The following is a 140,646-nucleotide window of genomic DNA, read 5'->3' as shown; positions in this document are numbered from 1 at the left end:
GCTCTGTGGTCAAGGGGAAAAATGGGCTGAAAAGAGCTGCTGTACGACCGAGGGTCTGTAAAGCATCACTCCCCCAATGCCACCCGCAGGCAGCTCTGGTTTCTGGCTGGAGCTCCCCAGTGACAGTGGGTTGTGAGCTTTGAGGAACAAATCCCATTTCAATCCTTTACGTGAAGGACGGGCTTGAAGCCTGCAGTCAGACCCTCCCCAGAGACCCGAGGGGTGATGTCCTCTAGCCTTGACGCTGCTCTTCTCACTTGGAGGAAGGGTAAGGAAGAATTAGGGCAGGGAAGGACCCGGGAGCTGAGCAGGGCACATATCCAGCCTCTCATGTGAAGTACCACAGGGGAAGAGAAAAGCACATCGCATGGCAACATCAGGGTCTTCCCATGGAAACCCTAAAACACTAGGACCGATGCAGTGCTCAAAGCATGATCACGGCAGAACAACTGCTGGTGGCAAAAGGACTATCACACACAGCTGACCTAAAATTTAGCTATTTTCTGTATTTTCTGCCTTATCCGGTCTCATAGGTCTCTTCAGAAAAACCCCAGAGTCCCAACCTTGCATCTCAAAACTGGGAAGTGTCTACCAACCCCTTACCCAAGGGACCTCATCACAGCCTGCCAGAGGCACATTTTAGAACACTGGGGGTGACACTTACCCACACCAAGACGTGTCCTGCTGCCCAGGAGGAGCTGGGAGGACTGGGAGACGGAGCAGTAATAGGTGCCATTGTCCGAGGCATGGAGGTTGCTGATGTGCAGGCTGTAGGAGTTGTGGGAACTCCCCCCATGGACACTAAACTTGTCCTGGCTGATGTTTGTGCCATACGTGGCTTTGCCCAACAAGCTGGAAAATACCAAGAACTCGAAATTTTGCCTCTCCTGGCTCCAGCGGTACCAGTACACCCCAGTATGCTCCTTCTTCAGCTCACAGAGGATTTCTGTTTTACTGTTAGTTTGGGCTAAAATATTCTCTGGAGTCTGCACTAAAAGTAGATTTGTACAGAAACCTAAGAAAAAAGAGACAGGAATACACAGCTATTATTTTCTTTGCATTATTTTTCTTCCATGCTAAGTACAGATTTTCTTTGAGGGCTTAATAAGATCAAGTAGTCACAGAAGAGGGGATCACATAAGTGAGAAACAGGAGCGTCTTTATCAGGAACCTCAGCCCATGTTCCCTCAGAGGCCTTTTTGGGTTCCCCAGCTATTTTCTGGTCAAGCCTAGTTATAAAGGTAAAGTTTGCTCTTAAACACTCATTTAAGGAGGAGGCTCAGTGGCAGGGAGAGGGATGGAGGGATGATTTTGAAGGGCTATGTGCAGGGAAGGGGGCATCTCCACCTGCTCCTGTGGAAGCCCCTCTCCTTCCCTCCTTTTCTCTCTCATTTTTTTTGGTGGGTCTTCACCCGTCTTTCAACAGATTTTTTTTGAGCATCTTAACTCCTTTGCCAGATTTTTGTTCTAACAGATGTAACACCAATAAACTTCATCTCGGGTGCAGAAAAAGACCAAAAAAGCATAAAAGCATCTTAAAATGAGTCAATTTCATATTAGTTTTCAGACGACATTATTTTTGTATGAATTTCAAGACCTGGGAAAGGAGAGGGAGTGAGGCACAGCGGTGGGGCTGAAAGCTTTGGTTTGCTATCGCATTGCCCTGTTTGGGCTTTGCCGCTTTTGTGGAAATTATCTGAGTGGTGTTTGTCCCAGGCAGATGTGAGCGGTGTCTCCGTGCGAGCGAGGATGTGTCCTTGTGAAAAGGATAACAGGTGACTTGTGATCCCTTCTGTTCAGCAAACAATCCTTCAAAGCGTCAGATACTCTGAGACCGAGTGAAAAACAGCCCTCTGAAGATAAGGATGCTCTCGCTTCCCCTGTCTCTTTCCCAGGCGTGTTTTAAAGCTGTGCAAAAAGCTTAAAAAAACATGGGGTTTTTTGGCTTTTTTACGTTAAATTGGCCCTATTCCTTCAAAATCCCAAAGCTGCTTACAGTAGTTGCTGCAAACAGCCCTGTGGTGTGGGAATGGGTTTGCATGACCACAAGACCACCTGAAGCCATCCCTGTGGCCCATGGTCCCGATGTCCCCCATGTCCTCGACGGGGACAAGCAGAGGAGAGGGTTCTGCTGACTGACACAGGTCCAGAGCCCTCCTTCATCCCACAGCGATGACCCCATTGCTGCTGGCACGCTGCAGACATGAACATGCTTCAGCCCTAATATTGCAATGCCGAAATTCGGGCATTGCACAGCAGCTGCAGCATTTCACCGCATCCTCTGGTGCTGTGACAATATAAATGTCTCCTTAATACTAAAATACAGCATTTTCAGGTTTTGGAGTGCAATCCTCCCAAACTTTGCCCTGGCAAACACCCGCCAGGTGTTTGGGGGGGGGATGAAATAAGTGCGTCCGTGAGGCATGGTGGCTTCAGGGTCCCCTTGGCTGCCCTGAGATCCGGCTCTGCTGGGCATGGGAAACTTAACCCCCCATGAAAACCTTTTGCTGAGCTGTTGGAGAGATATTAGATGGATCAGAAGAGATGAGAAGGGATCCTGGAAAACGCTCAGCTCTGCTCTGAGCCAGAGGTAAAGCTCCGGTGGGGTGAGCTGCCATGGAGCCAGAGCAGAAAAGCTGTGTCACACCTTCATCCCCCCAGAACCTCCCTGTTCCCTTTCCTGGTGTATATTCTTGCAGGGAACCACAGGGAATAGGGTGGGACAGGTTTGTTTCCATGTGCTTGGCCAGACCCTCTTGCAGCACCTCAAAAATGGTCTGTGTTTCTTTTGCACATTCAGCGCAAACTCTAATTTCTTGGGGTTTTCTCAGCGGGGACCCCACTGTATAGAGCTGTAGGGTATCACTACCTGTATATAGGCGTTGATAAAGTGCCTCGGGCTGTTTGTTGCCAGATCGGCCGTGTTATGCCGCAGCTGGATGAACATTACATGATGCGAACAAAACACCCAGCAGCCCTGACAGCCTCTAGCGAGGGTGCTGGGCAGCTGTGGACCCAGGCTGGGCAATGTCTCGGGGGACCAACCTGAGCCACCACCCTAATATATACATTTAATGGGTGTTTCAAGCTCTCAACACTTTCCACCTAAGAACTGATGGCACAATCTGTCCTGTAAAGGGTAATTCTACCACTTTGCCATGACATCGACTGTATCTATTCGGTCGAGACCCCCTGCAACCTGTCTGCAATAAGATTCCAGCTGTGTCCCTTGGGAAACATTCAGTCCTGTGATAGATTTAGAAGAAAATTTGATGGGATGTTATCGTCTTCGCGTTACACAGGCAACGGAGATAGCTCCTACTTTAACTTCTCCACCAGCAGCTTCCCGCAGTCCGTCTGCACTAAGAGAGTGCAGTAAAAACAAACTCTGTGGTGTATATACCATTATATATTGCACAATAAATAGAATAGAATAGAATAGAATAGAATAGAATAGAATAGAATAGAATAGAATAGAACAGAAATGGAAGGAACCTACAACGATCACCTAGTCTAACGGTCCAACCAATTTAGAGCTGACCAAAAGCTAAAGTATTGTCAAAAATTATGTGGTGATAGGTAATAATATCCCATAGATCTATACTACGCCTGTATATTTAAACTTCCATCATCCACATGTTGTGCAATGCGTCCCACATGCTGGAGCAGGGTGGGGGAGAGGCTCCAGCATGATTTTAGGCACCCTCAACCCTTAAGAGACATGTGCCTCTTACCTGGGATCTGGAGGCAGATGCAGAGATGGAGCCATGGCCGGGCCATGGTGGTGGAGTCAACGACGGAGGGGTTTTGTGCCAGCTCCCCCTTTCCACGCACAGTCACCTCTTGGTGGTAGGGCTGGTTTCACCCCAGGAGGTTCTTCCCTGTCTCGGCGCAGACGTCTTGCCGATGGCTGTCAAAGAGCATCTGCTGTGGCAGCGCCTGGAGACTCAGCCCGGCAGCTTCTTCTGCACGGAGCCCCCAAACCAGGTGTGCGTGGCAGCCCCACACGCTTCTCCAGCACTGCACCCGTGGGACCCCCTGAAATCCCCTTTAGGAAGAAAAAACCCCAAAACTCATTGATTTTTAATTATGATTTCTTCATATTTCATCACCTAGCTTTTCCTCCTGCTTTTAATCTAGGTCCGTGGAATTGAAAAATGATAAATGTAGGAGCTTGGCATTAAAAATAAAAGCAGAAAAGGATGAATTTTGGCTCGTTTTTCCTCTGTTGAGATCAAAATGCATTCAAAATAAGGAGAAGGTGCAATTTGAGCTGTGGGGTTGTTTTCTTCGGTAGAATCTTTACCAGGAGGTGTTTTTCTCCAGGCCTGGAAAATGCTGAACGTCAAACTAGATTGCCATAAAGCAGAGGTGTGAGGCATCACAGAAAACTTTGAAGCCAAGAGCAAGAAACCTCAAACAAATTTAGTGTCTGAAAAACCACAAAAGTAAGGAAATTCTGCTGGGGCTCCCCACTTTGCTGCTTTGGTAGCTGCGACACTGTGCGGCTCATACGTAGAAATATTTAAATGATAGATAAAATATCGGAGTGGCTTTGAAATGTCTTTGGGAGGGTGAGATTTGAAGCACTTGGGGTTTAGGATTCGGAAAGTGAAACAAGTGATGTGAAATTACAGGGGTGAACTGGCGTCAGCCTTCAGTATTTCCATGTTTGGGAAAAAAAACCCCATAAATTATTTATTAATTTTACTTATTCACTGCCCCCTTGGCTGCCAAGCGGGGTTCGTTTTTCTTTTATGCCCTACTTGTGCAGATACTCATGGTCCTTACAAAGTCCCAGCATCTGCCCGGGGTGAGGGGAGATTTCCTGCAGGGGGGAGGTTCTCACATGGGGACACCGAGAAACCTCCTCTGGGTTTGAGTTGGCGGATGAATAGGAAAAATCATTTTGCATCTCGTGCAGTGCAGTTTTTGGGTCCACACTGCACCAGATTTTTCCGTGGTGCTGTAACACATCCCCCCCCCCCCGATTTGGTTTAAAATCATTTCCTGCTGGAGGCAGGTTGCTAACCACCAAAAGCCTTGCCACCAAGGGCTAGGCTGCTAAAGCATAGGGTGGGCTGAATCGCTCCTTAACTCTTTCCTGGCAGGAGAAAGCAATTTCAGTGCTTTCAAACGCATTTCTGTGCTTTTAAGGACCAGTTTCTGGAGCTGAGCCCCCAGCACGGGGGGCAGCAACCCTTGCTTCTCCCCTCCTTGCCTCCTGCTTGCCTTTCCCCTCGCTCCCAAATAGGGACCTCTCCAGAACTGGGTGTAGGCACCTCTTTTTTTTGGGGGAGGGGGATGAGCTCAATATGAGAAATGCTGCTGCAAGTGAATTTTCCCTTTATCCCCATGGTGAAGTTGGTGAGCTGAGCCTGATGTCCCTCGCTGCTGCAATGGCTTCATCTCCCTTTTCTCACTGCTGCTGTCACCTGGAGCATCTTCTGGTCTTCTGACCGAGACCAAAGTGCTCCCAGAGGTGGCTTTTGTCACCATTACAACCTTGGACATAGGGCATGTTACAGTGGGCTGCTGCAAGGCCGGTGACACTGGGTTGTCTAAGCAGATACATTGGGTTGTCTAAGTAGATATTTTGGCTAGGGAGGATTCCCCGGGCCATTATTGCAAGCTTTAGAGATGCTTCCCTGCAGTGCTTTTACCTATAGGATGTCTCCTATGGAAAGAAAAAGGAATATTTGCAATGTAAAAGCATAGTGTGTGTGCCAGAGCAGAGGTTAATTTTTGATTTTTTTGGAAGCTGTTGTTTATGCGCAGTCCATCTATTTACTGGCTGCCAAGCTGTTCTCAGGACGGGGTGTTGCTCCTACAAGAAAACATGTTGGAGGTGGGATGCCTCTGTCTGGCAGCCTATCGCCAACAAAAATAAAACCATCGTGGAAACACGCAGGAGCGCAGCTGCTGTTTATACCATCCCCACATTGTTTGGAGCTGCTGTCCTGGGAAGAAAAAGAGGGAGGAAAGAAAAATGTAAGTTGAAATTATCTGTTAACACAAACAAGAGCTGTTTATGACCTTGCTAGGGTACAACGGCTCCTTGTCACGAGTGTTTGTCTCACGGCTGCGGCAAGATGGGGGGAGAATTACTGAATTTTGGTGCATTTGTGTTATTTGGCTGCACAATTTCTAGGGGGAATTTATTCTTTTTCTGAAATGAAAGACAACCACCCTGGTCCCCAGACCAGCAACCTCCCTGCCTCAACTTGGTGCTTGCCCTGCAGGTCTCCCCCTTGCCCATCCCAGGGGGAAATATCCCCTCTTTTTCTCAGCCCACATCCCATGTACCTTACCACGCCGACACTAATTCCCCGTGTTTTCACCAGCTTTGTTACATTTTCAACTTTTAATTTTCTCCCTAGGATGGGTTTCTTACGTGTTTGCTTTTGGGGGGTTGGAGCAAAGCATTGGGTTAGAAGAAAGGGGTCTGCAGACAAGAAGCAGGACCCGGCTGGGTTTCATCTCTCCTAAACTCCAACGTGGCAGGTAATTGCAGCTGGGCTGTAAATGCCAGGCTGGAGGAATGGTTGCCATAAAAATAAGAAAAAATCCATTCCCTCTGTGCTTTCTGGGATACAAAGGCTGACTTTTAGGATCAGGGAGGGCTGCTCAGCCTCAAGCCTGGTCCAACAGGGCCAGTACCACAGTACCTGGAAATAAGGGTCTGCTGGATGGAAACTCAAGCAGCTGTCGGTAAACTTTTTTGCTCCTCTAATTTTTTTAAACGATTTCATTCCAGGGAAGGTGCCGCTTCTGGAGTATTTCGTTAGGGGCAAAAGCAGCAATGAAAATAATAGCATTTTCACTAAGATGAGTGCTATCTTTTTCTTAAGTGTAATAGCAGAAGCAAAAAAGCAAGTGGGTCACATTTTCCTTTCTAAACTGCTCCAAGCTAAGATGTGGTTTGTAGGACAAGGCTGGGGGGTTGTGTGTGTGTGTGGGGCGTCCATCCGCCTTTGCAGGTGCAGATTTACAGCTGTACTTCAACTGGTGCAATGGCATGGTCGAGGCTCCGGAGATGTCACGCGGTACCCCCAAGGAACACGCCAGCATGTGGCAGGCTGGTTTGTGGCATGGAGAAAAACGCTGCTTTTGAAGTGCAGAAGGCAAAATGGACCTAAACTACAAATTGTGTGAATTTTCCTGCCATCTCGCCTCCCCCAGCAAGCAGATCTCTGCTCAGAGGCAGGGGTTTTGGGAGGCCGTGTGTGTGTGTTACAGGTGCCAGATGTGAGCCCCATGTGTGATCTCCCCCAAAAAACCCAGGTGCTACCGGGGTGTGCAGCAAGTGAGGAGGCCATTGAGGGAATTTGAGGGTATGGATCCTGCAGGGACAGGCTCCAGCTCTCCCTCTTCAGGGCACTTTGTGCAAGCAGAAGTTAGCATGAGCGAGCGGTGACTAATCCTGGCCCCCCCAAAATAGATAAGGGGCAGAGCAGCTGCTCCCTTGTTATTTCAGCTTCCCTAATCAGTGCCGAAGAGGATAAGGGAAGGCGAGGAAAGTGTCCTTGGGAAAGCGGGGAGCGATGCCGCACCTGCGGGAGCAAAAGACACCAAGGAAGTAAACAGAGGTGTTATCAACCCCAAACAACGACCCGCCATGACTATAAAAAGCCACCGGGGTGAGACCCTGCAGCCAGCTTGACCTTAAAGCTGCTGAATCCACCTGGGCTCTGCAGCGACTGCCTCCAGATCTCCGGGACTGCCAGGACATCCAGCCAAGGATTGGTGAGATCTTATTATTGGGGTCCTACTACACCTCTGCTTCGCTTTGCCCGTTCCCGCATCCCTTCCCCATCCCTTCCCCGGGAGCCGTTGGGTCGCGGCAGCTGCCCGCTCGGCCGCGGCCACCCGTCCCCACCTTCCCCTTCCCTTGCCACCAGGTTCGGCATCCCCCCGCCGGGACTTTTCGGAGGGGCAGGTCGCAGGGTTGCAGCCTTCCTCTGCGGGTGGGTCAGTGGTGCTGTTGTTATGGTAGCTTTGCCCTGAGACAGAGCCGTCTCCTATCTCGTTCCCTTCACTATGATGACCGACATCGTTAGCAACTGGAAGCTGGAGCAGTTTGTGCTCCAGAAATGTCTCCCCCCAATTTGGTCCCCAGGGGCCTTCCAGGGCCCAGAGGCATACCAGCAGCTGTGCCAGCAGTGGGAGAGCTGGTCAGAGGAGACCAAAAAGCCCAAACCCACAAACAAGTGCAAGAAGCGAGCGGCTTTGCAGGGTTTGTTGATGGTGAGCAGGGAGTTGTCCAAATTGCTGAAGGAGGCTCTTGAGAATGTGCAGACGCTGGAGCAGGCCAAGGGTGAGCTCAAAATGCAGGTGGACAACTTGCAGGCAGAGGTGCAGGGTTTGTGCGGGGACTCTCTGAGGAGCGCAGTGGAGATCACCCGGCTGGAGAACAAGCTGGGCTATGAGAAGCTGAAATCGGAGGAGCTGCAGAAGGAGGTCGGGAAGTTGATTGGGGAGACCCACGATGCCCAGAGCGCGGTGCGGGCGGTCCTGCAGGATGTCCAGCGGGACCGGAGCACTGGCCCCGATCATAAGGTATGCCACGCCAAGATCCAGGAGCTGCAGGCGGAGCTGGGGGTGTCGAGGGGCATAGTGGCTGCCATCCAAGGCAAGAGGAGCCGGTTTGGGAACGGTGAAGGGGAGGAGTCCCTGGACCCGCACCCGCCCCACTATGACTATGAGGATGACGTGTGGGGTGCCAACGGCCCCACCAGGCCATCCCCCTACGCTCCTCTGCGGGAGGAGATGTGCCAGCTGCAAGGAGGGGAGGTGGAGGCTTCCAAAATTAAAAAAAGCCCCCCTGATGAGCCGACTGGCCACAGTCCACTCCAGGCCATAGACACCAATAGGCCTGTGCTCTGGTTTAGCCCCGAGCAGCTCAAAACATTGGGGAAGACGCTAGGGCCATTGACGAAGGAGACAGCCGTCAACTGGCTGTCCAGGGCCCAGTGGCTGCCCAGGTGCCAGAGCGGCAACTCGGTGAGTGACCTGATAGATGTGGTGAGAAAGTGCATGAAATCAGATGATTTCGCGGCACTGCCGGGGGACGTGCAGATGGGCAATGTCCAGGACATCAGGGACATCCAGTCAGCTGTGCTAAAGGTGTTCTTCCCAGAGGTCAACCCCTTAGTGCTCTTCCACCAGGAGAAGCAAAACCCCGAGGAGCGTCCGGATGCCTACGTTAACCGTAAGAAGATGCTCTATCAGATGACTGGGCTGCCCGGCTCGAAGGACTCTCCCCTTGATTTTGACAGGCCTGAATTCAAGGAGCCACTGGTAGTGGGGCTGACCCCGCCACTGCGGGTGATTGCTGGGGGGGATGCGGCCAGAAAGCCGCTGTCGGAGCTGGAGCAGATCCTGACTCAGAATTTTGAGCTGCAAAAGCAGGCATTCCCGGGATACATGCTGGGGGGGAAGAAAGGGAAAACCTCGGCCATGTCCTTCCAAAATGCAGGGGTTAGAAAAATGCAAGGAGACAACCGTAAAGATCCCGATGGCAAGGGTGGTCCAGGGAAGGAGAACAAGCAGGGGCTGAGGTTTCAGAAGTCCAACTTTTGGCCAGCTGAGATGAGGAAGCGCTTGATAAAATATGAGAAGCAGGAGGATATTGACAGCTTGCCAGACGGGGAGCTCTTAGACAAACTGCTGCTGCACGAGGCCAAAAAGCACAGCAGCTCCAACCCGATTGACCCGGGGTCTAAGGCTCAGCAATAGGGCTGCCAGGCACCCGCATCGCCCCTTTTTGTGGCACCAATTAAGACCGATTTGTGGGGGCGCCTGATAGTTGATATAACTATTGGAGGAGGGGTGCTTGGACAAGTGATGTTAATTGATACCGGTGCCTCTTATTCAATTCTGAACATGGCCCCTGGCGAAGCCGGGGTCTTCCAAACCTGTGAAATTATTGAATTGACAGGGCCGAATGGCCAAAAATCCCCAGTGCCGTTCACAAGGCCCATACCCTTTGAAATTGGGACTGCCAAAGGGTCTGAAAAATTTGGGAAAATGGAAACAAAGGGAAAGCCGGGAATTTTAGCCATCTCTGCACTGACAAAGATGGGGGTGGTGGTGGACCTTGCAAACCAAGCATTGCTACACTGTCCCCAAAGCGATGCGCCTGTCATCCCGGCAAGTCACAGGGTGATGTCCGTGAAAGCCCCTGAGCTCTTGGTCCACCCTGAGTGGGAGCCCCGAGTGAAACGGGTCACAGAGCAGTTCCCCCGGGTCTGGGCAAGGACCAAGCTGGACTGCGGGCAGATTGACGCCGTTGTGGCAGTCAAAGGGCCAGACCCCCCTCCTCAGCCGCAGCCCCAGTACCCAGATGAGGCTGAGGATGGCTTGTGGGACACAGTCAAAACCTTGCTAGAGCAGGGGGTGCTGGTGGAGCAGCAGAGCACCAGCAATGCCCCGGTGTGGCCCCTGCGGAAAGCTGATGGGAAAACATGGAGGCTGACGGTCGACTTTGGTGCCTTGAACCGTGTCATCCCACTGCGGACCTCTGCAGTGGCCAAGTACCCAGACATCCTGGCAGCCTTCTGCCGGGGATCCCAGTGGTTCTCGGTGCTCAGTCTGACCAGCCCATCCTTCGCCATCCCCCTACACCCTGAGTCCTGGCAGAAGTTTGGTTTCACCCTTCGAGGGCGGCAATTTGCATTTGCCAGAGTCCCTCCGGGCTTCCACAATGCCCCCACCATCTGCCACATGCATGTGATGAGGATGTGGGAGAAGCTCAGCCACCGGGAGAGCGTGCTGTCCTGTGCTGGTGATGTCCTCATCCACACCCGGACAAAAGAGGAGAACCTTGAGGTGCTGGCGGAGGTATTGGAGGTTGTCCAGAAGACAGGCTTCAGGGTCAGCCCCACGAAGGCCCAGCTGTGCTGGAAGGAGGTCTCTTACATGGGGGTGACCCTTGGGGAGGAAGGGTGCTCTCTGGAGAAGCAGAGGGTTGAGCTAATACAGAAGGTGTCGGCGCCAGCTGATACTACTACCCTGAGGTCCTTCCTGGCTCTCCTGAGGTTCTCCCAGGAGTTCATTGAGGGCTATGCAGAGAAAGCTGCTCCTCTCTGCCACCTCCTGAAGAAGGACACCCCCTGGGAATGGGGGCCAGAGCAGGACGAGGCAGTAAAAACTTTAAAGGAGGGTGTGGCGCAAGCCCCTGTGCTGGCACGTCCCCGGGGGGACAGACCCTACGTCCTGCAGCTTGCCAGCACGGGGAGGGGGCTGCGGGCCACCCTGGGCCAGCAGCATGGTGGCCACCTCCTCCCCATCGCCCATGCCTCACGCCTCCTGACGCCGGCTGAGCAGCAGTTCACTGACTACGAGAGGGAGGTTTTAGCCTTGACATGGGCCCTGCAGCACTGGGAGTACTTGGTGGGGTCGGCCCCGGTGCTGCTGAAGACCTCCCGTGCCCCGGCGAGGTACCTCTTGTCGGGGAAGGGGGAGGAGGGTCCCCCGCGCTGCCCCAGGATGGCCAACTGGGCATTGGCGTTGAACGACAACAAGGTCCCCAGGGAGGTGGGGGGGCCCTCCCCCTGTGCTTACGAGGTGGTAATCAGTGGAGAGAGGGACAGGGAGGAGCCGGGGGGTCCCCCAGCTGAGCCCATGCTGCGGCAGGTGCCCCTGTTTGAGAGTGGCCTCAGCCTGGCGGAGGCCAAGGAGAGTGGCTATGTCGTGTGGTTTGTAGGCGGTTCCAGCTACCACGAGAAAGCAATGACCTACACGGGCTATGCCGCCATCAACCAGGGCACTGGGGAGGTGGTGAAGGGGAAGTGCCTGCCGCACTCCATCCAGGCTGCTGAGCTGGTGGCCGTGATGGTCGCCCTAGAAAACACGCCAGCAGACCAGCCGCTGGCCATATTTTCAGACTCGGGTTGGGTGGTGCGAGCGGCGCTGGAGTGGCTGCCGCTCTGGAGGGAGAGGGACATGCAGTCTGCCGATGGCAACCTCATCACCTACGCCAAAAAGCTGCTGCACCTCGTGAGGCTGGCGGAGCAGAGGGCGCACCCGGCCCAGATCATTAAGATCAAGGCCCACAAGAAGGGAACGGAGGAGGCCAAGTGGAACAAGGAGGTGGACACCAAAGCCAAGCAAGGTGCGAAGGAAGGGCTGATGTGGAAGGCCAGCAAATCCTCAGAGAACGGGCCTGTGCTGGTGGCTCGCCCCAGAAACAGTGAGAGCGTGGACCTGCTGGGCTTGCAGGCACAAGACCCCAGCATCTGGGAGCTAGTGAAAGGTAGGGAGTATAAAGGGTGCAAGGTGTGGAAGGATGTCTCGGGGCTGGTCCTGGCGCGAAGGGAGGGGGTGGACTTCCCGGTCTGGGTGGTGCCTGAACTCCTCCGGATGGAGCTGGTGGCCCTGGCTCATGAGCAAGGGCATTTAGGGGCAGACAAGACCATGGTGAAGCTGCAGGGTGCTGGGTGGTGGCCCGAAATGAGAGAGGACGTGGAGAGGTATGTCAGCAACTGCCTGATGTGCGCAGCCAACAATCCTGATGTCAAAACAGCCAAAGCCCTCCTGGGCTATCAGCGGATTTCTGGGCCATGGAGCAAGTTGCATTTGGAGTTTATCGGCCCCTTGCCCCAAACAGCCCAGGGGAACAGGTATTGCCTGGTGATCAGTGATAACTTCACGAAGTGGGTGGAAGCGTTTCCGGCTCGAAACAACACGGCCAGCGCAACTGCAAAGATCCTGGTAGAGTATGTCTTCTCACAGTGGGGCATCCCAAAGGAGATCAACTCAGCCCATGGCCAACGCTTCATCGGAGAAGTCACGAAAGGGGTGTGCCAAGCCCTGGACATTAAGCAAAAGCTTCACATCACAGGGCATTTCCAGAAGCCCGACTCAGCAGAGGGGCCCAACGAACAACTGAAGACAGCATTGAGGAAGCTTGTGAAACAGCAAAAGAAAGACTGGGATCAGAAACTCCCACTGGTCCTGCTGGCGTTACGGGCAGCCATGGCGTCTCAAGCGCCTTCTCCCAAAAAGCTGCCTCCTGGAAAAGACCTGAAGCTGCTGGGACACTGGTGGCAAAGAGGGGAGCCACCAGACGAACTGCAGCCCCGTGTCCTGGTGGACAGGTGGGTCCAGGACGTGCTGAAGGCAGTGTTAGCTATGTACCACCAGCTTGCCTCAGTGCAGGAGACCAACATCCCCAAGATGGATAAGCAGCTGGGAATGCTGCTGCGCTCTGGGGAGTGGAACATGGGGGACCTGGTAATGTATCGGGGGGTTAGAGAGAAGAAACAGGCGCTGGAATCACAATGGATGGGGCCTGTTAGGGTTGTGAACAAGGCCAGCCCCTTTGTGTACCAGGTAGAAATCAGAAAGGGGGCGAAAAGGCAGGAAAAATGGCTCCATTCTTCACAATTAAAAGCATGGAAGGGAAATTAACGGGGCTGGAGAGCCCATCTTGCTTATGTTTTGCAGATAAAGGAAAATGGAAGGCGATTGTGACCGACGGGAAGGGCGAACTTCGTGGCATCACCAGCCCTGTTTGTGCTGCGGGGAAAATGCTTTCAAATTTCTGGTTGCAGGATTTGCTTTGCTTTCTGGTATGTGCATAGCGCTGAGCACCCAACATGCCCAACCAACCCATCAGCATCTCAGACAAAAAGTCAGTCGTTCCCACTTAGAAAGGCACCCTGAAACATGGGCCACAGCCCAGCACAGGGTTAGGAGGTACACAAAAATTGAGACTGATTGGCCCTGGTCTCAAGCTCACATTAAATACACGGGAAGCATGGGTTTAAATTCTAACAAAGGCTTAAATTTGTCAACGGTAGTTATGCACGGGACGGAGGTGTACTTGGAAAATGAGTGGAGCTGGGATAGCACAAACAGACTCCCGCAGCTGCTGGGGAAGGTGGGACAAGAAATAAAGGTAGGATGCAGGGTAATTAATGGATCCACTCACCAGCGGGCAACTCAAATCTCTGTAACTGAAGTCAAAACTAAGAAGAATCTTAAAAAAAACTGCGCCGTGGAGAAATTGGACTGTTGGTGCAATTTTACTTTGGTCCAGCCAGTCTTTGTGGTTTGCCTCTGGGCCCACAACAGCGTGGGGCTGTCCTTTAAATTCAAGATTAGCACCATGACACACTCCTTTGCTGCTGTTAAGATCTCGAAGTGCCACTTTTTGGCCTGGCATACAGCCCAATACGCTGAAGTCGGCAACCAAGTAAAATTGGAAATTAAATACTCTCAAGAAAGTGTAACTGACCCCATGCAAATTGATGGCACCACTGTGACTATCACTGCCCCTAAAGGCAAGTGGGTTGTGCCAGTAAACTGCCTCCGCGAGAGCAAAACAATTAATAGATCTGAATTAGGCACGGAGGCTTCATGGTATAATCAGGATTATGGACGCTGCCCGCACCTGGTCATAAACCTCCAGGTATGGTGTCGAGGAAACCTGAGTGTAGAAATGTCCCTTGAGCTTGGAGGAAAGTGGTGGATAGGAGGCCCTGAAGGCTTTAAAAAAGAGTTTACCATCGTTGCTGTCTTGCGCCCCTTTGTTTCCAAAATAGGCCCTTATGTAGTTAAGAAAAATCACATCCAAGAGCTGTTGACCGGGCCTGTCCGGTCACTAAAGAAGGTGGTGTTGTCCCTGTCCACTGTTAATATTTCATCCATCAGACCGCACTGTACCCCCTTCCTATCCACCCTCCACACCGGCTGGCTGGCATGGCTCCACAGCCGTACCATCCAGGGGACTCGGGCCAGGAGAGACCTACTGGCCACAGCACTGGGAGGAGGAGGCGCTGGGATGGGAGTCCTCAACAGCATGAACGTTGAGGTCTTGGCTAACAAGTTGGAGGCTGTCACCTCGGGCATGCAGGGCCTCCTCAACCCCCTGAATTCATCCCTGGCCAGCCTTGGGATGGGGCAGTGGCTTGTGTCAGAGGTGTTACCCACCTGGGAACAAATAAATGAGAAAGACCACCAGATGCTGTTGCGAGCACTGGGCATTGAACAAAATAACATCTCCCTTGCTCTTAGTTGCATCCAGGCCCAGATGTGGGTGCAGAGTGTTGTTGCAGGTATCCTGAGAGACGGTGACAACGGCGTCCTCCCCACCGAGATCCGAAAGATCGTGTGGGACGCGGCCACAGAGAAGGAGCGGCAGCTCCAAGCCTGGTGGAGGCTCGTCAACTTCACTCACGACCAGGTTCTCAACGCAGTCATCGCCCACGTCCTGACCGTGGCGGAGGCCCACATCGAAAAGGTCTACCCCATCATGGCCCTGGGGGTTAACACAAACGGGTCCGTGGTCTACCCCCTGGACCACCGCATGTGGGCGAGGGTGTCTCGTGGGAAATGGCAATCGGTAGATTTGGAAGCCTGCATTTTGGAAAGAGGGCTGGGATTCATATGCGAAGATGATGCCCTTAAGGCGAGTGATGTTTGCTTTGACACCAGAGAAGGGGTGTGTCATTTTGAGATCAATCCCCAGAGCAGCAATAAAACTGTGTTAGTGTACGTAGGGAAAGGGTGCGTGTGCTTTAGAACGATGTGTGAATACGTGCAAATTAATGAAGTTTATAATCAGACTGTGTTTAATGACTCAAATATGTGTGCTTGCAACGTAGCTATTATTAGAGGCTGTGATTTTGTGTATAAACCTCCTGTGTTTACTAGCCAGTTGCTAATCAGAAACTATACCTTGTATCGTAGTATAACCCCGACTCCCATTGGTATGGATTTGTCGCTTGTGAAAGAAATGTTAGAGCATGCAAATTTGCAGCAGCTGTTAGAAAATGCTAAGGCAGAAGCCAGAAAGATCCTAATAACTGTACATCACGATGGCAATGTTATAAAACAAGTAATGGAACGAATTAAGAGGGTGGGAGAACACCGCTGGTGGGAACTTTTCTTTGGATGGTCCCCCACAGCCACCGGCATCTTCAACGCGCTCCTGCACCCTGTTGTAGTTATACTGCTAATGCAAATCTGCTTGTGCTTTGCCATGGTAGCAACTTGTTACTGGATGAGGCAGGTGAAACTCTGCATTGACAACCAGGTGAAAGGATTGGGGCTGGCCAAGAGCCTCCTACCATAGTCAAGGGCAAGACTGGGTTGGCCTCTGTGTTTGCCACCAAGAAGAACTTTTAGCTCCGCTGTTGGCTGCAACCCAGTAGGCGTTGAGCGGTGGGGACACATGCCATACCAGACCTTGATGTGAGGGATGGCCTCCTCTGCCATAGGAGGGCCATCCAGGAGGGGAGTGCAGGCCAAGTAGCCTGCAGTTGGCATGAATCACAGAATGGTTGAGGTTGGAAGGGACCTCCTGAGATGGTCCAGTCCATCCCCCCCTGTTCAAGCAGGGTCACCTAGAGCAGATTGCCCAGGACTGTGTCCAGTGGGTTTTGACTATCTCCACAGATGGAGACTCCACAACCTCTCTGGGCAAACCTGTTCCAGTATCTGATCACCCTCACAGTAAAAAATCAAGACTTAGCATAAGTAACCTGTCTTTTAACCTCCTGTCCCCAAATGCTAATGAGCAGAAGCTGCTCTTGTGTGATTTACGACTCCTTAAGCAGAGGAGAAGGTGATAAGGAACGCCAAGGACAGTATCTTTGGAAGGAAAGAGAAGGAAATGTAATGCCTGAGCATGGAAAAGCACCCACTGAAGATGGCAGAGGTGTTACCAGCCTCAAAGACTTGGAAAGATGATAAAAGATGAGCAGGATGAAAGACCCAGTAATCACCTTGGACTTAAAGGAGCTGAATCCACATAGAACTTTGCAGCAACTATCTCCAGGTTCCCAAGGCTCCCAGGACGTCTGGCCAACGGATTGGTGAGATCTTGTTTTCGGAGCCTGGACGTCACCGCTTTGCTTTGCATAGTTGTGCGTGTACTCAATAAAATTTGCCTGTTAGAGTACGGACTGTCTAGTCAATCGCCGCCTGCTCAGCTGCTCACTACCCAGGCTTGTAACTCTGGCTACACTGGTAAAAAGCAAAGACATGTGTTGCCCCCCCATGCCCCCTGCCTTTTATGGGCCAAAATCCCTCACTTGCTTTTTACCTGCAGCATATTCACTGAAACGCAAAGATTTCTGCCTTGGGCTGGAGAGCGGGGCTCTGCTCTGGTGCACAAACCTGCTCCCCGTCTTCCATTCTGCCTCTCCCAACCCGCGCCACCCCCCTGCCTCTCAATCCAGAAGGAGCCTTAAAATATACATAGGGGGTCTCAAACAACTTAAAAACGTTGGCAATTTCAAAAACTAGATTAACCACCTTGTTTCCGGTCCACGTGTCTGATCTCATCTGGGAGGTGCTGGTCTCTCTGAGAAGGGGGGTGAAGGGGGCGGTGGGGAGAAGCAGAGAAAAAGCCTTTTGCAATCCTAGCTGAAATCAAAAGGTTAAAGGACTGGCCTTTCACCTAACAAGCAGCTGCTGGGCTAGCTTGAGAAAGGAGTTAAAAACCCCGCTTTTCACAAACACGGGGCTGGGAAGCACGAAAAACCACCGTATGTCCACAGCATACTTTTTTAAAAGAAAAGTGAAACTTCAATATATGGGGTTTGATAAAGACGCTTCTCTTTGAGGAGCACACGTTATAACTGAGCTCGTGAAAATGTCAATAAATAAACCGCTGTCTAAAAACACAGAAACCCTGTTTTCCCCCTCCAAGCACCACAAAAACACCCCCTTCACCCTTGGCAGGGGAGGCTGGACTGTCCCCCCAGCCCTCCCACCTGCCCGGGAAAGGGCTGGTGCCTCGTCCCCTCTACGCTCTGCTGCTCCCTTCATTTTACCCATAACAGAGACTCACAGAAAACACCCGGTTATTTTGGTTAAAGCACATTTCTTACTTCCTAACACCTTACATGTTTCATGAGAATTAATCTCCCTGTGAATAATTACGCTTTTATACAAAGCCTTTACCCCTCTAACTTGTTTTGGGAGCCTGTAGGGGAACCACAGAAAATTCACGTTATCCCCTTTTCAGTCCCAAACTTGCACCGGGACAGCGTGGCACAGCAGGGGTTAGCCCCAGGATGACGGAATAGTCACAGGGAAAGGGGTTCCTACATCTCCAGGCAGGTTTTAGCTGAATGCAGACCCCTGCGTGGCTGCTGGATGAGGCGGCGGCAGCATCCTCCGGAGCTGGAATGAGCTGCTGCCCTTTGCGGAGCCAGCACACGCCTGCACGTAGGTCTGGAAGGTTTGCAAAACTATGAAGTTCCACACACACACCCCCCCCCCCCCCCCCCCCCCCGCTTTTAGTGTCATTTGTTTATCACCACAAACCAGGGAGGGCTGTTTTCATGGTGGCAGCAGTATTGCTGCGGCTGCGACAGACTTCGGGTGCAGCTTCAGGGCAGGACCTTGAGCCAGAGGCTTTTTCTCCTTTTCCAGTGATTTCGGTAGATCCCATAAAAGATATTACACAAACTTGCCCGCTTTTTTTGAGCCAAAAGGGTAACACAATCGTATGTATTCCCTGGTGGTTTTACCCCTGTCCTCTGCGCTCTGGAGCGGAGGGAAGTCTGCCTGTGCAGAGCACGCAAGCTGTGGCCCGTGGAGACCCCCAACCCATCCGCAATGCTCCAGCTTTCCTCCGTTCCCAGAGGGAAGGTGGAAGAGGCGGTTCTCAGAGCTAGCCCAGCCTGGCTGCCTCCGCTTTGGGCTGCAAAGATCCACGCAGGCAGGTCACTGGCCCCGCTGGTCTAGTCCTGGTGGCAGTAATTCACATTAATTTTTGAAAAACTAGGGGCTAAGATGTGGAATTTTGATTCAAGTGGAACAACTGATGTAAAAATAAGCCTTGGTGGCGACAGCAGAAATGCTGGGGTCCTCCGGAGAGTCTAAAAAGAGCCTCCAAGGGACAGGAAGGTATCAAACACAAAATTTAAGCCAAGGAGCCTGCTCTCCATGCAGACCACCTGCTTATCTCTGGATATGTCTCATGGGACTGCAGGGATACGCTATTATTTCTCTTGGGTACCTGGCTTGCTTCTGAGATGGGCCTTTCCTGATGCTGCAGGGGATCCTGCCAGTTTTGGGACATGTCTTGCAGCCATGTGCAGGGGACGCAACAGGTCCTCGCTCCAGGAGGGCACGGAGAGTCTCCATGTCCTCTGAAATAAAGGTGCTACATGGAGAGATTTGGATGGCAGCTGCATGGGGTCACCTGCAGAGCCAGTCCTGGGCTAGTGACCTAACACCTACCCTGAACATCCCTGAACATCCCACACTGGCTCCAATCAAATTGAGAAGGAATTTGAGCCTCAGCTTTCCCCTGGCTGGGCTTGTACTTGAGTGAGTTGCTCACAAAAAGCTCAGACTTTGATTTCCCAGCCCCAAACAAGTTGACACCATTGTATTTTCACGACAACATTCAAAAGAGCTCGGAATATTTTTTGTTTGTGTGTTTGTTTTGTTTTATTCTCCCTCTGAAGCCCTGAAGACTGCCAGGGTTGATGAAGTTAATGTCACGCCTCCTCGGGCAGGGCCGGGCAGATGCTGGCAGATTTCTGTCCGTCTGTCAGAGCTCTCTGTCGGAGCTGCCTCCCCAAACCCATCATCAGCATTTTGACCAATGTCACTCTTCCTGCATGACCTTTGTCTTTCCGGCTCAAGGCTTGGCCATGGCTCCCCTTTTCCTACTCTTTCTCTCCCTCTGTCTTCCCTCTTTCCCACCTCTAACTTTTATCCCCTTCCTCCACCAGCTGCTTCCCACCTTCCTTAACACCAGTTTTCTTGCTTCTTAAGCACGAATGTCACTCAGGATCGTCCTTCAGGGCTCCCTGCTTTGAGCAGGACCTTGCAAGGCTCTTCCTTCACCCAGCACCTGCAAGGTGCCTGCGCATTCACAGGGAGGGGATTCATCCGGCTTAGATCCTCTCGGTGCCCATGTCCTTCAAACCCCGTGCATTTTGTAAGCCACTGCGCATCAAAGGAATCCCATGAAAGCAGAAGTAGTAGCAGGTGGATTGATACCCTGGAGGGTTCAATCTCGGTGCAGCACCAGATGGACTGTCTGCTGCAGTGCTCCGGTTGTGACCCCTCCATAAGACACCTTTACGGTTGAGAACAAACCTTTTATTCCTATCACCAGTCCTGCTCAGTGGCTGGGCAAGCTACCCCCACCCCCCAGTTCCTTTCCCTCCCAAGCGTTTTACTCCACCCCAGAGCACACCGGGCGATTCACAGAGAAGCTGGATACTAGCCCCAACTATTTACAATCTGTAAATAGACTGTAGACCCAACCCGGTATAGCAGAGCAGTAAGAAGGAAAGAGCGAAAAAGCCCCAGGGACAGAGTAATACAATCAGAGGACGATGTAGCGCAGCGCGCTATATCCTGGCTCATCACGATTTATTACCTACGGGCAGGATGGAAGAAATGAGTTTTAGGAGGCAGAATAAAGAAGAGCATCAGGGCTCAGAGGCACAGTGAGGAGGGCTAGTAGGAGAGCTAAAAAGCTGGGTAGCTCATCTGGGACGCGGGACAGATTCTGGCTTGTGTTGATTTTTTTCTGCTTTGTAGAGTCCCAGAGAAATTCTGCATTGTGCCAGCACTCAGCGTGAAGGGAGATGCTTGATTTATTCCTCACAGCAGCCTCAGGAAGCGATCAGATGTACATCAGCCTGGCTGAGAAGGGGTCATGAATAACTCAGTAGGGAGTTAGTTTACTCTGAGGGGTGGTGAAATGACTGAAATTATATCCCGCAGAGGGAAATGCAGGGAATTCTTATGGGTTCACTCTTTTTCTTCAAAAATAAAACACAATAGAAACAATTTCCAATTTTGAGAGAGATCTATCATTAGCATGACTGTTGAGTTTGGCAAAGCTAACCCAAGTCAATGTAATCAAGAATTAGGCCTTCTACAGCACAGGGCAATCAAATGCCCTTGTTCCCCAGCTGCTTGCAGCAGTTTCACCAGTGGACGAGAGTCACAAGCACCTGGAAGGAGAACAGAAAGACACCAGGTTACTTGGAATAGTGCAGGCTAGAAGGTATGGGGGAAAAACATCCCCCTTAAACTTTGAACTACATTTCCCTTTCTTCCCAGCATCCCCAGAAGTAATGCAAGGCTTTACTCCACGGAGAGGAATGGGAAGTCGGTGATACCTGCACGTGTGATGGTGGATATGCCATTCGACCTGAGCTGAGAGCAGGACGCAGCTGTAGAGCACAGCTCCACGAGGTGAGCGATGGTGTGAATTCACAGCACGTCGGCTGCTCATGGAAACTGCTCTCCCAAGGCTTGTACCGCAGGGGGTGCACAGAGTGACTTCTCCCTCCATCAGACTGAGGTACGGCTACTCATACTGGTCCTGGGACAAGAGTACACCTTTGGGCAGCACACCCCTGCCCTAGTTTGTCTCCTGATAACTTGTTTGTGCAGCTGGACACAGATTTACGGGCCCTGGCCCTCCCAACTCATCTGCCTAGATGGGCTCTGTCCCCTGCACGCCTGTGGATGCTGCAGTGGTCCATGCACGGTCACCAACAGCGCAGGGATACCAGTCACGGCTGGAGCCACCTGCACCGTACCTATGTCCCCCTTTCCACCCCCCAAACAGATAAAGGCTTGTCTAGCGACAAAGGACCTGGTTGATACCAGCACAGTAAGAAAGGAAAATAAGCAGTAAAAGCTTCCTGTTGTGGGCAATATGCAATTAGTATTTTAATATAGCCCTTTGTTTAGTTTTTTCATGCAGTTCCAGCAAACTATTCCAGTATTATCCCCCCAGACGCATTCAAAGGACACCGACAGGCTTGCATGGCAGTATTCTCTGCACTTAGTGTATTTTCTGCAAGACAAGCGTGTTTTGTCCGTGTGTGCAGGACCGACGCAAATATTTTCAGAAACCCAGGCAGGATGAGGCATTCCTGGGGACAGAGGGAAGCAGCAGAGAGAGACTCCCCTCCCTGGGAGAGCCAAGTGTCGTTCAGTGCGGGGAGAGACGAGGCCCCACAGCTTACACAGCAAGCGCTGCCGAGGGAGAGAGGGTAGACACCGACCTTTGCAGATTCCCTGAGGAAGTAAACAGTTAAGTGCCATCAGGTAGTTTAATGACTGCAGCATTTCCACAGCCACCCTTAAATTGATTAAACATCAGAAGTCTCAACCCTGGAGGGTTAACGCAAGGCACCCAAATCTCTTTTTGGACAGTTTGTTGGGCCGTCTTTGATTTTTAGCCCTACTAAGCGGCAGGTAGTCAGCTGTTCTGAAAAATAAACCACTTTTTGGTGCTCAAACCACTTTTTGAGGAGCCTACAAGGGGATATAGGTGCTTATTTGTTAACATATTTCAAGACTGCTTGGACAACATTGGCTTAGGCTTCCATTTGCTGATCTCCTCTGAAGTCTCTCGTATTTGTCAAATGCCACATGAGCACATTCTAAAGCATAAACACAACAAATCCACCTTTCGGGGGGGGGGGTCCCATTCCACTATCTTTGCTCTGTTAGTGAATGTTGCAGTAATGCTACAAATCAAATGCTACAAAAAACTGCTTATGTTCACCTAAGCAAACGGCATCAGAGCACCCTATAAAACATTGCTAAAAAAAAGAAAAAAAAACCCCAGCCTTATTTGCCTCAACAGCACACCCACCAACGAAGACAAAAGTACCGTCACGTCAGCAGTGGTATGTCTGTCCGCACTTCCTTCACGCTTGCTCATAAACCTGACCAATAATCTTAACCCAGTTAGTTGCCAGGGCAGTAAAATCATAACGGAAGACGACGTAGCTATGAGATGAGCGCTGGAGAACGGATAAGGCTGCGCAGTGGAGATCGAGACGGACACCATCTTGTGGGTGTTGTCTCAACCTCCTTTTCTTCACCAACTGGTGCTTCTTACAGCAGCCTTCCAGTACCTACAGGAAAGATGGGGAGGGGCTCTTTACCAGGGAGTGGAGCAATAGGACAAGGAGCAATGGTTTTAAACTGAAAAAGGTGAGATTTAGATTGGATATTAGGAAGAAATTCTTTACTGTGAGGGTGGTGAGGCACTGGAACAGGTTGCCCAGGGAAGTTGTTGATGTCCCATCCCTGGAAGTGTTCAAGGGCAGGCTGGATGGGGCTTTGAGCAGCCTGGTCTAGTGGGAGGTGTCCCTGCCCAGGGCAGGGGGGTTGGAACCAGATGATCTTTAAGGTCCCTTCCAACCCAAACCATTCTATACTTCTATGATTCTTGCTCTTCTGAGCGTGGAAGATGAAAGGCAAGCTGTGCGGCGGCACACGTACCCCTGTACGCCCCTGGCGAGCCCCCCCCTGCCCCCAGGTTTGCAGCTGCTCGGCAGCAGCCTGCAGGCTCTGCTGGGGCTGGGCGGCACAACACCTTCACCGCAGGCGCAGCACCGGGGTCGGCACCCCAGCACCCCCCAACCAGCACGGCTGGTGCCTGCGGTCTGACCTCTCCATTTGCTGAGCTAGAAAAAAGAAGAATAAAAAGAGACGTCAACAAACCAGAAGGCAGGCCGCAAAGCAGCCAGCATCACCTTCTCCTTTGGGTTTGAGAGGGGTTTTTCTTAAAACAAAGCCCTTTCCATGCAATCCTCTCGTTTTGAGGGCAATTCTAAGGAAACGAGTACGCAGCACCTGCTTGCTTTAGGCTGTGAGAGCAAGACATCCCCCGCACAGTGACATGAAATAACTTAGCAGGGAAGAGATGCTCATCCTGAGAGTTTTGAAAAAATATCACAGATCTGTAAGCGCTTAAACAGACACAAATGGCAGGAACGCTAAGTGCTGACCATCGACAGAGGGTCCCAAACCCCACGCTTTATCTCAACGTAAAGGCGTAGGCTTTATGTCTGATGTTGCTTTGTAGGACGCAACTCTGCTATCATGGTCTTGACATCACGATGGCTTCCCGGGTATCCCCCTCCACCTTGAGTACCAAAGCGTGGGGCAGGGAAGGAGCTCACAGGTGGAAGAACTGCTGATGCACATTCAAATTCGCAGGCTGCCAGCCATACAGGTGCAGAAGGTGCCTCACCAAGGTGCCCTGAGGCCTCTGCATTACGGGCACCGCTGACATGAGCTATTCGGCCCCGGAACCTCGCGGCAGGCGCAGGTGTTGCTGGCGAAGGCAAGCCCGGGGGCTGTCTGAGAGAAACTAGTGTGAGCTGAGTGCACCCTGCACAGTGTCTTGATCTGGACTCGCATGAACCTACAGCGCCAAAATTTCTATTGACTCCTAAGTAGCGGGCAAAAGAGCCAGATCTTGCAAGCTGCTGAGAAGTCTCGCGTTTCAGTGGTCACACACTACCTTGCCCGGGTGACTCATTTGACCACACAGCGCTGCAACCGGTGTCCTGGTGTTGCGGCACTATGGGGAGTGCAGAGCAAGAGAGGGAGCATTACTAGGGCGAAGCTGAGCAAGGCAGAGTGACTTTTTTATTATTTTTTTTTTAAGCACAAGAGATGGACTCGAGAAAGGCTGAAGGCAGGGTAGGAAAGAACTGAGCTGATGCAGAAAGCCCCTCCAGCTTCTCCCATCGTGCTCTCAAGGCACAGACTTCATTTGCACATGACGTCAAATTCATGTAAGGATACAGACCAGAGTTTTGATTAATGCTCCGAGGAGAACCTGTATATACACCAAGGTACTTGACACAGAGGAGTAAAAAGAACTAGAAATCATAATTTCTGCTGACTACAAAAGGGAAGGTTTCACCACTCTGGCTAAGAAATAGCATCAATAGAGACTGATACAATGCAGTTCCAAAAGAAACATTTTGAGGGAAAAAAGCTTAGCTCTGAGCAAGATATTTCTCATACAGCACGATATTATTGATAGCTGTGGTTCAGCCCATGGAGCTTGAATTCAAAATTTATATTTTATTATATTGCAGATGGATTGGAAATGCCTAACACTTAGCTTTGGGAAAAAAAAACTTTATTTCAACTGTTTGTTAGGTTGGTGCTCAGAACATTGGCGTGAACAGTTTCATTGTTAATTCTAAGAAATCCTACTTCATTTTAAAGGTTTCTTTCAAATCTCCCCTCCCTCCCACACACAGAGATTTTCAGTTTTCCCCACAGCTCTCAGAGAAAAAAAAACAACAATGTACCACTTCTTTCACATTCCCCCCACTAAGATTCTGGTTTTATTGCAAACTTTCATGTCTTAAGTAGAGAAGACTTAACTGCTGGAGAGGGTGCAGCGAAGGGCTACCAAGATGATTAGGGGACCGGAACACCTCTCTCATGAAGAAAGGCTGAGGAATTTGCGTCTCTTCAGTCTGGAAAAAAGACTGCTGAGGGGGGACCTTATCAACACTTATAAATACTTAAAGGGTGGGTGTCAGGAGGATGGGGCCAGGCTCTTTTCAGTGGTGCCCAGCAACAGGACAGGAGGTAATGGGCACATCCTTGAGCATAGGAAGTTCCACCTAAACAGGAGGAGGAACTTCTTTACTTTGAGGGTGGCAGAGCACTGGCACAGGCTGCCCAGAGAGGTTGGGAGTCTCCGTCTTCGGAGACATTCAAAACCCACCTGGATGCGTTCCTGTGCAGCCTGCTCTAGGTGACTCTGCTCTGGCAGGGGGGTTGGACTAGATGATCTCCAGAGGTCCCTTCCAACCCGTGTCATTCTGTGATTCTGTGGAATAGCGAGGACCTGAGTCTGTCAATGCAAGAAGAAAAGGTCTGTGACCTGCGGGTCTGTGTTTTTGCCTGGTGTTGTTGAATACCAGTCCTACAACAAAGTCCAACTGTCAAACAAGTGGTACTCGGCCCATTGTGCAAGGTGGGCTCCTGAGGGTGTTCAGGACTTGTGGAAATGTCAGGCGTTTATAGAAATGGAGATTTATATCCATGCCCCAGTCTTACACCCTGGAGCAGGAGTGATTGCCTTGCATCCAGGAGCAAAGCTGGGCAGGCAGTTTGCTGTAGCTCTCTGAAATCAAACCAGAATTTTCTTGAAGTTCTGCTAGAAATAACTGGCTGAAATAGCACTTCGTTGCTTTTAACTGTAAATCAAGCTCTTTGAAACAAATGACAGTAGCTTATTTGGAGATGAGGAACACTGCTGCTCTTTTCCCAAAGCTTTCCCACAGAAAGATTTATGGCACTGTACCTATTTATGGTTTCCTAGTTATTCATTTTTTTTGTGATCCATTTCTGTGATACGTACATTTGTCACCAGTTTAAGGGCATAGTCAAGAACAGCTTCAGCTGGTCTGGGTTACAAAGATACTGTGCCTACCTGCTGACCACCTCACTCTGAAAATACAAGCAGGATAGGAAATGGGTATAGCTGGAATGACACGAGCAGATCTGACAGGGCTGTAACCTCCTCCCTTGGGCCATTTCCACCAGTGGATGTGAAGAAGAGCCGGAAACTGTAACATGTTAATGTTAAAAACGCCGCAACTGGAAAAACTCATCTGGTACCACGTTCCTGGCAGGTTGTAAATCACAGAAGAAGCTTGTGGAAAGGCTGCAAAGAGAATCCAAATCTCCCAGTCCTCACCCTGGCGCTTTCATCTTGGTGTTCTGGCTGATAAACACAGCCATTAAGACTCAGCTTCCGTGTTGCTGGATGGCAGCGCTGGCCAAGAGCTCTATGCTGAAAAAAACCCCTTAATTTAATTAAACTGTAATAGTCCTCTAACTAGCTCACACAACAGCTTTACGCTGTAATATGATCCCAGAGATACACAGTAAATTTGAGATGCAGCTCAAGGCATTGCATTCAGGTGACTTACACTGATTTCAGCTGAATGCCTCTCAATCTTTACAGAAATATGCTCGGGCAAGTTAGCAGGTTAGATATGATGAGGGTATGTGTCACAGGCCAACTGCAGGGTTAACTTGCCAGGTGTTAGCGTTCCCAGTGCGCCTTGCTAAAACCACAGCCCGAGTTCAGGGCATGCAAGGCGACTTCAGCGGTTCTCCCTTTTGTGGCAAGATTTCAAATGAGAACCTTCCACCGTGAAAACAACTTTTTGCTCACTGCACAGGAGGCAGAAAGATATGTCCTGTTTCAGTTGTGGCCTTTTTCAGACAGACCTCGCACTAGGATCTCACTACAGATTTTTCACGTACTGCGGACAGTCGTGAAACCAAAGTATAAAAAGTCATACAAAGGAAAAAAACTATAAAAAACTGTCAGTATTTTGCAGAACAGCACATTCGTGCCACTCTTCACAGCACACTGAACATCACAGCTGCATTCAGAGGCGAGCATCTAGGCTCTATTACGTGTTCATTGAACACGCAACTCCGACGCTTTCAGGCATTTCTTGTTATTCCTGCAACAGCAGGAGGGTGGCCTTGCCTCCCTCTAAAGTCAGCGACCCTTACAGAGAGTTGTTTAAGCTGATCCATTTGCCTGTGAATGAGAACAGCAGATGCAGGGACACAAGGATGCCCCAGGTATGGTAACCTTCAGGAGAAAGGAGGGGAAACTGGCAGCAGCAGCCTGCTTCAGGGATACATCATGGGCAGGATAAATCTGGCGGAGTCCCCGCTTCTGCACCACCTGTAGATGAAAAAAGAGGCCTCGGAAGAATTCAGTACTTGATCCAGATACAGGAGTCTTCACTTAAGTCCAGCTTTAAACAACAGTTTTAACCTTGTTTTTGTGCTCAGCTATGTGTACACAGTTTTAACTTGCCTTTTTCATTTAGGGCAGCTCTTTCACAAAGCCAAGCAGCACATAGGTTTACTGAAAGAGGAGACAGATCAAATTTAGTGCTGTTGGGCTTTCACAGAGAAACCCTTGTACCTGCATAAAACACCATTGACTCCAAGGGGTCTCCAGTCAGATCTGCAAGTCTATCTCCTCAGATGTGACAGAAAGATCTGTGATTTAATTTGTTCTCAAATCAGAATTGTAATGCTTTGGGAGTTTTAATGGGAGGAACAGATGAGCAGAATTAGCTTTCATTACAGACAGTGTGGATTCCTTTGTTACTAAGAAGTGAAAAAAGACGTATATACAGAAGGGTGAAGTCATCAATCTCTGTGCCTAGGATTTTAAAATGTCTAGCATGTAGGTAACTATTGGTACAAAAGTGAAAGGGTAGGAACAAGGCAATCAAAACACACGAACAATAATAATTATTTATGACCTCAGAAAATTGGATATCACATCTAAATTAGAGCTATAAGTCACTTCTTCTAGATGAGAATCTGCTATGTCTCATTTGCAGCATTTACATCATAGATTTATCATTGTTTAATCAAAATGTGGCAAGAACACTGCTTTTGGAATCTTATCTTTCATGTTTCATACCAAGAAACTTGGTTTAGAGCTTTTCTACATAGTTTGTGCAACCACTTTCCAGTGCTGGGCGAGGAGAGTATGGAGTTCAAGTACAGATTTGGGAATTATCACTGAAAAAACCAAAAACATCTCCCTGTTCTGCCAAGTCATACTTTTACCATATTTTCGGAGCTGTTACTCTCCTTCTCCTGACCTCCAAAAGAGCAACTCTTATTTCAAAAGCAAGTAACCTCGTGCTTATTTCCCTTCAATTAGTCTGTTCCCTGCGTACAAGCAGAGTACTGCACCATGGCCTTTCTGTCTGGTGGAGGTCTATTAGACCTGTTTTCTTAGACTGACTTCTGAAGGAGAGGAGGCGTATGTGACCATATTGGAGAAAGGGTTCCTTACTAATAATTGTGAGACACTGGCCATATTTGTAGAGCCCTATTTGCCAGAGTGGCAGAAATATCAATGCCCCAAGATTCGCTAAACTAATGTCCTGGGAGAAGAGAAAGTCATTATTTGTCTTACATGGGAGACAAGCTGCAACATTGCCGTTATTCTCACAGCAAAGAGTATACACATATATATATATATATGTATATAGGAAAGGGCACTTGAAAACCTCCCCAGTTACATTGCAGGACAGTACAAGCAGGCTGCAGTTAGCAGCTTATAACAGCTCACCACTGTCATCAACAGTTAGCTTAAGTAAGTTATGATTGAATCCTCTCTCTTCCCAAGTAAATAATGAGAAAAGCAACAATAACGAGAAAATGTGACTTGAGATTCCCTCATAAGATGAGCAGGGGCTAAGGAAAGCAAGTGAAAGAGTCCTTGGAAAGACACAGAAAGGCATGTAACTCCTGAGCAAGGAAAAAGAGCCACTGAAGAAAGCGGAGGCATTATCAACCTGAGACAAAGACCAGGGGAGATTAGAAAAGGGGACCAGAAAAAGAACCCTATGTACACTTTGAACTTCAAGCTGAATCCCCATGGACCTCTGACTTCTCATTCCTGAGACTCCCCGAAAGCTTGCCTTTTAGAGGACGGACTAAGTTACTTGACGGCTCAGATGCTAACTACTCAGATTTATAACTTTATCATCAGCAGGAAACATCTAAATCCAAGACTGCAATCAACCACAAAACACAAATCCTTAAAAAATAAAGCAGGCTACATAATTTTCATGACTTTTCAACCTACTTCTTATACCCACAAAACTAAAACTAAGACAAATCAGACAGAATTCAAGGCTTGGGGGCCCTGGTCTTTACTCTATCCCACACCAAAATAACCCACAACAGAAAATTTCAGTTGGGCAGATTTATGGAGAGAGCAGCAGCTCAGCACAGGTGCCTCTACAAACAGACTAACCGAGTGGAAAGCGCAGTCTAAGTGGTGCAAACCAACAGCGTGATGGCTTTCAAATCCCACATCAAGGCTCAGAAAAAGCGTTCTTGCAACCCAAAGGCATTAAGAGAGATGCTAAGTGTTGTCTTATGACTTTGCTTTTAAACGATCACTTTTTAGAGCTTAACTGTATTTATTCAATCCAGCGGCTTTCAGTAAGACATCATCCAGGCTTCAAATCCTCTACACAACCCCAGCGCTGCACAGTGCAGGCGGACAATGTGCTCTTCCTCTTCCTCTCTGGCAGCCTCCCTTGGCCCAGGCCCTGTAGAGGCTGGAGCATTTCCAGTGTTCATGGCTCACCGAAGGTCTCAACTGAGAGTCCTGGGAGAAAGACAAGAGCTTGAACACCATCGTCCGAGCTCATCGGTTAATTCCACATATGTAGGACGTCCGTACTCAGGCCGCAATCATGTAAATTCATATTGCAAATGAAGGTCTGGTGACATGGCATTTAAAAATGGAAATAAAAAGCTGATACTGATTTTTCAGGGCATTGTTTGGATCACAAATCTAGCTTCACTCTTCTGTACATTACTTTGAGTAACGAAACAGAAAATACCCTCATGGTAGCAATTCATTTTGCATATTGCACCTTGTAGTGTTTCTTAAATTGAACTAAAAATAAGGATTACAATGAGAAAAATCTACTAGACAATGCATATCTGACAACCAGTTGCATCTTTAATAGACTCATTTTCCACTCAGAACTGTGCGACCAAAAAACCAAACCAAATCCTCAAAACCTCCGATATCAAATAAGATTTGGAATCAAAAGCCTTTCACATTCTTGTTTTAAATCTGTGAGAGAAATGGTTACATACATGTCCAGGAACACTGTAGCGCCCTTATTTGACGAGTTTATGTACTTTCCTAGAAGAATTATAGAAACCTCAGTAGTAGGCACCATTAACATTAGAAAGAAGCTATACATTTTGGTGAAATTCCAACAGTATTCTGTGAGCTACTGACCCTTATTTGCGATATATTCCATAAGAGATTACAGACTTTCAAACTTGCATCACTGCAACGGCTGCTGTAAGTGTAAGATGATTAAAAATTGATGCCTACCTAATGCCCAAACATTTCAGAAGACAGGCTCTTTCTTGCTTCCAGATGGGAACAAAAACTTTGCTTAAAAAAAACCAACACAACAGTCACAGTACAGTACAAAATGGTTAAGTGAGTCTAGAAACAGAATCAACTTCTTAAAGCTAAGCAAAACCTTTATCAATATCCCAAGATAGATTCAGCCCAAAGTAGCTCCTCTTCTCTTTTGACATCTATCTGCAGCTTCTTTTTATCCTTTTTGTGCTTTTTGCGCTCTTTCTCAGTAGAGTTTTCTTTCAGTCCGTTGCCTTTGTAAGGTCTTGATTTCTTTTCATTTACCAAGTCTATCTCATTTTTAATTCTCTTTTGCTTCTCATTTTCTTTTCCAAAATCTGCACCTTCACTATTTGTCTTCCTTTTCTGCTTTGTGGCTTCTTTCTCATACTTCATCTCTTCACTGATGTATTTTTCCACCTCAAAATGTTTTATCTGAAATTTCTGTTCTTTTCCGTAGGAGCTGGCAGAAGTTTCAGCAAGCATAGGTTTGTAGCCATCTTTAGATTCTGCAACCGATAGGCTGAAGCTTTTATCTCTGATGGTGGCTACCTCTACCTCAGATGCCTGCTCTTCTTTACAGTAGCCCTTGTTATAGCGATAATTGTGTGTCTTTTCTAGTGCTTGCTCATAAGATGATAGCCAGCTTGGCGATTTGTTTTCCCCAGTGTTTGTAGGTGACTGGGTTTCTGAGAAAAGGCTGGAATGCTGGCCTTGTTCACACTTAAAGTTTGAAGATACAACCTCACCGAGGTCACTTTCTCCTTCGATGTTTTTATCTTGAAACTCTTTGTCTTCCTCTTTACCTAAACACCTTCTTGGCTCTAGACCTCTAGCTTTCTGAACTTTAACGTAATCTGTTAATTCATCTTGAAAGGAGCTATGTGTTTTCTTTGATTTCTTCTTGTGATTGACAAGCACTGTTTCTCTGCATAAATTGGATAGAAAGTCTTAGTTACTAATACTGACCAATTTGCTTAGCGTCAGTTGAGTTAAAAAAAAAAAGTCTTATTTTCAGAGTTACAAAAGAACATATTCCAAGTGTGTTGTTCCGTATAACTGCATGGACCCTGTTACACACAGTCATTATCTGTAAAGCTGAAGTTACATGGAACAGATTCTACTTTTTGTGAAAACTGAAAATCCAGAATAACTTTATGAAGACCAAATGAGTTCCTTGTGACACAGACGCTGCAAGAATAAGATGCGTTTAAAATGACTGCATACATTTATAAAATGAAAATTTAAGATTCTCTCGTAACAACTAATCTCCCACTAGCTGCGGATAAGAAGCAACTACGTCATATACTGACTGTCAAGTAATAAAGTTACTAATTTCTTTATGAGATTCATTCTATTGAACAGTTGCAGTACAGTAATTTCAGGCAAACTGAAAATTGCTTTCAAACTGTGACTCCACAGCAGAAACAAATCGGAACAGAAAAAACCAACCTGGATTGGTAAAAACCCCAAAGAAGATAAATGTGCTCCCAAGGCTAAACTATCTATTAGTTTATATTCTACTCTCCCTTTCCTCAGGATGGAAGATAAAGTGGTTAGATGACAAAGATATCCCCCATGGGAAGGGCAGCTCTGAAGACCTACCCCTTACACCAGCTTTATACATTCATTTCGTTAAACTATAGATAGGCCTGTAGCAGTTCCCTACACTCCTGTTTTGGGGGACTCTAATTCTGTCAACTAAACAAACATCTAAAATCAAATCAGTTCTACATCAGTCTCTTGTGGTTCTATTATTATTGCGCCTTCACTTAAAACTTGTCTTATTAAAATGCTTAACATGTAAGCAATTTTGGTATATAGCCTACTTGCACAGCAAGCCCTAAAAAGTACATCATAAATCACCACGATATCCACTCTGCAATTTACACAGTCTACAAGCCCTCTTCTGGGTAAAAGGGAAAGTACAAGAGCTATCATCTATTCCATAAATGATCTTATGCCAAACTTAAGATACATGTTGGTGAAACCTGAAAGCAACACAATTGATGGAGACTTGGCACTTTTCCGGATTAAGGTCTTTTTTGCCCTGTCAGTGGAAGTCTTTAAGTTCAGACCATTTACTTCTAGACTGAGCACTGAAGATGCTGTACCAAAAGAGGTGCTGCTACCCCCAGATAGCAAAACAAGTGGGAAAACCATATAGGTTTCAGGACATTTCCCTGTGGGTTATCATCGAAGATGCAACTGTGGGAACTCTGAGGCTGGATTTCAGTCACAAAATACGACGTTTAAATGGACAGTACCCCTTTAAACCAGTAAACTAAACAACAAAAAAAATAAAATCAAACAAAACCAAAATCCCCATGAACTAGTCAGTCACTTAACAGGAGACAACAGGGCAAATGAAAAAGTGTGAAAGTACAAACTAGAGAGGAATAGTAACAAAAGACTTATTGACTTACTTAAGCCGGTGCTTATTTCCTTGCACGTGGGACTGGTACGTTTCTACAGATGTAAGTATGACGTTACATACGGGGCACAGGTAATAACCAACTCCAATAGCTGAAAAGGAGGAAGCTGTAGGTTAGAGAGACTACAAATGAAAGACAAAACTGAAAGCGATCCCATCACGATCAAACACGATCCCATCCCATGCAAGAGTCCTAACATAATGTTCCCATGAACAATTTTTATAGACAGATATAAAGTCTCTGCTGCAATTTTACACTAGAATAATACTTATGAAGGGAGCTGGGCAGTGTAACCATAGTTTAAATATTAACAAAGAGTATTTCTGATGACTGAAGTGATCCACGGTAATTCCAGTAAACTGTTGCCAAGTGCTGATGAGAATGAACTGTACTGAAAAATTAAATACTATTGTAAATACCTGACCCAAAGTAAGCACCAACAGATACCAATCCAGTCAGCCCAGACATAATTAAAGTAAGATCAGTTTAAGCATTACCTACAAATGCTCAATGCAGTGTTGGTTCAACCCTGTGAAGATGCTGAGGGAATTGTCAATACAGTACATTATGAATTCACAGGCTGCCCAGGGAGGTGGTGGAGTCTCCGTCTCTGGAGACATTCAAAACCCACCTGGACGTGTTCCTATGCAACCTGCTGTAGGTGACCCTGCTCTGGCAGGGGGGTTGGCCTAGATGATCTCCAGAGGTCCCTTCCAGCCCTATGATTCTATGGTACATGAAGTCTCAGGCAAATATAAGGTAAGGTCAGGTGAGGAAAGCCCTTATGTTTTTTAGGTTGCCATTTTCTCCTCTCCTACAAGCTATATCATCCATAGACCCAAGTATTCTTAAACCAGCGAGTAACCTTTTTCCCCATGCAAACCCAAGTGCTTCGTCCATCAGCAAAATGCAGCATAAATTCCAATGAGCTATTGCTTTGCAACAAAATGTATTATTTTGTTTAAATTATAGCATGACTCAATGAGACACGTTTTACACTAACAATGACTTTTGACTATCAGGTAGGGTTTTGAATTTCTTACTAAAGAAAGGACTGACAGTTCTCTTGAACGGGACTAGATGATGCCCCCTCAAAATGAATAAAATTGCACAGCAACTGGGCCTTGGTTTTGGACATAGTGCTTGAGCTGGATACAGTCCTGATGGGAGGCTAGAGAACAATGATTGTTTAGGAAAAAAATTTCCTTATGTGGGAAGATGGAAATAATTACAACAATCAGTTTCATGAATAAAAGATTAAGGGAAGACATGACACTAGTTTTCAATTATTTAAAGAATGAAACAAAAAAGAAACAAATGATTCAATTCTTGTGTCTGCTTCTCATTCTGTGCACAGTGAAGAAATACACTGTGGTCAGAGAGAGCTGAGTTCAATGTCAGTAGAAGGTTTTAACATCATGAAGGTAAGTCCTGGGAGATGTTCCTTATGAAGGTTGTGGAGTTTCCAGCACAGAAGGTTTTTAAGAACAAGGTGGATGAACATCTTAAGAACGACGCAGATACAACTGAACCTGGCCTTGGATTTAGGGGACTGAGCTATTTCTATGGTCCTTCGAATTTGAGTGCAGAACTTGGTGAGGACTGGACTTGGGCCACTAAGTCAGTAAGAAATATTTTCCAATCTACAGCTGCGAGAGACAGAACTTTAGCAGTTCATAGACCAAACAGAAAGGAAGAAATGAACTTGTTCTGTAACACAGGAGAAGACTATCATTTCAGGCAGTTGGTTGAACAAATCAGAACCGAGCATGTGAGCTACACTCAGAGCTTGTAACACTTGCTCATGTTCTGCTTACCATTTGTGCAGGATTCTGCAGGGATGGCTCTGTCTCCCAGCTCCTCCAGTATCTTTTTCCGTGCTTCATTTCTTCTGTGTTTCTTACCAACATAATGCTGCTGGGCCATAAGTGGATTATTGAAGGGAGCACAGCAGAGCTTACAGTACTTATCTGCATCATTTAACTTCAACCTTATGTTGGAGGTTGATGAAGACTCTTCAGCTTTTGAAGGCAGCAAGGGTTTCTTACCCAATGGCTTCTGTAAAGCTAGAGACATGGAAGTAGAGGATCAATCTTCTGACAGCACAGCAAATGAAAGGCCAAATCATGGAGCAAAACAGGTGACTGCAGAACTACAGAGCTGCTGGGTGCTATACTGCTTGCAAGAGACTATAAAATATCTTAGTCCTTGCAAGGATATGAAAGTACAGATAAGGACGACAGTCCCAGAATATTCAGAAACCCCACCATCAGATACCTACAAAACAGCTGTGTTTGATAGCTGGTCACTCTAAGGTCCTTATGCAGTCTAAGAAGAGAGATTTACTCTGCAGAGGGTGATTCAGAGCACACACACTATGCTCCATCTTTAAATACAGTTCAACAGCTTGTACAGGACTAACACCAGCTAAGTGTTGCTTGTGGACTAATTGTTTTTTAATTTCTTATCATATTAATTTAGCAGAGGAACATCTTATTGGGACTGCAGTGAATTCTCAGAAGAACAATAAACACGTTTCTTTAATAAAAAATCAGAAATATTTGCCTTTAGTTTTGGTTAATGAAGGATAGGGAATTTGAAAGCAAGGTTCCGTGGCTTCAGAGTTGCACAGGGTAATATTTTCGTTTATTCACCTAAGGAGTCACCACATGACAGCTCCACGACTTTGGTAGAATAGAAAGGCATAGAGACATGGCAAGTGTAGAAAGGTACTTCTATATGTTTGTTTCAGGGAGTGACAAGGAAACACATGCAAAGCAAACTATTTAGTTCTTACCAGAAACAGGCCGCATGCTCTGTGCTGGCACGTGGGCTTGGTCTCCTGATAATTGCTTCAGCTTTTTCGCATGGATCTTTCCCAAGTAGTGAGACAAAGCAACAACTGGGGAAGTAAAAATCATGTTGCAGAGACTGCAGTAGTTGTTTTTGTCCACTGCTCCACTCCCATCCACCTGAAACCAGGCAAGGGCAAGCTCAGTTACTAGCATTCACTGTAGTATACAAAGGAACGTTTTATTTAGCAATGAAGAGGAACAGTCACCTGAAAATTCCCACAATGCGTTTTCTTTTGTTTGCCATGCTCCTGCCTCTCATCTTCCTCCCTGTGCGTTTGGATGTAATGATGAACTTTCTGAGCATGTTTTTTGCCCTGGGAAGAGACTAGAATTATTCCTGTTTCAGTAATAAGGATCCAAGTAGTGACATATCCAGTGACTGGGACTTCATTCATCAAAAACTGCTTTCAACACTTGCCAAATTGTATTTGTATAAAGCGGAGCCACAAGCGGACAAATGCCAACTCATGTAACAATGCTATACTTTAATCAATAATATAGTACTTAGCATTACTCATAAGTTTTGCCTCAAACACCCCTCAGACTCATCTACTCTCAACTCTTTGGGGAATCAAAAATCCTGATATGTTCCCTTATAAACAGGAATGCTAAAATAGGCAAGGAAAGGAATGCAGCCATGCCACAGAGCAAGTCTGCTGTGCCCGGGGGACTTGAAAGCCACGCCATACCGTGACACACAAGAATGACAGGAAGCACAACTTAACTTACCTTCTTAAAAAAGAAGTCTAGTCTCCCCATACAGTCAGTGGACAGAAACAGGTTTCCCTGTAAGCTGAGTTAAAGTATTTCCCGCTTAGAGTCTACAGAGATTTCTACACCTTTCTACTGATGATACGATAGTCCAGGTAACCAAAACTGGGTGTTAACGTACACTTCCCTCAGACGCAATTATTTTTTAATTCTTAGATTCCCTCTGAACTCATAACCTTCAAACTCACGCACTTGTCGTGTACTTTACCCACGTGCCACACTATACACGTGGGCACCACGTGATACAGTGGTAACCTACAAAGCAAAACAAGTAACTTGTCTTCTCTTACCTGATGCTTTTCAGATGTCTTTTAGGGATTCTGAGGAGCAGTGCAGGGTATTATAACAATATTATCAAAGAGAAAGAAGACCTATCATACCTGGCTAGACAATACAAGGACAACTGAGAAGAAAGAGTCAGTTCATTTTGTAATGACGAAGTCAGGTAACTTAACAATTGCATCCATTATCCTCAACTGGATTTTGATCCATGAAATAGAAAATCAAATTCAGGGTCTCAACTCTGTGAAGTTCTGACAGTACAACTGTACAACTAAGTTAAATCAAAGCTAGGAAACACAACACCTTCCAAGGCCTGAGTCTTAATAATGTGAATAGCAAGAAAGACTCCCGACAGCAACTGACATTTTAAACTTTAACTTTTTCAAGGAAAACGAAAAAGACAGAAATGTCTGTGCCTGCAAACTTGCACACCCTCAAGATCAAGTTTCAAAATAAAGCATGCTTTCCCATGTCTACAGCCATATCCCAAGGAACACAGTTGTTCCAATAAATGCCTTCAGCATGATTCATACAACCTGCCTCAAGCAGACACTGGTGCACAGAGCAGCACATGTGTATCACTGGGTGATGCATCAGAAGGCATGACCTTGATCCTCTATAGCTAGCACTGCCCTGTGACATACATATATTCTGGCTCACGTGGCGCAGATCTGATTCAATCCCACGTACAGCATGGCCTGAACCTGCCCAGTTCCTTCCAAAATCATGCTGCAATATGCAGGTGATTGCCCTTCACTGTACCAAATCCACAATTTTCATTTTCACGTCTGGTTAATGTCTAAGCCTAGCATAGGCCTTGGGAAAAGACACTATAAAAAGTTGTAAGTGGCCTTATATAACACTACGTAGAAACTCAAAACAAACCAATCAAAGCCCCAGTGCTTGCTAGGAGAAATCCTCCCTTCCAGCCTACCTTATAGTGTGACGCCCTTTGAGACTCAAACTGCAGCACTGCCCTGCAAACCTTACAGAAAGTGTCGGTGAAAAGGTCTTTCCTTGTTGCCTCATCTAAAGTGTCATCTAAACAGAAAGAGAAAAAGACAAAAATCAGCCAGTAGTTAGGACAAGATATATTTGCGTGTCTTTGCTTAAACAAAATATCAAAACACATGAATATTCACACATAGCACAAGACAAAGGAACCAATGTTCATCTGCTGAATCACACCATGCCTTGTAGCTTCCAAACAATGCTGTAAAGCCACCTAAGTCTTCCTATTTACAGCAGTATTGCTCTCAGGAACTCATGAAGTATTACTGTAAGAGTACCTAGACTTAAAAACAAAGAAGACAAAGACTCTTCATTGGTTTTCAGTCCATTTCAAATAAGGCACAGTGTCCAAAATACTTGATTAATGGCCTAAAAAGGAGGATTTTTACTGGACTAGGTCATAAAGTTAGTTAAATAAGGGAATACTCCTTAAAGAAGAGGTTTAAAGAAGTCTGGAAACAGCTCAATAGATGAGAAAAGCTTCTGAAACCTTATTCTGTAGTTATTCTGTGGTATAAGTCATCTAGAAGTCTTCAATATTCTACAGTTACTGATTCACATAGCTTAGCCCCACAATGAACAACTTGAGTCCACACAAGAAAATCCAATAACTTGGTTCTGGGCATTAGCTGAAAGCCCATCTTGCACCTGAAACGCATGAACTGCCAAAGTTTGTAGCAGAAAAAGCCACTTACAGAGGAAAATTGCACCAGTTTGCTCAAGTGTATTGAACAGTAAAAACATAGCTACCTAGAGAAAGATAAATGGAACAATATTCTCTATTAAAAAACAACAAAAACCAAACTGCAATGTAACTAGACACAAATCTATGAAATACTACTACCATGGTCCGTATTCACTATATTTCAATTTGCATAACCTTTCACTGGAAAACAGATCTTTGTTTCAAAGACAGACTTCTTTATATTAGTTAAGGACAGTATTCTATGCTTATTTTCCTTGACTTAGCAGTGAACAGCAAAGCATTTTTGTCAGACAAAACCCAATCAAGCACATGCTACAAAAAACCCTAAAAAGCATCGTAACGTGAAATTAAAATTGGGTTTTTAATTCACCTTCTTCTTGGCTGACCACTGCAATGAAAAGATTGGATTATAGAGACCAGAAGTATGGTTGTCCAAGTAACTCCCATTGTGACTCTTGGAGCCATGCTGAACCCTGCTGTGTCCTTGTCCTCAATGGCATTTTGCAGTAACTGATGAATTGCACTAATATACATGCTAGGGACAGTTTTAAATACTGCTTTTCATTGTTATAAGAGTTGTTTTCATTCTTCAACATCGTAAAAAGGTTGACAGGACTTGACTTACTCAGATTCTTTCTTCTTTGTAAATTTATCACATCTTCTTAGTTCTCTTTTCTCTTTATAGTATTGTTTTCTATTTCTCATTAACTCTTTCAGTTTTTCACCTAACACTGTTGTCCCTCTATTTTGGCTCTATCTTTTCTTGAGATAAGGTTATGCTTTTACAGCTGAGTCAGCAGTGATGAATGCAGAGCTACAATAATCTCAGTGAAGCTTCCTACCTCAGTCTAACAGTGGTAGCACTGTAAGCCCAAGAACTTGTTTCCCCCGAGAGAGAGAGAGATCTAAAAAAAGACAGAGAGTTCACAACATTTGCCTTGATTTTGGAACCTGAAGAGCTGCTCTGCTCAGGTTCTCTGCGTGGCCACAAGATGACTATTAACACGTATCGCATCAAATAGGGAGCGTTCCCAAACAATAACTTGGCTGGGGAATACAAAGCATGAGCATGGTAACATAACCTGTTTTAATGCAGCTCTTGGCATTCACCTGCTATTATATTAGCAATAGCCTGGGAGTTCAGTTCCGGCTTTGTCAGTAAGATGCAGTGAAGCACAGAATAACCCTGTCTGCTTTCCTTTGACTGAACTAGGACAGAACATCCTGATCCACAAAAAGGATACAGCAGCAGTACAGCATACTCAAGTCAGTCGGAACCACAGCTACCTAGCACTTCCGAAAATGCTGGGTAGCCGCTTTTAAAAACCCTCATCTGATAATTTCAGCCTCAAACCACATGAAAACTGATACATATAAACATAAGTCTTTATTTTCTGTAAAGTTAGTGGATTTTTAGGCAAATATATATGCCTTGGATAACTTATTTCTACATGGTACTCCGGTGAACTGAGTAAAATCAAATTCAGGAATAAAGTGATGTGTCTCTCACTCAAATCCCAACCGGGCAGTAAGTCGTAAATGGTCTTCAGTCTAGCCTGGGCAACTGCAGACTCCTTCCCAATGGCAACCACGCACATCAACAGGCCTCTCTGCTAAATGACACATCTCTGCTCACTTCCAGAGAAGGGTCACGAACAAGTCTGCCCTTTCTCCTTTTAGCTATGCCTCAAGACCATTTGCAACACACAAAAATGACAGAGCACAGGGAAATCTATGCTACCACTGCCTGTGTACAACCAGTTCTATAAATATTAAACTGAACTTAAGATCTTCAGCTTTCAGATTCACAAAACATCTTCCCTGGCAACGAAGAAAAGCGTTTTAAAGAAATAGCTTGCCTTACAGTTTGCAACCATGCCATCGGAAACTGAAATTTTCAGAGAACGAATCAAAAGCAGTAGCCTTGCTGAACTGCCATACTGACCCTGTAATTTTTATGCCTCCAAAATATTTAAATAAAGGTACCGGTATAATCAATTTTGGAACAACTGTTCAAATCAACTTTCCGTTATTAAGAAACGGTTCACTGCAGAACAGATCACCTACTGTTTGTCACAAAGGGATTGGCTCCTTAATAAATGGATATGGATAAAAATGTTATAGAAATACAAGGCATGAGACTAATTTTTTTTTTTAACAAAAGATAAAAACATTCATGCCACAGGATGAAGTCAACCAGTAATTTTCAGTGTAGCTTTTCCTTTACTTTTAAGCTATTCCCCAAAAAACTGTTTATGTTTGTCAACAGCCCATACTTCAGAGGAAAAAACAGGTCTTTGGACTATCTGGACTGGAGATATCACTCCAGCTCACACCTTCTATTTACTAATGACCCAATGGCAATATTTTCTCATGTGATTCTTAGTAGGTCTTCTGGTCTGCCCTTCCCACAGTTTTCTCAGCTAGGTTACGAAACCTATGGTACCTGGTACTGCCACAGACCTGCTCTGAGACCTCATGTTTTGTGAAGTCCACTGATATCCTAAGAAAAGATATACTATAGCAATAGCAAATACTAACAGCAGTTTATATATCTAAAAGGATGCACAAAGTGAAGCAGCACACATGAGGAGTTTCTGGCAATCAAAGGATGAATCTGATCCTACTGAAATGCTAAGAAGAGCTATCCAAGTGACTTTAGCGCAGCCAATTAACTCCAGATACTCAAAAGGTCTCATTAAAGGAAGTGCAAAGATCCCTCAAAGATTTAACTCAATGTTCATGGGAGGAGTGGAGCACTGTTAACAAGTCCCTCTGGCCTTTTGGCTTAGAAATCTCATCAACCAAATTGGTACCTCTCTTCAGTAACGGCCCTGTTTTCACTGTCACCTCACAGTAACGATATTGCAAGGACTGCTCCTGGGCAGCATGGCTTCTGAAAGCACAGGTGATCCAGCTTTGTTGGTGTTTACAGGTGTTAACATCAGGTAAGGCTGTCACTAAAAGACACAGGGTCTCATATGGTAGATTAAAATGATTAGCTTTGGGGCTTCAGTAGTCTTGAGGGTGCCCCATTTACATGAAGACACAGGGCTGAAAATAAGAGTGCAGTTCTTGATTTTTACGTGTCTAGAAGAACCAGGAAGGATTAGAGCCCATTTCTAGTGGGTATAGGATAAGCATAAAAAAAAAAAAAAAAAAAAAAGAGCTTCTGCACCCATTTAAGGTGGCACTGACCACAGCAAAAGGATGCACAGAAATGGGAAGGAGCCAGGATGACAATGGACAACTACAGAAACACGAGGCTGCATGCATTAACCACATGCATTTACACACTCATTTCAAGCAAACATAATTATCAGCTCACCAATACACCATCTGCCCCACCAGTAGATTGTAGCCCCACCCATTTGGTTTTGCACTACTCTTCCTAAGTTCTTAAGAAATATTTTTTTTCAGAGGAAACTGGGCTGAGAAATGTACCTGTCAAAGCTGATTGATTAGATAGAATGGGAAATGAGCATTCAAGTACCACCCCGGCATAAAGGGAGAAATCCATCCGGTAAGTCAGGTAACGTCTTCCTGCTTCAGTATGCTTCAGTTGTATGCCCAGAAAGAAAATGTGACAGTCTAGACTTCCACGAATGTACTACTTATAAGCTGTCCTTAAAAAAAAAAGCAGATATTCGCACGTACAGATAATATTGCTGTTGTTGGACTGTCAAGGCCAAAGAAAGCATACCTGGGAGACAACTGCTACCCTTCGTGACAACCTGTTAGAATTAGCATAGTCCTAAAGGGAAAACCAGAAAAACAGGTGAAGTTTTCACTTCTTTTTTCAAAGAAAGGAATAAAATATTTTTTATTTTTTTGACTACTAATTCTCAGCAGTCACTATAGTATTCCTTATGATTACTTCAGCTCTTAATACGATTCAAGAGCTTAAAGTCTGGGACTCAGAATAGGTGCCAAAAATATTTTTTTTTAGTTAGAATCATAGAACGGTTTGGATTGTAAGGGACCTTAAAGATCATCTAGTTCAACCCCACTCTAGTGGCAGGGACACCTCCCACTAGACCAGGTTGCTCAAAGCCTCATCCAGCCTGGCCTTGAACACTTCCAGGGATGGGGCATCCACAGCTTCCCTGGGAAACCTGTTCCAGTGTCTCATTACCCTCACAGTGCCAATCAAAATGCCTACAAAATGCAAAAAAACCAAAACACACAAGCACTAACGTCAATCTGTATTCCTTCTCAGTTTTGTAACACTATTAATCTATAGTAGTCATCTGAGATACTTGGGCATTTTAATAAAGGGCTGCTTTACAATCAGATTCACATTTCAGATACGCTGCAGAGGCTACAGAGTCCTAACAGAGAAGGAAGACAAAGGTGGGAGGAGGTAACAGAGGATGAGGCTGGAAAGATAGCTTATCCCTCTGCACAGAGAAATGGGACAAGGTAGGTTGATTTGAGATGGTAAAGGCTGGTTATATTTCCACACTATGACAAAGTTTGAGAAACCTACCTGAAACCAGACAGCACTATCGCTGTCTGTCTTCAGGCACTGTTTTCTAATGAAATACACATGCAACTTCTCATGCAGCAAAAACGCTGGCTGCCTTCTTGTGCTTTATTACTCAAGCTTACCAGGAATCCCAGTCTGATTCAGTACTAGATTGTTTCCCAGACACCCTCATAGTTACTTTACTTAGATAGTACCTCCACAAAATATCAGAACAGCCATGCCCTTCCTGGGCTTCCAAGTATCTGCCGTGCCAAGTGCTCCCAATACCAGATACAGATTGGAAAGCTGCCTTCCTATACAGTCTGCAGAATTAATAAATGAACACTGACTGCAATATCATGCAACCTTGCCCTAAACAATGCTTTGGTTCTCCCTGCCCATTTAGTCCTTGCCCTCCTTACCGAGCCAGAGAGAGCTCCTTACTGATGCTAAATTCAAAATGATCTGGGTGTTAAATAACTCATCTCATGCATATCTCAAGAGAAAGGGACGCACCAGCTCTGCTCATGTTTCAAATGAATGCTAAGACGGGTTGCTATCCCACTACTCATTCCCCAGCCACACAAATAACTGTTTTAGTAGTATGGATTTATAAACATATATAATTATTGGTAATTCTGGATGCCTGTGTTAAAATCGCATTGCAGGACTACAGTAAAAACAGTTCACTCGAGACCTAAGGACGAGATCAAGAAAGTGAACATCAAATATACAGATATCTATGGAAAGGAGGATTTAACTGTTGATGTTACTCAGTTGCATCCAAAAGTGACTTAAAGCAAAACAAACCCCAAACTGTTCAGTGATAGGGTATGATTGGGAGGCCCTGGGTCTACTCTCAGGTGTGCTGCCTACTTGTTAAATTCTATCAATGCCCTTAAATGTAGGTACGTTTGTATCTAGGCATTTAAGCTTGAAAACTCTGGTTTTCGTTTCTGTGCATCTCTGATTCCTGCAACAGTATCACGGGAGAAATTAGTTACCTACTGCAAAGGGATGAGTGAAAACTAATTCTTATGAACTTAACTGTTCCTCACTTTGATGGGTCCTTTCAGTATTATCCTAAACAACAGAATTGGCATAAACAGCATCCCTTTAAATTTCTGTGTTCAGTTAGGGTATGAACATCCTTGATCTAAGTTCCTTGGTTTTCTTAGAAAACAAATGTTTCAAACCAAGTGCTTTTGTAAGTGACTCCAGGTGCCAACATCTTGCTATTTAAGTATGAAATAAGTAGAAAGTATCAGAGAAAGTACCCTTCCCATCTAAGCTGCATTTTACAAGTTACCTTTTGAAAAGGACTTAGTAGAGTTACTGCCAATACAACGCACCTCCGCTATAACTTCTCACTGTGGTAGGGGGATTGGAACTAGTTGATCTTTAAGGTCCCGTCCAACTCTAACCATTCTGTGATTTTATGGTGGCTGCTCCACGCTTCTGTAACAGAGGGAATTGTTCCTCTTTCTAATGGTGCTGTGGCCTCCAGAGACTGCAAGTCCCATCGGGTCCTAGTCAAAGTCAGTAACACCAGCTCAACTTCACAGGGATCACCAGCTCAACTTCGCAGGGATCAGAGTACACTGGAACGTTGAGCCTGATGAGCTACGGCTGTAGACAGGTGTCGTGGTTTAGCCCCACCGGAACCAGGACAACAGGTACATATAGCCAGCCCTGAGCACAAGTAGCAAAGACAGGTTGTCCTGATCTGCGGTCAACCCAGCCTCGGAGGAGTTATGATCTTCACATTCCAGATGGCAAACATATACCTGATACAGAAGGGATAAAATGCTGTGTAATCTTAATTCATAGTCAGTAGTTAAAGAAAATAACATGGATCCACAGGAAAAAATGAGTATGTTTTCAGATATTTTTTTTTCCAAAGATTGGAGAAGCAAACCACAGGGCACACTGATGACATCTTCTACTCTTCTTCAAAGAAACACAGTCAGTGTATGTGCTGCATTACTGTTCCTTCTAAGTCAATGTTCTATTTAAGTCGCACTTGGAGTTCTGCTTCATAATTTTCTTTTTTATGATGCCACCTTCGAAGCTTGAGATTGAGATGTAACCTAATAATTTGATTCAGGTCTAATGTTTTAATGAGTTTGTTTCACTGTTACCAGCCTCCATCATTAAGGCAAGCCATGAATCACTGAAGATTATTAATTACCGAAAAACCACTCAAACTTTAAAGACTGGTGCAAGGAAAGTTTCCTAAACACATCCACTTTCACTCTTGTAAAAATGACTTGTCATTGTTATCTCTAACATGACTTATAAAAATGTCTAAGTAAATAGAAAAATCTGTTATGAAAGCAGAAGTAGATCATAACAATGAATGTATGCTTAAAACCCAGCATACTTTTTATTGGTATAATTTTCTGACTGGCATCTTCTGAGACCGTTCAGAAGACACAGAAGCTAAATACTTCATATGAAGTAAAATTAAGAGCAGTCTGACATAATAGTGAATAACATAGGTGAGCAAAGACAAAGAACATCAAGCATCACCTGAATATCCAGATGATATTCATTATATTTATATTTTTGCTCATTCATTTAACATTTATAAAAATACTTTTCCAGAGATGTGTTTTATACAATTATTCTTTTAATGTAGAGAATAAACCCACCCTAAATCAATACAGAATGAGGAGCAATCAATAGGCAATGAGGAACACATCCTTAAATGAAGATCAACTTGATTGTTTTAATGTTCAAACACTGAAATTGAGAAGATTGTGGAAACTGCAGGAAGACAGTGGAAACTGCAGGTGCTCAGCATATCTCTTAACAAGAAAACAGAAGCAATTTAAAGAAATTGAAAAAAAATCAAAATAACAGAGGTGGATTTTGGAAATCTGGAACAGAACAGGTTGCCTAATAATAATAAATCAGGCTCTTAGTGTCTGCATTGAAAGACAATGATTTGCTTACTGTTTCTCGATTCTTAGTTACGATCCTAGAAGCACACCCAGCATTTTTAATTTTTTTTTATTATTTTTTTAATCTTCTGCAGTGGAACAGCAATTCAATTAAGGCATTGAAACACTGAAGTGAGAAGGCTCAGGGATATTTTAACATTATCGTACATGTATATTTTACTGCTTGAGATTTTGAGAATGTCTTTTCAACTTGAAACCTTTGCTATCTCTTTTCTTACTTTTATTAGGTTAATTGTAGAGGAATCTTTGTGGCATGCCACGTAGGAAAGGCAGGGAAAAAAAGGCTTTCCTCAGGGCAGTATAAATGTGGTAGGAAAAATACTAACATTAATTAAAATATCAGAGACCAGGTAATTTAAAAAAGCCTGTTCAGCCCAGGATTTTCTACCACTTGATTAAAAAGGAAATGCTCCCAGCTTTAGTCTATTATTAATTTTTCTTTCCCCATTCTTGAGGGTAGAGAAGACAGAAAGCAGAATAATGTAGTAAAGAAGAAGTCTAGGCTAGACAAATCCCTTAAGGCAAAGGTATAAAGTTTTAAGTTCAAGGTACTAAACCCACAAAACAACACAGCCAAATTCTGCCCTCAAACGCCAATGGCAAACATAGCATTTTAATGAGAAAAAGATGGATATACATGAATCAAGTTCAGCAACTGCAAGTTGTCAAGAGCAAATATTGACCCACATTTTCACATGGCTCTCTCCAAGGCACATCTGCACGAACAGCAGGGGTTAGCGCACCTCACCAGGCTACCACCTGTCAGCCTCCCAGTAACTGAGTGTGCATGCTGAAGCCTGTCCCAGCTGCAAAGTAAAACAGGTTAATTTACATCACGTGCGCTGCAGTAATTTGCTTTATTCTGCAAGTAAGAAAGGCAGGAGCCTGCACGCAGTCAGTTATCTCATCTCAGCTGACTGGCTGTAACTTTACATGATGTGCAAACTCTATTGCTTGTAATCAGGCAATCACATTCCTACTCTGTAACAGGATGAAAGACGAACAAAAGCTTGAATGCTTAAAAGTATCAGCTGTCTGAAACTGCAGGCAAACAGGATCACTGAAACCCACTCACTCTTGGTTGTGGTACAGCAGGAAAGCATGGTCACTGCACAGCAGCAGTCAGAAAGCAATCTTAGGAATAAACTCAGATATCCACAGATACCCAACTTAGAAAGGGCAGGCAAAGATAACAAACTTAAAAACCCTTACCAAACACACTGAACTCTGGTATTACAGCACTGTATTCCTATACGAGGAAGGGAGGCTGAACCAGACAGATTTTGATTTCTGCTGTTAGGTGAAAGATGTTTCTCCAAGGAAACAATACTGTGGTAGCGCTAAATTTTCATTTTCTCAGCGAGTGTAGTCCCTGAATATCCTTTTGAATTATTTTGCTTTGTTTTGAAAGCTCAGCTGGTTATAAAAAAATGCCAAACTGCACTCTTGTTTGGAAACAAATGCTGTTAATATTGGCACTGTTTCCATAAACTAGTTTCATCACACAAACTGTAAGATTTTTCCCCAGAGAATATCATAACAAGTTAACGTACAAGCATTTATATGCATCTTTGAATACTACACGTACTGCAGACTTGACTAAGACACATGGGTAGGCCTGTACACATGCACCAGGCCTTTGAAGCGTACAACTACACTAACAAAACAGGGGTTAAACCTAGCATTGCCCAAATCTTCTCAAACGCACAAACTAAACCAAAACAGTGCTAAAAGCCTTGATGGCCAGCTGGATCTGTCATCTGCCTTGACACACAACAGAAGCAGCTTGCAATTCATGTGGAAACATAACGCTCCCCTTTTTGCCCAGGGTGAGCAAGCAGCAAGACACTTTGCTCTCTTAGTGCTCTGACCTCAGCCAGGACAGAGAAAATATTTTAAAGCATTAAGACTGAAGTACAATATATCAATCACTACTAATAAAATTACAGTGTCTCCTTCTGGCAATACAGTTCCTTGATTCTCTTTTCTCCCTGTTGGTTCAAGTCCTCTTGTTTCCACTTTTCTGTCTCTGCTGAACATCACACTGACCTCTGATCCTATCACACCCACAAGAGCTGGACAAGCCTGCCACAGCTGAAGCAGACTGGAATCAACTATTCTGCTTTTACCAGCAAAAAAAGTTGCTAAGTGTCAAATAACTTTTACTGTAATATATTGCTCAGGATTTCAGAAAACAAATTTCTGATTTTTTTAAAATTTCTGTGACTATAGTTTGATCCAGCTGTACTTCTTGAAACACACCGTCAAAATGGGAATAGGGTGCAACTGAAGGCTGATTAAGTCTATGCGGAGTGTCTGGTTCCTTCTGAATGAGAATCTAATGTATTAGACACTGCAGGATAAGCTGCTAGTTTCCTTGCCAGGCATTAAGTTATTTCCTTAGGACAACAGACCCTTTTTCCTTTCCACTCTGTTGTGGTTTAACTCTCCTTGGGTCTTAAGAACACATAAGAAATCCACCTCCCAATCCCCACTTTGCAAACTCTCTGGGGCAGGTTAAGACAAGTTACTTACCCTTCTGGCCGGCTCTCTTCTGACATATAAATGCTCCCATATGATTGTATGATAGCAGTTTGTGCAACGTTATTTCTCACCCTACGCTCAATGCTATTTAAGGTGGGCTTGTGGAATGCTGGGTGAGAAACATCTAGTCAGTGAATTGGTACCCAACTCTTCCCCCCCCCACCTCCGGTAAGTGAGGATGTGTAGAATAGAAAAGGAGGGAGAGGGGAAAATTAGTCATTTATAACATGAGAGAGCTATATACTGAGTCTTGAAAAAGGATGCATAGTTGTAACTACAGATTAACTACACTCTTACAGGTACCATGGGTTTTTATCTTGTTGACACTGAGTCAAAAGAAACCCTTAGGCCAAATGAAACCAAAAAAACCCAAACAACCCTGTTGCGTGCCTGTGAAGAAATTAGCAAGAACTGTTGCCACAGAAAATTTCCAAAGCCAAAAGTTACTACTAATTTCATATTTAAGAACAGGATACCCTCCTTCCTCAACAGGCTATCAAACCAGAAATTGCCCATAATATCCAGTTCTACAGCTCTGTTTGGCACAGGTATTTACCGACAAGCATAACCGGCAATCCTTGCTGTGTCTGGGTCACAACAAAACCTGTACCAGCTGTGCACTAAAAATAAGGGTGTGCGCTACCTCTAAACACTGAGAATTTAAGAAACACAACCTTCAGACTCCTAAAATCCCTTGAAATTCCCAGGAGGTCAAAGTACTTTTAAAGTTAAAGGCCTTATTGCACCAAAGCACATTTTGGATTTCAGGAACGCGACAACTCAGTTCAAGAAATGTGTGAAAAATGGAATTTAAACCTAAACATAGCAAGACCACATTCCTAGCTTTCCCCAAGTATATTCCTTTGAAGAACATAGATACTTGTGTTGCTTTTTTCTTCCTTAAAATAGCTGCCAGCTTTTTAAACAGATTCATTCTACCAGAGTTATTTCTGTTCAAGAATACTACTAAATTTAACTGACAATGGGGAAATCTGCTGTTAAAGGATGTTTTCCATATTTAACAAAGCCCATGTTTATGCATTGCTGTGTGTGGCTTTTTTTTTTTTTTAAACTCAATTTTCATTATACAACTGAATAATCCATGCTTATAAACTGCTGACCAAAGCCTTTCAACGTGCAAGTATTTTATACCCATTATGAACAACTTGGCATTTCTGGAAGCTCAAGACTTTTTTTTTTGGGTGCCATCTGCTTGATTTCAGGAGAGATTACCTAAGAAGGAGAGGGCACGGAAAGCTCCCATCACTTCTGAGCCACAACCGTAGGATTCAATTCCAGGGCTCCACATCACAGGTCTGGTGTATAAAAGTAACCTGTTTGTCATCTTACTGTCCCATAAGCATGAGATTAGTTTATGAAGCTACAGCAAGACCTCTTTGCACTGAAGAATTAAATATAAGACTATCTTTTACAACCTGCGTATCAAACAGCTTGGACCTATTGCAGATACCCTCCCTACTCCTTCCACGTTCAAAATACAGACAAGACTCTCGTTGCATTTTGCTCCTCATTAATTTCTACCTTTGCCATCAAAGGCCTTATCACAAAGGCACCACGAAAACATACTTTATTTCACAGAGGGAGCCGCTTTACCACGTTTCTGCCGTGGTCTGACAGCTACCTGTCACCACCTTCCCCCTCACGGTCCCGCTGGGGCCGGGCCGGGCCGGGCCTCACTCACCTTCGCGGCGGAAGGCGGCGAGAGGAGGCGAAGGGGATGATTTCCCGCCCCGCTCCGCCGCCATGGCCCCGGCGCTGTCGGCAGGGAGGAGCTGCTGCCGCCTCTGAAGCCCTTTAAGGGCAGCGCGGCTGCGGCGGGACTTTCAGGGCCGGTATGCCTTTACGGGCCCCGGCCGCCGCCTCCTCTCCAGTGCGGAGCTCCTCCCGCGGCCGCCTTCACCTCACCGGCCCCTCGGGCCCACTGGCACCCGCAGCTGCTCCCACCAGTCCTCAGCCCACCCTCGCTGGCTGGCCTGCGCCCGGCCCGGCCCGGCCCAGGCCTCCCCCTCAGCGGCCTGACTGGGGACTAGTAACTGCCTCACAACTGCCCAATAGCTACTAGTAACTACCAGTATCAGCCTAGTGTCTGCCTTGCAACTACTAGTAACTGCCTCAGAAATCATAGAATCATAAAATGGCTTGGGTTGGAAGGGACCTTAAAGACCGTCTAGTTCCAAACCCCCTGCCATGGGCAGGGACACCTCCTGCTAGACCAGGCTGCTCAAAGCCCCATCCAGCCTGGCCTTGAAAATACTAGTACCTTGAAATAGTAGTACCTGTCTAATAGCTGTCCAGGAACTACTAGTGAGAGATGAGTAACTGCCTAATAACTGCTCAGTAACTACTAGTAACAGCTTAGTGTCTCCCTAGTAACTACCAGTTACTGCCAAATATCTGCCTAGCAATTACTAGTAACTGCAGGCCTCTCCCCTCACCCTGGGTGGCTCTGATAACCACTAGTAACATTTCAGTATCTGCCTTGCAACTACTAGTAACTGCCTCAGAAATACTAGTACCTATCTAATAACTGGCCAGTAACTACTAGTAAGAGATGAGTAATTGCCTAATAACTGCTCAGTAACTACTCATAAGAGTCCAGTAACATTGTAATAACTGCCTGGTAACCACTAGTGACTACTAGTAACAGCTTAGTGTCTCCCTAGTAACTACTAGTAACTGCCTGGTAACTACTAGTTACGGCCAACTATCTGCCCAGCAACTATTTGTAACTGCAGGCCCCTCCCCTCCCCTTGGCTGGCTCTGGTAACTACTAGTAACTGCTAGTAACAGCTTAGTGTCTGCCCAGCAGTGACTAGTAACTGCAGGCTTCTCCCCTCACCTTGGGTGGCTCCTCTCTGCCCCCGGCACCCAGAACACCCCCAAAGTCCCCCAAATCACTGTAGATCCACCAGCCGTCCCTCCCCTTCATCACTCCATCACTCCATCACTCCATCCATCCGTCCATCCATCCATCCATCCATCCATCCATCCCTCCCTCCCTCCCTCCCTCTCTCTTCGGGGATGAATTCCCCCCAGGTCCTGTTGCACTCACCCCAGGAGAACAAGCAGTCTAATTTCCCCCAGATTTTCCCTGCCGTCACCCCAAAAAATGGTTTTATTGGGATACATTGGCCCTGCAGAACCATGATTATATTTAATGTTTAAAGCTGAATTATATTGACAGGATGAGTCTGAGGTGCACCTGCCTAGAACAGGTTTTTTTTTCCCTCTTTTTTTCTTTTTTCTTGCTGATACACATTTTGTCTGAGTACTGCTCACCACAGTCCAAAGCTGCAGCAATTAAATTTGATAACATTGTGCTTTTGGTAATTTTTTAGAGGGCAGTAGAGGGTGCTGTTTGTTCTCCTGTTAGGAGGATGGGGCCACTCACATCTCCAGCCGGATATCCAGACAAACCCAAAGTGCAGAACAACCTGCTGTTGAAGGGTCAGCCCTGCTCAGCGCTCTAAAATTGATGTGCCTCTCCAGCTGGCTTTGAAATTCAATGTGTTTCCAAGGGATGTGAAATGCGGTCATTTCTCCAAATAAATATTTAAGTGGGAATCCCTATTACCCAGCTTCTCTTGGCTCTTTCCAACTTTCCCGCTGCTTTCTCTTCAGACTGACAGTTTTACCATCGTATTTTTGCACCCAGCTGGCTCTGAAACCGTGGCCCAGTGGTACCAAGGGTGTGATGCGTAGCCAGGTGGCTGATCTCGTCCTGTACAACCTGACTGAGCATGCACCACCATGGCATTCACCAGGCTAGAAGGGGAGAAATGAGACTTTTGCTATGCTCTGTCTTAGCCAAAATGTATTTTTTTTTCTTTGTGATCTGAAGGGGTGAGGGGTGCATTGTACTGGGTACACCGTGGATGTCTGACTGTGCAGAGACCTGCTCTGTTGTAACTCCGTCCTAGAAGGACTACGATCTGCTGGTTTTAGTCGGCTGCTTTGAAAAGACATAATTATATTCTTTGTTATAATTTACTCTTCATTATTCTATTCTATTCTATTCTATTCTATTCTATTCTATTCTATTCTATTCTATTCTATTCTGTTCTGTTCTGTTCCGTTCCGTTCCGTTCCGTTCCGTTCCGTTCCGTTCCTTTCTGTTCCTTTCTGTTCCGTTCCATTCCATTCCATTCCATTCCTTATTCTTTGGGAGTCAGAAACAGTGTTTAGTGTGATTAATGACTGAGTTCAATATAGCCACACACCACATCAGGGTTGTTTTTTTGAAAAATAAATAAATCAGCACCTACATATAGGTAGATATATGTATCTAAAAGGCGCTTACACCCAGGGGTATTAAACATGTGTAACATGAGATCAGAGCATCCTGACATCACATATCACACAAGTAGAGCATTGCAATTAAAATTGTAATTGCTTGTAGTGTCTAGTTGTCTGTAGTGACTTTATGCTGCGCAGCGCAAACGCTGATGGATTTGTGCTGCCGGCTCTGCGATGGCTCTGGCCCTCCTCAGTAAGAGAGGAGAAGTCTGGTTGTTCGGGGAAGATTGCTCATAATCACATGAACACCCGGATCACCCTGAATTTATGGAGTTGTGGATTGATATCATTTGTGCTTGGCACACACGGGTAAACTATAACACAGAATATTTGTGCTGAAGCGTGCTACCATTCTTCATTTGCAGGCAAGGAAAATTGCCAGAAGCTTTTAGCAGATGCTGAGCAGTTCTGTGACTGCCTTAAAGAGCACAACGATACTTCCCACTGCCTTGGCAAGGTAAAGCATTTCTTTTACAGTATAGGGATGCACAGGAATTACCCTCTTTACTTCTCTACACCTCGCTTTCCCTGTTAAACCAGACAGGTTTTTCTGTGCAGCAAAGAGGTGTGGGAAGAGGTTTGCAAACATTGGTATCTGTGCGGTGCTTGGGGATCCAGGAGGAAATAGCATCAGGTTTCCTAGGGGTGGGAGGGTGAGATTAGTGGGAACCAGCCCCGTGAAATGCTATTAAATGATAAAAAAATGCTGAACAACAATCTAGGCTGGGTTCAGTTTCCACAGTGAGGTTCAGTCTTATACATGGAGGCTTTTCTTTGCATCACCCTGAACTTGTACTGGCTGCTGGGGGCAGAGAGCAAAACAAAGGCCTGGCTTCTCATGGGTTTGGTCTGTCTGGAGTACCCTCCTTTTCCACTCAGGTGGCTCAGATTCCCCCATCGCTTCCACGGTTGAGCATTGGAGGTGGGGAAAGTTCTCAAATGCAGTGTTATTTCAAAGAGGTTTAATACATTCAAATTTGTGCAAGTATCGAAGATGTCCTGCTTGCTTCCACAGCCTGTGCCGAACTGCTGCTCTCCTTCCAGCTCCTTCCATGCTGCTCCGTGTGCCTACCGCCACTGGCATTTGGGAAGTGACACCCCTTTTCCAGGCTCTGGTGTTGACGGAGGATGCTGAGAATTTCAGAGTGTGTATTTCACTGTTATCCCTGCCTCTAAACATGCCATCCATCTCCTAGAGGGTAAAAATAAAGCAGCATTGTTTAATTTCTGGAAAAAGCCAGATGACAGTGGAAGGGGTCAGAAATATGCACGCCAGCTCTCCCTGCCCCACTGTCTCAGCTGTTGCTTCCTGAGAGACAGAAGCATGTGGTTGCTAAAAATACCCTGCAAAGAGAATACGTTCTCCCTCCAATGGGAGAGTATAAATTAATCTGAGTCGTAACATATACAACTGCTTGTGGCTGGAAGAAACAATTCCAAACGTGGTTTTCGGAGGGGGGTTTCCTAATGAAGCAGAAGTCCCAGCCCTGTGCCTTCCCCGCGTAGGTCGGCAATATTGCACAGAGGATCATCGCCTCCTGCCTCATCTGCTCCCACCCCCTCGCCCTCCTATGGGAAATGGTGTGTCCGGGTGTGGCGGGGAGAGGCCAGCCCTTTTATAAGCGTGGTCTTGCAGCAAGTCGAAGTTGAGAGGAGTGACGGGAGATTTGGCTCGCTCTGAGATACCCACCTCCCAAGCCTTGGGGTCCCTGGGATGACCAAAGGGGGAATGGAGTCAGTCGAAGTGTTCACGTCTGAAGGCAAAGGCAGGGGCTTGAAAGCGCAGAAGGAATTCTTGCCCGGGGATGTCATCTTTGCAGAGCCAGCCTACGCTGCTGTGGTTTTTGATAGGTAAGAGAAAAGCACTTGTAAAACACAGACTGAAAGTCATCTCGATGCAAAATTTCATTTGTCCAGGCGGGTAAAAGTTTGAAAGCATCTGGACAGCATCAAAGAAGGGTGCAAAGGGAAGTCAGAAGTCAGCTTATAGTCACTTTATAGCGAATGTGCTTCTCAGCTTTTTTACTTTCAATATGGAGCAATCTGTTTCTAGGATGTGATCTTGCAAGGTGCTCGGTGCTGTCAGCTTTTACCAAATGCAGTGAAAGTTGAGTGTATTCAGTACCTTACAAACCTGGATCCATGTTACGCTCAGTGAACTGCCAGGAGTTAGTGTAATTCTGGTACAGCAATCTCAGACTGACTTTGCTGGAGCCTCCAATATATAATGCATGATAAAAGTGAGTTATGTTGTGCTCTGCTCACGTGTACCATCTCCCAGCTGTACACGCTGCTTCATTGCCCTTCAACCTAGAAACTAGTGGGGATCTGCGAGTGATATTGTTTCTGTTAAAGTGATTTTATATTTGTAGCTTGCTGAGTTAACTGGAGACAGGTTTCTGCTTTCACTCTTGCAGGAGGCTGGTTTAAAATTTTTGTTTACACTGATTTCTGAATTCTGAACTGAATTCTAGTGCAAACACGTTTTTCTTTTCTGCTGCTTGTTTCAAGGACGAACGACGTTCAATCAACCTGCGCTGCCAGTGTGGCTGGTAGGTGCCCACTTCTGCCCTTCAAATCAGTAAAAGATTCACTTAAATACCCTGAAAGCTAAAAGACACAAAACCAATGTCTATGTTAATCTCCCATGGAATAAATCTAGAATAAAGCCTCAGACATGAATGGAATTTGTTCAGCCTTATAAGTGTATGAACTGAGAGCAGAATTTGGCCCAAACTTTTTAACTGAGGAGCCAGATGTCAGCTGAAGGTTTTGTTCTGGGCTTAGGAAATTGGTGAGCATTCTTCAAGGGCATCATGGTGAGTCCCGAGACTGATTTTTTTTGCTTCAAACTGCCATTGACTTTAGTGAATGTTCTGCACACTAAATAGGGCAGGGAGTGATTCTGCCTAGCTGAGCTTTCCCTGATTGAATAAACTCTGCTAATGAAGCCTGGGACACAAGCAGAGCTCATGCTGCTGTTTTAATCCCAGTCATCTTGTAGCCGAAGCTTGTTCGTGCTCCTGTCTGATCTGGCAATAGCAGAGAATTGGGGATTAAATGGACAGAGCAGGAAATAAGTTTTTTTTGTGCCTTTCATTCACTTTTTCCTTGCCCTTATGCTGTCAGTGGGTGAGCATGTTTATGAATCTTTACAATAGCAGCAATGACACCTTTTAGTTTTTATTTTAATATGTCATTGCAAGAGCTCACATTGAAAATGTCATTTTTTTTATTTTAAAATGTTAAGTTCTTGAATTCTTACCCCTGAGTTCAATTATGGTAGTTAGTGACAAAACCATCTCTCCTTGACGTGTCCTTTTAGCTCTTGTACTTGTTTCACTTGTGTCACTAGCTGGAATCTTGCTGTGATACTATGTTTGCTTTGGAAGTGCCTATGGACAATTATTTCTCCTATAGGCCTTATTAAAAATACTGATTATCTTTTAAACCATTGAAAACACTTTGCCTTTTGATTGCTGGTTGAGATTTGTTTTTCTTCTATGTGAAATGTTGCGGGCATCAGGCATAGAGCTGCCCTTGTTGAAGAGCTACAACTTCACTGCATTTTCAAATGTCACTTGCGTAACGTGAGATAAGGGAAGAAACTCTCACCCCATCAGCTCTTAGACTGCAGACTGTGTCAGACTTAGGTTTCCAATGGAAAATCTTGGATGCTCTTGGATGAGAAATGTGTTTCCCTCCCTCCTTCCCTAGTCTGTGTTTGTTTAGCTCCCAGAGGGCAGGCCCAGACACTGAGCAGCAAGAGGGTGAAGTAAACGTTTCCCTTCATCTTTGGTTTTGAAGGTACCTTCTGCTGCTATCCAGAGTATTAAATTGCATATAACCTCCATTGAACTGATTGCTACCAAAGAAAGGTAGCCTGAATCTTTGAAGGACCTTCAAGAGTAAATCCACACTAGGCCATGGTGTCTGGGCTTGCCCTGAAAGAACTGCTGTTGCCTCTGCCTGGATGAAGAGTCTAATGAGGAGGCCTGTGTTTTTCCATGCCCACAAACAAGCATTTGTAGGTCCTAAAACTGGTGTTGAGCCTACACTATTAAATATGATCTCACTCTGCATTGGGAAACCCAAAGTCCAGAGCCAATCATCCTAACTCCACTCAGCATCTCCATCTCTTGCCGAGAGCAATGTATATGTGTACTATGGAGAGGGGATTCTAATATGAGGGGTAGCTTTAATTTTTCAGCTCAGGTCCTACCAAATCAGTGATCAAATTTTCCACAGAGATCTGCTTTCTTTGTGTATAAAGGCCACCATGGCAGCACAAGAGTGCAGAGTACTTGGGTTCTTCCGTACTTTGCAGCCCTTTGAGGAGCTTAGTTCTTTGGGAAGTCTGGTCCCAGTGTAGATGCTGAGCCCCTGAAATCCTGCCCCTGCTTTTGCTGTTGAAATCAACTTCTGTATAGACGTCCATCATACTACAGTAGCCACACTGCAGTCTTCTGTGTGATTACATGTGATGTGGGAATACAGCAGGTGAAGCAAAGGTCTCTTTTTCAGATTAGTAGGGGCAGCTTTTAAAAGATACAACGTAGTTTTCTTGGTGTGGCCATACTACAGGATGGAAAGCAGCTTGTGTTTGTGCCCGGGCACAAAACTCTCAAGAGATGAGAGGTTTTACAGTTCAGAAATGGGGGAGCCCCATAAAAGCTAATCATTATTTGACCTGGTGAAGAACACAATTATGAAATGAAAAATTTGCATTATCTGCTGTAGGCATTTAACTTCAAGTGTGTGAGAAACCCCTCCATAGGGCTGTTGCACAGCCGAAACATTCCTTTCATACTGTGAGAAACTACCAGAAGAACAAACCTCTTTGCCCTGACTGCACAGGGATCTAAGGAGCCTGAACGACTGATCTTGGCACCTGGTGTTAGGTGCTTACAGCAGAAAGTGTATATACGCTATGCTTTGGGCTTAAATGATGCAAAGGCCCTTCTCTATATATTGATGCGATGAACTGTGGAAGTAATTTGGACCTGTCACCCAACTGCGCTGTAGGAATGTCTGTCTTACAGTAAGAGGCTAAGTTTGAGAAGGTGTCGAGAATTTTTTAATTTGCCAGGAAAAGGAGAAATGTTTTCTTTGACAAAACTCTATAATCAGCCATCATACTCTGAGCGAGTAAGACCCATCAATTTAACTGGACCAACCTACAGGGTGATGTGGTGGCTTTTCCAGCAACATGCTTTGGGACTCAGCTTGCAAATTAAGACACCCAAAACTAAGGTCTGTTATAAGTATCTACGCAGAGCTAAGGGCAGGATTCAGTTGCTATAGGTGTTTAGTGTCATTTGAGATGCCCCGGGGTGTCTGAGACATCCTCTTAGGGATGACAGGTACAAAACAGGATTTATGAGAATCAGGCCTCCTCTCAGGCCAGATGGGTGTCCCTGCAGGGCCTAAAATAACACTGGGCTTATATATCCAGGCAAGTGAAACCAGCTCTAAGTGCCCTTTATAATCAATGGAGCACTATAATGTGCACAGAACACAGATACCTTCCTTTGGGCTGAATGGCTTTCCAGACACCACTGAGTGTTTTGATGTGATCTCTACTTAAAAACTGTGGGTACAGATGAGCACATCTTGGTGTCTAAATCTGCAGACTGCATCCCATCCTGGAAGCCCCTGAAGGTCACAGGGACGCTGAATGTCCCTGAAAGTCCCTGAATGCATTGAAGCTGATGAGGGCTTGTACTGTTAGACTCAATAATGGTTGTCTGAGAAGCAGTTTCTGACCTGGTGCCAGAGACCTTTAGTCCAGAAGTACATAAAAGTCAAAGTGAAGCTAAAGAAGGTTCCTACAGACATCAGCCAGCTCATAGTTTCTTAGATGTTCAGGCCAGGGTATGACTCACAACGCTAACCCTGCACATTGCATGGAGGTTGGACTAGATATCCTTTAAAGGTCCTTTCCAACCCAAACAATCCTATGGTTCAATGATTCTATAACCTTTTGCTTAGCATAGTGGTTACTGGGCATTGACTCCTGCATCAAGCCTGTTACTTCTACATGAACTAGAGCAGGCTGTTTAGAGTGATGGTGAATATTGATTGAAAGGGGGTGGAGAACTCAGTGTGATCTCCAGTGTTTTGCTCTTTGGATAAAGTCCAGACAAGCTCTCTGATCTGTGTTTGAATCAGCCTTGCTGTTATCAGCTGAAATAGCACTTAGGAAACACTGGTGTTAGGCCTGCTTTGCCCTAAAATAGATGCAGAATGTTGGAAGTATATCTTCTCAAGGAATTCTGTGCCTTTGTTGGGGTCATTTTTTGATTTCTGAAGCCCCCATGCATTCCCCATTGACATTACCTCTCACTGAAGCTTTCCCTACTGCTGTGCTTACGTGCTGGGATTTAATCCTTCCCTCCTCCCTCTTTACTTTCTCTTTTAAGATCCCGGGTCTCCTTTCCTCACTGCCACCTTCAGGATGATGGCGGTCCCATCGCCTGGAACCAATGTACAGTATGTGACCTTCTCTTCTGGCATGTCAGTTGGCTCTCAAGCCTCTAAGAGTTTACATTTCCTATGGGCCTGATATATCTCTGTCAGCCTTCGTCAGGAGAAGGTTTGCTCTTTAACTGGTGGGGTTTGAGAGACAGTAGTCAAGGCAAACAGTGTCATGTGGTAGAAGGCCAAGATCACCTGAAGAGCTGCTTGATGAGTGATCTGCAAATTGCTATGAACTTGAGATCATGTAATTTTTGTACTCCTTTTTGATGTATGAAGCAGGCCCAAAACATTTGCTAAGGGAAATGTTCAGTTTCTAATGGGAAATGTGGGGAGCTCCGTTATTGTAGCTGGGATGACCTAGGGATATAAGAAATGCAAAATTTTCCGTAAGAATATGACTCTGAAAAGATTGTGGAAGCAAATACTTTGAGTTGATATCATATTAACTCATATTGAGTTAATATGAGAGTTAATGTGATCGTATTCCAAAAGTCTAAAATTTTCTGGGGTTTGATTTTTTATTATTATCTCATTTGTTCAATAGCTTAAATAAAACCTGGGAGAAAACTTAGCTTTTTTAAAGGAAAACACATCCACACCTTTTTAAAAAGAGGCTGAGAAAGCTTGTAATGAAACACTAAAAGTAAAATAGTCTAAAATAAATTCTCCACTCAAATCAGACAAACTAGGATGTGTCATCCTTGACATTTTAGAGGTAAAATTACTAAGTTCTAACACCCTTTTTTAAAGGAGCAAAACTATTCTTGTGCTGATAATTCACCATTATAGGTATCCTCAGTAGAAACCAGCAACTGAACCCTTCCCTTTTCCTTTCACTGCTGAAAGAGGAGGTGCATTTCCTTAGGCAGTTGTGCTTAATGAAGTGTTACAGCGTCTTCTTTGAAAGCCAAGTGGACTTTGTCTACATCTGAGGTTATTCTTACGCTGTCCTCTGTAGAACGTTGAGGAGAGAGTTGCCTAGCCAGCCAATAATAAATATGAGTAAGGTGGACTTAGGTGTAAGTTAGGTTGTTTGTGTATGTCATCTCTCATATACAGAATAGCATAAACTCATTAAATAGTTCGTGAGCTTCTTACTATTGTCCATTAGCCATCTCACTTTGCTTTTCCAGATCAGTGAATGAGATGCTGTGGGTGTTGGATGGGAAATGATTGACAGATGTTTGGGTTGCGCATGTCTCAGAGATGAGGTTAATATATTCCTGTGGCAGTGTTCAGCCCTCTGTCCTGGCAGGTCCAACAGATCTTAATCCATGTGAATCCAGTCCAAGCAGTCACAAGAGCTATTTGTTTCTTCTGCTTTCACCGAGAGCCATGCTTGCAGGAGCCATGGTTTAGCTGACAGTGCTCTGTCACCTCTTGTGTTTGTTGGCTGGCATATTGAATCATTGCTTTTGTGACTGTAGCTATGTCCAGGATTGGTAGTAGTTGTGCGTCTCGTCTACGTAACATCAGAGCTCATGAGTCTCTGAGAATTGAGCTCAGTTGATGCTTGGATGAGGGGCCAAGGAAACCTGATGCTCTCCAGAAAGTAATTTAGTGAGTCAGTCAGTGGCACCTGCCCTCCAAGTCAGTCCTAAATCCCTGACCTGGCAAGACTTGGATGGGCTGGAGAAATCACTGTGTTAATGAAGATCCTGCTTTTGGGCAGGGTGGAAAAAAGAAGTTCTCACTATGTGTGGAAGATGGCAGTGAATGAATGGCCAGAGATCACCCCAGAGGCCATGGTGTACATAGACGCAACAGAAAGCAGTTGTATTGTCCCCGTGTTAAAGCAAGGGAAGCTGAGCACTGAGTCTCTAAGGGTTCAGACCTCCAGGGCTCCTGTGTAGGTACCACATATCTCTCCAGAAACCTTTAGTGCTGCCTGGCCATGCAGCATCCTGACCACTTGGGCATGGGTGGCTCTCTTTACAGGGAGAGGAAGCTCCATCTAGGCCACCTGGAGCCATTTTGTATTGTGTTAAACACTTTCTAGGCCAGACAGAGAAGGCTTTATAGATCAGTGATTTCCACAGGCTGAGAGACTTGGGTTTAACCTGCTGCTTCCCCTCTCCTTGGGGAACATTAACCGTTGCAGAGGGGATGACAAGGGAGACTGAACCACTGCAAACCTATGGTGTCCTTGTTGTTGTTGACCTCCAGGACAGATGGTATCAGAGTCTGCCATAAGGTCTAGTCCTGGGGCCAAGGAAGAGCCGCACTTTGCCATCCCTATTCAGGGCATCCGGCACTGAGCTTCTCTGAGGCAGCAGGAGTTTTCATGGCTGCCTAGGGATACCTCGGGGATTTAGGTGCTTGCAGGGTCAGCTTGAGCAATGCTTATTGAAAATTTAGGGAACAGATATCAAATACCTGTGTCTCCTGATTTTTTTTTACTGTGCCAAGAGTTGAGCCCAGGCCTCTGGAGTCCTGGTGATGCACATTCTCAATAAATCCAGTCTTCTTTTAAACCATTTCTGAGCACGGAGGATCCCGCAAGGGTTTTATGAGAGTTGTGGTATTTCTTATACCTGCCAGTCAGACTACCTATGAGCAATTGTGTCTGCAGTTTCAATACCACGTGATCTGTTCCTTTTCCTCCTCAGGAAGTTGTATATAACTATTTTTTTGGTGCATTTCTGCATCTCCTTAGAAACGAGGGCTTTCCAGGGCTGGTGGTAAGTTCCACCAGTTGTGTTTGCTTTGGAAACTCTGGACACTATATGCAATAAACAGCAAAACACAAAGCCGACATTTTAGTATTTTTCTGTTCCCAGACAGAGCTGGGGGAAGACAAGCCTCTCTCTGAGGACTTGGGTTTTGCTGCACCATACTCCCCTCTGACCTGTCACTCCTCTTTACAGGGAAACTTCTTTAACTGCCTTTTCACTTTCTGACTGCCCTCAAAGCACGCAGGCGGCAGGAGGGAGCCCCATTCCCTGAGTGAGATATCTCCCCGTGCTTCCCGGCACAACGTAACCATGCAGCTTTTATCAGCTGTCTGGCTTTCCTTTGCCTTACAAGGAGTGCAATCTCTCTTGCACCTCTCTGCCCCTCTGACTTGACAACTGACAGAGCACAGCCTCGCATTTCTCACCATCTCCCAGCTCTTCCATTTGACTTAATGGAGTTGGCTGCGTCCCCCTTCCAGGACACATGATCCCTCCTGTCCCATCCCGGCTGCTTACCTTGCATTGGGCTCCCTCCTGTGTGCTGGCACTGCTCACTGTCATTTTCCAAACCTCATTTTTGCATGTGGTTTTGTCTGCTGCAGGTTGTCCTGCTTTAAATCAATGGCCCTCTGCTTTAAATCAATGGCCCTCTTCATCCCACAAGAGCCAAGGCGCAGGGTGGATTGTATCAGCAGCTAATGCAATAGTGCCAGAGGAATAAGAGTGCATTTTAAGTGTACTGTGATAGATATAAATATGCATATGTGTGTTTATATATCTATCTCTATAGTGGAGAGGCAGGACAGTCTTGGGGCTGTGAGTCTGATTCCTGCCTGTGGCACAGCCTCCTTGTGTCATCATCAATATATTTTTTATTTCCTTGTGCCTCAGTTTCCCCACTATGGGCTCTGGATGATGATAATTTTCCTTTGGTAATGAAGCCTCTGTGGTCAGTGAGCTTTTTGCCATGAGAACCTCACTCCTGGGGCCAGTGGTGTCTGAGTGATGGGAATTTAAATTCTCCTGCACTGTCGAGCCTGGCTGGAGGCAGAGGTAAAGTGAGCAGTTGCCCGGAGAAGCAGGCAGCTGGGGACACCAAATCAGGCAGTGAAAAGCCTCCTTTAGCAGCATGGCAAAAGTCCCAAAGTTGTTTGGGCAGGAGATCAAAGTGTCTCCCCTTCCTTCCCAATGAAGGGGCAAGCAGCTGGACATGTGCAAGGGGGACATGGGGGAGGTTTCCTCTTGGTCCAGGACCCTGAACACTCTCAGAGGGAGGATATCAGGTGAGATTTCTTCATCAGTGTCCTCTGATATATTCCACCCCCCCAGCCCTTGGTTATAGTAACATACATGCAATTGTAGAATGCTTTTTGGAAATACTGTTTTGAACTCCGCAAAGAAGAAACCTGCTCCTTTTGAAAGGTGTTTCTCAGTTATCCCATGACCGTCTAACTCACAGTAACCTATCAACTAGTTAAACTGCAGAGCCAGGAGCAGGAATAGCTGGTGAGCAGCACTTATAGCTGCTGGCACCAGAGAAAGACACGTCAGGCTTTTCAATTTGGAGGAGAAATCTGTGTTCCTAACCTGTCTGCAGGAAGGCTTTAAGTGGCCAAAAGAGCACAGTGCTAAAGCTGACACAGGACTAAACAGGGAGGACTTCATGCCCTGAGAGCAGGGCACGGCCTCACATTGGGCGCTGTGATCATTATCTTTAATGTTTAACAACACCCCCATGGGCAGCATATTCTGGGTCACTGACCAGCCCTAAATCATTGATGCTCTCAGCTCAGCCACGTACCAGCCTTGTGAAGGTGAAAGATCCCCTGAATTTATTAATAAAATCTTATGGTGGACATAAATGCAAGTACTGCTCCCTAAGCTTGGCGCTACAGTTAGGCTACCTCAGGTCCTACCCAAGCCAGTGCTCCCGGGAGCTCTTGAGATTTCATCTTTCCTCTGTCTTCAGCTATTTGATGGTCCTCGGCCAACCCTGGGCAGCTGAAAATCCATTTGTTCCCCAGCATTTGTGCTTGGGGGCTGCTGAATGTCTAGGAGCCTGCCCTCGTCCCTCAGACCTTCATTAATCCATGCTAAGCATCTATCTGGAGTCACTGAGAACAGGAAAGCCCCAAGCCCATCCAGCCTGGGGCTCTGTACTGGTGTCTCCTGATGGTGGACAGCCACGTACCACAACTGAAGGAAGGAGGAGAAGACATAAACCACAGAGATCTCCCTTGAAGGAAGCTGTTCTTTTGGTTTCCTCTTGTCATTTCCAATACAATGCCACAATTGCCAAGTGCAATACCTCCAGTACAGCCACACCTTTGGCCCGGTGACAAAAAGAAATGGCAAGCAAAGCTGCTTTTAATCCATGGAAATGTATTTTGGTTTCAAGCAGCACAAACACAGGGTTTCCTTATGCAACCACTTCTATCTATCACTCTTCTTCATTGTGATACACCTCTGGTCTGATCACTAGCAGAGCATTTCTGATGTATATTTTTATCCCTGCAGCATGCTTGTGCCTGAGGAAAGCTTAGGAGAGCAGTGAGGATGGCTCAGAGACATGGTACCTCTCACCCAATGTTTTCCTAAGTCTCAGGCATGGTGGTGGCTGCCGCTCCATTTTGTGACCTGCTCCATGTGAGGCCCAGGAAAGCCTTAGTGCTCAGCAGGCGTTCACTTCAGCCAAATTCAGAGGCGTTGCAGGCAGGTGAAGCTCTCAGACTGGCTCTTTGCCTTCACGGTCTTCTTTATGCTCCCTGGAGCCACAGGCTCATTAGGCATCTGCTTTCTGCTCAACAAATGGGTGGCTCGTGCTTCAGCACGGGCCAGACAGAAAACGAAAACAGACTGAAAATCCTATTAACAGAGGCAGTGCTGAGGAGGAGCGGACGTGCTGAGGAGGAGCAGATGAGCTGCAGACAAGAGGGCTGAGAGCTGGGGAATGCTTTATGGCCGTCTTCCTCTAAACAAAATATTTGTCTCTGGTGTAGCCAAAGAGAAAAGCAACAGCACTGGGCAAGTGCACAAGCATTGTGCTCGGTGGGAGGTTTCTCCATCCTCCCAAAAAATCTCAGAGGGTCCATCCTTAGTGGGTGTGAGGAACCCAGGGATGCAAAGCGGGCAGGACCCTCACTGGGCGGAGCTGGCCCTTCACTGAGGTACAAACCAACGTGTCCTTCTGTCCTTCCAGCTTGACACACGTCATCTGTCACACCTGCTTCAAACGACAGGAGAGGCTCCACCGCTGCGGCCAGTGTAAGTTTGCCTACTACTGCGACCGGACCTGCCAGAGAGCGGCTTGGCTGAACCACAAAAATGAGTGCTCCGCCATCAAGAGGCACGGCAAGGCACCCACCGAAAACATCAGGTGAGAGCTGGTCCCCAGGGGCTGAGCCAGCAGCCTGGGGATGGTGGGAGAGGACAGGGCATCCCTCTGGAGGGTGGTGTGGAAGAGCCAAGTGGTCTCATTTGGATGGAATGGAGGTGGGAGACGGTTTGGGAAAGGCCAGGAGCATCCCTGAGCTTCTGGGATGGGGACTTGGAGGAGCATCCAGGGTGTGAGGGGGTTGTGTTCCTGCTTTTTTTTTGGTGCTGGGCCCCAAAAACTCTACTGCAGCTGAACGTGATGAGGCAAACCTGCCCCGGGTAGTTTAGGAGGTGTGGGAAAGTGGGGAGTAGGTAGAAAAGTGGAAGAGGAGATGGGCTTTTCCCCAATTTGTCTACAGGATACATTGATTTGGATTCAAATCCTGGCTCCGTTATAAGAAAATGAGAGGAATCCCCAAAGAAATGAGAGCTGTAGAGGGATGGGGACCCACTTCTCCAGATAACCAGGGCAAAACCCTGCATCTCTCTCTCTTGCCTTCAAAAGCCCGTGGGTGGTGACCAGCCATCAGCCATTCAATTCTGAGCCTGTCTCAGTCTGTCTGCACACAATTTCCCACCCATGAAATGAATTTTTTATGGTACTTTGGTCCTTCTCCTTGCCCTTGGTGGTGGTGTTGCTGACGCCTGGGGCTCTCTTCTGGCCAGGCTGGCTGCCCGCATCCTGTGGAAGATAGAGAGGGAAGGCAGTGGGCTGGCAGAGGGCTGCCTCGTCTCTATCGATGACCTGCAGAACCACGTGGACAGCTTCGGTGAGGAGGAGAAGAAGGAGCTCCGCACCGACGTGGAGAGCTTTCTTGAGTTTTGGCCACCCCAGAGCCAGCAGTTCGGCATGCAGTTCATCTCCCACATATTCGGAGTGGTATGTCAGAGGGATGGGAGAGCAAATGGGGGGCTACTTTTAATACCAGCTTCATGGAGAAAGTCTCCAACCAGCTTGAGTTGAGGATGCCCAAGTACATCCCTCTCTTGCCCTTAAGAGGCCATAGCAGTTGGGATAGCCGAGATCAATATTTGCTGCAGGTGGTTTGAATACTGCTTGTTCCCCATCTGCATCACTTCTGCACTGACACTGGGAAACTGAGGCACGGAAAGGGTGAGGTCTGTAACCTTTTATTTGTTTAACCATGCAGGCAAGTGGCTCACTCAACCGTAGGTGCTGCGTTGTTATCACAAGTCCTACTGGGCATCTCTCTGCAACTGGGAGAGCTGAGAAAATCTATTTAAATACATTTTTAGTAAATATACTTAGAATATATTTGAATATTGCAGATCTGGTTTAGTATTTACATTTATGTCTATTATATATTGTGTGCATTAGATTTTTACATGTATATTATAAATATATATTTTGTATATATAAAAAAATAAAAATAGGTAAAATATATTAATAATACCATCGATATTAATGATCAATAATTGTTAATTATTATTTTTATATTAATATATTATTATATGTATATCTTATATGTGTATATTAATATATTATTAATAATAATAATGTTAATAATACTAAATATAATTAATAATATCTATTACTAACTTGTTAACTACAAATTTTTGTTCTCAGTGTAGCCGAGAGGGAAATTCCCAGAAGCCAGTTCAGGCTGAGCTGCTTTGCCCGCAGCCCTGGTAGAAGTCGATGTATCCCGGACTGCACTAACCCCTCACCTAGCAACACTGCCAAAGGGGCCAGGGTGAGCTCCGCTCGCACCTCTGCTCATGACTGGTGTGGCGGAGAAGTCGGCTTTGCTAGCCCTAGCATAGGGAGGACACACAACATCCTTTGGTACCCACCCCAAAAAGAAAATCGGGTCCGCTGGGTGCAGAGAGACTAAAAACTGTTCCATTCATGTGTGATAATAATGTACCACATGGAAAAGTATAATAATTCATTGTTGGTATATATGTCATGCAAAAGTAGTCATTCTGAATATTGTTTGGGACTCATAACAAACAGTAGTAATTGGTTTTTATAAGCTATGTGGGCCACCCAGCAAATGTGACCACGTTGAATGCAGCTCCTAAGGTTCATTTCTAACTGATACCTGTTTTAATAAGCGTGAACTTTGCTTTCTGCCAATGCTCTGCTTGAATTGCCTCAAATTCATTTTCCTGTGACCTTTTTCTGAATTATTTGCAGGAAGCGAATATAAGGAAACCAATGCATGGTCAAACCAAATTTATCTTAGACATCCCAAATGAATATTAACAGCAAATATTCTGCAACATTTACTCAGCTCTTCTCTGGGCTGGTCCATCTGCATGAGTCCTGCATTGCTTCTCTTCTGATGTTTTATCTCAACTAAAGATGTTGTTTCTACAACTACCTTCTGCAGTGATCTCATAGGCACTCCTTTCTCCTTAGAGTTTGGAGATGGGGTGCTGGAGATATACCTCTTCTAAAGCATCGATGGGAATTGAGAAATCCTGGATGTAGCTGAGTTCAGCTGTTTCTCTAATGCTTCTTCTTGCCTATGTTTTGGGACTAGATCAGCTGCAACGGCTTTACCCTCAGTGACCAAAGAGGACTGCAGGCTGTTGGAGTGGGAATCTTCCCCAACCTCTGCCAGGCCAACCATGACTGCTGGCCCAACTGTACTGTCATCTTCAACAATGGCAAGTGAGTGGATTTCTTTCTTTGGGCACAGCAGAGATGCATCCTAACAGGCAGCTCAGCAGACCCTGCTAGCCCCACAGTGTCAGATCCCTATCCCAGAAAATCTGTTCATTGTTGTTTCCTTCTCTAGCTCAGAAAAAAAAATCAGGATTTTCTTTCTAAAGGGGAACTGTTTTCTCTCTCATTATTGTTATTTTAAAAATAACAATAATAAATTTTAAAAATTGACTGACGCACTAAACAAATACACAAGGTTTGACCCCAAATCCAGTGAACCAGCAAAGAATTTTTCCCTGGTTTCTGTGAATTTTGAAACCAGACTCAAAATAATCAGATAAAGTACTAAGTAGCTGGCTAGATCACCCCTTATATTCAGGCTTTATTTATAAATAGTTGAGGAACAAATATGATTAATAAATTATTAAAGATTATACTGAGTCCACAGTCCAAGAGTTTCTTATAACCAAAGCTTGCAATCAGCTGTGTACCACTATCTGCCGATGTGTTTATAACCATCCCTAACACAAACCCTCATCTTTGTGAGAGTGTACCATCTCTAATAATCACTGATTAACTCTCTAGCAATGGGATCTTAATGACTGTTATCTGCAAAGCGAGTCACGTGCAAGTGCAGGATGCCCTGAGCAGCTGGGCATTCCCCATTCTCACCCAAGTCCTATAAGAAAACTTCTGTGGGACATGTGAGATGGAGAGAGTTTAAACGGGAAATGCAGGGATGTTTCAGCAGAGCTGGGAGTGGAGGCTGCTGCTCTCAGTGCTTGCGGCAGCCTGCGGGAGGGATGTTCTGCCCTTCCCAGTCTCCTCCCAGGCCAGAACAGGTAAAAATGCTGCTGATCCAGCAAGTTACCTGTGGGAAACTGCTTCCCAAAAACTGCACAGCCACAGTATTTCATCCGAAATTTCCAGTAGGTCTTAAGATTTTACGAATTCCCATATTCACCAAACTTTAGTGATATAAGTTAATGTCCCAGCCTCCCCTTCTTTAACTAACACATTGCTTGTGTGCTCCAGTTCTCGCTGCTGGTTTTACCTGATAAAACTGTATCAGCATTTATCAAGCAGCTGGTAAATGAGCAATGGAAAACAAAACTGCATTAGGATGATTACCTTGGTGGGAAATAGAGTCTGATCCAAAGTCAGATTGGAGTCTGTGCTCTGATATCCAACTGCCCTGGATCAGATCCATAGTGGGATGAGGAGAGCCTCTCCCACCAGCCTGGGAAGTGGAAGAGGTAACTAGCAGTGATAGCAACTCTGAAGCTTGAGTTTCTGGGCATTAAGTAGAGGAATGGCATTTTGTTTGCCTGGCAGCTTGTCAAAGCTCCCACATGTATCCTGTAACTGACTTTAAACTTGACCATCTGGTTATTGGCCCAGTAAATTATGAAGGTTTCTTCTCTTTCTGGGGTAACCTGATGATAAGCCACTGTTGTGGGAACTGAGCTGTCTATCAACGCTCAAGGCACAATACCGGACTTGAGGATGCATTAAACTCATCACACAGAGCCCAGTCATTGTCGCTGATATCCCTGTCTGATGTCCATTTCAAGCTGTGTTTTAGAAAGCATGACTACTGATGGCAGTGGAGACATTTCTGTGCGGGAGAACCAGTCCCCTTGTGCCTGCCAAACATCAGGAGCGGGTTTTGCACACCCCGTGGCTGAGACCACTCCTAAAATCACAATGCCAGGACAGTTCTCTGCCCCATACTCCATGGCCCAGTGATGGGCAATTCAGTTACGGCAGCTGCATAGCGAAAGCGAAGTTCTCATGCAGTGAAACATGAGCCCGGCACAGGGAACCTCCTTGTCTCTGGCAGGATGATGTCCTGATGCTCTATGCCGTGTACCCATTTTTTTTTGTTGTTGTGCTTGTACCTGTGTAAACTGCAGATGTTTGTTTTGTCTTTCAGTCATGAGGCTGTAAGATCAATGTTCCACACACAGATGAGGTGGGTCGGTCTTGAAAGCATCATCCTCTCCCCTTACCCTGTATCCCTCATGCCCTGTATTTAATGGAAAAACTACAAACAGCCTGAGGGGCTCCCTCTGTTTGCAGAAAATTTACAATTCCCTGTTTTCTGAACTTCTATTCCTCCCTGTGTAGGGGAGGAGCCCCTACTAAACACAAACCTCACTTAACTCTGCATTTTGTAGTAAATTAAAACGATAATAGTAATACTGTGACTGTCTACCCCACTGCAAATTCCCTCTCTGCCTTCCCACTCTCTCCCTTGGCTTCCTCCCAGTCACTATTTCCCCTCTCCCACTTCTCATTTCTCCTCCCCTGACTACAGCAAGAGCATGAAAGTCAGAACAAGGTCTCGCTAATCTTGTACAGCCCAAAATAAAACCTTGCGTATTAGGAGATGAGAAATGATTGCATTACTGACATACTAAATAGTCCACGTTTCTTCTGCAACAAACGGTGCCTGTGGAATGCGTTGACTACAGTAGCAATACTATGAGATGTAGGTTTCATCCTTTTTTATCATAATACCCAATTAATGTTTTACCTTTTAATGATGCCACTGTTACCTGATCCGAACTAAAGAAATCACGAAAGTATATGCAAAAAAAAAAAAAGTTGTCTGCTTAGCTCACTGCACTTGGTATATTACAGACAGTCCTGTTAAAGGGACACAGTTGTTTTGTCTTTAAACTTCAGTTTCAAGCAAGCACGCAATTTCCTCAAATAAGATACGAAATACTTTTCGAGTGCTCTTCTTCGCCATTGATACTTACTTGGTGCATTATAGATAGGACCATAAAAGCAGTCAAATGAGTTTCACTTCTGAGTAGAGTTGCTATTTTGGGGCATTTTGAGTTGTGAGCTATCGGGCACTCGCTGTGCCTGTGCCTGCGTCTTTCAAGGTCCTCGGTGCTTGGGGCAGACGCTGGGGAAAGAGCACAGGACAAGCTTGGTGGGGTGCTCTCAGCTGACACAGTCTCTTTAACTGTAGCGTTTAAAATATGCCATGTGTTTCCAGGCTTATCCCAAACGCTATCAATCCCCTCCACACAAGGGACGGCTGCTTAAAATATACCTACAGTGCTTAGGCTATCAGGGGCATCATAAAAGTCAGAGGCTTGATTTTGCTTCTCTGGTTGCATGACTCCCTTTAACGAGGATCCCATTAAGTGTGAACAGGAATGTTTATATGTGTGAGCCTTTCTGATGGGAATTGCTCTTTTTCATGCACTTTCTCCTGCAGTAGCAGGTTGCACCTTTCTCTGGCTGGCATTTTCCCCTGGTTGTGACATAACTAATAGCTGCCCTTTGTGATGATGGCACATTTAGTGATAAACTTTGTAGGAAATATACTGTTGATATGATCTAACAGCCAGAGAAGGTCAAGACCAGCCTCGGGGAGTAGTTTTCACAGCAGCTTTAGCACAGCTGAAAGGCTCAGAGCTACGCCCTTGGTCCTGAGAGCTTGTAACGGGAATTACAAGGGAATTACCATCCCTTTGCAGAAATATGATCACACAGAAAAGGTAATGTCAGAAAAAGTCATGTCCTCCCCAAAAGACTTACTTTTAATGTACCTGGTGAGACCTTTGGGTTCTATGCCACCTATGCCTTTGGTGAGACCTTCATTGGGTCCCATCTAAAGCCCCTCATGTTCAGGTGGGAGCCAGCAGGTCCCTCGCAGGTCCCTCTTGTAGCAGGTGTGTACATCAAACACGCCATTGAGCTCAGCAGGAGCATGATCAAGGCACACACTGCCTGCAGTGATGCAGTCCCAGGACTGATGTACCACACTGTAGGGGGACAGTAGGGTGGGAGCTCAGAACATGGGACTGGTTTCATTTTGGTAACCTGTTAGTATGCCTAGCTGCAAAAATATGTTTAAACAACTGACTGGTCTGAGCAGAGAGCCCAAGGCCACTGGTCTCAAGTGAATTATTTCTAACTGTCACTAGTAGATGGTGGAATAGATGGTACAGAAGCACCATCTTGCAATTGGTATTTGATGGAGGTTTTTCTCAGTCTGGCCAGATTCTTCAGCCAGTTGTGCCTCTCCAGACTGCATGACTGAGAGATGACCCAGAGTAACGGGGAGATTAAGTGTGTAGAGTGAAACAGCAAGGGAATAGTTTTGAGTGTGCATGTTATTTAAGACCTTTTGCAGGGAAAGACATGAGAGCAAGGCAGGTACAAATACCTGGCTTTCCAAAAGCCCGTCATTAAGGATTTGCTGTGGATTTTGGTTTAGTAACAGAGACTGGCAATTTCCTCCTGTTTAATATTAGCAATATCAGATCAAATGGGATATATAAAAAATAGACTGTGTCCAGAGAATTGTTTCTAAGCCTTTATGTAGATATGCATGAACAGGGCGAGGACATCTCTTTCCCAGGACCCAGAGGGAATGTGTCTTAACTTTTCGGAGTGAAAATGATACCGAAAGCAACACGGATCAGGATCTGGGAGTCTAGCCAAGGATGTACCGGGAGCATGCAAAGCGGTACTTAAAAAAAGACCTAAAGTCCAAACTCAGCATTTTGCAAGGCTTGTTGTGTATTTCTGGTCTCAGTGTTTTCTTCTGGCCAGATCGCCTGCAACACAATAAAAGCGTATGTCTAGGTTCAGCCCCCTCCCACAGAGAGTAATGGGACTTCAATCTGTTTATAGCTCAGACCCTTACGTACCCCTGCCAGGGATGGGCAGAGGGGCAGGAGGAACTGGTGTGACCATCTTTTTACTGTGTATTCAGTTAACCAGACTGCTGTCCGTCTCTGCATTGCCTCCCTGAAGAGCTAACACAGTGCCTTAGGGCAAGGGCTCACCCCTGCAAGGCAGGGGCAGGTTGCAGGATTCATCCCTGTTGGCTCTGCTGCTGTGCCTTTGCTTCTGCTTCTTCTCCAAGTCCACATGTCATCTCCTTTGCACCCAGGATTGAGCTGCGGGCACTGAGCAAGATTTCTCCTGGCGATGAGCTGACAGTTTCCTATGTGGATTTCCTCAATGTGAGCGAGGAGCGGCGGAAGCAGCTGAAGAAGCAGTATTACTTCGACTGTGCCTGTGAGCACTGCAAGAAACAGATTAAGGATGACCTGATGCTGGCAGTGAAGGAGGGGGAAAGCAAGGTATGGTTTGTCCTGCTGTGTCCAAACCCGGAGGTGGCTGCATCTCTTCCACCAAGGCATCTGTGTGTCTCTGTGACCATGGTTCCTCAGCCCGGGGACACTCTCAATAGGAACAGAGTCAGATTTTGTCAGAAGCCTGACTGGTGCCAATGTAAAAAATGAGAACAGAACTGAACATTGATGGAGCACAACACCAATTCAAGCCCACCATGCAAGGCCAATTTAATCCCTATTATGCAACAGAAGTGCAGTTTTTTATTTACAAAAATCCACAAAAGTTGCCTTTAACTTTGACCTAAAAGTCCATCAACAAGCAGAATGCTAAAATATTGAAAAATTAGGTCCAGAGCTGAGAAAAATGCCAGCATTTAGATTGTATTTTTTTTGAGGAACTGAAAGGGAATCAAAGTTTTGAACGGCAGAAAAGAAGATGCGCTGCAGTTGATTCATTCGACTAACAAGCACTGAGGAAGCTGTACGGTTTGTAAAACACGTACCATCACATTGGTGCCAGGAAGGTGGGAAGCCTTAACTTCCAGACCTTCCTTGCAAAGGCCTGTCACAGGGAGTTTTTACCGTCGCTGGACATACATGCATGGTTGTTTTGGGCAGACTGACTGTCAAGAATTAACATGTTTGACTGCTCATTTTTAAGTAATCTGTGTTTTCCTTGGAGGTCTCACAAGTCATTGAGTGGGAGGGTGTAAGGCTGTGTCTTGCTATCGGCAGTGAGATGTGTTACTTGGCCAGCAGCTCCACTTTACGAGCATACTGGTAGCTCTAAGAGTGTATTTTAGGTTGCTCTGCCCAAGGATATAATTGCTCATATTTTTTGTCCTCTGTGGCAGTGTTAGCTTAAGGGGTTTCTACTCCTGCAAGCTTTACAAAGCATAGAAGGGAAGGGAAGGCAAGGCAGCGCAAGAGCATTTTAATGTATTATCAAGTCACTTAATGTGTTATCACTTAACAAAGCAGACAGTACCGCTCAGGGGCTGATGTGGGGCAGGACCAAACGGCAAAGGTGGGATGAGGAACCATGACCTCTTAGATGAGCACTGCCACCAGGAGAGGCCGGTGGAGCTGCACCTTCCTGGGAATGACTACAAACCCCTCAGCTTTCAGCTCAGTACAGTTACCAGAAAGCCATGCTCAGTCCCGTGACTCTTCTTTCATATAGGTGGTGGTCAGAAAAGGCTGGATATTGCAGAGCAAATGTCTCTCCTTGAGCAAGGTTTGGAGAAATGGGATCAAACTGATACCAGGGAGCTGCCATGGGAAGAAGGACACGGGACTAGAAGAAAATCTTTGCTTGTTGGGTTCCCCATTAGTGCAAAAGAACCTGCTCTATAATCCTATTACTAAATTACCAAGCTTCATCTTAAAGCTAATTCTGACTACTGAAACTCCCCACTTCTAATGTAAAGCTGTCACAGAGCTCAGTCCTCTGATGCAGAAGCATTTTCATCTGACTTTCTTTAGAAGTATTTTCAAACATCTCCTCCAGTGGATGGCATAAAAAAATCTCAGCTCTCATTTAACACCTGCTATCAAGCCTTGATTGAGCAGTGAAATGTACTATCCCCTTTTCATGAGCATTAGAGGTGCTCTGCAGCATGCAGCGGGAAGGCATGCACTTTTGGGTAAATGTCCTCCACAATCTGAAGTGCTTGTATAGAAAAAGCCTGTAACTATGCAGGGTGCATGATTTCAGCTATTAAAAATACACTCCATCCACAGACAATAAGTATCCAGACTGACCTCACCCGCAGAACACGTCTGCTGGCCACTGGCTGTATCACATTTTCTGAATTCAAGCTCACTTGCCTGAGAGTGGAAACACTCACAGCTGCGTGGAAAAAGCGCTATGAATATATGTAAGATTGACAGCTTACATCCTCAACAGCCGCTCTGACCTCCAGTCCTTCACCCCTTCCAAATAGTAGCAAAGTTCCCATTGTTCATAATGGCAACAGGCTTAGGGGTCTAGTAAATGCAAGAGAGGATTTTTATTAGACAAAGCTGCTGTGGAAGTGCTGGTTCAAGTACCTATTCTGGGAGTCTTTACTCAGACAGCATAGTGAGGTGATTTGCGCTGATGTTAACGTTGCCTTTGAATGTGCTCTGTGCATCAGGACACCCTGCATGCTGCTCAAACACCTGCCAAGATCCGATTAGCTGGGATAGCTTCGGTCTAATAATATAGAGTAATAAATCATAACACGTACAGATGTATCCATAAATAGATGGGGGGTATATGGCTCTAAAAAACTACTGGTTTTCCTTCCATACAAAACTTTCAAGGCCTTTTCCCAACAAGCTGAATTTCACAGATTCCTCAAAAATCTGATTGACCAGGTGTGGGAAAAAGACAACAGGACAGCCCCATGGTCCTGACTCCAAATCTTTGCATCCTTTGTTGCAACATTGGGTCTCTGCTTTTGGTTCACACTCAGAGGTCCTTCCTGGCCGCTGGGCACATGCCTGTGCTCTGGCTCTATCATGTGTCTCCAGACCAGGCTCTTCCTGCAAGCTCCTGGAGTCAGGTGATTATGGGCTAATTTCAGGTGTCCCATTTATGCAAAGGAAGGGCATGTTAGCTAGAATAGTTTGTAAATGCAAATTTGAAAGGCTCAGAAAAACAGAAGATGAACGATAGTGCTGGATAGCATATTGTTGTATTTCAGCATTAAATGAAGGGAGAGGAGGCAACTAACTAGGAGCTGGTTAGTGTTTTGTCAGGTATGCCTAGATGTGCATCATGCCTTCAAATACACGGTGAAATCCAAACTTCTTTAAGGTATGTGGGAAAATACACTCTCTGGATGGAACTGAAACCTGAGGTCAACAGTCTTATGGTGGTTGGACCTAATGACAGCATTTCTCAGGTTGGGTAAAGTTTAGTGATCTTTCCTGTCCCTATTCCACCCATCTCTCATTCAAGAGCCTCATTTCTCTCAAGCAGCTGTGCTAGGAGCACCTGATACATGCTGACTCTTCAGCATCTTGTGAGACCTTCCAATTGCAGGGTCAGTTCTGTCCCATTTCCAGAGGAGAGAAGTGGTAGGAAGCCAGTGGTAGGAAGGTAGTGAGTGATATGGGAAGCATCTTGCTAAGCTGATTTGTGTTCCTAAACTGTGGAACAAGCATCCCTTCAATCAGGGTATTTTGGCATGCATCAGGCAGTGCATTTTCCTCACTGTTTTTCCTGATGTTGTCCCCAGCCCTCTGCAGAGACGGTGAAGGAGGTCATCCAGTTTTCCAAGGACACGCTGGAGAAGATCAACAAGGCCCGCATGGAGGGACTTTACCACGAAGTGAGTCCTGCTACTTTTACTCTCTTGCTGAACATACACTGCCAGGAAAAGCAGGTCTTGTCCCTCTCTACATCAAAGGATCAAACAAACCCCCATTGCTGTAACCTGAATATACCCATGTCCTTCCTGCCCTCTTGACAGCTCAAATTGCAAAAGCTGACACTTGTTTCTGCCCTCTGTAAAAGCACAACCATGTTTGAGAGGACTTCCCAGCCTTGTCTCTTTTGTAGTGATGATACAATGAGATTTAAGTGGCTTCCAGCACCTCCCATTGACACAGGTGTTGAACCAAGGGCCCCTGGGCAAAAAATATGTATTAAAGGGCAAGACTCATCCCTGCCAGGTAGCCTCATTAAAAGGAGGACAGTGGGTTTGGGAGAAGGACAGGACAGTCAGGAGACTTGCCACAAGTGTCAAGCTATGGGTTTATGGGCTATGTTTGCTTGTGTTGATCTCCTCTTCATTTCCTGGCTCCTGTGTGTCGCTCATTCATTGGGTGCTGAGGGTGAGTGTGTGGTGTGGGAGACCCATGTCCCACCTGGAGCACAGATCAAAAGGGTGTGAGACCTAAAGTCACTGCCTCCTTTCTCTCTCTTTTGCTGACCCAGGAAATATTTTATTGTTCTCTTCAGAGCGTAACAGCTTCAGGAGACACTCCAGGTTGAGCAACAGCCTGTGGGTTTGAACTTACTTTGGGAAAAGGCTGAAGCACCCCCGAGCAGAGATCTGGACATTGTGTCAGGGATAGATGCAGCCAAGATGCAGCAGAGCAGACAGGCATGGGACAGTGCAGCTTTGTGTCTCCAGCCCCATGGGGTCATTAAGAGCATTCATTGCACCAAGTGTTCGTAGGAGGTTGGGTGGATGGTGTTGGAGTATGAGTCCTGTAGGCACTTGGTCTCTGACAAAATCCGGACTCCTGGGATCTTTCTTCTCCTGAACAGTAGACATCACTTTTTCCTCATCACTTTTATGAATGTAACCTTGGGAGAGAAAGCTTTGGGCACCAATCATTTTGGTAGCCTGATGCTTCTCAACAAATCAAAGCATATCCCATCTTCCCCAACCTTCATGGAGGCTAACTTGGCCTTGAGGACTGGTATTGACCATGCAACCCAGAGGGCTTTGGTGTGGCAGCTTCGGGGCCAAAGGTGCTCTGACTTTCCCTTCCTCTCCCTGCTTCCCCCGAGTGCAGGTTGTGAAGCTGTGCCGTGAATGCCTGAAGAAGCAGGAGCCTGTGCTGGGGGACACGAACATCTACCTCCTGAGGATCCTCAGCATTGCCTCTGAGGTGCTGTCTTACCTCCAGATGTTTGAGGAAGCAGCTGATTACGCCAAGAGGATGGTGGATGGCTACATGTATGTCTATGCCCTATTTTTGGCAGAGCTCTCTTGTTATGCGATGTTAGGCAGTGTGTTATAGGAATAACTAACTTAGCCTCCTCCCTTCAGGAGGGCTGATGAATCAGGTCCCAATCTGAATGCCGGCATTCAGATTGGGACCCAATTATATAACCAGACCCTAAATGCACAAGACCTCCCAAACACCTCGATTTACTAAAGTGTAACAGGGAAATGGTTTGGGTACATCTTTCATTAGCCTCTTTGTTTTATCTCAGAAGCATCTCACGGCTGCCCTGGTAGCAAGACACAGAGCCTGGGTGCAGGACAGAGAGGCTATCACTGCAAGAGATGGTCTGTTCCCTTCACTCTTGAATAATACATGGGTATTTGTCTTGGCTAATTGGTATGCACAAGTCCTGTGGTAAAGGCTCAGTGAGAATAAAGAAATTCAGGCTTAGTTAACATAGATCCAGGGCAAACCTCAGACTAAGATGTACTTCATTATTACTGAGGTTTTACTACAGGACCGGTAAGTATTAATTAGAAAAAAAAATTAAAAAGTAACATAAACCATAGAGAACAGAAGAGAGAAGCGCCCATTTTGTCATCTTGTTCAACCTCCTGCTGAGAGCATCTCATTCCTATTACTTGCCGTTTTGGTGAGTTTCATCCCAAAAGGCCTGTGATATTTTGTTCTTTTCCAAAACGGTGACAGAGTCTAGAATGAACATCCCTGGCTTGCAAGCCTGACAAGGCACTTCATGTCCCAGCCCTGGCACAGAGCTAATTGAATGACACAGGGGAAATTGCTTCCGCTCCCTGTTTCTCAGCTTCTCAGTCCAGACTGGGGACTGCAGTAATTTCTTTCCCTGTTTTAAGATCTGCCAATTCACTATGCCAAATAAGCCCATGAAGGCAGGTTTTCAGGTAAATCCAAGCAGCTTCTAACTCTGCCTGTGCTTCTAAAGTTGGATGTAGAGGCCAGGGTTCATCATGCCCACCTCGGGTACTGACTGTAGGAGACTGATCTGACAGTCCCTAGAGGCAGGGATGCATCTCCAGGGTGTGAGATGAACATTTCTGGATTTTCTGGAACCACCTGTTTCTCTCCCCGCTTTGAATGAGAAGCTGGCGGTTGTTGGATTCTCAATTCAGGCACCGCATTCAGCATCTAAAGTTAAGTTTGTGCTGTCTGGGCTGTAGGGTCAGATCTAGATTTTGTTTGTGCCAAAATAATGTGGAATGACAGAGCTTGGCATTCTCCAACCCAGATGTCCAACTTTCCCCGTTTGCAGGTTGTTCATCTTCTTTCACAACAACTCATGTCCTTGTGTAACTCGTGCCTTGTGTAACTCGTGCCTGCCCTTTTCTAAGCAGGGTTGCACATTTCAGTGGCACCAAATGCAACAGGGTCTCCACTTGAGTAAATAGTCTGCTCTTTGTCAAACACATCACGTCACTGACAAACATTTGGGAACCCAGGTCTTTCCTGAACTAAAATGACTCAATGTTTTTCCAGGAAAATATACCATCCCAACAATGCACAGCTAGGGATGGCCGTGATGCGGGCAGGAGTGACACACTGGCATGCTGGTCTCATTGAAGCCGGGCATGGCTTGATCTGTAAAGCCTATGCCATTCTCCTGATAACCCATGGACCTTCCCACCCAATTACCAAAGACCTGGAGGTAGGTGTCATCTCCCATGTTGTCTCTGCTGTCTGTCTGGGCAAAATCTGTAGAAGCAACCCATCCGTAAAAGCTGAGAGTTGTATCAAGTACTGACTGCTTCTTACTAGTGCTGTGGTTTTCTCTAGACTATGTTATAGTCTGCTGGGAAGTGCATTTCCCTTCCTGTGGGAAATTTTCATCCCTGAAAAATAGCTTTTATCCTGCACCAGGACATACATTAAAAATGGCTACTGAGACCCCGAATCTTCTTTGAAACTCCTGTGACCAAGGGCAGAGCCTCCCATTCTTCAGACAGCCTGATTTTGCTGCTCTCAGGTGGATGGCATTATAATTTGACTATATCAAACTACGTATGGATGTTCCCAGTTTACCAACTGATTTTCTATATTGGTGTCCATTCTTCTTTATTTACCACTCCCCAGTCCTTCTAAGCTGCAATGTATTTTTTCCTCAAATGACTGATAGGTGTATTTCCTAGCTTAAGGTTAAGAGCTGCAGATCCCAGGGAATTACACCTGCTTGGATATGATGAACTGTTTGCAATTGCAGCCGGGGATCTATCATCTCTTTAGCCTTTGACTCACCTGATGTGACCTGTTGGCTTTCAGCACTCTCCTTTATTAGCCAAAGAAATTACATGATACCAAATGAAATCCTTTATTGATGTCTTGGCCCTGTTATAGCAGAGCTATAACCTTTATTAGTGCAATTTCACATAATCAGAAAACTGAGTATCTAGTACCTAAAGCCAACCTGTCTGTTGACTCTTTCCCTATGTGTAGCAGAGGGCGAGACGCCAGCACCTCCATTTCCTTTCCCACTTACTTTAGGAGGAAAACAGTGGATATGTGGCACACGCTTATCTCTGTACTCTTAAACCAAGGGTTGAATAAACTCACAGACAGCTGTAAAAAGATTTCCTAAAATCCCTTCTGAGCTTCTGCCGTAATGCAGCGCTGGGAATGACTCTGCTCATGATGCATCCTGGGATGCAGGGGATGCAACTGTGATGTGGGTGAAGAGGGGTAGAGGATCCCTCTCCTCCTCTACCTCCTTCCACATGAGGTGACGCCTACGCTGGTGATGGGTCACACCAAGGGTCAGGCCCGGGGTGTGGATAGGAAGAACATTCGCCCCCTGGCGCTGCATAGCATCGCCTCTAGGTCCTGCATCAGGTTTAGGAATGTGAGGCTTCCCAACAGCCTGTGGAAGAGCTTGGTGCAGGAAGGGCTGGTGCCTTCTTCACCTTCACAGTACACAGGCAACCAGGTTTGAGAAAGTAACTGGATATCTGTGTCCAGTCAGCTTTGGTCCTTCTGGTGGGATACCTAGATTAAGTTGCATCAGTCATTACATGGCCTAGGACATCCCTGAAGGATATTCACTTGCTTTGAGATCCCCTGTGTCACAGGTTTTATAAGCTGTTGTGTCCCTCAGGTCATGCGTGTCCAGACGGAGATGGAGCTGCGCATGTTCCAACAGAATGAGTTTATGTATTACAAGATGAGGGAGGCTGCCCTCAAAAACCAAAAGATTCAAGTCATGCCTGAACCCAGCAATGAGACCTCACCAAGCCTCTTCCACAAGAAGGAATAAAGCCCGAGCTTGACACAAATGCATGCCTGTTGGATAACATCACTTGTGGCACCTCCAAACATGGGGGATGTGATACAGGAATGTGATATACCCGAAAGGATTGTTCCCAGTGGCACCAGTCTGAGAGCATGGACCTGCTAGGAGGGAGTCCTGAAAAATGTTCTGAGGATTCAAAGCAGAAGAGATCTTGGCAGCAACAACATCCTTTTTCTACCACTATTATTAAAAATCAAAGCAAAAAAACCTGTTATAAAATTATTTACATTCTTGTTGGAAGCCTGTTTCCCTCTACACAAGTCCTGACCCTGAAGTCCTTGGCTAAATTTTAATTAATTCTTTCCCAAGTGTTTTTTTCCCCATTACTTCCTTATGATGACATAATTTCTTTCCATGATGTCCATGGGTGGTTGACCAAGGGATGGCAGAAGTAGGAAGCTGGTTCCAGAAAGTGTTATGTATGCCTGTGGGCATTAAGTGCAAACTGAATAAGACGCACAGATGGTGTTTTGTGTAAAGCGGTGTTTTTCTGACGAAAAACTGCTGAAAAATGATTCTGTGGCTGACATGTGCAACATCAAACTTCGGGCACTTTGCAAATGAAACTAAGTGGAATTCCTACATCAGGATAAATTAATTAGGGTAAATTAGTCTCCTTGGTTAAAAATCAGAAAACATCTGCAGTGATGGCAGCAGATGGACATGAGATGAGTCTGTGCCAGAAGCCAGTTGTACTGGTGTGGTGCACTGGCTGTGTGGATTGCTCTAACTGAACAACCGGTTTCCAGGGACGGGAATCCACCTTTGCTCACCTTCAGCGTGAGCTCGGGGCTCTGATGCCTTTCAGCACCTGCCTTTCAGCTTAGACAGGTGCTTAATCAATTTTGCACTGAGCAAAAAAAGGGATAGTCCATGGATCAGCTTTCAGTGGGCAGCCAATGGAGCTAAGGAAAAGTCTAAAGGCAATGGTTGGATTTCTAGATAAACAAAGGTCTTTGCTGTCTGCCCACCTATCTCAAAATGCAACTGGTTTGCTCCAGACCTTCAGCGGCAGCCAAGAGATGAAAAGGAATGGTTTGTTTAAGAATCCCCTATCTGCTTCTCAGCAGAATATCAAGAAAACAAAACCATGTCTTTTCCTCTTTGATATTTCTCAATGTTTTTGCTGATGTTTCTCCAGATAAGATGAGTTCACTGGAGACCAACATTTGCTCTTTAGGCGCTGTTGAGCTAAGTCCTTCCGTTTGTCCATGAGGTGCCCATCTGATGTCCTGTGTGACAATCCATATTGGTTCAGTTCTCAGCATGAGGGTCAATGGGGACCTGTAACATGAAAACCTTCCCTGAGGAGAGAGGAATCGAGGAAAAGATGCACGTGAGGGTGAATTGGTCCTTTAGTGGCACGTGTTGGTGTTGCAGGAGTAGGTAGGGAAGCACTTGTGTTGTTTTCCTAACATCCTGATCAGCTTTGAGCAGTTGTAAGAACATCATCCCAGCGAGGTATATCACACCAGCCATATATTCATTTCCCAGTGTTGATTCCCAATCATAATCCAAGCACAGGGCTTGGGAAAGGCAGCTAAGAAGGAAGAGTTTCCTCTCCTGTGTGCATCAGAAAAACACATTTCCTTCTAGCCTACAGTGCCAAGCGAGAGCATGGGAAATGACTTTGGTGCTCCTTCTGTGTCTACGCGTGAACAACCGGTGCCCATCTCCTGACAGGAGAGGAAACCTGTATTTCACCCCGGGAGGAGAGTTAATTCCCAATTCAGCCTAATTTATCAGGCGCGGTTTGAAGTAAAACACACACTAGACACCTGCAGGCCATCCAGGACTCTCCTGCTGGTAGGGAGGGATGCGGGGGAGATGAGGATGGGGTGGACAGAGCCTGTAGGGCTGGATCCTGTTGCAGAGGTGTGAGGATGGGGATGGCGGTTGGGACATTCGAACTGCCCCCCTTCTTGTTGTTTCCCCAAGGCATCTTCCTATGCAGGGTCACTGACATTTCCTTGAGCCCACTAAACCTCCCCATCCTTTGGTCCTGCCAGTCACTTTGTGGTCAGTTTGGCCATATTTGTAAGCAAAGGGAACAGAGACCTTTCCCTGCCCAGTGCTCCTTCATCCACCCAGCCAGGCCAGCCACAGATGCATGACGCACTGGGACATCCCCAGCAGCATGCTGGCACCTGTCCCCAGGAAGGGTCTGGAAGAGAACTCGTCAGCATGAAGCACATCTCAGAGGGTCACTCAGTTGCTCTGAGCCTGTGCCCTAGCCCAGCTCCGTTCGCCAACATCAGCACAGCCTTGGCTCAGCCTGTTGCCCAATTTCTACCAGGGCTTGCATGAGTTTTGGAGGCTTGCATCTATTTATAGCAACAACGAAGAGGTTGATGATAATGAAGAGGCCTTTAATACAAATTTTACTTTAATGGACACATTTTACACAGTAAAATGATTGGCGTGTGCAGGGTCTCTAGATTCTCTTGCTGATTCTCTTGTAGGTGAGGTCTCCCATGGTCATTGTCTGAAATACAAATGGAAAGCATTAGCTTTTCATGGTACTTGGCTACAAACTCTACTTGGAAAGGATTTGATCTTGCAAATCAAAACAGGAATGGTCCCCAGCTGATATCCTATAAACTGAATTATTAAAGCTTTGGATGTCTTCATGAATACACCAAAGCAGGTAGGGATACCTGGCATCCCTCAACTGGCATCAATCTGCTGCACCTCTCTTGTAAAAAAATGCCAGGCCCAGCCACAAACATATACATCTGAGACGGTGAGAACATGCCTTCATTGCATGAAACTTTGATCAAAAATGCCTATTAGAGCGTCAAAGAATACTTTTTGGATCAGACTATACTGAAAAACTGCCTTCAGTGCCTGGCTAACTGACCAGCTTTGGCTACAGAGCCTGAGTGCAACCATGTGTTCATCTCCAGAACCTCTCTAAGGTCGCCAGTGTCTCTGTGGGCTTTGTAGGGCCAGGACCCTGAAGGCAGCTGTAGGCACCATAACTCCGGCCATTGCCCCTCTCTTCTACACTTACGTTGGTGATGGTGTCTCCATTGAGTTCGGTGACGGATTTCAGTCCTTTCAGGTTTGCGACCAGTTTGTTGTTACCCTCCAGCTGAACAACAGCCTGGTAGGAGGAGACAGAGGCATTCGTGTTATTGCTGGAGACCATCTCAACCCCTGCATTTTGTCCTTCCCCTTCTGTCCTGAGTTGCCACCATCCCCTCTGCAAGCTCTGTTAGATGTCAGAGGTGAGAGGCAATATTTGCCGGTGGCACTGTCCTGACGTTTTATGAATCATTGGAAACTAATGTCCAGGAACGGGAGCTGACCCAATTTCAAGGGTGATAAATCCTCACCTTGCCAAGTCATCTCACCCAGTGTAAACAGAAGCAGTGGAAAAGGCTATCAGAGAAGCTAACAGCCGCTAGGACTTAAAAGGAGAGCTTTATTGGTTTATGATTCATTGGCTGACTTTCCTGCACTACCTTTAAGTCAACAAAATGAAGGTGGGGGTATGTTTTGTGTTGCAACATGACAGAAAGTCAACCTTTTTCCACCTCACATCTTTCAGATCTTTTGCTGTCAGAAAAAATTTGCCAAAGCATCTCTATCCTTCTTTTCCAAATGGGCTATTAAAACACTGGCTTTCAGCGTTTTCCAAAATGGCTATTAAAATAGCTTTAGAAATGCAAGGCTTCGTCTGCAGAAGTGCTGGTTAGAGATCTTGTTTTGTAAAAGCAAAGAGGGAAGGTGGGAACTTCAGAGTCTTGGGCTCTGAGTTTCTCAGGAATGTGGCTCAGAAATGGACTGTAATTTTTGGAAATATGTCCCTAAGAGACTTGCTGAGGACCTGCAGGGAGCAGGGCAGTGAGTGTCACATCTACAGACTCGATTTCAGCAATTAGCCCCTTCCCATTTTATTAAATCGTGCATGCAAACTGTGAGAGACAGAACCAGGCTGGGGAATTACCCAGGTCTTTGTCCTTGTCAGCTTTAACATCTGTGGTCTGGTCCCCTTTGGCTCAAGTGCAGGGGGGATGGCTACAAAGGAAATTTAATGTCCCTGAGCCCCCACAGCCCTGGCAGAAGAGGCTCTGATCACTCACCTTGACTTTCTCTCCTGTCAGCATCTCAATATCACACTCCTCCCCGATGGTGAACTCATTGTGCATGACTTTAGAGCCAGTGGTCACAGTAATCTTGAACTTTTTCCCATCCTGCACAATTTCTGAGATGCTCTTGATGTCCTTGCCCTTCTGGATCTGGTCATCAGGAAGCCCTGCCCAGAAACAAGAGACGTTAGTTGGACCTTGGAGCCATCAGTGGGTAGATTGCTGCTGCCAAATGAATGTGGTGGGATTTGGGGACCCACAGCTGGGAGAATTTCAATTCTAGTGTGGAAAAGCACAAGGACGATGGTTCCTCAAAGGCCACACGGCCCTGAGTCTGCTGGGGAGTAAGAATAACAAATGCCATCCTCCTGGGTTTGTGTGGGAACTAGACTTCTCCTTTGTCCCACTGACTTGGCTCGGAGCGGAACAGCTACCTCCATGACCAAGCATCAGAGGGAAAGAAGGAACCCTGTTTTCCTTCTTTCACTGAGAGGCAAGCAGAGAAAATGGAACAAATTGAGGCAGAAGGAGGGAACCAAGTGGTTGGTTTTTTTTATGAGATTCAGGGTCCCTCAGAACTAGCTCACTACAGTCTTCTTCCAAAGCCTGAAGCTGATCTGCCAGGTCGAGCCCCTCTGGCACATAACTGAGGAGATGCAGTGCAAAGCCCCCTGAATGCCTGCAGGAGCACATTGCCTGGCACAGACACTGGTGGAAATCTATCTAGTCACATTCATCTTTAAGCATTTAAACAACCCAACTACTCTTTTTCTGATGAATAGTGTAATGTGGGGCTTTGCAGCATTGCTGAGCAACAGCACGGTGGGCTGAGCGATGTCCTGGTCGCCCTTAAATTTCATAGCTTGCCAGGGCAGATCTGCAGTTGCCCTAAGCCACTTAGGTCCCGCTGGCTTAGCACGTGTGCGCATCACTGCTGCGCTGGCCCATGGCTGCAGAGACTGCTGGGACCATTTTCCTGCAAGCCATAAAATTTCACCCAGCATCTCTTGACCTCCAGCCACCAGCCAGAGAGATGCTTTCTCTTCTATTTTTATATCACACCTCCATGCACATGCATTTAAAAGACACACACAAGTACAACTGCAAGATGACAGACAGAAATAGGAAATCTGAGAGATATTTTCAATCTATGTCATCAGCACATCAGCACAGTTGGAGTCCCAAATATCAGTGGGATCTGCGGAGGCAAAGCAGCACCCAGCACATGCAGGCACTTACCAAGGGCTTTCATAAAAGGCTCAAAATTTTCCTGGGACTGGAGTTCGTACTTTCCAGTGAAGCTCATGATGAATAGGCTCTCTGTGCTCCCAACACAAGAGAAGGTGCCTTGCTGGTAAGCAGAGCTTGGTTTTATAAGGTCCTTTTGCCCTAAAAGTTGGTCAGAGGTAAGATGATGTAATTCTTTTATGGCCATGTTCAAACATGAACATTAAACTGGGCAATGTTCAGTGATAAATTACTCTACATTTTGCAGACCTCGATTTACAATGTGGGGGCAGGGAAAATCCCATAAACCCTTTTTATGGAGGTAGCAACGTGGCATCCAGAAACAAATGATAAAAAAGATAACTGTGCAAAGAGATTAATTTTCATAGGAATGAGCCAAATCACCTGATGATCTTGCAGTCTGGAAGCACACATCTGGAAGAGGAGAAAATGGTAAAAAATAATGGTGTCCTCTGGAGTCACAAAATCATCATTGTCCCTTAAGGCAAAAACACAACTCACAATCAAATCCTGGGATTGAAGTGGCCCACCCTGAAGACTGCAGTTTAATTCAGGATCCATCACTATGGCCTTACCTCCAGAAAGGGATTTTATGTGGATAGAGGGACAGGTGCCATTAGTGATCACCCAAGGCTATTGCCAGGAGACACCGCTAAAACCTCCTTTCCTCTCCTTTCCCCAGAGGACCCACAGTCACTTGTACTTGAGAAGCGTCTCAGCCCTCGGAGCTGCAATTCTCCCGAATGCCACATCAGCAGCCTCCAAGCTGAGCCCAATTCCTTCCTCCAAGGCAGGACTCGTGGCTGGTCTCCTCTCCCAGTGTGATCCCCTTGGCTGAGCGTCCCGGCTTGCTGCATGGTGCGTGAGCATCCATCCTCTGGGTCTGGACTCCCGGGCTCAGCCTCTCGCTCACATCTCATCCTCTGCCCCAGTGAATTCCTCTTGCCTCCCAAAGTCACCAGCTGAGGGATTTTCCCCCTTTTAACTCACATGCCTTCTCCTCTTTGCAATTCTTCCATTCTGCCTTCTCATAGCATCTCCGGCCTTTTTTAAAGTGAAATCATGGATAAGCGTGAAAAAAATCTGACTCCTTCCAATTTGGAGGTGCTGCCAGAGCCCTCCGCAGCTGCCCACCTCCACTCTCTGTGCTGCAGTGGGGAACAGTAATGCTGCCCTGGCTAGATTCAGCCTGTTTCTGGTTAATCAGTACAGGCAGTGTCTGCCGGTGGGGTGGGCGGTGGGTGAAGTTGACTGGAGGGGGGTACATCCGTGGGGGAGATCATCCCTGTGTGCTGCATCGGCGCCAGGCGGGTTCAGAGAATGCTCATGGGGTGGTTGGTTCAACAATTTCTCCAAACAGCTTTTCAGCCTTTTTTCCCTTTTATCCCCTGCTTCCTAACAGGAATGACATCACCTTATGAATTGCATTTCATTTTTTCCCCTGCCCTGGGTGAATGCCCCAAGTGAATACCCCGGTGTAACATGGGGCTGCACTGCCACATGTCCCTTTTCAGTATCTTCTTCATGGGGACAGCGGTGTCTGACCTCTCTGGCCAGGTTATGTGAGTGGCCGCAGCTGACAGATCCCTGTGTCCCGTCGGGTAATGTCCTCCAGCCATGGGCCACCTGGAAGCACACAAGTACCTCCCACACATTCATGCCCTGGACCCCTGTCTGCTCCTCCAGGCAATTCGTATCCATTCTCTTTGCATGATGGGGAGAGAGAATCAGACTTGAAAACACACCTGAATATTTTTCTATCACCTAACTCATTTCGGAGCCCAGCACTCCCAGCGCACTCTGGGGTGGTCACCATGGGAAAGCTCCAGCTCTGCATGGCTCATTTTCCCCCCACCATCATCAATTGAAGCAGCCTGGAGTTGTGTTTTTCATTCATTTTTCAGTGAGATGCGCTCCCAGACTCATTACATCTGACCACATCCCACTGCTGGGGTGGATGTCCAGGTTGTCATCCATTTCCACGTGCAGGCTAGGGAGAAGCGGTGGCCCCTAAGTCAGTAGGGAAAGACCTTTCTCAGTAACCCCAGCCATGTGCAGTGCCATGACTACATCTGAGCTGAGGTCTAGATGAGCTGAAGGAGACAAATAGGAGAAACACATCATGAGTAGTGTCCTAGGGCTGCCTATCACCCTCCAGCCTCTCCAAAAGAAGCCTACATGACTAGGGCATTTGTAAGTGTTTCATATTAGCCAAGATGAATCCAAAATTAGGTGCTTGAAGCCCCCCATCTCAGTCACCACAGGCTTTCCAGGCCCACAGTCTCCCTGGGAGACCCATGACAGCTTGAAAGGAGATAAAACCACCAAGGTAATGAGACCTGAGCCTAAGATAGGATTCAGAAAAGCCCACCAGGTTTTGTCCCACAAATCATTAGCTGGTTATTATGTGTAATCTGAGTAGCTGGGCCACTTAGAAAACCACCAGAAATTGGGTGAGAACTCCCCCTGGTCAGGCCAGGCTCCTAAGGTCTGGATGTTGCCCACCAAATGTTAAAAGGAGAATATAATTGTTCAGGACTCTCTTGGCAGTTGGCAGAAATTGGCAACTCATGAGAGAATTCACCCCACTTGGGACCTAAGTTGTTTTCTGCAGGTATCCTCTCCTCTCCTCACTTACTGTGGATAGATATAATATACTTGTGCTCCCAGCCACACTGCATTGGATAAGTGTGAACTATGGATCACTGCTGGGAGGTTTGGAAATGCAGCCAACTGATTTTTGATCAATGATAAAAAATAAAACCTCTTTGTTTTGTCTGCGAGTATTCTGCTGGACTTGTGTCCGTTTATTTCCCCTAGTAAAGAAATGCAGAAGTTCTTATAAAAAAAAGAAGAAACCCTTACTGAATGAAATTTGGCCAGGGTAATTATTATCTAGCCAGGCTTGCTGAGCAAACGCCAGGTGAGATAAACTTAATCTCAATAGCAAAGTTCAGAATACTTTTACATCTCCGCACCAGAATACACGATCTTTTAAAACATGATATCACTTTAACTTTCCATGGCCAAGAAAATGCACCTGATTTCCATTAACACAAGGGCGAGTCAGTTGACCATTTGGTTAAAACTAAACCCATACCCTAAAACATAGATCTGGTTTGTAGAAAGAGAAGAAGCATGGATCATTTTCAAAAATTATTGAGGAGGCTACTTCTTGTGGGAAGCCAGCAGGTAGTTCCATGTTTAAGTTGCTTTGAAAATAAAGCATAGGACCTTAGAATCTTGTCAGAAAAAAAGGACACAAGTATCTCATTTCTGCTTTTTGCACCTGAATCAAAGATATGGACATGAAAAACTCCTCAGCTTCTGCCTAGCCATGGAGGTAACCAAATGCTCTGTGTCCCAGGGTGATGAACTGGGGAAAAGCCAGCTGGCAGGGACCTCTAAAGGTCTCTGGTTCAACCTCCTGCTCAAAGCAATAACATCACCAGCACCAGATCAGCTCAGCCATGGCTTTGGCCAGATCTCAAAAACCACCTCCTCTGCCCCTCTGGATATCTATCCTGGGTCTGCACCACCCACCTCTCGAAGAAGAGGTGCTCAGCCCAAACCTCCCAAAGTGCAGTTTGTGGCTGGTGTCTCATGTCATAACATCTGGCATAACCAAGAAGAGTTTGGTCCCATCATCTCTGTAACCGCCCGTGGAGCAGTTGCAGGCTGTTATCGCTTTCCCTCAACCCTTCCCTGGAATTCCCGGTCCCAGCTCCCACTTTCACTCAGTGCCTGCCAGGGCACTGGGAAAACTATGTGCACTGCTTCTTTAAGATTTGGGCCTTATAGCGGGGAACAAGGTTTTGAGACCAAGGGCTCCTGCAGCAAAAATCCTTCTCTGCCTCCTCCTGTTTGAATCAAAATTTTCATTTAAGCTTTGAACTCTGAAAAGGACTTTACAGCGCTGTGCGGGGAGAGGCACTTCGCTGTAGCCCAGGACAAGGTACCTGGCAGCCTTGTGGAGGTCTGGGAATGCCTCACCTCTGTCTCTTCTTGCTCTTCTTATCTATCCCACCAGTGACTCCCCAGACTTCGTGAAGCTTTTGGGAAGCTGGGACTGGGCTCCACACTAGGATTTTCTTACTTGAAACATGAAAGGCTAGAAGCCAGGGCTTTTGTTGATTCTGTCACGGATTTCTCCAATGAAGGTCCAGTTGGACAACCCAAAAGCCCCTAGATATTTTTTTAAGGAGCTTGATCACAAGCTTGCCAATCACAGATCCCCAGGTGGGCTTCTCTCTGTCTCAACCCATACATCTGCTTGGGTCATCCCTATTCCTGCTGTGAAATTTCTTCTGTGCCTGGGAACTTGGTCTGCTGCCCAGTTTTCACATCTTTGATCTGATTATTTTCAAACTTAAGGAACAAAGGTTTCTGCAGCAGGCCACATGGCTGCATTGATTTGAAAGCTTGGATGGGATGGGAAAAGATGCTGCTGCCGCCGTGAACTCTTTGTCCCTCTTGGTTTTCAACAAGTTTTCATTGTGCTGCATTACCAAGACAGCATTGAGATGAAATACGGCACCTTTCCCAGCTTTTTCTATTTTTAAAACAGCTGTGGCAATATCCCGGAGGCTGGCTGCCTCCAAGCTGTAGCTTCCAAGCTGTAGACATGCAAGCGCCACTTCGTATTGGTTTAGATTAGATATGCCATTATCAGAGCCTTGATAAGACTGCCCAAAGCGGCAGCTTGTACAGAGCACTGTCACTTGATAAAGCTTTACATTAATGCCAAAACCGAGCGAAGGGTAGCCCTCAGCCCTTGTCATCTAATTACAAAGGTCCCAAAGTGAGCAAAGGCTCAGTACTGCTTCTCCAAGGGCAAGGCGGCAGTTTCCCTGATAGCATGAGACCTTAGCTTTGCTTGCCGATGATCACCTGGGGAGCAGAACTTACAGAAGAGCTGGCCTTTGCTGTTGGGGTCTTGCCTTATTGCAGGAATAAAGCTGCTGGCCGTGCCAGTCACCTCCCACTCTCTTGCCTCAAACACCTGCGATGCAGTGCCATTGCGTCTCTCCAGGCACATGGACCCCTGCTCACACCCTCAGAGGGCAAGTGTTGCTCTTGCAACTTGGCCTTTGGTGGGATGAGGCTGTCTTCCGTTCCACCACCCAGCTTATGGGATCAGGGGACAAGGGCTGAAAATGATGCTTGTTGCTTATGGAGCCAGTTTGTGCCAGGGCAGGGAAAGAAAATGCTGAGAAAGAAGTGGAGCCATTAGCAGTTAATGCTCTTGAGTAGGAAAGGTGTGGAAGAGTCCCCCCAGGCAGAGCCAGTCAATGTTTAACCAATGCAAATGTATTTCGTCTCACCCGACCACACGTCTGCAGTGCAGATGTTTCCATCTGATCCAGGCATATGTAGAGCCCCTGAGACACAGTGGAGATAAGCGAACCTTTGTTGGACCAAGTGGAGAATTGTATGTTGGGATGCAAAGAGCAGCAGCCTCCAAGTGCCTACAAGTGGTCAGGTGAACTCCAGCCCCGGGGGGACACCCAGCTGTCGCTCTGGGCCTGTGCTCACCTCTCCAGCTGGCCCGCGCTTTCCTTGATCCTGATTTATCAAGCACGGTGGCTCACTTAATGACTGCTCACAGTGGGTTGCAGTCAAGGAGAGGTACTCAGGCTCATGCAGGCAATGAGGAGGAGCCTGTGTGTCTGCGTGCCCTACATGTGAGTCCTAGTGTACAACCCATCTTACCATACACATGCACTATATGAATGTCCCGTTCCCTGAAATGGCTTTTCATAAATGTAATAACACTGTCAAAACAATAGATTTGGTGTCCCACACCCGTAATATCTAACGGAGCCTCATGCTCTGGGGTGACCATCACCCCGGTACCTTCACTTCTCCAGAGTGAACATGTAGATGTGCTGTGCCAAAGACCAGTGTTCCTGTCTCTCCCTCTGAGCCAAATGTAAAACCACAGTTTATATTTAAAACAAACGAAAGTCCAAACAAAAGCCCCTAAGACAACCTTCCTTAGCAGATGGCGCTCCTTGGCCAGGGAAAGCAATGACACAAGAGCGATGCACAAACTGGGTGCTTGGCGCTGAGGCATGACCCTGCCGCGAGGAGGGCAGAGTGAGAGGTTGCATAAGGTCTGAGAGCATCTCAGTTTTCACCAGGCTCACGGCCAGGGAGATGCTCCCGGGAAAATGACCACGGTGCCAGCGAGGCCAAAGCCGTGGACAAAGTCCAGGATTGCCTCTGTTCATGTACTGCTTTGTGCTGCTGCCATGTTTGCTGTAGTCAAAGCAACCTCCCTGAGCACAGGTATCCCCATTTTATACATGATGCAGTGCGCGGAGACTGAGTGATTTTCCCAAAGTCACCTGGAAAAGCTGATAACGCAAACACGCTGTAACTGCTCAGCCTCCGCACCATCTTCCTTGTCAAATCCCCGGTGGGTGGCCATAGAACCCGTATCCTATGGGATTGCTGATTTTGAAATAAAAATTGGCCCTGGTGTTTAATACAATCTTTGGTGTAGTAGGACCAGATTGCACAAGCCTCTTCAGGTAATAGCGTCTTCAACGTCCCACCACGGGAGCCAGCATTGCACAATCCCATCCTCGCGCTCCCTTTGTGCTCTGCCTTTATGGGTGCATCTTACACTTTGGTCTACAAGACCTAAACCACAACACAGATGTCCTTGAGCCTGTTGTGAAACACCTCATGCTGAGGAAAGAGCGTTGCACCCAGCCGTGGGGAAAGGGCCGACGCTCTGGCAGCTCCTTGCTCTGCAAAATCACCAGAGGTAGAGATGGAAAAATATGTGTGTGCACATTGGTAGGTGAGAAGAGATGTTGACCCATGTGGAAGTCCTACGTCATGTCAGCTGAGATACCTGCAATTTGTATCAGATTTAGAAAGAGGGAAGAAGAGCCACATTCACAGTAAAAAAGGGGCAGCTTCCTGCACTTAATAATTCATTTGCAATTGTACATTTCTGCCTTATAAATCCTTGGCATGAACCTCAAACAAATTATTATGGGTGTGCATCTCCCTGTGCAGCTGCAGACACTCTCTGCAAACTTCCTAGCTCCCTTCCAGCCATGGGTCCCTGAACCCCACTGATGTGTGGGTCCGCCTTATGCAGACTAAAGGAAGGCAGAACTGAAATAGTTTGATTTCTGGCCAAAACCTTACAATTTTTACCTGGAATTTTCCTGTTTTCCTGTGAAAGTTTATGCTACTGTGCATCAGAGGGGAGGGGGACACATAACTCCTTCATCCACCCCCAGCGACAAGCTTATGTATTTTTTCTCGGGCGACACAACATGCTTCCCACTGGGATGTACTCCGTACAGGACAGTAAGTGGCATTGCAAGACCCCAAACATCCTTATCGCTCACTCACTGGACCTGCCTGTGTCACTTATAGGTCTGAAAACTTTTGTTTGTGTACTGTTTACAGACACCAGCCTGCTCACGGGCAGAGACAGGACTGGGAGACAAGGGGGAGATTTTTGTGCTTTTCAGGCTTATATGATTTTTTTTTTTTAAATAAATTTAGCACGTTCTGGTGCTGGTTGTGAGTTGGGGTCTTTCCATGTGCCCCTTTCCCAGTCTCTGCCTGGGTGTAGGCTCCAGACACCCACAGGGAAGGAGGGACCAGGCTGGAAGAAGGGAGATGAAACCCTAGGATGGATCCGGGGAGAAGATGAGGTGAACATGAACAACCTTTTTCCTACCTCAATGAGCCCTTGCGTTGGCTCAGGCCACCCACCTTCATAGCCTGGCATCCTGCTGCAGGACATTGCCCCTGCCTCCTCTTCCTCGGCTCCAAAATGGGGCTTTTTGGAGGCTGTTGCTTGAAATGCTAGTGGGATGGATGGGTGTCCGTGGCCCAAAAAGCAGAGGGACCTGTATGAGGGTGGGAAAAGCTGTGTGCAAGCAGAGCAAGGCTCCCCCCAGGCTGCGTTCGTGCATCTCCTCCCTGGATGCAAGGCATTGCTGCCATCTAGTGACATTCACTGGTGGCTCTGGCACGGCCTGGGGATGTTCTGCGGCGGGTATGGAAAGAGGAGCCAAACCCAATGCCTTGCTTGTGCTTGGGACATATAGAGGCGCCCATTGGTGGGGGCGATAGAAAGCTGCTCCGCAAACACGAAGCTGGGAGGGCTGCAGTGCTTTCCTTCGGGTGCGGCAATGCTCTGGGGGGAGACCTGAGATTTTGGGGGACTGGTGCAGGAAAAGCATTGGCTTCTTGCCCCTGTATGTGCCCTTCTTCACCATGCTTTGGGATATCACTGGTGGAGAGGCTGAGGAAATTCTGTCTGGAGGGATGAAAACCAATGCAGTATGAAAAAAAGTTGGGAAAGTCTGATAGCAGCCTTAGCTGTTTTCTGACAGGTGAGCCACACAGAATCACAGAATGGTTCAGGTTGGAAGGGACCTTAAAGACCATCTAGTTCCAACCCCTCTGCCATGGGCAGGGACACCTCCCACTAGACCAGGCTGCTCAAAGCCCCATCCAGCCTGGCCTTGAACACTTCCAGGGATGGGGCATCCACAACTTCCCTGGGCAACCTGTCCCAGTGCCTCACCACCCTCCCAGTAAAGATCATGAACTGCTCAGAACAGACAAGGTCCAAAGTAGAAATGCAAATCCCAGCAGGAATAGGGAGGCACCGGGCAAGACCAGGTTCATCAAAAGCTGTTACGTTTTCCAGCTCTTGGTTTGTTGCTGCAGTGGATGAGCCCTGGTGGGCTGATGTGCTGCAGCACAGGCACAATTTTCCCCTCCTTTCTTTTGAAATTCAAAATACTATTAAAGAAATGGCGCTTTAAGTATGAATGCATGGAGCTTCCAGGGCCAAGCGTGGAAAAAGCCCTCCCAATAAATGCCACTGTTGTCCCAGTGCGTGTCCCAGGTGCTTCCCTTGTGCTCTGTGCTCACCTGTGGCTGCCACATGAGCAACCCCTGCCACCACAGCATTAACCGATGATCTCATTAGCGAGGGCTATCAGCGCCGACAGGCCCAGGGCACAGATAAAGCTGTGGCAACAGCCTTGCTGCTATTTCTGTCTCCAAGTGCAGAATGGTGAGTATGTTGGTATATCCCTTTTTTTTTTGGCGGTGTTCCTGCATGCACACCTGAGGGACGTAATGCTGAAAGGATCGTCCATCTCACTGTAAGCTTTTCACCTGAAAAAACCAAAAAATTTAGATGAATCATTGAAATTATCTCACACAGCTAATGTGCACGTTAAAAGTATTAGATGTACAGAGAGTAAATGCCCAGAGGCATAAAGTCCCACGGTGGTGGGAGTAGGTGAGGTCTCATCGGGGTGTGCCAGGTGACTTTTGTGGAGATGCTCAGATGCACATTGGTGTTATTACATTGGTAATAAAAACTATCAGCTCGTGCAGCTTTTCCTAGGAATGTGATCCTTTCCTCATTCTAGCCTAAATTTGAGCTACGCTAAAAGTGTGCCGGGCCTCTGTATGGGCAGAGGCCGCTGCAAAGAAAGAAAATCCCGAATTCACCTCAGCATGTTGTCATGGGAAAGGTTAGGATAGAGGTGGTGAATCACGTACCCTGCAGCTTCCAGTATTTTCTTTATTCCTATCACTTCACTGTTTTCTGCAGACATGCTACTTGAAGGTTTTTGCGTCAGCACGAGGGAAGAAACCCTTTCAGGGGCGGTAAATGAGGAAGGGACTAATAAGTAACCCGCCAGGGTATTAAAGGATCGTTTGCCTTCCAAAAATACACAGGGCATTAAAAACATATGGGACTGAGAACATCATCTCTATACACCGCTTTGCCAAAGTAGGATTCACCCTCCACGTTGGGGCCAGCTGAGGCGAGCGGTCGACGTCCCCAAAACGGAGCCTTGGCTCCGTTTCGGGGACGTCGGCCGCTCGCCTCAGTTGCCCAGGTGACCCTGGAGGCTTTCGGTGGCTCCAGGGATGGCCCTGGGGAGGTTTCACCACCAATTTAAACCGAAGCCATCCCCAAAGAGCACGGTCCTGCCCCGCTGCCTGTCTTTTTTCCAGCACCTAGTGAAAGGACCTGGGTGCACATTTGGGATGGGGATGGACACCTCCTCCCCCCCACCATCACAGTGTCAACACATCGATGTGCCACGACGTACAGGGGAGGACCCTGGTGCCATGGCAGGTTTGGGTGGCTCAGGCTTCATCTTTGCAACGCGATGAGAAGTGTTGGGCGCAGAGATCTCCCTACGGTGGGAAGATGCGGGCTGGTTGGGTGATAAAATTTTAATAATTATAAGTAAGTAGCTCCCTATCTATCTGATTTCCTAGACGTAGGGAGAAAATGGAGACTGTTAATGTTGCTCTGGCCCATTGCGTAAGCTCAGGTATATTATTAAAAAGCTGCTATTTGCTTCCTGCTCTGCTACAGCTGCCCTCTTTGACCTTGAGCAATGCCGTCACGGGAAACTTTGCCCAGAGTCTGAACTTTAGCTTCTACCTCCCTTTGAGGAACTTGCAGAAACAGTCCTTTTTGGGTGCTGGGTGTAGAAAAGCCTATTTCCACATCGGTGCTCAGGGCAAGGGCTGGACCACTCTCTGCTGGAGACTTTTCTCATGGCTCATCAGAGAGTTAGAGAGGCAACGTGTGTTGGGTCGGACTCCGATGCTTTGGCGAGGTGATGTGTCCCTTACCGCAGACGTGGGCTTCTGACTCACCTCTGGCTGTTATCAGCCATCCTTTGTACCTCTGCACCTTGCCTTGCTGGGCTGAAGTCCCCACGCACGCTCCAGCAGCACACTGGTCCAGCTGCATCACGGGTCCACGCAGCCATCAGTCCTGTGCTGACCTTGCCCTTCAAAAAATTTGTTAAACTAAAAAGTAAGAAAAGAGATGCACAGCCCTTCCCCGCAAAGGAGAACTGAGTATTTTTTGCACAGCCCTGCACATGTCCCCTCTCCCTCCTGTGCCTCAGTTTCCCCACTGGTGGGACGGGGCTGTTACGGCGACCCAGCCTTCCAGGCTGAACACTTGGCTTTGCACAGCTGAATTACAGACTGATTTTGGTTGGAAGGGACCTCTGGAGGCTTCTGACCCAAATCCTGCTTTAAGCAGGTTCAATCTCAAGTTTAAATCCAATGTCACAGTTAAATCAGGTGGCTCAGTGATTCCTCAGTTGAATTTAGAGTTTCTCCGGGGTTATACTGGAGACAACAAGCTCTCCATGCTCCATGCTTGATCACCCTCACGGTTAAAATCTATCTCCTAATATTTAACCAGATTTCTGCCCAGCTGCAGCTCGTGCCTACTGCCCCTTGCCCCGATGCCCGGTGCCACCAAGAGCAGTTCGGCTCCATTTTTCCCACATATTCCCATTCCCAGGCTGGGTGCAGGGCAGCCACGTCCGCCGGCTGCGCGGCGGCGAGGGGAACCTTGGCGAGTTGCAACGGGGAGAAGTTTTCCGTGAGCACAAGTGCAAAGGGTGGCTGGGTTGCAAGCGGTGGTGACGACGAGTTGCTTCGGCCGCTTTCCTGCCTCTGCGTGGGGTCAAGCGGCCTGCAGCCGTGCCGTGCCGTGCCGAGGGGCTGCACCGCTGGCCAGAGTGCTCCAGGTGGGAATGGCTGCGGGGGTTCACGGGATCGGGGCGAGAGGGTGACGCTCCCGGCAGCGCCCTGCCCGCGGCTGCTGGGTGGGATTTGCATGAATCCAGCGGGTTTAGCTCAGCCCGTCCTACGCCGAGTTAAATCCCGTCCTTAGTTTAACCCCTTTGAACAAAAGCAGCCTGCTCTGAAAACATAGTGATTTCCTTCCTTTTTTTTTTTTTTTTTTTTTTTTTTAATTTTAGAACTCCAGCTTTTGCAGACAGCCTGCAGGGGACATGACGTGCCCGCACAGTGACTTCTGCGCTGTCAGGGCTTTTGCTCAGGCTGGGAAGTGTCTCTGGGGCAGGGTGGCAAAGGCACAGGGAAAGCGGGATGAGGAGGCTCCAGCCACCTCCGTGCAAATCTCAGGCAGCGTTTCCACCGCCTGCAAAACCCCGTGTGCCTTCCCTTGTCTCTGTCTGCTCTAGTTCACCATGGTGTGACACATTTTTAGGGGAAGAGGCATTTTCTTCCCTGAGGGGCGCTCTTTGTCCACACGGGAATTTTTGGGGGGAGTCAGCTTGGGACGCAGGACTGTTCCCGGTGTGGGGGATGCTCTGGGACCCTGGCAATGACTGCGGTGCCTCCCCAGGACCCAATGGAGTACATCAGTACACGGGGCAGCACAGGGGCCGTCGACTTCGAGGGAGCCCTCTTCTCCGGCTACGCACCCGACGGGGGCCTCTTCATGCCCCGGCGCATCCCCTCGCTGGACGGGGACACCCTGAGGAGGTGGAGCTGCCTCTCCTACCGGGACCTGGTGAAGGAGCTGTGCTCCCTCTTCATCACGGCCGAGCTGGTCCCGCGGAGCACACTCAATGGTGAGCCTCAGCCACACAGGGAGCTGCTCGCAGGGATGTGCATGGGGATTTTGGGGTGTTCAGATGCATCTGCCAGCCTTCACCCTATCCCCTTCTCAGGCCCCAGAGGACAGAACCTGTTGCACCATTGCCCGCTCCTTTCTGTACCCTCTTCTACTCTGTCACTTTGCTGGGGCTTGTTACCTTCTGGAAAAGGTGTCCCCTGCGTGCAAATAGGGATTCTGGTGACGGCAATAGCACTGGCGGATGCTGTGGTCCTGCTCACTGCCCCAGACCTGCCCTCCCACCAGGGCTTTCTGCTGTTCCACACTCTCATTGAGATCCAAATTTTAATGTTTTTAACATTTAACAGCTATTGCCTCCACCAGAGGGCAGCTACAACCTCTATCTCAACAGTGTGTTATGATAAAATTTGAGTTTCCTCTATTTTGTATTTTAAGACACTTTGCTCTGATAGTGTCAGGTGTCCCCTGGGGTCTCTCACCATAGAGTTATAGAAGACAATAAAGCAAGCTGGTTTACTCCTAATAACTAAGAATAACTTGTTAAATATCTGTCGCCTCTCCAGCAACTGTGAGTCTTTGGTTGTGCAGAAAGCTTTCCAGGACCGTGAAGAGCACAAATGCAGGGGGGCATGGGTCAGAAAAATACTCCTTTACCCAGTCTAACAACTCCTTTAACCATTTTCCCTCTAGATCTGATCGACAGGGCCTTCAGCAGGTTCAGACACAAGGACGTCGTCCATCTGTCCAAGCTCAAAGACGGGCTGAATGTTTTGGAGCTGTGGCACGGGGTTACCTATGCTTTTAAGGATCTGTCCTTGTCCTGCACAGGGCAGTTTTTACAATACTTCTTGGAGAGAAAGCAGAAGCATGTCACTATTCTGGTGGGTGAGTATGCCTCTTTGTGGGAGGTAGAACTTCTGGGCAGGTTTTTACCTTGAGAGCCATCATCCCACGGCCCTCCCCATAGATGTCCTGGGGTGGTATTGCCTCGTGGGTGGCTGGTGAGTGATCTCTGGGCAATGCCAGTGTGGCTGCTCTAGCCAAAAACATCTCATGGAACATTTCTGCATCTTTTTCTTAAAGTGCAGTGGTGCAGGTTTGACTGACACATCAATTTTTTCCTTTTCTTGGTTCTCCCTCACTTTGAAACAGGGACTTCAGGGGACACGGGGAGCTCAGCCATTGAGAGTGTGAGGGGGCAGAAGAACATGGACATCTTTGTTCTCCTGCCCAAGGGGTTCTGCACCCAGATACAGGAACTTCAGATGACCACCGTCATTGAAGACAACGTCCACGTCTTTGCTGGTTGGCATTACTGTTGGACTGTCCACTCTATGGCCCTTCTGTGTCAAAACCATAACCCTAAAAATCTCAGGGTTCTGCTGCTTTAGCAGCTGTAGCCATCTGGGTTATTGCTACCATGGCCACCATGCCCAGATGTCTGGCTAACAGAAGCCTACAGCAGATGTCCCCTCTTTGGTGAAACATGGTTCAAGGCCTCCTTTTCACCTGCCCACAGATCAGAGCTGCCTCCATGCAGGTGGTTGGTGTTTAGCTGCACTGAATTCAGCACCATTTCTTGGCACTGAAAGCATCCAGAGTGACCCCTTCCCTCTGTCCATCCACCTTCAAGGGTGGTCCATTCCCTCCCTCTGTGCCATCCCCACGGTGGGGATCACCACGGGGTTCTTGAGCTGTCCCATGGACTCCTCTGCTCAGCCAGGTCTCACCTTGGCATCTCACAGGGGATGCAGGCATTTGTCTTCCTGGCAAATATATCCTTGGTGCAAGCAAGAGCGCAGGGTGCGATGTCTGCAGAAACCACCCGGCATCCACATGGTGCTACTCACCCCTGGCTTGTACAGCCCCTGAGGCAGACGGGCAGCTCAGGACACCCCTGGCCACAGCAAACCCCAGGGCTTGAGACTGACCCTATTTCTGAGCAGAAATACCTTGTGCCCGATGCGCTGATGTTGGCAGATCTAATCTTCCCTTTCTCCTTTTGACAGCTCATGGGAACAGTGATGAAATCGATGAGCCGATCAAGGAACTGTTCGCTGATGTCAATTTTGCCAGAAAACACAATCTGATGAGCTTGAATTCGGTCAATTGGTCTAGGATTATGGTGCAGATTGCTCACCACTTCTACGCTTACTTTCAGTGTGTCCCGTCCCTGGATGCCACCCCGCTGCCAGTGGTGGAAATTGTTGTGCCAACAGGAGGAGGAGGAAATATCACAGGTGAAGGGAAAAAAGATAGGTTAGATATGAAAGAGAGAGAGTGTTGTGACCTATGGACTAAAAGCACTTTGCAGATGCCGGGTATTGCTATTTATTAAAACACCCACTCTCTGGCAGGATTTCTTCAGAACCACTTATATTTTATTACTCATGTGTGGTTATTACTCATTTAGGTGTCACTGATGCAAGGTGCAGAAAATCCCAAACCACCCCTTGATGATGACTGTAGCTATCTTGAGGATGGGCACATTAGAAGAGGACAGAATGTGTTTGATCCAGAAAAGAGGGAAAATACCATGGCTCTGATTTCCTAAGTGAGACAATAACAGAGGTGTGGAGTCCTGCCTGGTCCTATTCTGGTTTGCATGGTAGGGTGCAGTCAAGAGAACCAGTCTTAATTGCGTAATCTGGCCTTCTAAATGTGAGTTCTTGATTGCCTCCATCCCAAAATAGGCATACAACCATTTTATGAAAGCAATAAAGGACTCAACACACTCAACTGCATTCACTGTATTTTCAGGCTGCCCATCTGAGGCAGCATTAACAAGCTGCAAGAGCCCAAAAGCTTCATCTCTCTTGCTTAAACAGCAGCTATCTGACCTCTCATCCCCTGCCCATCCATCTTTAAATGTGGAGATGTCCAAGGGTCAGTGTGGATGGCAAGTGCAGCATTGCATGCCTGGATTTTATAATCTGGTGCTCTACCAAAACATTCAAGACATGTATCTTAGAATCCATTAGGTAACGTCATTTGTGTCTGCTTCTGACGACTTCTTTGCTAAATATCCTTTGAATGTTTCTTCATCAACATGCATGTATTTTTTCACTTTTTTTAGCTGGCTGTATTGCCCAGAAAATGGGTCTCCCGATTCGACTTGTTGCCGTGGTTAACAGCAATGACATCATTCATAGGACTGTTCAACATGGAGATTTCTCACTGTCAGAGAGCATGAAGGCTACATTAGCATCAGCAATGGATATTCAGGTACATAATGAATTGGCTAAAATGGGAAAATACCAAATATTATATACTTTTTTTTTTTTTTTCCCTTGTACTCTGTTCTACCTGGTTTAAGAGAGCATAATTCTGCCACTGGCAATGCCTCTCAGCAATACATTAAGAGCTGTGACTCATATTGAGCATTTATGCTGCAGACTGTTGAGCTGAGATAGACCAAACACCTTCTTCCTCACTTTTTAGGGCTTGATTTTGTAGTCTTCATTGTTAAATGCTGGGTTTCTGGGGTTTCATTATGTGCAAGGTTATCAAAAGAGGGACATTTTCTCAAAATGTGACTCTTAGAAAATGATAAATCTCATCATGTGTCAAGGGCTTTGTTGATACTTCTGAAAGGCTCACCAAGAGCAAGAGAAGAGACCAGGAAGAAGGTAGGGAAGCCCAGAAGAAATGCCTCATCTAATGGCCATCTGCAGCTTGCTCAGAGCAAAACAAGTCTCAGCAGGCAGGTAAAGGCCTCAGAAATGAAAAGTCATGGATGTTCAGAAACCAAGCACCTGGAAACAAATACCTCCCATTTCATACCTACCCTGTGATCCACAGGGATTGGATCTGCTTCCAAACAAGAGACCAAAGTGTGAAACACTTGGTGTTGTATCATTGTGGCCTTAAGCTACATGGATTTTCCAAAAGCTGTTCAAACACATTGGGAAGACATTATGCCCTTATCAACAGGTTGCTGTGGTCTGCAGCTTGACTTTCCTCCCAAGGCATGAATTTGTGGGGCTCCTCAGAGCTCAAAGGGTAGCTGGGCTCCTCTCTTGGCCCATGTCTGTTCAGTAGCACTGATCTGCTGAGGCACCTAAGCATGTGCCAGACTTTGGGATCATGAGAGAAGGCAGCCAGGCGAGGTCATGTCCAGAGATTCCCAAGGACCTGGATGGGTGCATCCCTCTGCACATCCCTCTCCACGGCTGCATGGGACATCATCGTTCAGCTCATATCTGAAGCATCCATGCAAATATTTCCATAGCTTAACAGATCATTCATGCTGGAGGGGAATTCAGGAGGTCTCTAGTTAGGACCTGCTCAAAGCAGGGTCAGTCCTGAGGTCAGACTGGGTTGCTCAGGGCTTTGTCCAGTCAGGTGTTGGAAAGAGAGTGCACAACCTCTCTAGATTGCCTCTTCTGCAGACTATGCTAAAGCAGAGAAAACTTTCCAGTTAGACACTAACTGAAGAGTTGAAGGTGAAGCAGAAAGTCTAGGTTAGGAAGTACCATGCAGCTCATGCTCATATGCCAAAACTTTCCTTGGGAACAGTCACCAGCATGACCTGTCCTCCAAACTGGACCCAAATGTTCTCCTGGGCAACATTAGTGGCATGGGACAAAACCACAACAGAGAGCTGGCTAATAATTTAAACGGCAAGGCCAGTGCTTGCACCAGTGTCATGGCCTAGTTTGACTTACTGGTGTCAATGTAGTGATCTGTAGTGGAAATCGTAAGGCTGGTACAAATGGAGGGTGAAGGGGAAGCTCTGGACATGGGAGCAGCAGAAGGAAGGACAGGAGAAGGGGTGTCAGGGGGATGGTCCTGGAGGCACCTCCAGTAGCTTGTCATCGAAGTCCAGGCAAGCTGACATGAAGCTTCTCAGGACAGCTGGGTTGGGAAGCAGAGGACAGCCTAAAACAACGGACAGCCTAAAGCAAAGGGCAGGCTACACCCAGACTAGACTGAAGATTACAGGCTGGAGGCTCTGGGAGATGATGGTGGGAAGATGAAGAACAGGACTGGGGCCATAAGCCACCCAGATAAAGACACGAAAGGCTGAGTAAGTCCTGATGACTCGTCAAGGTAGGACAGAATGAAGAGACAAAAGGTCACAGGCACTGTCAGCTGCTAAAAGGTATATAGAGCTCAACCAAAACCAGCACTTGAACCAAGAGATGTGAAGAGGACTTGGTAGTTGGTGCCCCTTGTCCTCTCTGTCCCTACAAGGTATCTTGGCCAAACCACCTGGATGAATGTTTCTTGGTGATTGTGAGCATGCAGGAATGAGACAGTGAGCAGTGAAATTGGTTTGGGACCCTCCTGTATGGTCTTGCACTGAGTTTTGCTGCAGTGTTGCAACAGCGATTGCCACATAGCCATACAGGCCAGTCAGGCCCTATATGTGCCTTATATGTTCATAAAGATTATCGGTCAGCCCTGCAGGGAGCTGGGTGTCTCATTAACTCACGCGGGAAGTGGGTGACTCACAGCAGCATCTGCAACACTGAGTAAACAGCTGGATATTTCTGGTTCTCAAACACATAGCATGTTATTAGCCTGGGTTCCTCAAGGTGATTGTACAGTTGTGGTCACACCATCGATTTATCAGTCATCCCTTCATTAGTTTTTTTTTAATCTGATGGTCACTGCCAGACTGCTCTGACAGGTCAGAGGTCTGAAGGACATCGTGTTCCCAAAGACTTGTCTTGGCATGTAGGTATGCAGGGGGAAGACACAAAGCCCACCCTGGCTTCCACCAAGTAGTACCTCAACCCTAATTAGACATCGGAGAATCCACACAGGTCCTCTCCCCCGAAAGACAAATGCTCGAATTTCCACTGCTCACCTTTTGTCTTGTTATCCCAGGAGCCTTACAACATGGAGAGGATCCTCTGGCTGCTCTCAGGCTCCGACAGCAGCCTGATGAAAGCGCTGATGGAGCGATTCAGTGTGTCGAAAAGCCTTAAGCTGCCAGAGGATTTGCACAGAAAGGTCAGTTCCTCACACACGCGGCACCATGTCTCTGTGTGTGTGTATGTGTAAGGAGATTTGCCACTACCCCTTGTTTTCAACTAATTTTCAGAATAAAAAAAAATCATAGTGGGAAGTTTACAACCAAAAACTTAGGCGTGAGGCCAGAGGAGTTTTATATCAGTGTGTGTGCATGAAGATGTTAAAAACTCCTTTTTAATTTTTTTTTTTTTAAGAAATCTCTTTCTTCTTTGTAAAACTAATTAAAAACTACCTACAGTTATTTAAGTAGAATATGCCGCCACCCCTTCCTTGGCCACTCCAGTGCCGGCATTGGCCTTGCACCCAGGCATCGTGCAGCGAGTGCCGGCACAAGCCGAGCGTGGCTCTTGGGAGTGCGTCTGCTGGGTTTGGGGCTGCAACTCGGCCTCGGTGTTGTGGCAAATGGGAGCATGAGCACAAAGCAGAGAGAAATCCAGAAGAAAACCAAACATTTGAGTTGCGAGGCTCTTTGGGCCAGATGGAAAGTCCTGCCTCTTCCCATCCAACACAAGCTGTCCCCCACGGAGCATCCTTTGTGTGGCACTTGCTCCTGCTTGCACAGTAGCAAAATAAATACTGAAAAATTGCATTATTAAAGGAAGGAAGAGTTATTACACTGAGGTGGGTTTTACAAGCCCTCCGAAACTCCCTTGGAGCATGCAAATAGCAGTGCAGAGCTGAGTCCCAGCTCTTCTCCACCCACGCTTCCAGCACCTGGAGATGGAAACCCCTTGCTCACACCCACCCTGGGCCCACGGCCTTTCCAACAGTGTCCCCCAGCCACAGCAGCCACCCTTCTTCCTCCAGTCCCTGGGGAACTCCATCCTCCAGTCTCCCTGTTTCCAACTGCTTTGCTGAGTGCCCGTAGCCCAAGGCCTCTGGGAACGCGTGGGGTGGAGACACCCTGGGCAAACCTTCCCATTTCCCCCGGGGCTGCAGCTCTCCGAGACCCTGCGCTCCTGCTCGGCCTCTGACGAGGATATTGTGCGAGCCATGCAGCGCTGCTGGGAGGAAAACCGCTACCTGCTGTGCCCCCACTCCGCCGTGGCTGCTCACTACCACTACTCGCAGCCAGACAGGTAAGGACAGCTGTGCTCAGGAGGGTTGGGGACCACAGCATCACTTCCCCCGTGCTCCTGCAGCATCTCCAGCTCAGGGCTTGCTTACGTCAAAAGTTTTCTTGCTTTTCTTTCCATTTCAGCACGCCCCGGTGTTGCTTAGCTCCAGCCTCCGCAGCCAAATTTCAGGATGCCCTCCTCCGAGCTGGCCTGGTTCCCCAGCTCCCCCCTGAAATCACTGCCTTAACAGCGATGGAGACCAGGTCCACTCCCCTGGAGAGGGGGCAGGACTGGGCACAGGCACTCCGGGAGAGGATTGAAGCCGCGGCACAGCGGTGGGAGGCACCAGGGGGTCGGTCAGCCCCCCCAGGACAGCAGGGGATCACCAGGCAAGGAGTCACGCAGACCTAAGCTACTGGGGCATGGCTGGGTGATGCCTCCCAGGGCTCATTTTCCATTCCCAAGAGAGCCCCCGTGTTATGCTGGGAGAGGAGCCTACGGTCCCTGTGCAATTAATTATTAGCAGGAACAGACTTCGCCGTTGAATGATATAGGCTATTTCACAACATTTTCAGTAAAGAGTTCTGTGATTGTATCCCCTTTTTCCTAGAAATCCATAAAAACTTATTGGAACTCTGAATAAACCTGCCTGTTCCATCGTTACATGCTACTACAGAAACCTCCCTTAGGACTGCCCGCAGTTGCCAGCTTCCTGAGCATTATCCAGTGATTCTGGCCCCATGCTGGGACGTTCAGCCCAGCGGTCCCAGTAGCACCCAAGACACCGAATGGGAAATGCATGCAGGGCTGGGGTGGATCTGCTTTACCCATCCCCATAATTTTAGCAGTGACAGAGATAATTCCCAGGCGTTCGGACTTGCTCAGTGATAGCGTTAAATAGCAGATATTTTCCCATTTATTTTAAAGAGCTACTTTCCAGTGCCATATCTTGCAGCTTTTTGGTCCCAGTACTGCTGCAAACTCTTCTCAGGCAACTTCCTGAAGCAAATAGGAAATGGGAAATTCCCCTTATCTTCAGCCTGAAACTTCAGGTCTTTCAATACTGCATTCCCATCATATACATATAAATATATAAATACCTTGTGTGGGAGCTGCCTCCACAAGTCATGCATCTGGCAGGAATCTCTTGTGCCTAAAAAAGGGGGGAAGAAAAAAAAGGAATAATTACACCAGGGGGGAAAAATCCCCCTTTGCCATCAAAAAAAATTCCCCCTTTGACATCAAAGGAAGTCCCGTAATGGGAGGATTAATTTGAAGGTTTAGTGGCATTTAGCAGGGTAAAAGTAAATTCTGTGAAGTGAATCAGCATGGGATGTTGCCGAATGTGCGGGATGAGTGGGAAGCTTTGCCTGGGCTGCAAGCCACCTTGCTGGCACCTGGGGAACGTTTTCCTTGGCTCCCCCCAGCACAGCCGGCCCCGTGCCACCTCCTGCCATCCCACCAAAACCCTGCAGGAGAGGAGGGACCCGCGCCTCCTCCGAGGCAGGGGCTGAGGCCACCCATCCCAGTTAATGGGGTGAGGGAGACAGCTTAGTTGAAAATGATGCAAAACCCCACAGTGCTTGGATGCTGGTTGTTTTTAATACTGATGGCTCTACTAGTTGCGTGGATCAAGCATTTGGGAGGAGAATGGTGGTGGGGTCCAGGGAAGGTCTGATGCTTCACCAGGCCATCATTCACTCTTCTGTAAGAGCCAAACCAACCAGGAAAATATGTCTTATTTAAGGAATAAAGCAGCCTCATCCTCAGGAATAACTTTGCCCCAAAGGGTTGCTTTGCACTGCGGAGGGGTGCAGCAAGTCACTGATGGTGTCGATGAGAAACCCCTCTGATCCCATTTGACGCCTGCGACGGGCTGGCCCTTTCGTTGATGCACACGTTATACTTGTTGGACTCCACTGCCTTTAATAGGTGCCTCCCCAAATCTTGCGGTTCTTGGCCAGGGACAGCTGTCCGGTTGTAATTTAGGTCTTACTCATAGCTTAAGACACGCCGCGAGCGGGAAGAGGCCTGAAATTGCATCCAGCTCCTCATCCAAGTGAGAGGTTGCAGATCTGGCTTGCTGGCCAGGACCAGAGCAGAAGGTGGAGGTGGGAGGGCAAGGGGTTGGACCCAGATGCCCGTCCGGGGAGCACTGGGAACGACAGGACAAGGGGTGCTGGGCTTGCAATCCACCAATGCCCTGGTGTGTTTTGCAAGCAGAAAGTGTGGTGAATACGTCCCCACACTCCCATCCTGGTGCCCCGAAGCAGTCGGATGGGTAAAGGGTCCAGCCTCACTGCGGGAAGGCAGCAGGTGATGCTCGTGCGGGGTGAAAAGGTGTTTAATTCTCAAACGTCCCTGAGGATACCCCTATGGGGCGAGGGGGTTGCTTCTTCCCTAGTCCAAACCAGATGTTTTTTGTGCAGGACACTATGAAACCTCTCTCTGGGATTTCCGGGGCAGAAGCGCAGCAGGAAAAGCCTGTTTCATGCCCGGAGCTGAGGCGGAGGGTGCACAGACACGCTTGGCTTGCAGGACGGCAACGGTCCCGCGGAGGGCAATGCACAGCCACCCGTGGCAGCCTGGGATGTGGGGATGAACCTGGCCTTGTGGGGATGCCATGTCCCACCACCTGCTTTGGGACCGTGGTATCCGCAGCTTTTGCTCCCACTTTGGCCCCAAAATGGGTGCTCAGCGCTCTCCTCGCTCCTCCTCAGGTCTCCATCTGAGGGGGAGGGTCAGCTTTGTTTGGTGGAAAAATGGAAAACACAGGCAAGAAAGTCGTGCAGGAAGGCGGTACGTCCTTGCCCGTCAACACTTAATGGGCAGCTGCAAGCTCTGGCAGCTTGACGTTTTCCTGGGGTTAATGATATATTACTTCTGCACCTTCCAGAGCTGTTCAAGCCAGACTTGTGAAACAATTCATCTCATACATCAACTGCTCACGCTTTTCCCCAGCAAAAATTCCAGTTTCAGGCTCTTCACCCTGAGCAGATCCAACCCACACATCGTAGGAGACAGCATTGCCCATGAGATAGTGGCCATCCTCTGCATGAACCCCATGTGTTGCCAGGGATGGTCCCCTGGAGGTTGGGATGCCCTTCACAGAGAGATGTGGCTGGGACAAACTCATAAGCCATAAGTACCTCAAGTAGGAAGTATCGTATTGGGATGGAGATGCAATGTATTGGGATGGAGAAATAGGGTCCCTCATAGTTCAGCTGGAGGTTTCTACCCAGTAGCCTACATGTACCAAAGCATCCTGCTCTCTTGCAGCCATTTGTTGGTGTGTCCAACATGGGATTGGGGTGCTTGTCCCAGCGTGGGTTGGGATCTGTATGGCTACACGCGGGGTCTACCTTTTAAGACGTCTGCCTCTGAGCTAGTGATCATTGCCTGGCGTTGCACCCTGTGGAGACACCAGCAGCAGAGCCATGCTGCGGTTCATTGCTCCAACCATTGGCAGTGCCATTAAGAGTGCTATTAATAAAGGGGGACATGGGATGACTGGCTGTCTGCAGTGCTGGCCAAGCAAAAATTAGGGAGAACATACAAATATACAAATCCTCAAGGGGCTGAGGATGAGGATGCTATTTCCCACAAGAAGAGCAGTCCAGCCTTCCCTTGCGCTTTGCCACTATGTCCATTCCCATCTTCCAGCTCATGGCTGCCCACCCCATCCCTCACGCCCAAGGAACTGATTTTGTGGCATTTCCTCCGCTGACCAGGGCATCACATCCTTCTGCTCCAGCACTACCTTTATGGGCTGGGAGGAGGAGTCTGCAGCGCGGTGAATTATGAGCCAATTCTTTAAAACAGTGTTCTGAAGGTTTGGGAGTTGAATTATTATTTATAATGCCCTGGGGGTGCCATGTAATTTATGGACAGGTATGAAGACAAGTAGGCGCTCAGACATGGGGATGAGCCCAGTGTAAATGCCAAGATAGAAAGACAGATAGATGGATAGATGAAGATATGCTGCTTGGCCAGGAGAGCTGGAGATTGAAAAGCCTGCCCTTATAGATCTCTGCTGTCCTAGGGTAATACTTACTATCCCAGTACTCCCACTCCATATAAAGTCATCTCAAATCTGGTGCAAGTGGTTTGTTTACTCTTTTTTTAAATTAATTTATCCCAAGTGCAAGGAAAAAAAAACAAAAAAAACAGGAGTTGCTTTGTTGTTGCAATTTGCTGCTAGGCATTCCTATGTGTGCTAATGATAAGTATTAATTAAATAGCTTGCTGTTGTCTTTTAAATGCAGTTCTTTCAGGCTGTAATTAAACACAGACACCCAGCCCTTTCTGTCTGCATAGTAAGAGGTAGGCAGGCCTCTGGAGCTCTGCACTTCTTTCCTTGTAGCAGCAGAGAAGTGGAAAATGAGGCAAAACCAGTTTCCATTGAAAACTCACCACCCTGTGCATGTCCTTCACGGGGAAAGCAACCAGCTCAAGGAAATTAAAGGAATGCGACTTCCAAGATCCAAGCCCTGCAATCAAAGTAAGTTTATATGCCCTTAAGATTTTGCAGCTTCATACATTTTAAAGGCAGAGAAGATCACTTTATTTGATCTCCAGCGCGAGGCAGGCTGTTGAAAATCACTCTGCCGCATTCATCAAGCCCAGCAGCTTGTTGGCTTATGAACATCTTGATCTGAAGATCTAGAGATAGGAGTCCGTCCCGCTCAGTTTCCCCAGGTTTTTTCACCCTTACTGTGAAAACCCAAGCACTGCTGTAAATCTCTGTCCCTGTGCTGCTCCCATGGTCAATATTAATCTTCCAACACAGGGTGCAAACCTGAGCTCCCACCATCCTACTGCGCTCTTCCTTCCCTGGCTTCAAATAGAAACTCAGCACTAAAGCCCTCTAGAAATGCAAACAAAAGAGTCAGATGCTCACGTGATGGAAGGCAACTCCCAAATAAAATTTTCCATATGCCGAATGGCTCCTACACCCAATGTTATTCCTGCCATCAAAGGCAACTGGGTTTCACTTATCTAAAATGCTGCTGTTAATCAATAAATACATGAAGTGACACTGGCCATCTGCTGTATCACTTATAAGGATGGTGGGGGAAGATGCAGCTCACTTGGAGGATGCCCTGGTCAGAGCTGGGCCATGAGAGACACGTTTCTACCCCCAAGACACTGTGGGGACCGTGGAAGGGAGAAGAGGAGGCATGGGGGGAGTGGACCCACCTCCTGCCAGTCACCCCAGATCCGCACGTCAGCTGGAGCCACTCCTTGACAGACAGTGACAGTGAAGAGCTTCGCCGCGGTGAAGACAGTGGGAAGTGTGTTCAACAGCTGCACGTACATATTTTTTTGAATGGAAAAATTTAAGGATGCATTTGTGTAATTTGTAACTCGAGATCTGTAGAGTAAGTATGATAAATACATAGAGAATGTAAGACAGCCGCAATGCCTGCCTGGGCAGGGGTCCCCTGTTTGGGGCAACGCAGCCCTTTGGGCACCCCAAATGATGCTCCTCCACCTTGATGGCTCCCCACCTTTTCCAGAAAACACTCATGGCCCTTTTGGGGTCCTATCAACCCAAGACTGGATTTTCGGAGGCCTTTTCTGTCCCCCCAGCCCTGCAGCTGGGTCCATCCTGTGGTTTCAATGCAACCAAATGGGAACACCTGGAGAGTGTGGGAGGGGGTCTGGGACCCTCTGCAGGCTCCTTCCCCAGCGAGGGGAGCACAGGGCTGGGAGCACCCTCGGGGCTTTTGGTGTTAGTGTCAGCAGAATTGGCTCAGAAGAGGATTTTTCTCCAGTTATTTGCATTTTAGAAATGAGAAAGAGAGAGAAATCAGAAGGGAAAAGAAAAAAAAAGAAGTAGAAAGAATATCTAGCTTGGATTCAGAAATTAAATTTCTGAAAAAGAATTTGGAGTTTTTGGAATGTAACAAAAAACTTTGTTCCAGTAAAAATGAGTTTATTTTGAGCAGACACTTTAAAACATATTCTGAGCTAAAAAAAGATATTTTGAAGCCAAAATGACTCACTTTTAGTCCAACTGGTTAAAATTGTGTTTCAGTTGCGGGAAAGGAAACAAATTTAGGAATTTAGAAATTTCAGAAATCTTTAAATTACCATATCACCAAAAAAAGGTGATATGGTGGGGGGGGAGGAAAAGTGTTGCCTTGCTGGAGCAAGAGGGCCTGAGAACGGAGGAGCTAGTGGATGCCCTGTGTGGCTCTGTCCTTGCCCTGGCACCCCTGAGATCACCCTGAGCGCTTTAAGACCACGAGATACTGAGAACAAAGAGTTTGTGTTCTCTTTTTTGCTCTCTAGTTCCCTGCTTTTTGGGGCTCCCAAAGCTGTTCGGTGTTTTTGGGGCAGGTTAGAAACTGCTTCTTAAAGAATGCAGCGAGAATCACATATAACTTGACTCCGGGTGAGTGACAATTTCAGAAAAATAGCAAAAATAATCATTCCTGTAAAAAAAAAAATAATCAAGAAGCGGTGAGCACAGGAGGACAGTGATATTTTATGCAAGTCTTCAGTATCCATCTCCTGACTCTTGCTTTGGGACTCCTTGAGCAGAGAGCGTCATGGATGTCTGCACAGCCCTTTGCACATGAATATGAAAGAGCAGTGGGATGCTGCGGTAAAAGATGGGGGAGGCAGAAGGGGCTGTGTATGAGCACAGCATTATTTTGGTACCTGACATGTAGAGTGGAGCAGGACTGGCTGTGCTAGATCCTGGACCAACACAGAAAAAGAAAGATGACATTTTTGCCATTAAAGTTTACAATCAGAGCTTTAAGCAAAAGAGTAGCTTTTGGGGATGGGGTCTTTGCTGCTGCTGACTATCTGCGTGATGCCGGGGAGCTTCAAGCCAGGGATGGGGACCAGGGAGGCCCTCTCGCAGCCCACCCAGCCCTTGGCACCAGACACGTGAATGACTCCTAGGGTCCTGAGATGGCTGGGGACAGGGCTGCTGCCACCTCCTCTCCCTGAGCTTGGTCCTCTGCAGCCCCACTCGGTCCCTACCTGCCCAGCAAAGCACCGGCGTCCAGCCCCTGGGAGCTCCTCGCCTCTGCTCCTCTGGGATGCTTGTGGGGATTAGCCGGGCTATGCTCCCTAAACCCATCACATGCGTTTCAATAGTTTTAATTGTTGCCTTTAAGATAATTACAGGCTGGAGAGAGGGAAGGGGAAGAGCCCTGTGGATTTGCACCGGACCTTGGGCACACCATTGTGTATGGTACAGGAGATTTGCCACTTAGCAGTGTTTTTCCTGCTTGGGAGAGCGGTTTGCACTCCTCAAGGAGGGAAGGGCTGCAGGTCCCTGCTCCCCATGGCTGGAATGGCTGGAGCAAGAGGTCCCCCCCCGGCATGTCCCAGCACCAGCCTCAGCGGGTGCTGGCTCTTGCCACTGCATTTAAGCCACAGCTTTTTTCTCCTTCCCAAGCCCGTTCAGAAGGGAACGCACACCTGAAGTCAACAGGATGCTGAAAAACAGACTCACAGCAGGGAGGGGAACACTCAGGGCCCTCCGTGCCCAGACATGAGGCATCATCTTCACCCAGCTCCAGCACTCTCCTTGGCTCTTAGTGAGGTGGCCCATACTTAGGTTTTTTTAGGATATTACGGTTTGTCCTGGTCCCTCGCTGGCTAGCCATCCTCCACAGCCAGAGAAAACATCTCCCCGATGTTAAAGGGAGTTATCTGAGTCCCTCCCATGGCCTGGAGTAATTCAATATTGAGTGAGAGGAGCGCGGCAACTGCTTTTCCCCTGTTAGCACCTTTCTTGCAATTATTTTGTTGGAGCTCCCCGCCGGGGAGCAGGACAGGCTGCCTCTCAGGGATAACAGGACTTCCCGGGTCCTGCCTTGCCACAGAGGAGCCAGGACAGCACTGAGGACCCCTCTCGGGGCACAGACCTTCCCCAGGGATAACTCTGCACACAGGGTTTCTCTTCTAAAAATGCAGCAGCCTCTTTCAGTCCCCTCGTGAAGTGCATCTCCAGCACCCAACATTAGAGCATCCAAGTTAATCCATATAGACTCGCACGCCCAAGAGCACCAGTGTGTTTTGCTAGCCAGGCGGCTGCTTTGCCATGGTTTAAGGCACTGCTGCTCAGGATTGGATCCTTGAGATCCCTCCGATGGATGGGACCAGCCTGGCGGTGGAGCAGCAGCGGTGCTGAGCCTGGAGAGCTTCCCTCTCATCCGTCTGACTTTGCGCTAAAGAGGATGAGGAGCTCTCCCTGCCTTGTCCTGGCACCTTCCCCAGCAGGAGATGGGAAACTCCCCACCTCTTAAATATTTCCTGTCCAAATGAGAGAAACAACCCAAACCCAGTTTTTCTGAGATATTCTGCAGCCCGGTGTGTCAGCGTGAAACCCAGCAAGGGGTTCTTGCCCTTGCATTTGTACTAGCCTCTTTATCACTGATGCGTGCTAAAATAAAGACAAGATTTCATCTAAATACAAGAAATTGCTCTAGTTCAGCCTGCTGATTGCAGGATGTCTCTTGGCTGGTGCAGGTTGGGGGATCAGGCTGGTCGCTCTCAGACATCAAAACCAGCAGTTAATGAAGGGGTAATGTGGGGCTCAGCACACTGAGGATGCAATTTCTTTTAGTATTTAATCCATAGAAATCCATTTAATAGCACTTCCCCTATATTGCTGCCCCTTTTCCACCCTAACTCCTAACCTGGAAATGATCCCAGCAGAAAAAAAGGGAAATAGCTCAAATATTAAAATGTGGTGGAGGTGGGATGGCTCCTGGGTGCAGATGAAGGGGATGGCCATGGGTCCCATCGCTGCTGCCAAGGCGAGTTTTGGGGACCCACTCTGCCCTCCTCGTGGGGTTCGGACCGACATCCGCAGGCAGTGGGTTAGATGTCAAACCCAAATCCAGAGCTGAGCATCCCAAGGGGCTCCTCGAGGATGGGATATTCCCCTCTATGAGCTGCCGGCGGCTTTGCACCGGCAGCCCTTTGCATCCCAGCCCTCTTCTCCCTCTCCCCTCCCCCTGCGACATGACGCACTGGCAGAGAAATAAAATAATCAGCTATTGCTTTATTACTTTCCACCCGTACTTCCCTCACGGGCATCTGTATTTCTGCAAATGTTTTTAATATTTGCTAATAAAAGCAGCTCCAGTAATGACATGCTCGCTCCCCAAGACAAAATTGCCGGGACTGGCGTTATCTAACAAACTCGTTTTGGCACAAGCGCCTCTGCATACGAGCCATTTCTGCCCATTCACGGGATTATCAGCCATCTCTGCAGCCAGCCCCAGCCCTCCTCTCTCATTCCTAGTTAATTGGTGTGAAATTGGAGCAAGTTCTCAGGTGATAATGTGTTTGCATTTACTGCTTCACTGAACCACCCTAGCCACTCAATCCCAGCTTCATTAAAGCCTCAATCTCAGCTTTTGCTCCTGGCTGTGAGCTTCAAACCCTATTTCCTGCGTGGCAGACATACAGCCTAACACATGTCAGGAAGACAGCTTGAGCGGAGCTGCTGGGAACAAGCAAGGCTACTGCCTGGGCGCCGCTCCGGGAAAATCACGTTCGCGGCGGGAGAGATGCTCGGAGTCCCCGTGATGGCTTCACGCTGCGTTGGTTGGCTCCCCATGCTTGAAAAAGGCATATTTTGTGCCCTTTAATTATCTTTGATTAATGAATTAATTTTTTTTTTTTCTGCAGCACTTTGAAGATAAAAAGCCTTCGTCTGAATTCTGTGATTAGTATTTAAAGACTCAAGTGAAATATTTGTAGGCAGAAAAACCTAACCGAGGAATGCCTGTGTTCAAACATTCAATAGGGCCTATTCACAGGGTCGGATTCCAGGGTTATTATTAGCAATAAGGTTATCTTTGGCATAATCTTTTTATGCACAACACGCTATTGGATTCCACCCTCCCGTTTCGCTCGGGCCCTGGGGCAGAAGGTATACAAATTAGAGCTGGTTCAAGCCTTGCAAGTGTTCTTCATGCAAGCAGAGCTGAAGTCTGGTGAGGTCTGCCGCGGTTATATTTAGGACCATCCGTAAGGTTTTTTGGTGCAAGATGCACGCCCTGGGATGTCCCACGCAGGGGGAGAAGTGTGTTGCCCCTGGGGTAGCACACGCTGATGTGGACCTGCCATGCATCGGGGACATCTGTGACACCCCATGGGGTGACCTTTCAAAGTGTGGGTGAAAAGGGATGGGTCAGGCTGGTCCTACACCCGCAGGTCACGGAGGCGGCTCTGAGCATCTCCCTGGCGCTTGAGATTTCACAGGTCCGGACGCCGGTCAGGGCACGGACAGGTCTGGACACAGCCAGGGAGAGCAAAACCCTGCCAGCCGCACTGCCGAGCGAACCTCTCTTTTGGGGGAGCTGAAAGCACCTCTCTGTGGGGGTGGATGTGCCCCGGGGGTCCCGCCTGCCCCCAGCCCCAGCCGGGGAGCAGAGACATGAGCGGGGCTGGCCAGGCTGCGGGCTTGCGGGAATGGGTTGATCTGGGCATGAAAGCAGAGAGCAGCTGCCTCCTGTCTCTTAATTTGGTGTATTTCTAGCTCTTGGTGAGCTGCTTAAAGCTAAAGGTAGGAGTTGGGGTTTTGTTGTTGTTGATGTTGGTTTTTTTTGGTGGTGTGGGTTTTTTTTTGTTTTTTTTTTTCTTTTTTTTTTTAATGGATGGTGGGTGTGATTTTTCAAACGCGCTCTCCTTTGGCACGTCTCTACCAGTGACGTCAGCGAGAGCCCTGGGATGCCTCTGCCAGAGCCCAGAAAAACCTTCCTTTGAAACCCACCCCATGTGTCTCCCCAAATACAACCACTAAGCATCGGCGGTGGAAGGAGATGAGGCCACATTCAGCAGTGGTCCTTCACCCTCAACAGCTCAGCCACTGCGCAGGGTCCCCAGGTCACCCCGAAACTGGCTGCAAAAATCCATCAGGGCTGCACACCCGTGGCCGGGGTCCCCAGCCGAAATACAAAGAGGCACATTAAAGGATGGCCGGTGTGGCTTTGAAACGGCGCGGCAATCCCCTGTAGCTTAGTTTTTAGAGAAAGTATTTTGTAGCTGGTTTTTCTCTTTGTGACTAAACGTGGTTATTAGGCCCCGAGTGCATCATTAAACCTGTTATTAAAAGTAAACATGTTAAGGAGAATATACTGGTGTGCAGCAAGCTCATCCAGGGTGCTGGACCCTCTGGAAAAGTCATTAACATTTGTATTTAAAGTGAACGTACTTAAGAACATATTGGAGTAATTCAGGGCCTTAGAGCTATTAAAATGACTATCATTAAAAATAAATATGTTAGGCAGAATATGTTGCATAATTAGAATTATTACAGTGTTTACTTTGTTTTTTATGCTGGCCTCTCATTTAAGAAGTTATTTGTATGCATATATTATATATATGTGTTTTTTATATATATATATATATACATGGTAATGTTTCTAACTATATATATTTGGTTATCTATTGTGTTAAAATGACTCTGAAGGATAAATTTGACTTCCTTGTTGCAGGATGAGACAGAGCCCTGGCGGGATGAAGTCTTCGATAAAACCGTGGGGAAAAATAATAAATAAATCTTGGCTATATGTAAGTGTTGTGGCTGCGGTCCAGTGTCCGTTGAGTTCAGTGGGAACCTTTCCTTGACTTTGCTGTGCTGGGTCAGACCTCAGGAATGCACCTCCTGCTTTGATGGTTTTGCTATTGGTAGGTCAGCTCAGAAAATCAACATCTTTGCTTTCCATGGGCAGTTCCCAGGCCGAGCTCCACCAGGTTTTGGCAACTCGCTGCAGCTCATGCTGTCTCATTTTGACCCATGTGTCCCTGGGAAGGTGGTGGGGTGGGATCATCTCCCTGCCATGGGGTTCTCCCCATCTAGGGTCCTGGTGCTTCCTTGCATGGGAAAGTATGCTCCCAGGGAAGAGTTTCTCCCAGGATTTTTGGACATGAGCAGTGACTTTTGCCTTGCCAGTGTCTGAGACAAGTGGCATCACTGTCATGGTCCCTGCATAACATACATACAATCTACACAGTGTGTATGTGTGTGTATATATATATGTGTATCATAGAATGGTTAGAGTTGGAAGGGACCTTTAAAGGTCACCTAGTTCAACCCCCCTGCAATGAACAGGGACATCTTCAACTAGATCAGGTTGCTCAGAGCCCAGTCCAACCTGACCTTGAATGCTTCCAGGGATGGGGCATCTACAACCTCTCTGGGCAACCTGTGCCAGTGTTTCACCAACCTCATCGTAAAAAAAATTCCTCCTTACATCTAGGGACCATTGTGCTATTACGCATAATGCATATGCTATTATGCAGTTACCTCCCGGGGACTCTTATGGGAGCTGAGGCTTTCCTAAGTCTGGGAAGGACCATTAAAAAAAATCTCCGCCCTTACCATACCAACCAAGGGACTCCCCACTAACTCCTCCAGGAGGCCCAGTAACTCCAGCACCCCACTGGATCAGAGGAGGTAGGCCCACGGATCAGGGAGGAAAAAGCTATACTAAGGAATTGTATGGGATGGGGGATGACCCTTGAAGAGCAGCCTGTTGGAGGGGTTTAGGTTCGTTCATTAATTATGGTGAATGGGATAAGAGGCTAATTAAACCCTGTTGGGTGGCAGTGATCAGCAGCTTCCCCTCTAGCTCTTCTCCCGGGGGTGCTCAGGGTCTGCATCACTGTACCAAGGTTGTCCGAACCATGGGGCCACCCTGGATGTCCGTGGGGATCTTGGGCTGTCTGCATGACCCAGCCCTGTGAATGGGTCACTCGTGGGGTTGTCCCACCAGCATGGCCCTGTGTGAACGTTTCTCCAGCTGGCATTACCCTGAACGCCCATCAGCATAAGGGAGATAAGCATCCACCCCTCACTTTCTAGGAATAGAGTTACTAATGTCAGTAGATGGCACTATTTCTTCTGCCATAAATGCCGGTGGTTCCCACCACTGCTCTAAACCATGAGCTGGACCTGGCAGGTGAAGCACCAGGCTGAGGGCAAGCTGCTTCTCAGGACCCCTGGGAGCCAGCGGTGGGCTCCACGAGAGGCTGCAGCCGGCCAACACTGGGAGCTGGGTAGAGAGTCTCTAAGGTCCCTGCAGAGACCTGTCCTTCTGGAGGTTGCCTTCCTATTGGGTTCGTTGCCCAATGGCAAGTCAATGATCATCAGCCCAAACCTCAGAGAGGGCTGCCAAACCACGGCACTGCTTGTTTTGTATTGGCTCTTTTTTTAGGGTTGAAATTTGGTGTTTGTTGCTGATTCTCCAAGTGGAAAGGGAGGAAAAGACAACTTCTGTGCCCCTCCCTACCCCAACTTCACCTGCACCCAGCCCCAGGTGACACTGCTGTCCCTGGATGCTTTCAGCTGGCAAGATACCTGAGCCCGGGTCTCATTCGAACAAGTCCCAGGATGGGGCTCACCACTCTTATAGGTCCTATGAGCTTCTAATACCAGCTGAAAACCCCCTTGCCCAGCCCTGCCCCAGCCCTTGGGGAACTGCAGGACCCTGGAGCCACTGCCTCCTGCCCCATCCTTGCTTTCACCAGCACCAGGGCTGCTCCTGTGGGCAGCACCAATGGGATCCCAGCCGTACCCGTGCTGCAATGGTGGCTGCCAGGGGGTCATTCTCCACCTCGCTGAAGTAAACTGCATCTCTGAGAGGTGCTACTGAGAGTAACTGAATATTTAAATAATAAAACGAAACCCTGCTGGTGGGAGTACAGCTGCTATTACACTTATTATTTAATTGTGGTGGTGTTTCAGAGCCCTAGGCATGCACCTGGACCCCTCGTGCTAGGTGCTGTACAAACAGGACGGAGGAGAAGACTTTGGCGTTTAAAGGCACTGAGTCATTCCTTCGCCCTCTCATCTGAAACCTCAGCTTTGTCTAAAACCTTTAGGATTTTGTTTAATGGGTGCAGCTAATGGTGAGGTAATCAGGGAGCCTTTCGACACAAAACTGAGTGATCAGTGGGTTGGATGCCTTTTGATCTCGCTGCGGAGCAAAGGCGTTTCGAGGAGAAGCCGCGTGGTGGGGTACCAGGAGAAGCTGTGCGAGTGGGCGGTCGAGATCAGCCTGGGGCTGTGTCTCACACATTGAGCCCCTTGTGTCAGGATCTGGCCAGGGACCACCGCCCTCGTGCCATGTGCTGGTGCACACTGAGGCCTCATGGGCATGTCCCTGACCCTGCTTAGAAGCCACACAAGAAGAGATGGGGACTACCAGGGATGACTGTCCCTCCCTGTCTCCTGCAGAAAGGGGACATCTGTGCAAGACTTGCTACTGGCAGGACAACAATTTGGACCTATCCTCCCTGAAGGCACCCAAACCGAGCAGTGGGTGCAAGCCGTGTCCTTCCCAGGCTCCTGGATGTCCTGCTTCTCTCTGGCCAGCTCTATAGCTTTACTTCCCAGAACAAAACCATCGAAAGAGGAAAAGGTCCTAGCAGGTTCCTGCAGCAGAACGGTGGCTGATGGATGCCCTGGGGAAGGGTGGACAATGTCTGCTAGGTGGTTAGCTGGGGAGCCTGGGCTACCCCTTCTGTGGCTGTGTGCACCATGTACAGCCAGGCCAGAGCAGAAGTTCTCGTTTTCTCCCCTCCCAAAGGTGACTTCACCCAAAACATTTGCTGTGTGGCAAGATCTGGCTGGGGTGTGAGCCGGGGCAATAGTACTGCAATGACAGAAGCCCCAAGGTAAATCCATAAAGTTATACTTGTAGGTACATTCTTTTGCACTGATCTTTTGCCTGGCAAGCTGGTACAAGTTACACCTGCAGGACTTCCCTTTCTGCTGGTATGAGCTAGGTCTACCTCGGGAGATCAGTGCTGGCACAAATGGGGTGATGGGGGGACACCGGGGTAGTGCTGCTCCTCTCCCTTCATCTGGCACAGGTGGCATGTTGTATGTACCTGTACATATGTATGGCACGTACAAGATCCCAACCTTGTAGAAACAACCTTTTTCAACTCAGCTGGGATCAAGCCCTGTCAGGTTAGTGTTCAGCTAGATGAGCCACTGCATGGTCACAAGGAAAGGGACAAGGGATATATGGGTAGGGCAGGGGACAAAATGATGTGGGTTGAGCACACTACCTCCTTCTCAAGGCTCATGCTAAGGTGATATCATTTGAAAGGACCTTAAAGGAGTGTGTTTAGAAGTGCTAACAGTGGAAACAGTAGCACTGAGGGACTCCTTTTCAGTGGCAGCCAGCTCATGGGATGGGGAAAATGGGACTGATGGAGGTAGATCTGCTCCTGCTGGTGTCATATTAGGAGGCCCCAGTCTGTTTTGGAGATGTGATGTAAAGAATAACCTCCCCTACAGTTATCACACCTGGCTCACAACCAAGCATAAATGATAATTTTATCACAAGGAAATTGAATGAACAGGGTAACGGAGGGGATAACACAACTGTCAATCGCAGCTAAAGCTACAGTTGAGCAAAAGAGCATCCTGTTCAGCACAGGAAGGGAAGGTCTGCTGCTCTGCTTTGCATTGAACATCATGTATCTGCAACACAGAGATCTCAGGCTGGGAGATCAAGCCACTGACAAAGACACTTCTCCAGCAAATGTCATGGTACTCCTGAAAAATGACATCTCCCTTGAGTTGGCACCAGTGTAGTGGATTGGGCTAGTGCAATGGTAGGTTATCTAGGTCAAGCTAAAGCCATGAGCTGATCTGCCTCACTATGTCACTGCATGGCAGTGGTGAGAGCCCAGGGAGATGCTGCTCAACCTGTAGACTGGCTTTAGGTGGGGTGAGGAGCTCTGACATGGGAGCTGGCATCCACCATCTTTCTGCCCTGAGCAATCATCTGCACATATCCCATCCATGCAGGGACATCCCTGTGGGGCAGATCAATCTTTTCACCCTCAAACCAATTTTTCTGATCTTTCTCCATGTTCCAGCCATGAGGGCCTCACCTACCCTGGTTTCTCCTCCATTAATGCAAATCCTTATGTCCCCCAGCTTCAGTTACCAAGGGTGGGAACTATATGACTAAATGTAGACAGGTAAAAGGCCTAGAGGTCTCACTGTGCTTTCTTTGTAGTTGATGGAGATCTAATCTGTACAGTCAGGGGAATTTAGGGGGCAGCTCATCTTGTCTTAGAGCAGTTGCAAGCAGGCTGGATGAATTGCACCTCTAGTAGAGAGTAGAGCAAAATACCCATGTCCATTGGGCAACTCAACCTTCTTGCCCTAGACACATCTCAGAAGATGGAGCAGGGTGACCCTCTGGGGCATCCTGTCTCTTGCTGTGGGCTGTAGATGTGCCACAGGTAGCTTCTAGGAGGTAAGTTAGGAGATGAGCATCCTCCCTTCCTTTAGTCTAAGCTCTCTGCCTCCCATCAGGCTACTGGAGAGCTCGTGAGTGTGGGCCCACCACTATGGCTAAAAAAGGATGACTGCAGGGCAGAGCAGTCCAGAGCTGTGTGCTGCCTTCACCACTTCAGGGCATTCCTGTGCCCCACCAGCATGCTTGGTGTGTCCCAAATGGGGCTATGTCACTGGCCTGAAAGGCTGTGGGCTGTGTGAGATCCACCTGCAGAGATGAAGCTTGTGGCTTGGAGAAGGGTGTGAACAGAGATTGAAACACTAACTTGTTGGGAGGTGACCCTATCAGGGTCCAACATCTCCATTAAAGAAACCTTGGGGACCAGCTGCATGCTTGTAGAAGAAGGCATCTCATACCTGTTTCTCCCTTATGTTTATTCTCCCTAGGTCCAACCAGGTGACATGTGGGGAGTTTCTGGGAGCTACCATCACCCTCTACTTCCATGCCTATGTGGCCATGGTGGTGGTGTCCAGGCCTGGGACCTGGGAGACCACTAAACTCATCCTTGGCTTTCATTGACATCTGTGGGCTTTGAGCCAGCCCTCAATAACAGGACAAAAAAGAGACCTGCAGAATGTCCCAGCAAGGGAGAAGGGCAAGCGGCACAATATGACTGGAGAGGGGTGGTGGGATGCTTCTCCCGACATTCCACCGCTGTTCCTGGTCTCAGCAACGGGCAGTGAGGGTGAGGTGTCACACAAGTGTCCCAGTGCCAGTGCGCAGGTCTCCCTTCCTTTATCTGCAGATCGCACTATGCTAACGAGGCACACGTACAACGTTTGTGTGTGCATGTGAGAGACAGAGTGTTGACTCCCGGCCAAGTGAGAAAAATCATTAGTTACAGGCTCTGCAGGACTGAACTTGATGAGGAACTTGGGGCTTTGCCCCGACAGCGCTAGGCGCTGGTGCATTATTCAGTTTGTGGCTATGTTGATTTGCAGATCTAATCGCTCCAACAACACATACAGAAAATTAATTTGGACGTGGGCCTGGTTTCTAGAGAAAGTTGGACCTAAAGGCGGGAGGTTGGTCGTGTGGCTGAGGCGAAGGCCCAGAGAATATCCCATTCCCAGCTCTTGAGCCTCATGAAGGAGACAGGATGGGGATGGAGCGGCATGGAGCTGTGGAGGTTGGTGGCACTGGAGCATGTGGTAAACGGGACTTCATCCCTATTGTGTCTTCCTAAACCAAAGCCCTAATTGCTCAGACCTGGTTGTGTTCATACCTCTTGCGCTGGTGAGAGATGAGTAGGTAAAGGAGGTGATGCTCTCCTCTCCCCAGTCAAGGGATGGCCCCCAAAGAATATTGATTTAACAGATGTTTAAAAATAAATCTTGTTAGAAAAATATTGCTATTGATAGTCAAACCAGACACACTATTCCTGGACTGCCAGAGGCTTCATCCCCTTTCCTCCTCTTCGCCTTGCTAATCGCTCCTGTCCTCATCAGAAATCAGAGTCTCCTCTCAGCGGAGAAACGAGCAGTCCCCAGCACCAGTGATTCCTCCGTGGAGAAGAAGCCATGGGTTTGGGCTGCCCCCAGCTGTGGGGGGTGCTGTCCACCCTGCTGCTCAGCCTGTGTGAGAAGATGCTGTGAGAGCCGGTACCTGCCCAGCACCCTGGCCTTCTTGAATTACCTGGTGAGCACTCTCCCTCCTTTTGATCGCAGACCCCTTAAGGTTGCCTTCAGCCAGGGCTGTCTCAGCCCTGGATGTGCTGAATGGCTCCCTTTTAAAATAGGATTTAAGAGGGCATTAGGGACTAATTAGGTCTAATCAACAGGAGTGGCTGTTTTAGACCTGGTGCCTCCAGTTGACATCAAAGGGCAGAGGGGATGGGGTGAAGCCGGAGGACATGTTATCAGCAGCAGGAAAGATTTAGACCCTGCAAAATCCCCCTCTGGGAGGGGGTTTTGTGTCCCTAATCCCTCTGTGCCCATCAGGCAGGGAGGCGGCATGGTCCTCTCCCACTGGAGACAGGCTGGATGGAGAAGTCCTGATGGGAGCCCAGCATCACCATCACCCTTCCCTGGGGCCCACCTCCTCTGCGATCCCCCACCATGAGTAGCTGCTGATGAATTTGGGGCATCTGGGGGCACCCCAAGACATGGACACCAGGATGGGGCTCCTGAGGGTGGAGGTGAGGAATGAGGCGGGGGGTGGGGGGAGCAAGAGCAGTAGCAGAGGCAGGAGCTGAAAGGGGACATGGGGACACATTCATAGCTGGGAGAGGAAGGGAGGCAGCTATTTGCCTCCCCTGAGGGCTTCCTCGGATGGAGGCAGAGGTGAGTCAGGGCTGTTCATGCACGAAGCTGCTCATTAGCAATGTGAAGTCTGTCGGACGCAGGACCCCGAGCCAGGTAGGGTTTATTTGCCCAGGGTGCAGAAATAGCAGCTGATTCACACACAGCTTACCCAGAAAGTAAACATTTCTCACCATTTTTGCCGTGTCAGAAGGACCTTTATTGTAAGAACCCGGATTGCCTAAATCCTACGGCGCTGTCTGAGGGCACAGGCGCTGCACAAACCCGGCGGCACCTGCCTCCCATTCAAAGCACCACCAGTTATCTCTCTTACGAGTGCTGTGATGACTCGGGTGGTTTTGCCGCTTCTGGGAAGTCAGGGGTCAGGCTCAGCACCATGGGAGCCGTTTTCTGCCCTCTGCCGAAGCCCACGGTCCGGGATGAGAAAGATGGAGTTTGCCGAGAGCGATTCTCCCCGTGATTCAGTTTACGCAGCAGTATCGAACAGCAGTTTAGTCAGAGGAAGGCAGGGGGGATGTTACAGATATCAAATCCTGTTAATGTAAAGTCAGATCTCAGCAGACGGCATTTTGGAGATCGCACGGAAAACAACAACTATTTACAGGGTTATGGACGTAAATGCCCTTGAATGATACAAACCGTCTTAAGGGGAATTTTTGCGGCTGATTAAGTGTAACCACAAAGCTTCAAGAAAACATGTGTTTATTTTAAGTAAGTAATGTTGATTACTAATGAGAATACTTAGTAGATATGATCAAAGGTAGCTGAAGTGCCGTCATGATATCAAAGACTGGGATGGAACGCTTAATTTAGATGTTGAAAAGCCAATCTAAGGTGAGCGTCTTGAAAGTAAATATCATTAACAGTATCTAGATTAGACCAAGGTATAAAAAGAGTTGGAGGTAACAGCTTTCAAATCTCCCGTATAAACAGGCAGGTGATGCCGTAGCTGGGGGAGGCGAGTCGGACGCGGAGCCTGGGGTAGGGGACGGAGCATGCATCTGGCGCACGCAGCCCCTGTCCGGGCTCCTGGCTCTGCCCATCACCATCTTGAGGGATCCAGCTCTTGGGAGTCAGGGTGGCTCCTTTCTACTCCAGCTTACACAGGGGGAAGGGGTGGAAATGGGTCCCCCTGCCCTGAGCATCTCCAGGTTGAGCTCTGGTGCAGGGCTCTGCTTGAGGAGGGAGGGCTTGTGCTGGGACTCTGGGCTCGGAAGGGGATGTCTCTCCTGCCAGCTCACCCCAGGAACATAACTGCTGTTGGGAGGTCAGGCAGACAGATGGGTGGGTGGGTCCGACAGTGCAGCTCCGCGCTCATCATCCAGGTGTCTTTGCCTCCTGCTTCTGAAGCTTGTTTTCCTCTTCCATCCCCATCTTGTCCTATTAGCCAGGAGGTGCTTGAGGAAAGAACTCCACATGTCCCCAGTGTCACCAGCTCTGCTCATGGTTGTAACGTCCCTGCAGTGAAGCACTGACGAGATTTGAGGCAGGCAGGAGCTTACATCCTCTCCTTTTGCCAGCTGTGCAATGCAAGAGGGGATATGTTATTCATTTACCCCGTATTCATCCCAAGGACCTGGGCTAGAAAAACAGCCAACATTAATTGTAAAAAAATCGAGACATGGCTGTGCCGTGGTCCATGCTGTCTTCTTCTAAAAACCTGGTCTGGCCACTCCCTAGTGGCTTCAGGAGACCTGTGTCCCCACTGCTGTCTCCCCAGGACCATTGCAATCAATCCCTTCCCACTGCCAAGGAAGACAGATCTCATCCCTGCCCAATATTAGCAGGGACCCTCTCAGCCCAAATGCCCTGCTGATGGCTGGCACCCCCCATTTCTCTCTCTAAGAGCCACCTCAGGACTACGCTCCGCTCCACACGTTTCCCTGGACCGAGCCCCTTTGATCGAGCGCTGCGGGGCAGTAAGTGGGTGCCAGATTTTTGCCCTGCCTTGCGTAGGTTGGGAGTGCTTTGCCTTCCCATTTGGGGCCCAGGGAGGGCAGAAGGAGCGTGGAGACACTGCCTGCGTCTCTGGGACTGCTGGGCACGCCAGTCGTCCGGCTGTGGGTCCAACGCACTCTCAGCTCGTGAATCATCACCCCTTCCCTGGCTGCACTGCTGATCTCGCGTGGTGCTGGGAATGCCGGAGCCAGGGAGAGGTGTTTTCGCAGGGATGTGTCTCAGGAGGGTTAAAGGAGGGTGGCTTTGGAGGCAGCTTTGCCTGCTTCTGAGGGCAGATACTATTTGAGGAGCTGGGATGGCTGCATGCTGGTCTTTCATGAGCTGATGCTTTGCTGCATCGTTAAAATAGAGTTAAAAAAGGTGCTTTCCAGAACAATAAACTTTAAGCCTCTGTGTGCTACTTTCAAATACAGACTCAAACCCCTGCTGCACAGAGGTGCCAAAGGTAAAGGGCACTGAAAGCTTTTCAGAACCCGGTGCCCTGACTGGATACCCTGCACAGCCCACGCGCAGCTTGGGCACTGCTGGGCACAGAAGCTCCAACATCTCAGACGGGGACGGAGCATCTTGGCTGCCCCGAGCATTGACAGTGCCATGCTGAGGTCTTACCAGAAATCTCTTTGCTCCCAAGTGTTTTGCAGGCTCTTGAGTTGTAACAACAATAACGACAGAAAGGTACAAAAGGCGGTGATTTAAGTAGCTTGAGAACAAATCACTTCCCTGTTTGCTCGAGTGTCACCTGCTCAGTATCTGCTCCATGATACGGATGTACTGTTTTCTCTTAAGCAATGAAGATCTGCATTTCTAATACCTTAGTAAAAAAAATAAATAAAATCTAACATGAACAAAGTGATTTCTGGCCCTCTTTGCATATTACAAAGGAGCAAGATGGGCACAAACCCAATTCCTTTGTTCTTTTCAGATCTCTGCTACTGCGAGCAATATTTGTCAAGAGATTTAAGGCTGCAGATGAAAAGTGCTACCTACGGACCAAGTATTATTAATGCTTTAAACTCACACCCTTCGAGCCAGCTGGCTGTCCTTGTTTAAAGAGAGGCGTGTGGCCAAACAGGTAGGACTGACACCGGCTGCCAGGATGCCCTGGGTCCTGGGCTCATCCTCACCACTGACTGCTCCATGGCCATGGGCACATCCTGCGTGCTATCCAGCACAAACCCTTGCCGTTGCTAGCACTGGGGTGGCAGCAGGGGACAAAAACCTGGGACAGGGAGCTGCTGACGAGCATCTTTTTAAGAGCTAGAACACAAGCTGGAGCCAAGGGAGCTACTTCACCGCTGACCCTGGTGGGTTTAACACCAGCAGGTCACTGCGCAGCGTGCAAATGGAGTTTGGTGGCATGGTGCTTGATGTTGAGCAGCACAACCCCGGGGGGACATGCAGGGAGGCAGGATGTCACTGTCACACCATCATTTTTTTGGAAAAAGCTGGGCCAAGCTTACCACAGCTCTCCACGGCCGAAGTGCGAGTGCACAGGGAGGAGGGATTTGATTTTATTTTTTGGATGACCTGTCTACGCTGACAAAACCCTGCCACACGAAAGCAACTGGGAGTTGTCCTGCTATGTCCTGCTGTCACACGGGGCTGCAGCCCACGAGCTGGGAGCCGTCCCTGTGTCCCCAGCGCTAACAAAGAGAAACCCATCCATGACATTCAGTTCTGCACAACAGCAGCTCGGATTAAGAAGGGTTTTCTTGTGCTGGAAACTCCATGAATAAGAATGTTAGGAATTGGCTCAAGCCACCAGTGACATAATTAGAAGGCTTTTGATATGCCAATTTGGCTGATCTCAGTTACTTCCCCCTGGTGCTGGGGAGTGTCAGCAGAGGGATTAGCCTCCAGTCACTTCCTGACACTCTGCTAAATCTTCTCCCTCTTTGTTCTTCATCCAAGACAGGGGAAAAAAGGAAAAACAGGGAAGCAGCTCAGGAGATACTGAAGCGAAGCAGTGTGCGCCGAATCCCTGACCTGCCTTCAGTTTACACTACAGGCTCTCCTTAGGGGTGTAATGCAATTACAGCTATAACTGGGTGCTATACATTTTAATCCCATTAGAAACAGCCCTTTAACAGCTCCCGACTGACTATAATATGTAATCTCATTAGAGACACTACCTTTATACCTTGTACAAGAACATCCAAGCAGAAATCAAAGGCTGGGATAAGGCTAACATGGTTTTCTTCTTTTAAAACAACATCTGCTTTCTTCCTTCTGTTTGGGGTACTGGTGCACAAACAGGGCACAAAGGGTTTGGTGGGGCCAGGCTGGATGGGGTTTTGGGGCCACCCCTGGTTTCTCTCTCAGGCCCCCTGCAGCACCCATCCAGCTCTGCCGGGAATGGGGTACAGCTGCGTTTGGAGGAGGCGCACAGCCCTTGTGCCTGCCCAGGTCTCCTGGCCTGGCGCGCGTGGGGACATGAAGTCGTCCTCGCTGACTTCAGAGCTGTCTCTGTGCAAACTCAGGACAAATATTGACCGAGGCTGGGCCAATGCTGCAAGGATTTCTCCTGCTGGAGCGTGTTTTGCTGCACTGCCTCCCACGATAACACATGCTACGCTGACCAAAGCCCTTGTGTGCGGGTACAGCTGTGTCTACACCGCGTCTGCTTGTGTTGCTCTGCCAAAAAGGGGAAGGAGAAAGGGAGGGGTGATTTTTTTAGCTGTTTTCCTCAGGGATCTATCAGCTCTCAACCCTGTCCTTCCACAGCAATCTGAAGCTTTGGGCAAACTTTAGACAAATTTTCAGGAGCATAGGCAGACTTGAGGACATTCAGTTCCTACATCTTATATGAAAATAGACTCCTGGGCAGTTTCCAGGTAGATTTGACCTTGGTAGAGAGCAGCACCCACATGGGAGAGAGACAGCATCAATGCCCTAACCGTGGGCCAAGCTTGATGGGGTTGTGCTGCCTATCCGAGAATTGAAACTCTCAGCTGAACACCCGACCACAGCTGGATGGGGGTCCACATGTCACTCTGGTCCTAATTCATCTCCGGTGATGTTGAAATAGCAGCTCAGACTAAAAAGCTTGGAAGGAGAGCACAAGGCTCGGACAGACCAGCAAAGGTCAGTCTGGGAGGACAGGAGGACAGGACAGACCTGTTGGGTGGGGACTGCAGGGCGGTCCCGTCTCCACTGTCGAAAAACCGAGATACTACAGCCAAGGACAGGCAGGACCCAGCCCTGGTCTCTTGCTGAAGGGAAATCAGCTGTCCCCGGCTTAGTCTGAACCATGGTATGAGTCGACACGGACCAGGTTGGCAACCAATTACTTGGGCACAAACCTATTAAAAAGCGGGGAAAAGGGTGCCATAGAGCTGAGCCACACATCAGTGCAGTGTTTGGAGGTCACCGTACTTGTCTTTCTGATGGGACTTAATAGATCATGATCTTTGGGATCTTTAAAGACTGAAAAGACACTTATTTTTGCAAGGGGGGGATGTTAATCCCAGCAGATTCAAAGGGGCGATAAAGCACTTTGTTTCTTGCTCTACAGTAATTGCAACTTCTGACAACTCTGATAAACTAAAATGAGGTTCTCGAAAGCATCCACCCAAGGCTTTGTGGGGCTGCAGTCAGGGTTGTATTTAAATGCTCCTAATGAGTACCTACATCAAATGGGAAAGACATGCAAATCAGATGTCTAATTGAATGGGCCTTTGAAGGAATATCCCAAGCCGCTGGGTAATTGATGGGTTATCTTTCCACCGGCTTGCCTTGATTGCATCGTCTTCCGCATTAGTCTTTCCTAGGAGTCTGGTTTAACAGGAAAACTGGTGCACCAGGATTCAATGCAGATCTTCTTCACAGACTGAATGAGGACATTTGCTGCCCAACAGCACGACCCTTTTGCAAGGCAGTCATTATTAAAATCTCTCTAGACAGGTGTTTCTTCCAGGCATGGAAGTGCCTTATCATATTGCATCTGAACATTGCACTCAATAAACTGCCTTACGACCCTCTTCGCAAAGTGAAGTCATGACAGATGAAATAGCTTTCCTATCAAGTTTCTCGGGTCCACTTCTCTAGCAGGTGTAAATTGATGTGACTGCCTTCATTTGAATGTAGTGAAACTGATTTACACCATATGGAAATGTGACCTGTCTGACCCATCGACTCCGTTGTTGTCTCATGAGGACTTATCAGTGTTGTATGTATGAATTTTACTTTGCTTAAAGAGACTCGTGTCTTGCTTGCGCAAGAACCAGTTGATAGCAGCCACCGTTATCGCCGAGAAAGCTTGCAGCTCTGTAATAAGCAGGAAAAAGATTCCCCACTAGGAGTGCGGAATTACTCTCAACCTGTTTGGACTCAGAATTGAGGCATAAATCCCTAAATTTGGGGATGTTTCTATAATAGTAATCTGGGTCATGTGAGTGCTCTCCAGCATCTCTACTGACTCTGAGGACCAAATTTTGTCAACCACATGTGGGCACCTGAGGCCATTTGAGAGGCACTGGGGTGTCTGAGACATCCTCGAGGGCTGGCTTATTTGTCCACGGGAGACTCTTCTGGAGCAGCAGCCTGGGAGCTGGCTGGGGGATACTTGAGTATGCACTCAACACCTCTCTTAAGGCAACAGATTTTTTGCCAAAGAGCCCGCTTCTCAGCTGAGGCTAAAATGACTTTCCTGTTGTCCCTGATGATGACAAGAGGGGCAGATTTTAGCCATAGCTTCAACTTTCCCTGTGTATGTTTCTACCGCTTTCAGAGCAGAGTCTCAGGGATGCTGAGCCAGGACTGTCCCCAGCACTGAGCCCATTACTCAGTTTATCTTCATTCCTTACAGGCACAGAGAGCCCCAGTTTAACAACCCCCCACCTCAACACCACCCTCAAGATCCCCATAGAAAACAAGCACCAGGGTCCCAGCTGTGGCTTATTGCATTTGAAGGGCACAAATACATTTGCAAGCATGCTGGCTCAGCCCTGCCTTTATTTTCTATTCCTCCTTCTCCATGGCTTTCTCCTGCCTTCAGCTACCTTTGCCTTTGTCATAATAAATCACCCAGTTTTGGGCTACATTCATGCCCATTATTTACTGTTCCTTTCTAATCCATGACTAAATACCATGCATTGCTCTTTGTCTTTAATTTTTCAGCCCAAACCAAAATACCAATACCAATAACCCTGCAGATTTCCCAGATCCAGACTGTGCATTAGCAGCTCTGCCTTCCTGCCTTCCCCCTCCCAGCACTTCATGAAGACTTTGCTCCTCGGTAGTCCTGGGACAGGGCAGCTTGTGAGGGGTGAGGCCGGTTTGCAAAGCCCCCACAGGGGCAGCAGACAGAGCACAACCCGACTCTCGCTGGCATCTGGGTGCTGTGACTGTCTTGCCCACTCTTTGGTTTGTCTCGATGCCATGGGTTGGCGTTGCCAAAGCACCGCATCCAGGGGGTGCAACACAGGGGCTTGGCCAGAGCGGGTCTCCTCACTGCCATCTCTGTGCAGGATCTAGGTCCTGGTTCCTGCCCGCCAGCCCTGCTCGCTGATGCTGGACCGCTTTTACTCTCGTCAGTTCGCTCGCCAGCATTTGCCACCTGGCTACACCGCAGCCTTTGCACCACTGGCCCCTTTCCTGAGGAGCACGCTTCCCACGCAGCTTTGACTCTTCCACCAAAGCTTTCACCCAGACTGTCCACACACCAGCCCTGAGAGCCAGGGTTAATTCACGGTGCGAACCTGGATGTGTGCCTGCCTGGGCATATAGGTTACAGCCTGGGTTTCGCTTCAAAGCAGGCTTTGACCTGTCTGCTGTGCTGCAAGGATGGAGTTAAAACCTGGAGAGAGAAACTCTGATTTGAGTAGCTCGCCAACAGTGGCCACAGTTCACTGGGGCTGTATTTCTGACCTCTGTATCTATTCCCTTGCTTCCCAGACATAAGAAATTGCTCGCTGTTTTTTGCTGTTAGCCCAAGACTTTTATTGGAGATAGGTCTCAGGATGGACAGGCACATGTAGTAGACACAAAACTGCAGAGGCCTCTCCCAACATCTCTGCTCTGACAAGAGGGCATCTCCAGCCTGGGAGCAGCAGGTCATTCAGGTCAGAACCAAGGTGACCCTGTTACAGGTGCCTTGAGATAGCCTTCATTTCACTTTCTTTTGATCTCTTTGTACCCCACAGGATAAACTTGGGCACCCAAGGGGAAGCCCTTCAGCCTCATCCCTTCAGGTCGTCCTTCAGCAGTAAATGGAGTTGAAATCCTTCCTGGCTGGAACGAATGAAGTAGGGTCTACAGTATTACATGAGTTGCAGAGGCCCTGGAAGAGTCATTCCCTCTTCCAGATTTGCCAGGGAATAAAAGCTCCTCAGACATTACAGCAGCACTGGTAGGAGGCCTGAGGATAGATTGTCACCACTCTGTCCCGACTAGACTTGATGATGAAACTCAAAATCCCTACTGCCATGAGCTGGGGACGTGCCAGCAGCTAACCCCAAGCTGGTTAGCCATCTTCTGCCACCACCTTGGGTAGCCAGCTCCTCACTGTATTGCTGTGGTCTCCCGCACTTCCATGTCCCGGTGCTGGCAAGCACCGTTGTGTGACCATCTCTTCCTAAAGCAGATGTTGCAGAGACACTGGTGATGTCCTCGGGGCTCCATGTCTTTGTGATTGCAGCCTGCCCTGTCCTGCATCACCTGTGCCTCTCCATAAAGAAAACCATGTAGTACAGCAAGCATCAGTTTTTCCTTCTACACTGGCTTGCTTGATGTTCTCATACACGGTGTATGTATGGCAACAGTTATCATTGCTGCTTCCTACTGAAGAGCTTCATTTCTACCATGAATTTCAGCCATAGAAAAGTCAGACACCCATCATAGGTGGAGAAAACTGCCTTCTGGACCTTCCTTTCTCTCTGCACTGGGAATAGGGTAGGTTTGGACTGCTTTCAGACAGCCGATGCAAGGTCAGGTGAATGAGGTGAATGCCACCTTAAATGTATCAGCTTGTCTTGCCCTCAGGTGGGTCGCTGCTCCCCTCCAGCTCATGGCAGCACCCGTCTCTTCCAGAGGAACTTGTCGTGCTCCATGTACCACTCCAAAGACTTACAGCATCTTTTTAAACCTCCAAAACATTTACGCTGTAAAAATGTACGGTCCCTCCTGGTGTCTGGGACTTGCCCCGCTGTTGATCCCAGGCCAGAGATCTTAGCTGGGCAGACCGCTTTTCTCTCTCCTCAAATAAAGGAAGCCTGGGCTGTTCTTCAGTTAGAGATGGTCTTCATTTGTGCCTTCCCTGCCTTGACAGCTTTTGCAGGATGAGACAGCCTGCTTCCCTGGACCTGAGCACCTCAACCCACTTCCCCAGCCATGCCCACTGTCTCCTACAGACTCCCTTTTTCCCCGTGCCCAGCATCTGCTCCCTGTTGGGGACTTGTAGCAGAGTCACTGGATGCCTCAGGATGACTGGAATTAATGCCTCTTTACCTGCCCCTCACCTCAGCCTTTCTTACCCCTTTTATTTTTATTTAAGTAGGTAACCCCCCCCCCCAACTGTTACTGGTTGTTACCTTTCTAGCACCCTTCATTTTTTGGGGCTGTTTTTTTTCTTTCTGTTCCTTTAATATGTACTTTTCTTTGCTGACCTCTCTCCTTTTTCTTCCTCCCCTTCCTTCCTGTCTCCACTTGGTATCCCATTTCTCCTAACCCGACACCTGCCCATGAGTTCCTACAGTAACGGGGGAGGTGCAGCATTGAGCCTGCTTTTGTTTGAAGGCGAAAAGAAGCACCATTTCACCAATAAAAAGTTCTGACTGTCAAGCAGTGTGTTATTCAGGGCTGATGAATAACTTAGAGGAGATCAAAAGATATTAAACTAAAAGAATTATTATACAGGAGCCCACGGGACCACACAGATCTCCTGTTCCAGCTAAAAAAGTCCCAAATTAACCCCCCACACCTCTCCCCCTGAAAAAAAAAAAAGCGTGTGTGGTCTTGAACAGCCAAAGAAGCAAGCCATTATTTGTAAGTCTGCTATATAAAGCATAATTATTATCCTTTTTATCATCCAAGTTATGGGGCAGGCTTTTCCATCTTTACTCACGCCAAGTAGCACCTCGTGTCAGAAATAGCCTCACCGGTTTGAAGGGGATGAGTCATCCCGCAATCAGGTAGGAGGAGAACAAAGATAGACACGACTTCCCGGACTGGATCACCCCACCGCTCTCTCTCCGATGCACAATCTCGCTCCACGGCACCTATCAAAGAGCAACCGCCGGGAGCGTTGGTGCAGGCGTGCCTTCCCGATGGCCTGCAGGCTGGAGACGGCCCACCAGAGCAATGCATCTGGTCCGCAGCTCCCTCCTTCTTGCTCGCCTTCCCGACAGCTCCTCAGATGTGGGCAGGAGCACGCTGTGGGCTGTATGAACTGTTCTGGCAGCCGGCGGTCCCACTCCCACTCGCCTCCTTTCCCATAGCCCCACAACCATCATGTGACCATCATATACTGGGAGGACTCCAGTTGGGTTACTTGACAAAGAGGCCCCTCTCCAGTCATCAGGGGGGCCTCAATGCCATATCACTGTGTCCAAGAGGGCAGGCACCACTGTCTTGGAGGAAGGCGAAAATAAACAGCAATGCCACGGCTTGAAGAGTGGATATACTGAAAAAAAATCCTCCTCCCTGACCAGCACCAGTAGCCAGGAGGTGCCTGGGACCAACAGTCTGCTTTTGTCAAGGGCCCAGTTTTGCTCCAGCTGAGAGCTTGGACACACCCTCTGGAACCAGAATTTAGACTTTAGCTACTTTTTGGGCATTTGTTTCACAAACAAAGGAATACTGAGGGGAAAAAGGGCTGATTGTTTCCTCTCGCTCGCCTTCGCTGTAACGATTTGAAACCCGCATCTGGCATTCAAAGTGTTGAGCACAACTTGGAGTAAATGGATTGGGCTAATGAACCGCCCTGGGTTTCGGGGGAATTAGCTGTTTGCCCAGATGCTCTGGGGTAGCTCTTTAATATCCCAGTGGGAATAACACTACTAAAAAAGGAAAACCCATTAGTACACGTCTGCTCTTGCAGCGTCTCCTCTGCTCCTGTAAGGGTGAGACCTTACAGAAGGCTCCTGAGTTGTTACAGGTCTCGCTTTGAATGGCTCTTGACAAAGAGCAATTTTAGGGCAATTTTATTCCCAGCTACCCCAAAATGTCTCCCCAGCCCTCATAGTTGCTACCATTGATGATTAGAAGAAGTCACTCTAATTTAATCAACCCGTCTGCTCACTGTGGTGAGCGCTGTGCTTTGAAGATGCATTAGAGCACACGTAGGGAAACACTGAGTAATGTAGGAAGATAAGCAGCTGTGTTTGAAGCTGAGGATCCAAGGAGCCATGGAGGAGCGCAGAAGGCACACAAAAAAAGTGGCATCATCCCAGCTTCCCGCGGGAGACCTGAGGGCCCAGATCTTCACCCTCGGGTAGGTTGGTTGCTTCATGCTTAGCATCCAGCCCTGCCTCCCGACGCTATATGCAACGGCTTTTTTCCCCTCTTTCCAGACCTCCTCTCTTTTGATGGTCCTCTGCTCCACGATGGAGACCAAAGGCGGTGGCCACCATGTTGTCTTGCGGCCAGTTTGGGTGGAGGTATGAGTGAGAACAAACAGATCTGGTTCCTTCTCTCACGTAGTCCCTGCCTCTCCTTGCTTGCTCCCTCGGGTTCATTTCTTAACAATAATAACTTTAGTAATGCAAATCCAACAGCAGAGAGAGGCCACCCCAGGCTAGCTCCACATGGAGAAGAAGAGCTAAACAGCAAACCCTTGACTCCTGCAGGTGGAAGCTCCAACACTCATCAGCGAAATTTGGATCCTATAGGGATGTACATCTGTGCAGGAAGCCAGACAGACTACCCAAGAGTCATACCAATTATTAGGGTATGGGGTTGACAATTGGGAACAGGTCTGTAGACTCACTTACAAGAAGGGTCACCAGCATATGATTTTTAGAAATTATGTGATCCTTGGTTTCCCTCCATGGTCACTGGTGGCCATGGGCAGCTGCTGCCTCTGGAAACTAGACTGGCAAGCCAGATAGAGCTTAGTTTTGAACACATCTTATTGCTCGGTCACTATTTTAGGGCAAGAGGAATAGCGAAGTTTGGGAATCCTAGACCTAAGGAGGGGAAGGGCTCTCAGCTTCTCTCCATAAGTCCATTTTACCAGCTGTGAACCAGCATCAAACCAGCCCCAAAAGCAAATTATGAAGATCATCTTCATCTGGAGAAGTTCAGGTACCAGTTTGTCTTGCAGCACGTCCCAGAGCTCACATAGGACCCATGGGCAGTTGTCCCAAAGCAGGCAGTCAGGACATCTCTGAGAAGCTCCCCAGTGGAATAAAATCCCAAAACTCATGAAAGGCAAATCGCCTCTTCTAATACCTGGGTGCTTTTTCCATGTGAGCAGGTGCAGATGTTTTCTGGCTTGTGCCTGCCACCGGGCGTAGGTTCTGCAGAGCTGTTATCTCTCTCATCAGATGATACAAGTTCGCAGGCTCATCTCCTTCCAAGAATGCAACTGACTTAAAAAGAGTTCAAAAGAAGATTAGGTTTCAAGGTAACTGGAAGCTATTCAGTCAAAGCCAAGCTGCATAAAGCAAGGGGAATCCTCCTTCTACCTCCATGGCTGTGCAAGGCAAGTGAGAACATGAGAAAGGAGCTGAGAAAGTGTGTGTCTTCTTCACAGACACAAACAGGACGGCAAATTGGAGACAACCGCTACAAATTTAGCTAAAGATGCTTTAGAAATTGCAGCTTGCCAATGTTTTGCTTATCAAGCTACAGTGTTTGCCGGCAATTATCTTGGCAAAGCTAGCACAAATAAAAACACATGGGATCTCGTCACTAGTGCTCCCTTGTCAGTGGGGAAGGCAGCGCTGAGGATGGCACTGGGGGACACGGAGGCCTCAGCAATGTGAGCATTTGGGTGCTCTGTTGGTGAAAAGCCCCCAGCCCGCAGCTGTGGGATCTGTGGTGCTGTGCCGATGGCAGGTGGGAGCCATGGGCTGAGGACCCGCTCTGTTGGTAGCTCTCTGTGCCTGTCCTTACGCCTCTCATCCATCCAGAAGCAGCAGGCGTAGCCACCTCCACTCTCCCAGCTGTACTGCCACCGTCCTGCCCTGTCTCCCCTCTTCCCATAACAGGAACAGACAGCCTCAACCTACTTCATCCTCCAGCCAGTTTTGGTTTCCTAGCTGAGATGCTGTGAACCAGTCCCCTGCTAGAAATGGTTTGGGGCAAGAGCGAGAGAATTAGGTGATACTAGACAAGGTGTAAATAAACTCCCAAAGGTGGGGATGGCCAAGGCTGGAGCCTGGTTTGGAGGACAGGTAGTGCATGGGCAGGCTGCAGGGGGACCTGCATTGTGTCCTCCTGGCTTGGCCATACACCCTCAGGATGTGGTGGGGACAGGTTCTTACACCTGGAGACACAACGGTGCCTGACTCCTGGTGAAAGCCTGTCCATGGAGCTGGGTATTAACTTTCCCATACTTCTACTGTGTAACATTTGTTTTACGACAGGATGCTGTTGCACTGGTCGGGATGGTAGTGTCATTATATCAAGAGACAGTATGACCCAAGCCCTGTCTGGAGGTGTTTTGGATATGGCTTCATTACAGAGCAGCAAGTGATGTGCATCTAGCTGCTCCTGCAGTCATAGGGAAATTCCTCAGATCATGGGATAATTCAGGTAGGAAGGGACCTCTGGAGGTCGTCTAGTCCAACCTCATCTCTCCAAGGCTTGGCAGCAAGCCCTGGGGCAGCCTGACCCAAAGCCTTGCTATTTGTAGAATGCAAAGGATGGCTTTGCCGTGCACCATGGGAGAGCGTTGGTCCTTCACAAGCCTCTGAGTCTTGGCTATCATTAAGGCACTTGCAGCTGACTCCACCGCTGCAGGGGTACCCACCACCAAGGGCCAAAGACACACGGCACATACGTGTTTGGGCAAGCCAGGCCCTTTTTTAACATGACTGCCAGAGAGGTGTCCACACCCTGGGTTATTTTAAAGCTCTCTCGCCCACCACCACCCAGCCTCTCCAAGCCCTGCCCCAACCACAGAGCACCTGGCGGAGGAAAGTTTAATCCCACAGGGCTGGACAAGAGGAGAAAGTGCATTCAGTGGCTGAAAGCCAAGCAGTGCTGTAAAGCTGCTGGTCCAGCCAGTGCCACCCAACCCACCAGGTGCTGCAGGACCCCACAGAGATGCTCTGCTCCCTGCTCCGGGCACACAGCTCTGATAGCTGCCATTTATTCCTGATCATGTAAAGGTCTCATGCTGCTTTCATGGCCAGGCATGCTCTGCTTCCCTCGTCCACGGCCCAACACCAGGACGCTGTGTGGCCAAGTCAAAGGGACTAGTAGGTCTGAAAGCCATGAGAAACGGCGCAGACCTGTTCCGGGGCTGAAAGGGTCACCCATGGAAGATTGTCTAAGCACCTCTGCTGAGCAGCTGCTCAGATGGCAGCTTGTGGTGCTCCTGTCCTTGCTTTCTCACCCGCTGAGTGCTCATGGCACTGGTTGGACATTCTTTTGCCCTCTCCAGGGATGGATGCTGTTCTGCACTGCTCCGCGTTCCCCATCACTCAGACATGGCCTTTTTCTTCCCTTCCTTTTTCCTCTCCCTACCCAACCTGGGGAAAAACTTTTCTGCCTCCCCCGCACAGCTCACTCAGGGCTGTTTCTTGGGGTCCTGCATGCAGGACTCCTCGGCAGCCTGGGTAAAGGCTGTACCCGTGTGAGGGAGCTGCAGCCTGGTACCTGCAGCAGTAACTCTCATACTCACTAAACCTGTCATCCCAGTCCGGATTTTCTTTTAATAATCAGACAGGAGTAAATGATTCACTTGTTCCTCATCTGAAGTTTGTTTTTCCCCTCCTGAAAACCAGCGCTTCGGGAGGGACGGATGGTGCCAGCCGGCCCCGAATTGCCCCCGTTTCCCAGCGCTCCTCAGCACTGACCGTGCCGGCAGAGGAGCTGGACGTGCCCAGGCACAGGATGGCCAGAGCAAATCCACCATCACCTGTGCATGCCTCCTCTGAAAACCTGCTGTTTAAAACGAGCTCCTGCTATTCCACTGTTTCCAGCCGCCTTGGCCCGTTTTTGCTCAGTTTATTTCAGAGGACTCCTTCCACCACCTCCTCAGAAACAAAAAAAAAAGGAGGATTTAGTGCTGTTGCACTTGGGCATGGCACTTCTGGAGCTGCCTTTCTTCCCCAGAGGAGCGGAGGGTGAGGAAAAGGATTGCACCCGCTACTTGTGTCTGTTTATTTACAGTGTAAACAGCTCCTGTGCTGGAGCTTTGAAGAGGCGCCGCGCATTTGTACGCTGAGATCCCTCCACGCTCTGTGCGGTTTTCCCACGTGATCTGAACTCTTCGGAGAGGGAGGTTTGCTCCTTTGCCTCTATCCCAGAGAGGATGGGGAGGCCCAGAGTGATGCGGAGCCGCAGTGAGGGGTGAAGCCTTCAGCAAGGGAGGTTTGGGCTGAATTACCCTGTTTATGGTAACCTGATGCAGCTCTGCTAACGAGTGGTAATTTGATAAATCCCCATTAGGCTGTTGACCATAAGTCCTAAAGTGGCTCTCGGGAAATCGTGGCTCCCACCAAACTCAGCTGAATGACAGCAGCAGAAATAGCCACCTGCCGGGACCTAGCACCGGTTTTGGCCAAAACGAATAAAAATAGATAGATAGATAGATAGATAGATAGATAGTTAGATAGATAGATAGATAGATAGATAGATAGATAGACAGACAGACAGACAGACAAACAGACAAACAGACAAACAGACAAAAAGATAAACTGATAGATAATAGACAAAAATGGTTAAATATCTCCCAGGATTGTCTCCCACCGTATTCATTCGTGCAACAGTTATTTAAGATGCTATAGGGAATGCTACCCGTTTGCAGGGAATTATCGCCACAATCTTTGCTAAACTCTCTTTGCTAAA

At 47.6% G+C, this 140,646-nt stretch overlaps 6 protein-coding genes across 12 annotated transcripts in view; 3 read left to right on the top strand and 3 right to left on the bottom strand.

Annotated features, from left to right (window-relative positions):
• The window catches only part of CD8B (CD8 subunit beta), a 6,115-nt gene extending 2,320 nt beyond the window's left edge, over positions 1-3,795 (bottom strand). Inside the window, exons 1-2 of the mRNA XM_074589219.1 lie at positions 3,735-3,795; positions 665-1,015 (exon numbers count right to left, since the gene is read on the bottom strand). Of these exons, the coding sequence (XP_074445320.1) occupies positions 665-1,015; positions 3,735-3,780 (397 nt within the window). The 5' untranslated portion in view covers positions 3,781-3,795. The remainder of the gene's footprint in view (positions 1-664; positions 1,016-3,734) is intronic.
• Positions 3,796-7,477: 3,682 nt separating this feature from the next.
• LOC141743348 (uncharacterized) lies at positions 7,478-16,909 on the top strand. The gene is made up of 2 exons (XM_074587271.1): positions 7,478-7,746; positions 13,450-16,909. Exon 2 carries the CDS (start codon positions 13,460-13,462, stop codon positions 16,079-16,081), a length of 2,622 nt encoding a protein of 873 aa, XP_074443372.1. The 5' UTR covers positions 7,478-7,746; positions 13,450-13,459; the 3' UTR covers positions 16,082-16,909.
• A 13,381-nt stretch (positions 16,910-30,290) lies between these two features.
• On the bottom strand, positions 30,291-50,695 carry KRCC1 (lysine rich coiled-coil 1). 2 transcript variants are annotated; one of them, XM_074589001.1, is made up of 8 exons: positions 50,471-50,695; positions 38,008-38,114; positions 36,750-36,813; positions 36,227-36,334; positions 35,963-36,137; positions 34,983-35,231; positions 33,157-33,256; positions 30,291-31,658 (listed from the first exon to the last, which is right to left on the bottom strand). In XM_074589001.1, the coding sequence occupies exons 2-8, from the start codon at positions 38,100-38,102 to the stop codon at positions 30,857-30,859; spliced, it is 1,593 nt and encodes a 530-aa protein (XP_074445102.1). In that variant the 5' UTR covers positions 38,103-38,114; positions 50,471-50,695; the 3' UTR covers positions 30,291-30,856. The 2 variants fall into 2 exon arrangements, with proteins under 2 accessions (XP_074445102.1, XP_074445101.1); XM_074589000.1 differs by lacking the exon at positions 36,750-36,813 and having other exon boundaries at positions 50,471-50,632.
• A 3,793-nt stretch (positions 50,696-54,488) lies between these two features.
• SMYD1 (SET and MYND domain containing 1) lies at positions 54,489-83,779 on the top strand. 6 transcript variants are annotated; one of them, XM_074587263.1, is made up of 12 exons: positions 54,495-54,936; positions 55,597-55,637; positions 59,508-59,577; positions 65,440-65,616; positions 66,282-66,495; positions 68,126-68,256; positions 70,187-70,225; positions 73,175-73,367; positions 76,589-76,681; positions 77,877-78,040; positions 79,545-79,713; positions 81,154-83,779. In XM_074587263.1, the coding sequence occupies exons 1-12, from the start codon at positions 54,800-54,802 to the stop codon at positions 81,310-81,312; spliced, it is 1,587 nt and encodes a 528-aa protein (XP_074443364.1). In that variant the 5' UTR covers positions 54,495-54,799; the 3' UTR covers positions 81,313-83,779. The 6 variants fall into 6 exon arrangements, with proteins under 6 accessions (XP_074443369.1, XP_074443364.1, XP_074443368.1 ...); XM_074587267.1 differs by lacking the exon at positions 55,597-55,637; XM_074587265.1 differs by lacking the exon at positions 70,187-70,225.
• Positions 83,697-86,814, bottom strand: FABP1 (fatty acid binding protein 1). The gene is made up of 4 exons (XM_074587270.1): positions 86,682-86,814; positions 85,437-85,609; positions 84,362-84,454; positions 83,697-83,833 (listed from the first exon to the last, which is right to left on the bottom strand). Exons 1-4 carry the CDS (start codon positions 86,746-86,748, stop codon positions 83,783-83,785), a joined length of 384 nt encoding a protein of 127 aa, XP_074443371.1. The 5' UTR covers positions 86,749-86,814; the 3' UTR covers positions 83,697-83,782.
• Positions 86,815-98,102: 11,288 nt separating this feature from the next.
• Positions 98,103-107,379, top strand: THNSL2 (threonine synthase like 2). Its single transcript, XM_074587262.1, has 9 exons — positions 98,103-98,263; positions 98,887-99,115; positions 99,811-100,005; positions 100,273-100,425; positions 101,130-101,360; positions 102,197-102,345; positions 104,956-105,081; positions 106,042-106,181; positions 106,304-107,379. Exons 2-9 carry the CDS (start codon positions 98,893-98,895, stop codon positions 106,569-106,571), a joined length of 1,485 nt encoding a protein of 494 aa, XP_074443363.1. The 5' UTR covers positions 98,103-98,263; positions 98,887-98,892; the 3' UTR covers positions 106,572-107,379.
• Positions 107,380-140,646: the final 33,267 nt, after the last annotated feature.

Source organism: Larus michahellis, chromosome 5 (genome assembly GCF_964199755.1).
Source record: "Larus michahellis chromosome 5, bLarMic1.1, whole genome shotgun sequence".
Lineage (NCBI taxonomy): Eukaryota > Metazoa > Chordata > Aves > Charadriiformes > Laridae > Larus > Larus michahellis.
Note: the sequence above shows the minus strand (reverse complement) of the source record. Positions and strands in the feature narration are given on the sequence as shown.

What these genes read in the sequence shown, in the direction of transcription:
- KRCC1 (XM_074589000.1), bottom strand. Translation starts at nt 50,534, where the DNA reads ATGGCGGCGGAGCGGGGCGGGAAATCATCCCCTTCGCCTCCTCTCGCC. An exon ending in AAAGGGCGTCACACTATAAG is followed by an intron (nt 36,335 to 38,007) that starts GTAGGCTGGAAG and finishes GTCTCTTCCCAG; the next exon opens with GGCAAAAAACATGCTCAGAA. An exon ending in CGCATTGTGGGAATTTTCAG is followed by an intron (nt 36,138 to 36,226) that starts GTGACTGTTCCT and finishes GCCTGGTTTCAG; the next exon opens with GTGGATGGGAGTGGAGCAGT.
- THNSL2 (XM_074587262.1), top strand. Translation starts at nt 98,893, where the DNA reads ATGGAGTACATCAGTACACGGGGCAGCACAGGGGCCGTCGACTTCGAG. An exon ending in CCCGCGGAGCACACTCAATG is followed by an intron (nt 99,116 to 99,810) that starts GTGAGCCTCAGC and finishes TTTTCCCTCTAG; the next exon opens with ATCTGATCGACAGGGCCTTC. An exon ending in CATCAGCAATGGATATTCAG is followed by an intron (nt 102,346 to 104,955) that starts GTACATAATGAA and finishes TTGTTATCCCAG; the next exon opens with GAGCCTTACAACATGGAGAG.
- SMYD1 (XM_074587263.1), top strand. Translation starts at nt 54,800, where the DNA reads ATGACCAAAGGGGGAATGGAGTCAGTCGAAGTGTTCACGTCTGAAGGC. An exon ending in ATGTTCCACACACAGATGAG is followed by an intron (nt 70,226 to 73,174) that starts GTGGGTCGGTCT and finishes CTTTGCACCCAG; the next exon opens with GATTGAGCTGCGGGCACTGA. An exon ending in TGGAGGGACTTTACCACGAA is followed by an intron (nt 76,682 to 77,876) that starts GTGAGTCCTGCT and finishes CCCCGAGTGCAG; the next exon opens with GTTGTGAAGCTGTGCCGTGA.
- FABP1 (XM_074587270.1), bottom strand. Translation starts at nt 86,748, where the DNA reads ATGAGCTTCACTGGAAAGTACGAACTCCAGTCCCAGGAAAATTTTGAG. An exon ending in GCCTTTTATGAAAGCCCTTG is followed by an intron (nt 85,610 to 86,681) that starts GTAAGTGCCTGC and finishes GTTTCTGGGCAG; the next exon opens with GGCTTCCTGATGACCAGATC. An exon ending in TGACAGGAGAGAAAGTCAAG is followed by an intron (nt 84,455 to 85,436) that starts GTGAGTGATCAG and finishes TCCTCCTACCAG; the next exon opens with GCTGTTGTTCAGCTGGAGGG.
- LOC141743348 (XM_074587271.1), top strand. Translation starts at nt 13,460, where the DNA reads ATGGAAGGCGATTGTGACCGACGGGAAGGGCGAACTTCGTGGCATCAC.